At 42.3% G+C, this 129,026-nt stretch overlaps 2 protein-coding genes across 2 annotated transcripts; one reads left to right on the top strand and one right to left on the bottom strand.

Annotated features, from left to right (window-relative positions):
• The first annotated feature begins 55,509 nt into the window (after nt 1-55,509).
• Nucleotides 55,510-81,833, top strand: LOC149449828 (vomeronasal type-2 receptor 26-like). The gene is made up of 8 exons (XM_089692722.1): nt 55,510-55,568; nt 55,653-55,944; nt 59,022-59,324; nt 61,564-61,713; nt 64,609-64,705; nt 69,503-69,744; nt 74,743-74,866; nt 80,929-81,833. Exons 1-8 carry the CDS (start codon nt 55,510-55,512, stop codon nt 81,831-81,833), a joined length of 2,172 nt encoding a protein of 723 aa, XP_089548848.1.
• Nucleotides 81,834-117,549: 35,716 nt separating this feature from the next.
• LOC149449827 (vomeronasal type-2 receptor 26-like) lies at nt 117,550-128,734 on the bottom strand. Its single transcript, XM_089692721.1, has 4 exons — nt 128,705-128,734; nt 127,174-127,404; nt 122,804-122,927; nt 117,550-118,454 (listed from the first exon to the last, which is right to left on the bottom strand). The coding sequence occupies exons 1-4, from the start codon at nt 128,732-128,734 to the stop codon at nt 117,550-117,552; spliced, it is 1,290 nt and encodes a 429-aa protein (XP_089548847.1).
• Between the last annotated feature and the right edge of the window lie 292 nt (nt 128,735-129,026).

Raw genomic sequence — 129,026 nt, 5'->3', positions numbered from 1 at the left:
AAGACTGCTGACGGAATCCGTGAAGAGGAGTAGCAGGAGAAGGAGCATCTGAACGAGCGGAAGATGCCAACGAGCGACAACTCCCCTCAGCAGAGGTGTTGGAGCCTTGACTGGCTGATAGAGGGCGATTGACATCGGGTGACGGAGCAAGTAACGGAGCGGGTGATGGAGCGGGGGCTGGCAGAACCGCCGTATCTTTATCACGGTTTTCCCAGGCCACCAAATGGCGACGCTGCATATGCTGACGCAACGCTGTAGTCCCAACATTGGCCCCCTGGCCACGCTTGACTTTCTGGCCACATAGTCGGCATACGGCTACGTTTACTTCCTCGGGCGGCTTGACGAAAAATTGCCACACCGCCGAGTAGGAAACTTTGCCCCCGCTACTCCTCACTGGCTGACTGCTACTTCCTCCGTGCACACCGGCACCACTACTGGCCGTGGTGGTAGGCTGCAGTGGAGCTGGTGCTCTACTCCGTGGCCGTTTGCCTCCACTGACACTGCTGCGACCCTGCTGCCTCCTGGGCAACCCACCGACTGTTTTGCTCGCTGCCAAGCTGCCACCCTCTTCTCCTGATGATGCGGAAGCAATAGCCTGATGACGACGAGGCTGCCAAGTGCGATCAGCCTCATCATCATCAATTATTGTCTCCGCCTCACTACTAGCCCCCTCGGCTGCGTGTGGGTCAGGAGACAGACCTGTCTCTAGACCGGCTACCGAGCCACTCTCCTCGCCAGTACTTCTTCGCCTGGCTGCTGAAGAGGCGGATGTCTCCCCCCGTTCCTGACCGCCCTCTGTTAGCTCTTCCTCACTGTACAGTGGGGCTGAGCCAACTGCATGCGATACTTCGCTTGGTGAGGGAACAAAAAAGGACAGGGGCAGGTCGAGGACACGTGATTTCAGTGGGCTTGCTCCCGGGCCATGCCAACTAACGGTTGTGTCTGACGTACCCACCGACCGTTGGCTGTAGGTGTCAGAGGTGACCTGGGAAGAGGAAGACGACCGAGTCAACCAATCGATGACGGCAGGGTTGTCGGTGGAGACACGACCGCTGGATGACACCGGGAGCACTGGCCTCTGGCTGCGACTAGTGCTGCCTCGACCCCTTCCTCTGCTGCCACGTCTGCTCGCTCCTGAAACATTGCCTCCTCTGCCACTCCTCTGCGTGTTGTCTGACATACTCTTTAATTCAATAAGCACCCCAAAAATAAAACCGGATTTAACTCTTTGAACGTACAATAGTGGTTGTGAAGCAGAAAGTCAGTTTATTTAGCACAATCGGTCAATTGTAGCTTGCCGTTGGCTGGAAACTGTACGTTTATGTCACTGGAATGCACTAATCACCCAAAAAATATTACCGCCACCCGGCGTGTAAATGGATTTAACTCTTTGAACGTACAATAGTGGTTGTGAAGCAGAAAGTCAGTTTATTTTGCACAATCCGTCAATTGCAGCTTGCCGTTGGCTGGAAACTGTACGTTTATGTCACTGGAATGCACTAATCACCCAAAAAATATTACCGCCACCCGGCGTGTAAATGGATCTAACTCTTTGAACGTACAATAGTGGTTGTGAAGCAGAAAGTCAGTTTATTTAGCACAATCAGTCAATTGCAGCTTGCCGTTGGCTGGAAACTGTACGTTTATGTCACTGGAATGCACTAATCACCCAAAAAAAATTACCGCCACCCGGCGTGTAAATGGATCTAACTCTTTGAACGTACAATAGTGGTTGTGAAGCAGAAAGTCAGTTTATTTAGCACAATCAGTCAATTGCAGCTTGCCGTTGGCTGGAAACTGTACGTTTATGTCACTGGAATGCACTAATCACCCAAAAAATATTACCGCCACCCGGCGTGTATATGGATTTAACTCTTTGAACGTACAATAGTGGTTGTGAAGCAGAAAGTCAGTTTATTTAGCACAATCGGTCAATTGCAGCTTGCCGTTGGCTGGAAACTGTACGTTTCTGTCACTGGAATGCACTAATCACCCAAAAAATATTACCGCCAGCCGGTGTGTAAATGGATTTAACTCTTTGAACGTACAATAGTGGTTGTGAAGCAGAAATTCAGTTTATTGTACACAATCGGTCAATTGCAGCTTGCCGTTGGCTGGAAACTGTACGTTTCTGTCACTGGAATGCACTAATCACCCAAAAAATATTACCGCCAGCCGGCGTGTAAATGGATCTAACTCTTTGAACGTACAATAGTGGTTGTGAAGCAGAAAGTCAGTTTATTTAGCACAATCGGTCAATTGCAGCTTGCCGTTGGCTGGAAACTGTACGTTTATGTCACTGGAATGCACTAATCACCCAAAAAATATTACCGCCACCCGGCGTGTAAATGGATCTAACTCTTTGAACGTACAATAGTGGTTGTGAAGCAGAAAGTCAGTTTATTTAGCACAATCGGTCAATTGCAGCTTGCCGTTGGCTGGAAACTGTACGTTTATGTCACTGGAATGCACTAATCACCCAAAAAATATTACCGCCACCCGGCGTGTAAATGGATCTAACTCTTTGAACGTACAATAGTGGTTGTGAAGCAGAAAGTCAGTTTATTTTGCACAATCGGTCAATTGCAGCTTGCCGTTGGCTGGAAACTGTACGTTTATGTCACTGGAATGCACTAATCACCCAAAAAATATTACCGCCACCCGGCGTATAAATGGATTTAACTCTTTGAACGTACAATAGTGGTTGTGAAGCAGAAAGTCAGTTTATTTTGCACAATCCGTCAATTGCAGCTTGCCGTTGGCTGGAAACTGTACGTTTATGTCACTGGAATGCACTAATCACCCAAAAAATATTACCGCCACCCGGCGTGTATATGGATTTAACTCTTTGAACGTACAATAGTGGTTGTGAAGCAGAAAGTCAGTTTATTTAGCACAATCGGTCAATTGCAGCTTGCCGTTGGCTGGAAACTGTACGTTTATGTCACTGGAATGCACTAATCACCCAAAAAATATTACCCCCACCCGGCGTGTAAATGGATCTAACTCTTTGAACGTACAATAGTGGTTGTGAAGCAGAAAGTCAGTTTATTTAGCACAATCGGTCAATTGCAGCTTGCCGTTGGCTGGAAACTGTACGTTTATGTCACTGGAATGCACTAATCACCCAAAAAATATTACCGCCACCCGGCGTGTAAATGGATCAAACTCTTTGAACGTACAATAGTGGTTGTGAAGCAGAAAGTCAGTTTATTGTACACAATCGGTCAATTGCAGCTTGCCGTTGGCTGGAAACTGTACGTTTCTGTCACTGGAATGCACTAATCACCCAAAAAATATTACCGCCAGCTGGCGTGTAAATGGATTTAACTCTTTGAACGTACAATAGTGGTTGTGAAGCAGAAAGTCAGTTTATTGTACACAATCGGTCAATTGCAGCTTGCCGTTGGCTGGAAACTGTACGTTTCTGTCACTGGAATGCACTAATCACCCAAAAAATATTACCGCCAGCCGGCGTGTAAATGGATCTAACTCTTTGAAAGTACAATAGTGGTTGTGAAGCAGAAAGTCAGTTTATTTAGCACAATCGGTCAATTGCAGCTTGCCGTTGGCTGGAAACTGTACGTTTCTGTCACTGGAATGCACTAATCACCCAAAAAATATTACCGCCAGCCGGCGTGTAAATGGATCTAACTCTTTGAACGTACAATAGTGGTTGTGAAGCAGAAAGTCAGTTTATTTTGCACAATCGGTCAATTGCAGCTTGCCGTTGGCTGGAAACTGTACGTTTATGTCACTGGAATGCACTAATCACCCAAAAAATATTACCGCCACCCGGCGTATAAATGGATTTAACTCTTTGAACGTACAATAGTGGTTGTGAAGCAGAAAGTCAGTTTATTTTGCACAATCCGTCAATTGCAGCTTGACGTTGGCTGGAAACTGTACGTTTATGTCACTGGAATGCACTAATCACCCAAAAAATATTACCGCCACCCGGCGTGTATATGGATTTAACTCTTTGAACGTACAATAGTGGTTGTGAAGCAGAAATTCAGTTTATTGTACACAATCGGTCAATTGCAGCTTGCCGTTGGCTGGAAACTGTACGTTTCTGTCACTGGAATGCACTAATCACCCAAAAAATATTACCGCCAGCTGGCGTGTAAATGGATTTAACTCTTTGAACGTACAATAGTGGTTGTGAAGCAGAAAGTCAGTTTATTGTACACAATCGGTCAATTGCAGCTTGCCGTTGGCTGGAAACTGTACGTTTCTGTCACTGGAATGCACTAATCACCCAAAAAATATTACCGCCAGCCGGCGTGTAAATGGATCTAACTCTTTGAACGTACAATAGTGGTTGTGAAGCAGAAAGTCAGTTTATTTAGCACAATCGGTCAATTGCAGCTTGCCGTTGGCTGGAAACTGTACGTTTCTGTCACTGGAATGCACTAATCACCCAAAAAATATTACCGCCAGCCGGCGTGTAAATGGATCTAACTCTTTGAACGTACAATAGTGGTTGTGAAGCAGAAAGTCAGTTTATTTAGCACAATCGGTCAATTGCAGCTTGCCGTTGGCTGGAAACTGTACGTTTATGTCACTGGAATGCACTAATCACCCAAAAAATATTACCGCCACCCGGCGTGTAAATGGATCTAACTCTTTGAACGTACAATAGTGGTTGTGAAGCAGAAAGTCAGTTTATTTTGCACAATCGGTCAATTGCAGCTTGCCGTTGGCTGGAAACTGTACGTTTATGTCACTGGAATGCACTAATCACCCAAAAAATATTACCGCCACCCGGCGTGTATATGGATTTAACTCTTTGAATGTACAATAGTGGTTGTGAAGCAGAAAGTCAGTTTATTTAGCACAATCGGTCAATTGCAGCTTGCCGTTGGCTGGAAACTGTACGTTTATGTCACTGGAATGCACTAATCACCCAAAAAATATTACCGCCACCCGGCGTGTATATGGATTTAACTCTTTGAACGTACAATAGTGGTTGTGAAGCAGAAAGTCAGTTTATTTAGCACAATCGGTCAATTGCAGCTTGCCGTTGGCTGGAAACTGTACGTTTATGTCACTGGAATGCACTAATCACCCAAAAAATATTACCGCCAGCCGGCGTGTAAATGGATTTAACTCTTTGAACGTACAATAGTGGTTGTGAAGCAGAAAGTCAGTTTATTTAGCACAATCGGTCAATTGCAGCTTGCCGTTGGCTGGAAACTGTACGTTTATGTCACTGGAATGCACTAATCACCCAAAAAATATTACCGCCAGCCGGCGTGTAAATGGATTTAACTCTTTGAACGTACAATAGTGGTTGTGAAGCAGAAAGTCAGTTTATTTAGCACAATCGGTCAATTGCAGCTTGCCGTTGGCTGGAAACTGTACGTTTATGTCACTGGAATGCACTAATCACCCAAAAAATATTACCGCCAGCCGGCGTGTAAATGGATCTAACTCTTTGAACGTACAATAGTGGTTGTGAAGCAGAAAGTCAGTTTATTTAGCACAATCGGTCAATTGCAGCTTGCCGTTGGCTGGAAACTGTACGTTTATGTCACTGGAATGCACTAATCACCCAAAAAATATTACCGCCACCCGGCGTGTAAATGGATCTAACTCTTTGAACGTACAATAGTGGTTGTGAAGCAGAAAGTCAGTTTATTTAGCACAATCGGTTAATTGCAGCTTGCCGTTGGCTGGAAACTGTACGTTTATGTCACTGGAATGCACTAATCACCCAAAAAATATTACCGCCACCCGGCGTGTAAATGGATCTAACTCTTTGAACGTACAATAGTGGTTGTGAAGCAGAAAGTCAGTTTATTTAGCACAATCGGTCAATTGCAGCTTGCCGTTGGCTGGAAACTGTACGTTTATGTCACTGGAATGCACTAATCACCCAAAAAATATTACCGCCACCCGGCGTGTAAATGGATCTAACTCTTTGAACGTACAATAGTGGTTGTGAAGCAGAAAGTCAGTTTATTTTGCACAATCCGTCAATTGCAGCTTGCCGTTGGCTGGAAACTGTACGTTTATGTCACTGGAATGCACTAATCACCTAAAAAATATTACCGCCACCCGGCGTGTAAATGGATCTAACTCTTTGAACGTACAATAGTGGTTGTGAAGCAGAAAGTCAGTTTATTTTGCACAATCGGTCAATTGCAGCTTGCCGTTGGCTGGAAACTGTACGTTTCTGTCACTGGAATGCACTAATCACCCAAAAAATATTACCGCCAGCCGGCGTGTAAATGGATTTAACTCTTTGAACGTACAATAGTGGTTGTGAAGCAGAAAGTCAGTTTATTTTGCACAATCGGCAAACTGCAGCACCAACTGTGCACGACAGCCACCAAAAAAAAAAAGGGTGTATGTCACTTTAAATTTTCGATTCTTTGATAGCTGTGGCCCTAAGTAACGATTCTGTGTCCCTGAGTAACGATTCTGTGTCCCTGAGTAACAATTCTGTGTCCCTGAGTAACGATTCTGTGTCCCTGAGTAACAATTCTGTGTCCCTGAGTAACGATTCTGTGTCCCTGAGTAACGATTCTGTGGCCCTAAAGTCTCTGTGGCCCTAACTCTGTCCCTTCAAACACACAGGTCTGTCTCTCTTGAATGACCGGAGGCTAATGGAGAATTCTAAGATGGCCGCGATTTATAGCTCCACCATTACACAGTGCTGGCTGGCTGGCTGCTGATTGGCTAATGCGATCACATGTCATGAATGAATGCATTATGGGTCAGCGCGCCTTGTCTGCGTGCCTTCCCAGAGATCCCCGCTCCGTCGCCACACATGTCGCCGCCATTTTTGGGAAAATTCGATTCGTGCATCCGAAGTTTGCTAATCTTCGGATTCGTCGCGAATCGAATATTTCCAAATCTTCAAAACGAATTCCACTTCGTCATGTTCGATTCGCTCATCTCTAATTGTATACTTTGAACAAACAGGTACTATTTCTTTTGCCATATAGATATATCATCATACAATGTAGAATGTATCCTGGTTTGTTTTTTTCTGTTTATTTATCATGGTTCTGCTTATGATCCTAGCGATATATACCAGACCTCCCTGAGGAAGCTGTCTATACAACTCAGAATTGTATTTAATCTCTTCATTGGTGTAATATGTAACCATGGATTTATTTACATCAAGCTGAATGTCTCTATTATTACAATATGTAGTGGTATATGTTATAGAGAGCATGTTTATACTTAGGTTTTGTACTACAATTATGCATTTTTAATATTGTATAATAAAGCTAATTTTTACATATTTATGACTGGTATTATTATTACAGGTACTTATAGAGCGCCGTAAATTTATGCAGCGCTTTACATATATATTGTACATTCACATCAGTCCCTAACCCTCAAGGGGCGTACAATCTAAGATCACTAACTAATCATAAACAGAATGTTTATCCGTCGTCCCCAGCAGAGTTCCGATCACCCGAGCCGCCCCCTCGTTCCTCCGCTCGTAGCTCGAGGCCAGGACCACCGGGTGCACCTTCACCACTGGGCTGTTCAGCACCACCGGAGCCCCGGAACACATTCCCGGAGCCGCCATCACCGTCCACCGGAAAGAGAGAGAGCCTATATTATTATTTTTTATGATTATTTATTATATTATAATTTATGATTTTGTGTTTCAAATTTTAACATACCCGGGATGTTTACTAGACTCTTGTTCATACAGATTTCAGTGATTTATTCCTAACAATTACAGGCCTACAATAGAAAATACATATTTCCATGCAAAAAAATGTACTGCTTTGAGCACAGAAATACTGACATAATCAGACCGCTAGGGAGGTTAAGGCAGAAGTCTTATTAAATTCTGATTTACATTGTAGAAGGTTATAAAATAGGGTTATACCACCTGATTTAGGAGTAGCAGAGCTATGGATCTGTAAATATACTTTGGGTATATATATTGTTTTTACTGGATGTTTCAATAGGCAACTACTGATGCGTGTATAGGTTGGTTTTTCTGAAGAGAGGAGGTTAAAATCTTTCATAAGGAATTCAAACTTTTTTATATAGTTTTCAACACAAATATCTTGTATTGTGCGTATGCCATTATGTTTCCGATTTGAGGTATCTATGCTCGGCATTACGACTTCTAAGGCTGTTATAGGTGTAAGAAGAGGACTTATTCAGAGAGGATCTATAGGCATGGAGCTAAGGATTCCCAGGCTTCAATTGAGGCTCGTACAGTTGGTGTTGTTTTATTGTAGAAGTGGAAAACCCAGATACTCCTGTGCTTGGGGATGGACTCAATGTCATTGGGACCACATAACGAAATTCTTGGGATATGCACGCCTTGCTGCCCTCAAAGGACCGGCGAGTCCAAATATACTGAATAGAGAGAAACAAACAGAGGGCGCACCGGCCTAGTGCATTACCATAAAATGTATGTTTATTGAATGTTAAAAAATAAGTATTCTACTCACAATAGTCAATAAATAAAAGGCACATCATGAAGGAACAGCTCTGTCCAATTTGCACTGCGCATCTGTCTTATGATGAGAATTCTGGACATCCAAAAGGCTTATGCGTTTCTAGCCTCTTCCCCAGAGCCCAGGTGTTGTTTGACTAGTTGGAATCCTTTGCCATGAGCTCCCTAGTAGTATGGCACTTACATCGGTAGTAGAGGCTAGAGTTTTTTCAATGTCACCCCATTTTGTATCATCTTCCACTATAAACCAATGTTTGAGTTGGTCTAATAATGATGCTTTGTGATAGTCCCTAATGTCAACCAATCCCATTCCTCCTAATTTTTTGTGTTTGATTAATATATTATGTGAGCATCTATGTCTCATATTTCCCCAGATGTATTTTTTAAGCATAGATTGTAGTTTTGCTAGATATGAAGATTTAATTGGGATTGGAATTGATCTGAATAGATATAAAATCTGTAGCAATATGAACAGTTTAAATGCGGCCAGTCTGCCAGACCAGGATAGTTCATGTTTAGCCATTTGATTAAGGTTGGTTTGCATTTTTGGAATGAATTTTGAATAATTGAGAGTTCCTAGGTCAGAGGTTTTGTTTGTCAACAATATTCCAAGATAAGGAATGGCTTCATTTTCCCAGATGTAGGGAAATTTGTTTTGGAGGTGCATTTTAAAATGTGATCTACACCCAGATTTAGGATATTAGATTTGGATGCATTTATTTTATAATATGAAATATTACTGAATTGTATGCGAGTTTGTTGAATTGCTGCTAAAGAAGTAAAGGGATTAGTTAAAACCACAAAGAGCGTTATTTTGTGGTGTTTTGTTTACCCATATAGAAGCAATGTATATCTGGATCGTTTCTTACAGTTGCATCAAAAGGTTCAATTGATAGGTTAAAAATAAGTGGTGACAATGGGCATCTTTGTCTGGTACCAATCGTAATTAAACCCTTCCAGTCCGGACACTTTCACCCCCTTCCTGTCCAGGCCAATTTTCAGCTTTCAGCGCTATCACACTTCGAATGACAATTACGCGGTCATGCAACACTGTACCCATATGAATTTTTTAGCATTTTTTTGAGACAGATAAAGCTTTATTTTGGTGGTATTTATTCACCACTGAGATTTTTATTCTTTTTGCTATGTAAATTAAAATTCCAAAAAGTTTGAGAAAAGTTTTTTCTTATAAAATTTAGCAAATAAATATTATTTCATCATAAATCTTGGGCAAAATTTATTCTGTTATATTTTTAGTAAAAAAAAAATAACCCAAATTAGTTTTTAACCAAACATTATAATTTTTAAATATTTGTTTTTACATTTTTGTTTAATTTTTTTTTATATTATTATTTATTTATTTATTTATTTATTTATTTTACATACTGTCACCCTAGCAGTAGAGTGCCACCATGGTGACACTGTACTACTTGTGGGGGGTGATGAAGATTTTTTTTTTTTACACTGATTGCTTTTACACCCATAAAGGATGTAAAAGCAATCATTTCTCCTTCTCTCTGGCTGCATTCTTGCAGCCATTGAGAACTACTGTGTGAGCTGTGATTGGTCACAGCTTGTCACATGGTACAAGGCTGTTGTGAATAGCCTTGTACCATGTGACCTCTGTGATCATTCACAGATTTACACGTAGTAAGCAATGATGTCAGAAGTGACATCTTGCTTACTACTCTGCATGTGATCACTGATTGGCTAATCAGTGATCACATGATCAGGACCTTGCACAGAGGTCCCGTCCGATGATCGGTGTTTCACTATGTCCGGAGGACACAGCGGGCACCGGATTGCGGTGCTGCGCGCTCCCAGGGAGTGTGCACAAGCAGGTGGCTGGGAAAGCCGTTTATAAACGGCCACCTGATCCTGCACTGCTACCGTTCGACCGTTTATATACAAGTGGTTAAGAATGGTTTGGATAGCATGTCAGATACATAGACTTGGCCAGAAGGGTTTAGTAAAGTGCTGAAATGGCATTAATAATTGTTCCTGAAAATCCAAATGTATGCAGAACTTGGAACATGTATGTCCAGTGTATCCTATCAAAAGCCTTTTCGGCATCCAGAGCAAGTAATAAGGAGGGAATTTTATGTGAGTCTGCGTAATAAATTGTGTTGATTAGTCTCTGGGTTGCGTCAAATGTTTGTCTACCTTTAGTGATGCCTAACTGATCAGGCTTGATCCAATCTGGGAGTATATTGGCCAGTCTGCACTCTATAATTTTAGCGTAAATTTTAATATCAGTATTTAATAAAGAAAGAGGCCTGAAATGTTGTGGGTTGTCGGGATCTTTACCTGATTTGGGGATTGTTACAATTAATGCTTGTAGCGTTTTGGAAGGTATTGGTTTAGATTGATTTAGCATTTTGGAATAGTTGGTTTAGATGAGGATTTTTTAACATTTTATAGTATTCGCTGGAAAATCCATCTGGTCCCGGACTTTTGCCATTGGGTAGTTTTTCTATTGTTCTGTTTATTTTATTTATTGTGATAGGGGAGTTTAAGATACTTAGTTGTGATTTCGAAAGAGTGGGTAAGCGAATGTGTGATAAAAATGCTTGTATGTTTTCTATAGAAGGTTGGAGAGTGGATTTGTCTTGATTTAGGTTATAAAGTGAATCGTAGTAATTAGCAAATTAATTTTATATATATATATACAGTGACTAAATTGTTAGCACTTCCACCTGGCAGTACTAGGGTCATTCGTTTGAATCCCAACCATGGCACCACCTGCCTGGAGTTTGCATGTTCTCCCTGTGTCTGAGTGGGTTTCCTCCAGATACTCCGGTTTCCTCCCACACTCCAAAGACATGCTGGTAGGTGAATTGGCTCCTGTCTAAATTGGCCCTAATATGTGTATGTATGAATGTAAGTTAGGGACCTTAGATTGTACACCCCTTGAGGGTTAGGGACTGATGTGAATGTACAATATATATGTAAAGCACTGCGTAAAATTGACAACGTTATATCAGTACCTGAAATAAATAAATATATATATATTGAATGTGGCCAAAACTGTAGCATATCAATATATTTGGGAAGAATTATTTTAAAATATATTTCAAATATATTTTTCTTCCATAAGGGCTGAAGCATCTGATCGTTAAAATCCACCAACCCCCCATACAGATTATAATTCAGGCTTTTAGATGAGACCACATCTTCCATAAATTTCCCCTGAAGTGTCATTGTGGATGGTGGACAGGATGTATACATCTCTCTTATTCCTCCATTTCACTGCCAACACTTTGTCATGATTCAAACTTATAAACTGCCCCCTTTGTAGCCTTGCAGTTATCTTTTTTCTTTGGGTGGTACAACAGGCCAAGGTTTTCTGGAGGAACAGGTGGCAGAAAAGGGTCAGACTTGTATAGAAATTATCCAGATAGATGTGACAACTCTTTTTAAATAGTGGAAATGCCAGGTCCCAGACAATTTTTCCACTTTTGACAATGTAGGTTGGGCACTCATTGGGCTAGAGCTGGAGATCATTGCCTTTGTACACATGAAATGCATACAAATACCCCGAGGCTCTTTCACAGAACTTGTAGGACTTTACTCCATACCTGGCCTTTTTACTGGGAATGTCCTGATTGATCCCCAGTTGGCCAGTGAAGTGGACAAGGGACTCATCTACACTGATGTTGTTGTCAAGGACATACAAGTCAGTGAATCTCTGGAGAAAAAAAATAAGTATTGGGCAAATTTTGTAGAGCTTATCATATCCAGGCTGATCTCTGGGGGGACACTGTGTGATATCACTGAAATGAAGGAAGAACGTGATCATTTCATAGCGTGACCTTGACATTACAGTTGAATAAATGGGCATGTGATGAAAGGGGTGGGTATACCAGTAAGCATGTGCTTCATTTTGCAAGCCAAGGTCAAGGTTAATTGTGAGGCCCAAAAATAATTTACACTCTTCCACTGTGAGAAGTTTCCATTCAAACGGATGGGCATAGGATGAATTGTGGTTATTTACAATATATTGTTAGACATAAAGATTGGTCTGGTCCAGAATCAACTGGAATACATTTTCAGAAAAAAACCCTAATTCTTGGTGTCTGATGGGATATCTCTGTACTAGTAACAGGCCTTTCATCTAGGGGTCAAGGGCCAATTCAGCATCGGAGTGTATGTGGCTACTGGTGGTTGCCTGGACTTCAAAGCATCTTATCCTTTTTGGAGGGACTGTTTTTTCCCCCCGATTCGGTCACAGATCCACAACTGTTGATCGGTTCGTACTCAGAATTGGAATTGGACAGTAAGAGCTTCTTGCTGCTCTAATCCGTCATACTGAGGATTTGAAAAGCCTCCTCACTAGTATAACTAGAGAAAGGTATACTGATGATGGTGACTGTGTGACGGGTATACTGATGATGGTGACTGTGTGACGGGTATACTGATGATGATGACTGTGTGACGGGTATACTGATGATGGTGGCTGTGTGACGGGTATACTGATGATGGTGACTGTGTGACGGGTATACTGCTGATGGTGACTGTGTGACGGGTATACTGATGATGGTGACCGTGTGACAGGTATACTGATGATGGTGACTGTGTGACGGGTATACTGATGATGGTGACTGTGTGACAGGTATACTGATGATGGTGACTGTGTGACAGGTACATTGATGATGGTGGCTGAGTGACAGGTATACTGATGATGGTGGCTCTTATCACTCTGTGGGACAGGTACACTTGTTGGGGAACTGAAGGGTCACTGAATTTTTGGGTCCCCCTAAGCTCTGCACGGCCAGGCAACATGCATTTTCCACATGTTCCAGAGTCAGTAAAACAGTCCTTGAGTCCTTGTTTTTGTTGTTTTTATTGAGGGTTAAATACTTGGATGGGGTCTAGGAGTATATGGGATGCCCAAAGGAACTGTAAACCTAAAGTACAATGTCTTTACAAAAAATGTACAAGATGTGGACCAAAATCAGCAACTGTTTGTCAGAAATGGACTCGCCAATGGTGGTGGGACTCACCTGCCTTGTTGGCTGCAGTACCAAGGCTGGCCAGCGGGTGCTCTCAGCAGCCAGAATCTCACTCCTGCAATCAGGCCATCACCTGAGGCTGATTGCAGAAGGTGTATTTAAGCAGGACCAGTCCTGTGATCAGTGCCTTGGTGTATGTTTCCCATGAGCCCCTGTACCTGCATCCTGTCTGCTTCCTGCCTGATCCTGACTCTGCTTTGATCCTGACTCTGAACGAACGCCGCCTGTCCTGACCTCGGCTATTCCTGACCACTCTTCCGCTCGCTCCTGGTACCGTTTGCCCGTTTGCTACCTACCCGGCCTGCCTGACTACGTTTGATTTGTATATATGGTTATCTGTTGGAGGTTGGGTTGTTTGCACTGTGTTATGTTTACCTTGCACTGCGTTTGTGTTGTTTAGTCTTAAATAAATTGTCTTGTTTACTCTATACCTGAAGCCTGCGTTTCCCTGTGTCAGTCCACACACCTCTGGTCATACCCGGAGCCCTGACACTGTCTCTTTAAAGAACACTGAGTCCCCTTTGGTGTACCTCCTCAGACCCTAGTTAAACCTCTCCTCATCCATCTGGCTGTCCTGAGGGTATCCCTGGGCAAGGGAATTCAAGATCTACAGTGGTAACTAGTTGGGTTTTGCATTTGACCGCCATCTCCCTTCTTTGGCCCAGGGGGTGTAGAAGTATTCACACTTTTTTTCTGTAGACTAATGGGTTGCAGATGCTTCCAGGCCTCACACTGAGCTGTCTCCTTCCCTGCTGACAGGCTGTCTTTGCTAGCAGACAGCAGGACAGTGGAGATCCTTCTTTCCTAATTCTGCCTGTAGGTAGACCACTTTCCCAAAGTAGTACAATGTTACTATGAAAAAATTATATTACTTTGGTCATAGTGAAATGCGGAAAAAAAAACTTTTAAAAAAAGAGAAAAATTTAATAAATTTAAAATAATAAAATTAAAAAAATATCTTTTTTTTTCGTATTGTCACCAGTCAGTGTCCCTGATCACCGCCATGCCAGTTATATGATGATGCTGTACTGCACTTGTGATAGTATGTAAAAAAAAATAGAGAAAATAATTTTTTAAATTTCTTTATTTTCTATACAACTTCAAACAACGCGCCATGCCTATTACGAAATACGTCAGACTGTCTACTTTGCAAAATGGGGTCATTTTGGGGATATCTGTACTGTTCTGACATTCTTGGACATCAAGAAATTAGATCGGCCGTCAGTACTTCAGGACTGATCAATTTACAGATATTTCCCATAGTTTGTGAACTCTGTAACTTTCCTACAGACTAAATAATAAATACTGATTTGGGTTATTTTCATCAAAGAAATGTAGCAGAATACATCTTGGCCTAAATTTATGAAGAACAATTATTTATTTGCAAACTTTTATAACAGAAACAAAGAAAAATGTGTTTTTTTTCAAAAATGTTTGTTTTTGTTAATTTAGCAAAAAATAAAAACCCCAGTGGTGATTAAATACCACCAAAAGAAAGCTTTAGTTGTGTGAAGAAAATGATAAAATTTTAGTTTGGTTACAATGTTGCATGACCACGCAGTTGTCATTCAAAGTGTGAGAAGTCTGAAACCTGAAAATTGGCCTGGGCAGGAAGCGGGTGAAAGTGGAAGCGGTTAAAAAAGATGAATTAGAGGATATGTCATCCAGAACGTGGTCTATAGGTATGAGATTAGAGGAGCAATAAAGCACAGTCATTGTACTGCACGGCCAGTAATAATCAGCGTATGAACATTTGGCTGAATATGGCTACCTACTGTAAATGTACATCATTATTAAAACATCAAAATGTTATAACGATCATTTACATTACAATCCCGTCTGTCTGCAGCTGGATGTATGCTTCAGGTACTTTTGTGTCTCTTCCATTACAATTCATAGTTTGTATTTTTCAATGGCTTTACCTTCTCAGTAAGATGGAGTTTCAATTCTTCTCATTGTTTTTTTTGGTTTTCATTCAAAACAACCGAGCCTGCTGCGTCTGCTACTAAATCCATCCCTGTCCAAGGTTCCCTTAGGTAATGTCGGCTCGGCATATAATTATAGAGGGGAGACCGAAGCTTTTCTGTAATAATTAGCAGACTTGTAACATCAATTAATATGTAATATGATCCATGTGATTAGTGATGGAACCGCAATGAAAGAAGTCATTAAATGATCACATTGAAACACATTAATGATAATACAGAGACAGTTGTCAAACATCAAGGCTCATCATACAGATCATATTCCATGTTCCTTATATACCTGAGGAGCAAGAAAAGTACATGATTTACAGCGGAATGTCAGAATAGACCGATACTGGTTTTATGTCAGTAGAAGTATGGAACTAACTGCTATGGATTATGTGTGGGCAATATTATTATTATCAATTATAATAATAGATCCTATAATATTAAAACATTAACATAGCTGTTACATGAGCATTTTTTTAAATGTTAGCAGTATAACTAATACTACTACTAATAATAACAACAGCATCCAACATAACATAGTAAAATTCGTTTTCAGAAATGTATGCACCATGTTTGATAATAATAAAACATTTAACATAGCATAACATTACATGAGCATGTTTTTAAATGTTAGCAGTATTTTAGTATAAATTGAGTAATACTAATATCAATACTAATACTACTAATAATAATAATCACAACAACATCCAACATAACATGGGAAAATTAATTTTCAGAAATGTTTGTACCATGTTTGATCAGCAATTGCTTTGCTTCTTTGCCCAAACATAACCCTTTGCTTGCGCATCCTCATTTCAATTATCAGATTTCAGCTTGTCTCAATCCAACATTTACTATAAGTGCCACCAGACTTAAAGGATAAGTTCACCTTTTGGACAAAAATAATAAATGCACATTTTTTTTCAGGTAAAAAAATGAGCATTTATTATTTTTGTCCAGAGGAGAATATCTGCTTGCCTTATGGGATGTACGGGATGTACGGGATATACAGGATGTATGGGGTGTACGGGATGTACGGGGTGTACGGGGTGTATGGGGTGTACGGGATGTACGAGGTATATGGGGTGTACGGGATGTATGGGGATGTATGGGGTGTATGGGATGTACGGGATGTACGGGATGTACGGGGTGTATGGGGTGTATGGGGTGTACGGGGTGTGCGGGATGTACGGGGATGTACAGGGATGTACAGGGTGTACGGGGTGTACGGGATATACAGGATGTACGGGATGTACAGGATGTATGGGATGTACGGGGTGTATGGGATGTACAGGATGTACAGGATGTACGGGATGTACGGGGTGTACGGGATGTATGGTGTGTACGGGATGTACGGGGTGTATGGGATGTACGGGGTGTATGGGATGTACGGGATGTACGGGGTGTACGGGATGTACGGGGTGTATGGGATATACAGGATGTACGGGATATACGGGGTGTACGGGATGTACAGGATGTATGGGGTGTACGGGATGTATGGGGTGTACGGAATGTATGGGATGTACAGGATGTACGGGGTGTACGGGGTGTATGGGATATACAGGATGTACGGGATGGAGGGGGTTTACAGGATGTACGGCCAAGCAGATATTCTGACAGGAAGCTTCAATGAACTACCATGGTGGTCCACAGCGCCGTGGTAGTTCATTGAAAACTACAAGCCCACAGCCGCTAAGGCTGCCGGGACTTGTAGGCACTCATTCACAGAGTTCTGCCGCGGCCGTTTGGGAGGAGCCCCGCACGGCGACACTGTTTTCAAATCTGACAGATAGTACAGGGAAACTTCTCCCCGTACTATCTGTCAGAGGGAGGGGGGTGGTGGACATGGCTGCGGCTATGGAAACATGTTACATGTTTCACTTTAAAAACATGTAACATGTTTCAAAGGTGATTATGAAATAACCACCTCCAAATATACAATATAATAATTACCCCACAACACAATCAACACCCTCCCCTGAAGGTGTACAAAACCATACAAGTAAAAGTGTTTTTACAAAATCATCCTATAGACTAATAATTGTGCAACATAATCTCTACACCATCCATCTACTATTCATTTTAAACAAAAATAAAATATATTTATAAAGTCCACTACAAAATAAAGTCCACTGAAATTTCTTTACAATCCACCAGAGAAAAATCCAAACAATTCTTCCAACGGTGTCCAAAAAATTATATCCACCTCAAAAAAAGAAAATTCATATAGTGCATTACCTTTTATAAATAAATAAAAATTATTTTAAAAACATCACATAATTAATATAGTGAAAATTCGTGAAAAATGGTGAAAAAACATGAAAAAAACGTGAATCAGTGAAAAATAAGTGTATATCACACTCATCAGTGCCACATCAAAACCAAAGCAAAGATTTAGTGCACACTTCTATTTGTAGTAAGGGTACCCTTACCAACCATCCCAAAAAAGTATGCTTCAAACACTCAAGGAACTCTCATGGGTCTTTCTCAGATCTCTCCTGTTATCACGACACTCCCTTCGAAGGGATAGTGACGTCAAGACGTTTTACCGGAACCGGAAGTTGCCTGGTGGCCATTTTGGAGAAGGGAAAAGATCGTGGAAGCACACCTGGACGTTTCCCTGGATGGCTGTGAGATTTCTTTCATTCCATAACATGCGATTTTAAAAGCTTTATCATGTGAGCAGCTGAAATAAAAGTACACTTTGTTTATCTGTTTGGCGGTATCACACTATGTTTTATATGTTCTCTTGGAGACACTGAATATAGAGTATCTGAGGAGTTCAGAGAGTGTCGTGATAACAGGAGAGATCTGAGAAAGACCCATGAGAGTTCCTTGAGTGTTTGAAGCATACTTTTTTGGGATGGTTGGTAAGGGTATCCTTACTACAAATAGAAGTGTGCACTAAATCTTTGCTTTGGTTTTGATGTGGCACTGATGAGTGTGATATACACTTATTTTTCACTGATTCACGTTTTTTTCATGTTTTTTCACCATTTTTCACGAATATTCACTATATTAATTATGTGATGGTTTTTAAATTTTTTTTATTTATTTATAAAAGGTAATGCACTATATGAATTTTCTTTTTTTGAGGTGGATATAATTTTTTGGACACCGTTGGAAGAATTGTTTGGATTTTTCTCTGGTGGATTGTAAAGAAATTTCAGTGGACTTTATTTTGTAGTGGACTTTATAAATATATTTTATTTTTGTTTAAAGTGAATAGTAGATGGATGGTGTAGAGATTATGTTGCACAATTATTAGTCTATAGGATGATTTTGTAAAAACACTTTCACTTGTATGTTTCAAAGGTGAACTTATCCTTTAACAAATAAAACAAATAAACAAGGAGGGAAAGAAAAAGTAAGGAGGGAAAGAAAGGAGAAAAAGAAAGGAATGAAATAGAAAGAAAGGAGGGAAAGAAAGGAGAAAAAGAAAGAAGGGAAAGAAAGAGAAAGGAGGGAAAGAAAAAGTAAGTAGGAAAAGAAAGGAGAAAAAGAGAGGAGAAAAAGAAAGGCGGGGAATAAAGAGAAAGGAGGAAAAGAAAAATAAAGGAGAAAAAGAAAGGAGGGAAAGAAATGAAAAAAAGAAAGAAGGGAAAGGATTAAAAGAAGAAGGGAAATAAAGGAGAAAGAGAAAGGAGGGAAAGAAAAAAAAAGGAGGGAAATAAAGGAGAGAAAGGAAGGAAAGAAAGAGAAAGGAGGGAATGAAAGGAAAAAAAGAAAGGAGAGAAAGAAAAAGTAAGGAGGGAAAGAAAGGAGAAAAAGAAAGGAGAAAATAAAGGAGGGAAATAAAGAGAAAGGAGGAAAGGAAAACTAAAAGAGAAAATGAAAGGGAGAAAAAGGAGGGAAAGAAGAGAGAGAGAGAGAGAGAGAGAGAGAGAGAGAGAAGTATAAAAGAGTAAGAAGAGAACGGAGACAAAGAAAGAGAAAGGAGGGAAATAAAAAGAAAGTAAGGAAAGAGAAAGAAAGGAGGGAAAGAAAGGATAAAAAAGGCTAAAAAGAAAAGAGGGAAATAAAGAGAAAGGGGGAAAAGAGAGGAGGGAAAGGAAGGAGAAAAATAAAGGAGGAAAAGATAAAGAAAGGAGAAAAAGAAAAAGAAAGGAAAAAAGAAAGGGGGGAAGAAAAAGAAATGAGGGAAAGAAAAAGATAGGAGAGAAAGAAAGGAGGAAAAGAAAAATAAAGGAGGGAAACAAAGGAGAGAAAGAAAGAGAAAAGAGGGAAAGAAAGGATAAAAAGAAAGGAGGGAAAGAAAGGATAAAAAGAAAGGAGGGAAATAAATTAGAAAAAGAAAGGAGAAAAAGATAGCAGGGAAAGAAAAAGGATGGAAAGAAAGGAAAAAAGAAAGGCGGGAAAGAAAACGTAAAGAGGAAAAGAAAGGAGAAAAAGAGAGGAGAAAAGGAAAGGAGGGAAAGAAAGGATAAAAAGAAAAAAAGAGGGAAAGAAAAAGAAAGGAGGGAAATAGAAAGAAAGAAGGAGAGAAAGAAGAGAAATAGAGAAGTATAGAAGAGAAAATAAGAAAGGAGGCAAAGAAAGAGAAAAGTGGGAAAGAAAAAGAAAGTAAGGAAAGAGAAAGAAAGGAGAGAAAGAAAGGAGGGAAAGAAAGGAGGGGAAGAAAGGAGGGAAAGAAAGGAGGGAAAGAAAGGAAGGAATGAAAGGAGTAAAATAAAAGAGAAAAAGAAAGGAGGGAAAGAAAGGAGAAAAAGAAAGGAGATAAAAAAAGAAAGTAGGGAAAGAAAGCAGAAAAAGAAAGGAGGGAAAGTAAAAAAAGGAGAAAAAGAAAGGAGGCAAAGAAAAAGAAAGGAAGGAAAGAAAGAAATAAAAAAAGAAGGGAGAGAAAGAAAGAGAGTAATGAGAGAAACAGGAGACAGAGAGAGAGAAAGAAAGAGGGGGAAAAAGGAAAAAAGAATGTATCTTATCTCTACTCTCAGGCCTCAACCTCTATTAAGGTCAATGAGACCAGATCAGACTTTTTTCCATCTCAAATGTAATGAGGCAGAGGTGCCCTCGCTCCCTACTAATTTTCATGTTAACATTAGAACCTCATCTATGTGCGGTCTGTGTCAATCCTGATATTGCTCCTTGCCCTACACATCCTCTCCATAAGACCCATGGGGGGGGGGGGGGTTTCACCGATATTCATTCCAATCAGAGAAGCCTATCTTATATGTCTGGTTGATTAGCACTGTCATAGCGAGGCCAAGCACTGGGTTGCCATGGAATTTGAAGATTTGCATGCCACCATTCTGAACTGGCCCTAGTTACCTGCCCCATTGCCAAAAGAACTCCGTATGTATCCTACCCTTGAAAGCACCTTAAGGGTCTCCCGGGAAGCGTTTCGTATTATTTCCATCTCCCCTCCCCCATGGTCCCTTTTCTGGGCAATCCCGACTTTACCCCAGAATTTCACATTCAGCACTTCCACCGTTTTTTCTTGTCCATCATTTGCAACTAATAGTATAAAAAGAATGCTGTACATATATAAAAATAAACTCTGTATACAGAAATGTATACCCAAAGTTGATCCAGAGAAAGACAAGAAAACCTTATAACGTATGGTTTCATTTGCTCCAACAGGGGATAATTATTCCTTCCTATTTACCTAAGACTACTGCATAGTCCCGGGATCTACAATCTCAGGTGGTATCACTCATAAATGTCAATATTCAGTTATATTATATATTAGGAATGCATCCAGCTTTCTTTTTAAAAAGTGATGGGCCGAACACCCCCCTGTTCAGTTCGCGGTCGAACACTCGAACCTAACGGAAGCTTGACCGCGAACTTCGAACCCAGGGGACAATTCACTAAGAGGTATCTTACACATCCGTGTATGCGGTAAGACACCACACAGCATTTTTCCGAAATAACGTTGGCATTCACTAAAAAACACTACGAAATATTTTATTTTTTTTGTATTAACAATTTTTATTGATTTTCATGAATATACAAACAGTATGTTTTATAAAAAAAAGGATAAGAAAAGAAAACAAGCAAAACAGAAAGGTACATCGATGGCAAAACTGCGTAAGGACAGGACCAACAAAAACATAAAATAACAGTGTGAAGGTTATCAGGACCTTACATTTTGGGCCGGCATAAAGGAAATGAAGGTATCCCATGGGAGCCAAATCATCTCAAACACAGCAAACGAACAATTATGTAGTGCAGTCAAGTATTCCATCTGTCTAACATCAGCAATTAGTTTGTACAGAATCGACATTGAAGGAGGAGTAGAAGACAACCAACACATAGGAATGCTTCTCCTAGCCGCGGTCAGAACATGTACAGCAAGTTTTCAGGATGGTTTAGGTAGACCCGGAAATGGTAGACCTAGCAAAAATTGTAGTGGATCAAGTGGGAGAGAGGTACGCATTAGTGATTGTAACAGGGAGAGAACATCTTCCCAAAAAGGAGTAATGGAGCTGCATGTCCAAAAGATATGATAGAGAGAACCCTGGTCTCCACCACAGCGCCAGCAGGCAGGAGAAGCATTCGGATTATAAGCATGAAGAACTTCAGGCGTTTTGTACCATAACATCATGAGCTTGTATATATTTTCCTTAAAAACCACACAAACAGAAGATCTAGATCAGGGGTGGGCAAACTTTTTGACTTGAGGGCCACAATGGGTTCATATATTGGACCCGGGGGCCGGACCAAGAGTAGATGAATGATGTGTATGTGTCATCCATAGTAGGTATAGTAATATTCCCCCATAGTAAGCATAGTAATTAATCCCCCATATAGTAATTCATCCCCCATAGTAATTCATCCCCCATATAGTAATTCATCCCCCATAGTAATTCATCCCCCATATAGTAATTCATCCCCCATAGTAATTCATCCCCCATATAGTAATTCATCCCCCATAGTAATTCATCCCCCATATAGTAATTCATCCCCCATAGTAATTCATCCCCCATATAGTAATTCATCCCCCATAGTAATTCATCCCCCATATAGTAATTCATCCCCCCCTATAGTAAGTCCCCCCTGTGTCAATTTACTTACCTTTGCTCTGCGCGTTCCTCTCGCCATGTTCCCACGCCGTTCCGGTCTTCAGGGCGGACTGTGAGAGAAGCCTAGCTCCCCTCACGTTCGTCACGCTACCCCACCTACACACATCCTGACAGCCTCACATCACGCTCCGCGGGCCGGATTAAAAGGTCCGCCGGGCCGTATACGGCCCGCGGGCCGTAGTTTGCCCATTGCTGATCTAGATGCATTTTCCCAAATTTTCTTCCACGTCAATAGGTCAATATCACATTGTACGAATTGAGACCACCTACGCATGTAAAGGTGAGTGTCATTGGATAAGGAGGGGGCATCCAAAAGTAGTTTATAAGTATTAGAAATAATACCCCTTTGGTGGGGACCCTGCATGCATAAACGTTCGAAGGAAGTAGGCTTCCCCAGGGTTAATGAGGGTGATAAGGTGGAAAAGAAGAGGCGTATTTGAAGGTAAATATATATGTGTTGAGAAGGTAGAAGAGCTTTTTTCTGGAGATATGGGAATGAGTGTAACTTACAAGTAACCGGTGTACCAAGTGACGCAATTGAAAAAGGTTAGCTACTCCCCAAAGAAACATCCGGGACATGGCCATATTATCTGGAAGATTAGGGTTATAGAGGATATTTGTCAGTGGGGAGCAATCAGAGGCCAGTGTAAATTTAGCCTTACATTTCTGCCAAACAGTCAGAGAAAAGTGCATGGGACCAAGGAATAGGTGGCGAAAAGAAGAGACATCCACTGCTGAGGTCGACCAAAGGAGGGAGCATGGATGAGCCGGAGACAGTTGTAAAGATTCGATCTCAGCCCATGTGTTGGGAGGATAGTGAGTAGACTATGGCAGCATTCCCAAGGCAGTAGTGACCATCTTTAATGACCTCTTGGGCCACCTGCCAGCAACCCCGATTGACATTGAGCATGTGTATAGGGCGACCCGGCCCAGGGGGGGTGACGCGTACCCACCCAGAGATATTGTCTGCTGCATTGTCAGTTTCCCGCTCAAGGAGGATATCCTCAGATGTGTCAGGGATGGAAGACATCTTACCTATGAAGGGGTGGAAATACAACTATTTCAGGACTTATCCAGTATGACCTTATGCCAAAGGCGAGCTCTGCATCCACTACTAGACACGCTCCACTCCCACAATATTCCCTACAGATGGAGATTTCCTTTTTGCCTTTCAGCACAAGCTGGTGGCCACACCTTTAACCTGCGAATCCCCAAAGATCTGCCATCTTTCTGTTCCTCTTTTAGCATTCCCACTGATAGACCTGCCTGAATGGCATAGGTGCTTGAGATTGCAGCCGGCCCTGGACCCAGGATCTGAAGACGGCACAATGGGATTGGCAAGGCCAATCCCATTGTAGGCGTCAGACAGTCCCATTGACTCCTCCAAGACTCCCCACAGGGGGTGCTACGGCCGTTTCTAGCCCAACGGCCTCTCCTTCACACAGAAAGTCAAGGCACGAGATCTAACTGCACCTAATCCTCATCTACTCCTGCCACTTATGCGCACCCTTTACCAGTTGCCTGCAGTTCGCCTCTATTCTTCACGTTTCACTATTGTTTCGCCCCAAGAGTCCCGGCTGTTCATCTCCCTCCCACTCATTGTTCATTGGACTTCCATTCTTTTCAATACACTATTTGGCTGCATAGAAGGGAGCCAATGCTTCAGGGGTCAGACCCGCAGTCATTGACCGGAAGACATCCGACGGGCCTCTCTCATTCATCTTTGCCCCAATGGCATACAAGCATTGTCCATACTACAGACCGCTCTTCCTCCTTGGCCGAAGACCTGACCCTCAGCTTTCTCGCCATTGTTGATACTCAGCATCCCGGACCCCCCAACAGACCCTGCACCTCCAATTAGCTTATGACCCGTTCTATGAGCTGGACTCCCACACACTCTAATCGAATATCAGCTTTCTGGTCGATTGTCCTCCATTGGCCTTGTCCTCTCTGTACCCCCAGAGCCTCATCCTGCCTCATTGGAAGTCGTCCTGCTACTTCTGAGGAAGCGTCCAGATGAACTCTGCTTTTCCTCTATTCGCTGCGAATCGTTCTGCACAGCCAGTTTCTCCAGAGGAGATCTCAGCGATCTTAGTACAGTATACAATATATTTGGGATTGTGGTAGAGGCCTGGTGCCTCGCTCGGAGGGGGCATTGAGGGGGGGGGATGCTGGGTGTGGGGAGTTAGCTGTGGGGGGATGATGCAGATGTTACTTTATCATGTTTTTGGTCTGGCGAACGAGCATCACCTCTCCCTGCTTCCTACTAGGCTGTCCCGTCTGGACTTGCCTTCTTCTTCCTGGCCTATCCCCGCTTTTTGACTTTGCTGAGAAGGTAAATTTGGGGGTGCTCGCACCACCGATACTTCCACGATGCCCGCCTTCCCCTCACCCCTATGTTCCCCCCGGCCTCACTTGTGCGTGAGAGGTAATGCTCGTCCCTTTTGTTACTATAGGGGCCTTAGATAACTTATTTTTACCTTTACATATAATACTTAGCCTTTTCTATTTTCTGTGATATAATGACTGGCTTTGATCCTATGGAGATCCAACTGTTATTGTATGTTGTTTGGGGCTTAATGTCGTTTTGTCTGGTTTTGCACTGACCTTCACTTGTATTGCCTATGTTGACCTGTTGTTACTCTGCTCCTTGTTAGGGGATGCTTATAATACTCGTCAAGGCCTTCCACAATTCCGCGTATTGCCATTTCCCCCTTAAATGTCCTGTCACCGTCTCAACATAATCTGATTCCTCACACATATTTGTCTCCTGTGCACCCTGATACTCTAGGCACATATTGAGTAGGGGTAGCCCCTGACTGGATTTATACCACTCATATTATACCCCTGTCCCTGCGTACTCATTTGTGTTCCACGCATATTTTACGCCCTGCTACTTCACAGAGAAGATTGGAGACCTATTCTACATATTATGCCCCGAGGATATTCTGCAACATAAGCCACTGTTGAACCCCTCCTCTTCAAATCTTACTTTTCCATTTTTTTACTCATTTTAACGTGGCTACCGGCCGGCGGTGGTTTTATTCTCGGTTCAACGTCTACTTTGTTCCCCACACAGTAAGCTCTGTGAGCTCTTACTGAACATTTTTACGGCTCGTATCACTATCTCGACTTTTTCATTTCTTTTTTTTTACTTTCTTCTTCTTTCTCCTCTTTGCGTTCTTCTTTTCTCTCTCTGATTCTTCCCTTCTTTCCTAGTCTCTTCTCACGTGGAATAGCGGGTCTCTTCTTCAAGCCGTTCTCCCTTAACCTCCCTGGCGGTATGATTATTTCAGATTTTTGGTGCTGAAAGCGGTACCATTTTTTTGCATGGAAATATGTATTTTTTTTTATTGTAGGCTGTAATTTTTAGGAAAAACTCACTGAAATCTGTCCGAACAAGAGTCTAGTAAACATCCCGGGTATGATAAAATTTGAAACACAAAATCATAAATTATAATTTAATAAATAATCATAAAAATAATATAAAAATAATAAAAAATTTAATTCAATAATATAATCAAACCAAAAACACTGAAATGTGAAATATAGCGCCAAGTTCGCACATTGCTGAGCTCAGTCGCAAAATCGTTTTCAGTTTCTGATGACGAATTTCCCCCACGAATCATTATCACTCAATTCTGTAAGTGGTTCTGATTTACTATCGCTGTTCTCTAGCTGATCTAAACCGCTTTTGACCTAAAGGGACACTTTTTGGACGCCATGGACATTTCTCAGTTTCCAGGCAGAAAGAACAGACAAAATGCAGGCAGGGCACAGGACAAAGCACTCGGGACAATATGTATGTGAAATAGGTTGAAACAGCAATGTTTTACTGTGTAAAATGTAAAAAAAAAAAAATGACATTTTTTAAAATTTTTAAATTTCCCGCCGCCGGCGGCGCCCGTACGTCCCGACGTCACAGGGACAGGACACAGAAGCCGGATGCCGGCATCGGCCGGAGGAGATGGCCGGGGACGCTGCAGGGGACACATCGTGGGAGCGCAGGGTAAGGTAAGTGAAGAACACATGCCGGAGCAGTGCCGCATGGTATTCCCGAGTGTAGCTCGGGGTTACCGCTTTTGGTACTGAAATGTTACCCCGAGCTACACTCGGGAATACCGCCAGGGAGGTTAATATCTCTTCCTCTCGTTTTGTTTTTTTTTCTTTTTCTCTTCCTCCTCCCCACTCCCCTCACCTCCAGTGTGCTGTGTCCTCAGATTTCCGCAATACTGACTGGTAATCATGCCGTCCTCCACCTCAGTCTCGGGACCATTGTCCTTGAAAATCCTCTCACTTAATACCAAGGGTCTGAACACACCCGAAAAGCACTCTATGCTGCTCTCTTACCTGCATAAACAAAAAGCGGATGTAGTTTTCCTTCAAGAGACGCACTTTTGCCAGGACTCCATTCCCAAGCTTTTTAATTTCCATTTTTCCACAGTCCTCCATGCCACTAACCCTCTGGCCAAATCGAAGGGGGTAGCTATTTTATTCATTAGCTATCTCCCTTTCACTATTTCTGACTCCCTTGCAGATCCTGAAGGCAGATTCTTGTTTATAAAGGGCTCTTTTGCCAATAGACCCGTCACATTTGCTAATGTTTATGCTCCCAACACCAAACAGATCTCTTTCATGCATTCAATCACTACCGCCCTAGCTGCTTTCCAATCAGGAGTATTGATATTAGTGGCAATTTTAATATCCCACTAAGTCCACTGTTAGACTCCTCCTCAGGAAGCTCCTTTTTACCTTTCAAGGCCCTCAAGCAAATACGCATACAACTACAAAACTTGCAATTGCACGACTCCTGGAGATCCCTCTACCCTACTGTGAAGGATTACACATTTTATTCCGCACCACATAATAAATACTCTAGGATAGATTATTTTTTTCTGTCGCAATCAGATCTCCCACTCCTCCATGCTGCTTCTATAGAACCAATGGTTCTTTCCGATCACCACCCCATCACCATGACTTTACGGTTTCCAGATAAATACACACGCTCAAACTTTTGGCGCTTAGACGCCTCCCTTCTTGCAGCCTCAACATCGACTTTTGGAAGCTCACATAACAGTCATCCCCAAAGGCGATAAAGATAACACGCAGGTTTCTAATTACAGACCCATTTCCCTGCTGAATGTGGACATTAAATTATTTGCAAAGATCCTTGCTAATCAACTCTTCCCCCTGCTTCCCTCCTTGATCAATTTAGATCAAGTTGGATTCATACCGGGCAGGGAAGCAAGGGACAACACCATTAAGGCCCTTTATAATTAAAATAGTGTGGCGCTCTAAATAAATGCACTAAAAATAAATATATAAGTAAATAGATCAATAAATGAAAAAAATAAATATGTGATCAAATAAATAAATATAAATATATATACTTGTGACAAATTCATATAATATAATCCATGAAACAATCCCAAATAAATAGTATGAAATAAATAACAATGTATAATAAGTCCTGTATCAAATAAACCTCAAGTGATCACTTAAATAATTAATCTAGTGTCTAGGATCAATGATCAAAATCATACTTATACATAAAAATAGAGTGACCAAGTAATATTGCACCATATGCAAAGTGAAAAAAGTGCTAAAGTGCCAAAATAAGTGCAAAAAACATATAATCAAACTTATTGAACAATCAATGAAAAAACATAGTCCATCAGGTGAAAAATATAACCATGCGATGTGTAGTGATAAAAAATTTGTGGTTAGTGCCAAACTCTTCTCCTACAGGTGGCCTCACCTCCTCCCGGTGACCCCTAGGGGCCAGCAGTTAATTCTAACCCACATAAGACAGAAGAATATTGATTTGGTAATTACATTTGATGAAAAAGGCATTAGTGGACATTCCAACCATATTTCCTTGTACTACGCCATAAGATCTCTGCATCATTCAAGAAAGTTACCTGAAGAGGGCATTCTCTTTTTTGGCTCACTGGACTGGTGAGCCATTGTTCTTCAGAGACATCTTGGCCGAATTAGTGAAACAGGAGTCTCATAAAGGAATCTAATAAAGGAGAAAAGCTGCTGATCTATTTCAATTTAGGGATCCAGGGTGATCCTGCAAGCCTGCTGGCCCCTAGGGGTCACCGAGAGGAGGTGAGGAGGCAATTTAGCCACCTGTAGGAGAAGAGTTTGGCACTAACTACAAATTTTTTATCACTACACATCGCATGGTTATATTTTTCACCTGATGGACTATGTTTTTTCATTGATTGTTCAATAAGTTTGATTATATGTTTTTTGCACTTATTTTGGCACTTTAGCACTTTTTTCACTTTGCATATGGTGCAATATTACTTGGTCACTTTATTTTTATGTATGATTTTGATCATTGATCCTAGACACTAGATTAATTATTTAAGTGATCACTTGAGGTTTATTTGATACAGGACTTATTATACATTGTTATTTATTTCATACTATTTATTTGGGATTGTTTCATGGATTATATTATATGAATTTGTCACAAGTATATATATTTATATTTATTTATTTGATCACATATTTATTTTTTTCATTTATTGATCTATTTACTTATATATTTATTTTTAGTGCATTTATTTAGAGCGCCACACTATTTTAATTATAGAGTTCACACTGTATTGGGTATCAGCAGGGGAGTGTTGGCAGCTTAAGGTTGGTCCTTTCACCATTTGTAGTGCAGGAGGATTTTTGACTATTTACCATTAAGGCCCTTAACCTCCACCATTGGCTTCATAAATCTAACACTTCCAGTTTCTTCCTTTCCCTGGATGCAGAAAAGGCCTTTGATAGGATTGCATGGGATTATCTGCAGGTGTCTTTGATGGCATTCGGTTTGGGTGAGAAGATGCTCAACTTTATAATGACCCTGTACTCTGGCCCCACCGCTCGAGTCCGGGTCAATGGACATTTGTCAAAATCTTTTCACTTGGGAAATGGAACGAGTCAGGACTGTCCCCTCTCCCCGCTCTTGTTTGTCCTATCCCTTGAGCCCCAACTATGCAAAATTTGCTCAAATTCTGATATCAAAGGCATCAAGGTATCGGACAAAGAATGTAAGCTCGCTGCTTACACGGACGATATCCTCCTCTTCCTTGCTGACCCTCATACCACTTTGCCTAACCTACTAAAAGATTTTGCCTTCTTTCAATTCTTGTTGAATTTCAAAATCGACTTCTCCAAGTCCTTCGCCCTTAACATCACCCTGCCCCAAGAATTAATCTCTTTCTGTGAGTCTCATTTCCCGTTTCAATGGGAAAAGGATTCCCTTTCCTATCTCGGCGTGCAGCTTACCCGCAACCTCGGCGACCTTTATGCAAAAAATTTCCTTCCCGCTCTCGGTTCTCTCCAAGAGGATCTCAATAAATGGCATTGTCCTTGCTTCTCATGGTTTGGAAGGGCAGCAATAATTAAAATGAACATACTCCCAGGCCTCCTCTATCTTTTTCAAACATTGCCCATTCATATACCTCTTGCTTTTTTTACATCTTGAAAAAAACTGTGCTCTCTATCCCTATGGAACCATAAGCATCCGCGCATTGCTTTCTCTCAATTGACTCTTCCTAAACTTAGAGGTGGAACTGGGCTCCCTGACCTTCACCGTTACTATTGGGCATGTCACCTTTCCCGTATAGTGGATTGGCACATCCACACTGCCTCTAAAGACTGGGTCCACCTAGAAAATGCCTTCTCACCCTCACCCCTGGCATCGATTCCATGGCTCCTGCGAAGCATACGCCTCAAGTCCTTCTCACTCACCCTTTGGTTTGGCCCACTTTAAAAATTTTCTGCCTGACTTGTAAATCTGTATCCATTTCCGAGTCACCGAATCTCTTAACCTCCATTTGTCTCAATCCTGACTTCCCCCCCGGCATGCACAAAGACTTCTTATCTGAACATTGGCCACATGACAAGATTTTGGTTAAACACTTTCTCCACGAAGGCAAGGTGAAACCATTCCACGAACTGCTTGAAAGCCTGGGTATCCGTGAATTTCCTTTCTGGGCCTATTTGCAGATAAGGCACTTTCTGCTTTCACACAAACCGTTTCATAATTGGACCCGTCCTCTTACTCCTTTTGAATCTATATACTCTAAAGCTGAACCGCGCATACATCTGATCTCGGAGATTTATCCCCTCCTTGTTGAGAGCAGGGCCTATAACTCTCTACCCTCATGCCGTGCTTGGAACAGAGACTTGGAAGATAGTCTGTTGGATTCCGACTGGGACCTAATATTCATGTATTCCCATAAATGCTCCCTTAATGTCTCGACACAGGAAACTGGCTACAAACTGGCTTCGAGATGGTACCAAACCCCTTCGAGAATCTCTCATTTCAACCCCTCCTTCCCCAACAGCTGTTGGAGATGTGGGACATCAGATGGGTCTTTTCTCCACATTTTGTGGTCCTGTCCGAGCATCTAACCATTCTGGCAAGAGGTCCATAGGCTTGTAGTGTCTGTGACTACCTTGCCCGTAGCTCTGTCTTCAGCTCAGTTTCTTCTCCATCATTCTTCCTTTCCAAAGGGACAATACTTCAAATCTTTAGCCATGCATATGGTCAATGCAGCCAGACTCTGTCTTCCCGTTCTATGGGGCTCCACTCGCTCTCCCTCCATACGTGATTGGCTGACCTGTGTGGGTAAAATGGCGGAAATGGAAGAACTGATTGCGACTGCACTTGACACCCCTACTAAATTCTCCCATATCTCGGCCTGCTGGACTCACTTCATAACTACCCCACAATACCAGTCCCTCATGGACCAATCTGTCTGATTTAATTTAGTCTTCCTGTGGGCGATACTTCATTACACTAGATCCTATGGTAGGCAACTTTCTTCCCTTCAGGGTTTTATCCCCACCTACTTGACCAGGGTGATAGCCTAATGCTTAAACTCATCCACGTATGACCCTTGGTATTGATGGTAACACAAACCCCGCTTGTTTTCTCCCCCTTTTTTACGCCATCCCTTCCCTGTGTTCCCCTCCCCCCCATCCTTCCCCCCCTTTTTTTTTCTTTTTTCTTTTTCTCCCCCTTCCTTTTCTCTTTTTCTCTCTTCTTTCCCTCTTGTCACATGCTCTGATAGATTTTGGATACCTCTCAAGAGAACACTAGGCATGCTAATAACTTACTCTCTCTACTTTCATCAGCAGCCCTCACGAAAATGTAAGTTTGTTTTCAGATACCTTCATTGTCGAAAGATTATGGCTTCATCTTCAGCATTTGTGCCGTATCTATCCTCCCTCCCTTTACAGCTCCGCAGTGAGAATTACACACATAGGAGGTTCGACGCGGCAACATTTCCAATCACATTACAATAACGCCTGAGTATTACAAGCACTGTTTTGTCGTAGACTAGTAAAACAAGTTGCATATATTTTGCATGCGACTTCTTGCTTTTTCATGGTATGCATTGCCAAATGTCTTATCTAAGTATCATTTGCATATCTTTTGTATCATTCTGTACTTCATCAATAAACGTTTTTGGAAAATAATGATCCAAAGTCCACAGAAATGATTCCTCCTTCTTTGGAATCCACCATGTGCTGTTTACTGATAACAAGTGCTTCAAAATATTCCCCACACGGATGTGCACTCACCAAAAGTTGTTGCCTCCCACTTTCATGTTTGGCAAACAGGCTTCAAGGAATAATCCTCCAAAATATAGACGGACTATAACCAATGCTTATATATCATACAAGCATGATATTCCTCTATCTCACGATTATCATGTAAAACAAATAGCAGAGAGGCACTCCAATGGTGTAGTATTAAAACCAAGATCCTTTAATTGTTCAAATGGACATTACTCACAAGCAAACAGATGTAAAAAGCCCGGTATCATATACATGGATAAACCTGAAGTGACAATAGACCGTAGGTGCTCTCACCACCTCTGGATTGTTGTTTTCTGAAACTTCCGGTTCCGGTCAAAGCTATATATGTGTTGTTTTTTCACTCATTTATTACGGTTTAATCAACCGCCTCCCGCCCGCTATATAGTGCAATGCCGGGCACAAGGCGGTTCTCTCGTTCTGGGACGACGTGATATGATGTTGTCCCATTCTAACTGCACATGCACAGCTGCAGGGCAGAGGGACAGAGGAGAGGAGAGTAGGTAATCAGCATCGCTCAGAGGGGACATGTGCACTGATCATCAGGGCACTGATGATCAGTGTGACCTGATGATCTGTGTAGCCCCAGCAGTGCCACCTGTCAGTGTCCATCAGTGCCTTGTGTCAGTGCTCATCCATGCCACCTGCCAGTGCCCATCAGTGCCACATCAGTGCCACATATCAGTGTCTACCAATGCACATCAATGCCATATATCAGTGCCCATCTGAGCTGCCTTTCAGTGTCACCCATCAGTGCCAGTCAGTGCCACCTATCAATTGTCAGTCAGTGCCACATATCAGTGCTGCCAATCAGTGTCACCTATCAGTGCCAGTCAGAGCCGCCTATCAGTGTGCATCAGTGTCACCTATCAGTGCCTGTCAGTGCAGCCTAACAGTGACAGTCAGTGCCACCTAACAGTGACAGTCAGTGCCGCTTATCAGTGCCGCCTATCAGTGCCACCTATCAGTGCCATATATGAGTGCTGCCTTACAGTGCCCATCATTGATGCCTGTCAATGCCCATCAGTGCCACCTACAAGTGCCTCCTCATCAGTGCCCATCAGTGCCACCAATCAGTGTCCATCAGTGTAGCATATCAGTGCCCATCACTGCAGCCTCATTAGCGCACATCAGTGAAGGAGAAAAATCACTTATTTACAAAATTTTATAAAAAAACTAAGAAAAACATTATTTTTCAAAATTTTCAGTGGTTTTTGGTTTGTTTAATAAAAAATAAAAAACCCCAGAGGTGATTAAATACCACCAAAATAAATCTCTATCTGTCACAAAAAAATTGTAAAAATGTCATATGGGTATAGTGTTGCATGACGGCGCAATTGTCATTCAAAGTGTGACAGCGCTGAAAGCTGGAAATTGGCCTGGGCAGGAAGGGGGTAGAAGTGCCCGGTAGGCGAGGGGTTAAAGTGGCCGCTGTTCATTTTTAGAATATATTGGATACACTTAGCGCAATTTAATAGGAGTTGATAAATATCACATATAAGTTTATTTAATACACTCATTTTATGTATATATTAGTCAGAAAGTAAACGCCACGTAAATTCCAGTATATATACCATAGATTGTAGACGCTACAACTTTCACACAGACCAATTAATTTATACGTATTGGGATTTTTTTTTACCAAAGACATGCAGCAGAATACATTTTAGCCTAAATCCTTTTATGACTAACTTTGAGTTTATTGGATATTTTTTATAACCAAAAGTAAAAAATATAGTTTTTTTCCCCAAAAATTTTTAGTCTTTTTTTGTTTATAGCGCAAAAAGTAAAAACTACAGAGGTGATCAAATACCATCAAAAGAAAGCTCAGTTTGTGTGAAAATTAGGACATACATTTTGTTTTTATACAGCATTGCGCAATTACCAGTTGAATTAGGGCAATGCCAAACAGCAATAAATGGCCTGGTCATGAAGGGGGGTAAATCTTCTGGAGGGCAAGAGGTTAATCACAGTAATAATAATAATAATAATAATAATAATATTTTTTTCCAAAAATAATTTTATTGGAGAAGTTAAGGCAGATCAATGTACATACAAATATGGACTACAGTCCAAACATAGACACAATATGCAGCATCCCGTTTTGCAGATGGGCTATGGATTTGAATTGTAGTATAAAATGAGGTAATAATAATAATAATAATAATAATAATAATAATAATATAATTCCAACATTTAAACACCACATTGTTGGAGACTGAAGAACTGAAGTGGTATAATTGTGGCATAAACAATAGAATTGTACATTTTAAAATATGTTTTGGTGCTAATGTTAAAAAAGTAATATATTTGTATCTTTGCTGAGCTTTCTATAAAATGTTTCTTAGTAAAACTTGTTCATTTTTATCAAAGAAAACAACTGAAAGTAGATACAGAAAAAAATAGCATATTCAGAACAATGAGAAATCTATTACACTGAAATGTATAAAAAGAGAGGAGAGAGGAGAGATGATGACATTGTCAGTAACTTACTGAGGGCATGTCACTGATCAATGTTCAGTATCATCTCCACATCCATGATATTGATACCAGAGATCGCTTTATTTTCTATGAAGATCAGAATCTTAGTTTCATGTAATCTCTATAAAGGTCTGCTTTTCTGGATTGTCCTGTGGAGGACATTATTTATCACCAAGATGCACAATTTACCACCATTCTTTAAAGTCCAGTTGGGGTATGAGGAAGATGAGACTGGATATTATCAAGATGGTGACCTTATTATTGGAGGAATATTAACAATATCTACAGAGGTTGCACCAAAGGTGGAAAACAATACCCTAATCCTTTATAATTTTGGGTAAGTAGCAGTTTACAGAATTGTTTTACATTGTTCTTTTTTTTTGTTGAATGCAGTTGATGAAATGTCCAGGAATTGCCATAACCAGTGATACAAATTAAAGGGATTCTGTGAAGATAGAAATATAGGAGTTTCATCTGATGACTTGTTTGAAAACCTGTACTGAAGTGTATGAGACTGTCTGTGGTGACCTTCCTAAACAATATATTTGTTCTTTGGCCAACATGCTGATCCTTCAGGTTCAGTCCTTCCTTGACCACAGACCTGGGACAAAATGAGGCTCCAGAATTCTGACTTTCCTAATCTGAAGGCTTGTTTTTGTCTCAGGATGTATTGGTCCAGAGGAATACAGTTTTCCTTTAGGGCAGAAGTTTTGTCATTGTGATATTGATCCTCTATTCATTGGCTAGATGGTCCCTGTCTTCGAATAATTATGCAGGATGAACATATTAATATTACGCAGCACTTTCTATATCCACTTCAAATTTGGAAGGTTTTACCCCCTTCATGACCAGGCCATTTTTTTTATATTCAGCACTACGCTACTTTTATTGGTAATTGTGCGGTCATGCAACACTACCAGGGGCATATTTACCGCTAAGCAAAAAAAGCATTTGCCCCTTGGAAGACGAGACTAACATTTCAGGTGACAGATGATGGGCGCCGGGTGAGGCACTGCCTGAGCTCCGCCATGGGATCTGAGAGAGGCTGCGGGCTTCTGGAGGGTGTAGGTAAAGGGCGACTTGTTCCTGCTTAAGGGCGACACTGGGGATGGCTGGCTGCTTTCATTCTGGAGAGGTGCAGGTGAGTGCTGGAAGAATGCTTCTCTCTGTCTGTGGCTTTAGGGATGGCTAGCTGCTTTTTCTCTCTCCCCCTTTTTTTTTTATTTGGGGGGGCACCCAATTTTTGTGTTGCCTAGAGCAGCACAATCACAAAATAGACCACTGAACAATGTACCCAAACTAAATGTATATACATTTTTTCACACAAACATAGCTTTCTTTTGGTGGCATTTGAGTAACACTGGGTTTTTATTTTTCATCATGTATTAAAAAAGACAAAAAGTTTAGAAAAAATAATATTTTCTACTTTCTGCTATAAAACATATCCAATAAAAAAAATCTAATTCCTTCATAAATGTAGGCCACAATATATTTGCTGCATGTCTTTGGAAAAAATCCCAATACGTGTATATTGATTGGTTTGCATGAACGCCACAGTGTCTACAAACTATTGTACTACTAATGGATATTTATACTACTAATGGCGGTGATCACGACATTTAGTGGGACTGTGATAGTGCTGCAGGAAATTTGACACTAATGCGGCCGATTTCTGTCCTGTCTACGACTGGCATTTAATTACTTCTGTCCCTGCAGAGAGCTCTGCTATTATATTTGACATAAAAAGTATAGCGGTTGCAACATTGTATCTATTTGTATCCATTTCGGATACAGATGTTTTTATTCGGATACAAATAGATACATTGTTGCAACCGCAATACTTTTTCATGTCAAATATAATAGCAGACTGAAATTCTTATTCTTTTTCTTTCTTTTCTTCTTATTTTTCTTTTTCTTCTTCTTTCTCTTCCTCTTCTTTTTTTCTTCTTCTTTTTCTACTTCTTCTTCTTCTTTTTCTTCTTCTTGCAGGTCACGGCTCATGCGCAGATATTTTATCTGTAAAAAGATTTGCCCATCAGTGCCGTGAAAATCGGCCGATCGGCAAAATTGGCAGATTTTTTTCCAACTTTACCAATAAAAAAAATGTGCCAAAATCCTGAAAAATGGCCGACCAATTAACCCACTAATGGTGCGAAAATGGGACAATTTTCGACCCGTCTATGGCCTGCATAACTGACACTGACATCTCCAGTGACACTAATACAGTGATCATTGATAAAATTATACTATACACTGTCACTGTACTAATGACACCGGCTGGGAAGGGGTTAACATCTTGGATAATCAAGAGGTAAAGTATGTGCCTAATACATGTTAATTTGTCTAATGTGTTCTGATTTTTACTAAAAATCTCTTTGATTCTTCTCTCTGCTTTGTAGGGAGTAGAAGTATAGAGATCGTTCCCTCTGTACAGAGCCCTGTGTGATTGTCAAGCAGGTCCCACCCATGAATCATTGGCTGGGACCTGCTGACAAACTTCCACTGTGTACAATAGGTGGGCGGGGGTGCGCACATTCACCTTGTAGGTGGAAGAGTCCAGCGGTGTACAGGCACATTGCTCTGCCTGTATGGGTCGCCCATCCACAGTACATTGCTGGTGGTCCGCAAGTGGACATAAATATAATTAGTACCACCACCCAGTTTTAAACAATAAAATCAATCACTTATAAAATGAATTATAAAGTAAAGAATCATTAATGACAAAACAAGCCTGTATCCTAATCCTTCACATACATAATCTGGGAAATAAAGGAATAAAAGTCCTTCTTTCAAGTGTTTTTTCAGGGGCCTGAGATATAATATTATTATTATTATTATTATTATTATTATTATACAGTATTTATATAGCGCCAACGGTTTGGTTTGCTCAGCGCTGTACATTATAATGGGAGACAGTACACGAGACAGTACAGTAACAATACAATACACAAGGGGTTCGAGGGCCCTGCTCTTTGGAGCTTACAATCTAGGAGGGAGAGGGAGAGTGGTAAAGGAGGAAATAGCTGTGGAGGATGGAGTGGTGGGAAGAGCTGAGGAGATCAGCAATTAGGTGAGGGCGGGGTAGTCTTCTCTGAAGAGATGGGTTTTCAGGGTGCGCCTGAAGGTGAGGAGGGAAGGTGACAGTCTGATGGATTGTGGTAATGAGTTCCAGAAGATAGGGGAAGCCCTGGAGAAGTCCTGGAGATAGGCATGGGAGGAGGAGACCAGGGAACTGGAGAGTAGGAGGTCTTGTGAGGAGCGGAGAGTGTGTTTTGGGTGGTAGATGGATATCAGTTCGGTGATCTAGTATGAGGCAGTGTTATGAACAGCTTTGTACGTCAATTTTAATATTTTGAATTTTATCCGTTAGGCAATCGGAAGCCAGTGGAAGGATTGGCAGAGGGGTGTGGTGGATACGGAGCGGTTGGTAAGGTGGATGAGTCTGGCTGCAGAATTCAGGATAGACTGAAGCAGGGATAGCCTGTGTTGGGGTAGGCCGGCGAGGAGGGAGTTATAATAGTCAAGTCGGGAGATGATAAGGGAGTGAATAAATTGCTTTGCAGTTTCTGGAGTTTGGAACGTGCATATTTTGGAGATGTTGCGGAGGTGAAATCTGCATGAATTTGTCAGCGATTGGATCTGGGGCTGGAAAGACAGATTGGAGTCTAGAATGACACCTAGTACTCTGGCTTGTGGGGTGGGGCTGATGGTGGCATTGTTGGTCATGATGGAGAGGTCAGGGGGGGGTGCATGGGCTGGTTGGAAAACTAGGAGCTCGGTTTTGGCAAGGTTTAATTTGAGGAAGTGGAGTGACATGATATCCAGTCTGATATGTCCTTCAGAATGCTAGTAATTCGGATGGAAACTGAAGGAGTGAGGCGAGAGGTAGAGAGATAGATCTGAGTGTCATCGGCATAGAGATGGTAGTTGAAGCCATGAGAGTGTATCAGTTGGCCAAGGGAGGAGGTGTAGATGGAGAAGAGAAGGGGCCCAAGGACAGAGCCTTGGGGAACCCCAACAGAGAGAGGGAGTGAGGGGGAGGTGGTCGCGTTATAGGTAACAGTGAAGGAGCATTGAGATAGATAGGAAGAGAGCCAGGAGAGAGCGAAGTCTCTGAGGCCAAGGGAGTATAGTTTTTTTAGGAGGAGGGGGTGGTCGACCACGTCGAAAGCTGCGGAGAGATCGAGTAGTAGCACTGAGTAGTGGCCATTGGCTTTGGCGGTTAGCAGGTCGTTGGTGAGTTTCAGTAGGGTGGTTTTGGTGGAGTGAAGGGGGCGGAAGCCAGATTGTAGTAGATCAAGGAGGTTTTTGTTGGTGAGGTGGGAGCTTAGGCGATTATAGGCTACGTGCTAAAGGAGTTTGGATGAAAATGACAGCAGGGAGATGGGTCTAAGGTTGTTTAGGTCGGTGGGGTCCAGGGAGAGTTTTTTAAGTATGGGAGTGATGTGCGCGTGCTTCAGGGGGGAGGGGAATGTGCCAGTAGAGAGGGAAAGATTAAAGATGTGAGTGAGGGGGCGTAGGATGGAGGAGGAGGGTGATCGTAGGAGTTGTGTGGGGACAGGGTCAAGGGGGCAGGTGGTAAGGCGAGCTTCAGAGAAGACCTTAGTGACCTCTTCGGTGATAACGGGGTCAAAGGAGTGGAGTGTTGAGGGGGTTTTAGTGTGAGGAATGTTGGGCAGGGTGGAGGTTTGGACAGTGACGAGGTCGAAGGAGAGAAGTGTTGAGGGGGTTTTCATGTGAGGGATGCTAGGTGGGGCGGAAGTCTGAGCAGTGGTGATGTCCCTGCAAATTGCATCGATCTTGCTTTGGAAGTGGTCAACAATCCCGTGGGCGGTGAGTGAGGTACTGGGTGGAGGTGGGGGCGGAGAGAACAGGGAATTGAAGGTGGAGAAGAGGCAGTGAGGGCTGAAGGAGAGGGTATTGATGAGGGTTACAAAGTAGGCTTGCTTGGCAGCATGGAAGGAGGAAGTGTAGGTGAGGAAGGCAGATTTGTATCTGGTGAATGCTTGCTGGGATCTAGATTTGTGCCACAGTCGCTCTAGCGTGTGACTGCATTGCTTGAGGTTTTTGGTGTGGTCATTCTGCCAGGGTTGAAGCTGTCGGGGTCTAATGTTTTGTTTGGTTAGGGGTGCTAAGGAGTCAAGAGCGGCTGACAGCGAGTTGTTATAGGCAGTAGTGGCCAGGAGAGGGGAAGGATACTGTCGTAAAGTTGGGCAGCTGCAGAGTGGAAGGGGGCAGGGTCCAGGTTGTGGAGGTTTCGGCTGGTGATGGTTTGACGTTTGGAGGGGTAGGTGTAAGAGGACGAGGAGATGGAGAAGGTGATGAGGTTGTGGTCAGAGAGGGAAAAATGGGTGTTTGTGAGGTTGTGGGGGGTGCAGAGATGAGAGAACACAAGGTCCAGGGTGTTCCCGTCGGAGTGGGTGGAGGACTGTATGCACTGTGCGAGTGCAAAAGAAGAGGTTAGGTGGAGGAGTTGGGATGTTGCTGGGCTATTGCTGTTGGTAGGGATGTTGAAGTCTCCAAGGATGATGGTGGGCAGCTCGGAGGAGAGAAAGAAGGGTACCCAGGTGGAGAAGTCATCGAGGAAGCGGGATACGGGTCCAGGGGGCCGATAGATTACTGTGATCATCAGGGGGATTGGAGAGAACAGTCGGATGCAGTGGGCCTTAAAGGAGGAGAAGGATAGAGAGGGAGGGTTTGGGAGGACTTGGAAGGTGCTCTGCGGTGACAGGAGCATACCAACCCCACCACCTCTTCGACCGCTGGGTCTGGGTGAGTGGGTCCAGGTGAGACCTCCATAGGAGAGTGCTGCAGGGGAGGTAGAGTCGGTGGTTTGGATCCAGGTTTTGGTGATCGCCAGGAGGTTGAGGAGACAAAGAGGTCGAGGATGGTGGTAAATTTGTTGCAAACCGAACGGGCGTTCAGGAGTGCACATGAAAACGGAGGGGTGGTTTTGGGGAGCGGTTTTGGGGAGCAGGGGGACCGGTATTAGGTTGAGGGGGTTGCGGCAGTTCATGGAAGTAGGTAGGTGCCTTGTGGATGAGTGAGGTGGAGGAGGACCAGGGTTTGGGGAGATGTCCCCCGCGGTTAGGAGGAGAAGAAGGGTAAGAAATGTGGCCTGGGAGCAGGATATACAAGAGCGTGTGATTCTACCATTGGTGGCGGTCAGGGCAATGGGAGAGTGGAGCAGCAGGAGGAGGTGGTGAGAGCCGTATAGGGGAGAAGGAAGCAGTGAGGGCGCGATGTATATTTGTTTGGGAGGAGCGGGGGGATAGAGAGAAGAGATTGTAAGGGACCGCCCGGCGGTACTACTAGCACTCCACTGAATAGGCGTCCCCAGCGCACGGAGTCTAAGTCCCAGGGTGCTTGTTCACCAGGGCCCCTGATGGTGGGGATGGACTTGGAGCTCCCTGAGACCAGGTCGTGACTACCGGGTGCGTCCGTCAGTGGTAGTAGTATGCGCAAGGGGCTCCCACGGGGAAGAGTCTGATGTGAGGAGGTCAGAAGACCCCACTGCACGGGATGGATGGATGGATGAGCAGGGTCAGACGGGCCGGGTTGGTAACAGAGAGGGCGGCAAGGTACAAGGCAGCGGGCATAGAATGGTCGGGTCACACGCCAGGTCAGCAACAGCAGGTCAAATCCAATAGGGGGCATTCAGGAGAGAGGTCAGGCAAAGCAAGGGTCAGAACAGGAGAAAACAGCAAGGTCAGGTACAATCCGGGTCAATAACTTACAGGGTACAGGTTCACAGGATTCAGAATGCAGGAAAGACCAGAAGGCACTGAATGACAGCTCAGGGTCGTTTAAATATCCCGCCCTGCGCTGCCATTGGTGCCCAGCGGGCGGCCGCGGCTTCTACTGCGCATGCGCGAACTCGAACGCCGCGGCCGGCCCGGAATCAGTGCTCGAGTCCCTGCGCCGGGCGGCATACTGCGCCTGCGCCGGGACCAACGCGGCGGGGATCGAGGGGATCCCTGACAGAGATTTTGGGGACGGAGGAGAAGAGTATGAGGAGGAGGAATACAGGTGGCATTTTAGGGAGGTAGACGAAGTGGCGGACAAGTGAGGTGGAAAGTCTCTCCGGGCGTTTGGTTGTGGATAGTCGGCGTGTAGTGGCGTATCTTGTAGCTGTACCTTTCCATGACAAGAGTTCATGTGCTTAGGATCGGGATGGGTAGAGTTCTGTTCGGCCAGTTGTTGTCAAGGGTAGTCAAGTGTCAGATGGGTTGTGGGTCAGGCCAGGGTTGTGCCGGGGTAGGCGATGGTAGGCCTCACCAGGTCGAGATCATCCATTGGGCTCGGCAGGTCCGGGCAGGGTTGCGACGTGGAGGGCGGTGGTAGGCCTCACCAGGCTGGGGTCGTCTGCTGGGTTCGGTGGCGTGGAAGTAGGGTTGTGACATGGAGGGCGATGGTAGGCCTCACCAGGTCGAGATCGTCTGTTGGGCTCGGCAGGTCCGGGCAGGGTTGCGACATGGAGGGCGATGGTAGGCCTTACCAGGCTGGGGTCGTCTGCTGGGTTTGGCGGCTTGGAAGTAGGGTTGCGATGTGGAGGGTGATGGTAGACCTCACCAGGCTGGGGTCATTTGCTGGGTTCGGTGGCGTGGAAGTAGACTCACTTCTGGTCCCTCTGTCGATTGGGGCAGCAGGAGACCGGTGGGCGCCCGGATTGTGCGCTGTAGGCAGACACATCAGGTCGAGATCATCCGTTGAGGAGATGCGGGGTGGACGTCCGCAGTGGAGGTGTTTCCGGGGGTCATCGGATGGGCTTCGGGTCAGGACAGGGTTGTGCCGGGGTAGGCAATGGTAGGCCTCACCAGGTCGAGATCGTCCGTTGGGCTCAGCAGGTCCAGGCAGGGTTGCGTCGTGGAGGGCGATGGTAGGCCTCACCAGGCTGAGGTCATCTGCTGGGTTAGGTGGCATGGAAGTAGGCTCGCTTCTGGTCCTTTAAGGTGATGAAGTCCAAGGCAGAGCGGGCCTAGGCCCCTGGATCTCAGCAACAGGTGGGGCATTTGGGTCCACAACGGATTAAAAGGTCCGCCGGGCCGTATGCGGCCCGCGGGCCGTAGTTTGCCCATTGCTGTCCTAGAGGCTTGTGGGCCCCTAGGGGTCGCTGAAAGGAGGTGAGGAGGCATTGCAGTCAAAGTGGAAGAGTGTGTTTTCACGAGTGGCACTATGATAACACACTGCATGTGCATTTAAGCATCACTTGGATTACATTGTTTTATATTGTTTTTTGGACATTGGACGATATATTAATTTATAGTGATTTGGCACGATCACACGTTATATGTTTATTTGAAGTGGCACTAACACAAATTATGTTTAATGATTTTAACATAGCACCATTATGATATATGTTGTTTAATATTATTTATGAGATAAGTGACACGCGTGATGAGCACTTAGAGTATTATAGGCACTGTGAGATTTCTCACAAGGCCAATACATTTAATTTATCACTTTCATACAGATTGTTTTGGTACCCAGTGATTGCCGAGCATCTCCAGCGGGGGGGGGGGGGGGGGAGAACTGTTTGCAAGCACAGCAGTGTGCTTACAGTGAAGCGCTAACACACAGCCCCACAGTAGAACAGCACACAGTTAACCCTTTGATCACCCCACATGTTAACCCCTTCCTGCCCAATGCCATTAGTACAGTGTCAGTGCTTTTTATTAGCACTGATCACTGTATTGGTGTCACTGGGGATGTCAGTGACACCAAGTCAGTTCCCCCCAGTGTTAGAATGGCCGCTGTAGTCCCACTATAAGTCTCTGATCGCTGCCATTACTAGTAAAATTAAAAAAAAAATCCTGTATCTATACCGCTATTTGTAAATGCTATAACTTTCACATAAACCAATTAATTTACACACATTGGGATCTTTGTTTAGCAAAGACATGGAGCATAATACATTTTGCATATACAAGAGGGGGTGCAGCGCTAAAAAAATATATATCCACAGTATTATTAAAAGTCAAAATTAAAAGCAAATACAGTGACCATGTGCTTGTAATAAGGCCACTTAATAGTGGCTGTAAAGTGAGGGAAGTAACGATTTATTCAGTATTCAGGCACAAGATAGCAGAAGAGGTACCAACAGATCAAAAAATAGTGACCAAGTACATATGCAAGATGGCCGCTGGGGCCCCTCGTGGCGCGAGTGGCGTAGCATCCCACCTGCTGTAGCTCAGTCTCCCTGCTAACGCAGCGCCATATCTAAAAAAATGGCCTGGTCAGGAAGGGGGGTAAATCCACTGGAGGGCAAGGGGTTAATAAGCACTGTTTTTATATACCGTATTTTACACTCCATAAGACGCACGTTTTTCCCCCCAAAAAGGGGGGGAAATGTCAGTGTGTCTTATGGAGCGAATATGGAGCAGCTGGTCTGGTATTTCCGCAGCCGCCACCGTGTCAGAATACCGGGCCGGCCGCTCAGCTCTTCTCTACAGCAGAACCTTACCTGTTCCTCGGTCCAGCGTTGCGCAGTCTTCCCGCACCAGAATTTTTAGTGTGGGCTCTCAGCTGTGACAGTTGGGTGCCCACTGCGCATGCATGAGAAGCGCTGCACTTTGTGAATGGCCCGGCGTCTTCTGGGACACATGACAGGTCCCAGAAGACACCGGGCCATTCACAAAGCGCAGCGCCTCTCATGCATGCGCAGTGGGCACGCGGCTGTCAGCCGCATGGCCACACTAAAGGGAGGACAACTCCACGGAAGTGGGAGCGAGTATCTGTCAAATTCAGGTACCCGATCCCCATCCCTTCCCAAAGTTCCGCAGTCTCTTGGTCATCTCCTGTACTGCCAACAGTCTCTGGTATGCTCCTGTACTGTCAGCAGTCTCTGGTCTTCTCCTGTACTGTCAGCAGTCTCTGGTCTTCTCCTGTACTGTCTGCAGTCTCTGGTCATCTCCTGTACTGTCTGCAGTCTCTGGTCTTCTCCTGTACTATGTCCGCAGTCTCTGGTCATCTCCTGTACTATGTCCGCAGTCTCTGGTCATCTCCTGTACTATGTCCGCAGTCTCTGGTCATCTCCTGTACTATGTCCGCAGTCTCTGGTCATCTCCTGTACTGTGTCTGCAGTCACAACAATAAAGCAAAAACAGGCCACCAAAAATGACACGAATTACTGGTGTCATTAGCATATCTCCGACTCACTTGTATAAGTGTGGATACATAAACCCAAAAACAGCATACTAAACAATATGGTAGTGTGACAAGAACACCCCTACCTGAAAAAGAAGGTTACTAGATGATCCACGCGGAGTAATATGAATTCAAAAGAATTTTTAACAATACTTTATTTGATCACATAGATCATAGGGAGGTTAAACATGAGCACGGTGTACATGTGAAAAAAATAAAATCATGTTAAAAAACACTTAGCGTCTTCAATTTAGGGTCATCTTAGCAAATAGAGCACCATATAAGGCAGAGTTGTGTAATGATGAGATAGTTATCCTGGGTTTCAGGTTTCCCGCTTATATTTGAGTAAACCATGTATTCAGCAGATGTGTTCCCAATATATGTCAGGGACCTCCTGGAATGTAAAAGCTGGAACACAAAAATACATAGTATATGTATAGAAATATGAAAACCAAATCACATCCAAAATTCACCAGGCCTCCCTCCACAGTAGTCAATGGATACTACTATTACCTTCTCAATAGTGAGACTATCATACCCGCTTCTCAAGTGTAGGGACTTCCTGGATAGCCACCCCAAGTGAAACAAGGTCCACAGTACCAAATGATTCTGAGGATATATATAGAAAAAATAATAAATATATAGATCATGGGCATCAAGTGACCCCGAAAACAAAACACACACAAAATGTGGATATATTACCATCAATAAAGATCAAGAAGACTCCTGTCAACTTGAAATAGGATCAGGTCCTTGATGCTTTTTCAAAGATGCATATGGGGGTGAGGAGCCAGGTAGACACAATGCGTGGATTTCAAACACATATAATGTGTATGTAGCATATAGCAGGCCGTAGATACCTGAGTTTAATATACCCAATAAAGGGTTTCCAAAAATTGCTCAATTAGAGAAGGTTATTGCGGTTTTATAAGGATGTGGCTATGTCACAGCAAAAGATACCTGAATAGGATAGCGTATATATATATATATATGTAGATTATCCTCCAAAGAGGATTTCCAAAAAATTCCCCGAGTATACAGTATACTGTCCGCAGTCTCTGGTCATCTCCTGTACTGTCTGCAGTCTCTGGTCATCTCCTGTACTGTCTGCAGTCTCTGGTCATCTCCTGTACTGTCTGCAGTCTCTGGTCATCTCCTGTACTGTCTGCAGTCTCTAGTCATCCCCTGTACTGTCTGCAGTTTCTGGTCATCTCCTTTACTATGTCCGCATTCTCTGGTCATCTCCTGTACTGTCTGCAGTCTCTGGTCATTGACTGTACTGTCTGCAGTCTCTGGTCATCTTCTGTACTGTCTGCAGTCTCTGGTCATCCCCTGTACTGCCTGCAGTCTCTGGTCATCTCCTTTACAGTGTCCGCAGTCTCTGGTCATCTCCTCTACTATGTCCGCTGTCTTTGGTCATCTCCTGTATTATGTCTGCAGTCTCTGGTCATCTCCTGTACTATGTCTGAAGTCTCTGTTCATCACCTGTACTGTGTCCGCAGTCTCTGGTCATCTCCTGTACTGTGTCCGCAGTCTCTGCTCATCTCCTGTACTGTGTCCGCAGTCTCTGGTCATCTCCTGTAGTATGTCCGCAGTCTCTGCTCATCTCCTGTACTATATCCGCAGTCTCTGGTCATCTCCTGTACTGTGTCCGCAGTCTCTGCTCATCTCCTGTACTATGTCCGCAGTCTCTGCTCATCTCCTGTACTATGTCTGCAGTCTCAGGTCATCTCCTGTACTATGTCTGCAGTCTCAGGTCATCTTCTGTACTATCTCCGTCGTCTCTGGTCATCTCCTGTACTGTGTCTGCAGTCTCTGGTCATCTCCTGTGCTATGTCTGCAGTCTCTGGTCATCTCCTGTACTGTATCTGCTGTCTCTGGTCATCTTCTGTACTATGTCTACAGTCTCTGGTCATCTCCTGTACTATGTCCGCAGTCTCAGGTCATCTCCTGTACTGTGCCTGCAGTCTCTGGTCATTTTCTGTACTATGTCTGCAGTCCATTGGTTCAGAATATTTTTTTTCTGCTTTTTCTCCTCTAAAACCTAGGCACGTCTCATGGTCAGGTGCGTCTTATTGAGCGAAAAATACAGTATATTGTATATTGATTTATGATAATTTTACATATGTATTTATTTGGGTAGTCATATATATATAGCACTGCACCATCTTGATTTATTTGTTCTCTGGGTATTGTCACTTACCTTTGTTACAAGCAGCTCCAAGACTCTAGCGCTCGCCATTTTTATTTGATTGCTATCAATGACCACTGATTGATCAGATCTCTGTCTTTAGTGAGCACACAGTAGGTGACTGTCAGTCACTGGCTCCCTGCTCTTCCCGTCCAGCGCTCACGGGAATGCCAGGCCATGCAGGGGGCTGGAGTAGTTGGCTCAGGATATCAGCAGCATGCTGAGAATCTGAACCAGCTGTCAATCCAGGCATCTGGGTGGATCCCAACACAAAGTGGGGATCTCTCCAGAGTCTGGATCAGCTGAATGATGTCAGCAGATAGCAGACTTTAGCCCTGGGCACAACAAAGTGAACTCCTGTGATCTGTAGGGAAAGAAAGGCCAAAAGAGCTTTGGCTTTACTTCTCCTTTAAAGCAGAACTTGTAAAAAACTCTGTGCATTTTTGCTGTTTACTTTTTCTGTGGATAAAGTACTATATTCCCAATACTCATTTACATTGGAGGCGGTATATGAGACAACCTTATTGCTGAATTAATTTCCAAATTTCAATAACACCCCTGCCTGCAGACCTCAAAAACCACTGGGCCATGGTTGTGGAAACAAGGTCCTTGTCCTCATCAATACGGGACAAGGTGCTCCCTCCTTTATGTTAAGGGCATGTGGCCTGATATGGTTCAGTATCAGGAGGGGGGTACGCATTTCCCCTATTCCTGACCAACATTTATATCAGGCACTTAAGATGCGGGTCTGGTATAGGTGAATGGAATGTTTGGCTGTTTGTTTACAGACAGACAAAGAAGCTGAGAGCTACCATTTTCTTGCCAGTTGACAGCCATCAGCAACGATATGCCATTTCACAGGCAGGGTCAGGATATCTCCAAGGCATGGTATTTAATAGAATTTTGCATTTTTAATGTTTCACTTTAAGCACTGCTAAAATTGATGCTCTCTGCTAAATGGAATTTAATTTTTTTAAATACCCTCAAGGGCAGTGTCCAGCCCCCTATGCCATTTGTTTGATAATTTATTGTCTATTAGTCTAGTCTGTTTTTAACATTCAGCACATATTGACTTCAATGGGGTTTCAGATTTAGCACACAAACGTTATTCATGTTTATTAAACCCAGATGTGTTCTGCACATTACAATAAAGAACTCAACTGTTTCCCAGCCCTGTAGGCCATTGTATCAGGAGTACTGGGACAGACACTAAGAGGCTGGGTGTCCTTTCCTCTCAAAGGTTTGTGAGAGCTCAGATTCCCATACTTCTACGGAAGATGGCTTAATTGAGAAGAGATTGTTGCTGATTAAAAAAGAAAAGAAAAAGGATGCCTTTGCTTTTGTGAGATGCGTTGTCATAAAAGGATACAAAAACATTGGGAATATGAGACTCTCCATGTACAAGATTCGCTAGGATGGACCGGAGGTGTTAATATTTGTAGAAGGTGGTCATTGTTGCCCTTATGGTGAAATAACAAAAATCGAGGAGATCATAGGCCTAGTAATATAGCACCCAATGTGCCCTGCGAGGATGATCCCAATAATGAACGTTCAATGAACGTGCAAATATGGTCTGCAGTCGGTGACCACCAATATTTGAGTTGATCTAGTATCTCTGCTTAGTGATAAGCCTTGAGATTCAGGACTCCCATATCAGCAGCTATTTTAGATCTGTATAGAATCAAGGATTTAAATCTGGATTTTTTACCATTGCTGCTTTGCAAAAAAAGACAATGAAAGAGGAATCAGAACAGTTCTGAATATATATAATATGGTAGGTAGAAGATGGCAGCTCTGCAGCTGTAGACCCTCATCTAAAGATGAAACAACCACTACAGAGCCATTATTAAAAATAATGAGCTTTGTCTGGTTACCTCACCGATAAATGATTTTATGGCTTCTTAAAGTTTTAGGTACTGGCAGCAGATTATTCTTTTGCTGGAGAGCATGCTGGGACAATTCTGGTAACCCACGTAGCATGGAATATTTTTCCAGGATGACTACTGGTATGCAAAAGGAATCCACAATTTTCTGTTTCATGTGGAAAAAGCGGACCCTCAATATCACATCTCTATTGACCTTGATGGATAAATGTGAAAACTTAAGAATTCAGAGAGGAGAGAGTGGAAAAGGTCATGGACATAGGCAGATAGTTTGTCCCATTGAGTTGTTTCAGGAATGCCTCTTATTTAAAAATGATTGTGGCAGGTTCATTCCTCCAGATCCATTATTTTAGATCGTAACCAGGACAATATGTCAGTGTGTTCAGTATGGGAGTCTAGGAGATTGATGAAGGATGAAGCAAACTCCCTCACAAGGCATTCAATCTGACCTATTCTCTCTCCTGATGTCCTCCTTAAATCATTGCATACATGTCACAATGTCTGTCTGTAGAAAGGATCTAATGGATAAGAATGTATCCTTCAATGTGGTGTCCAGAATGGGTTGAGTGGACAAAGGGAACTCAGATATAGGATCTGAAAGAGGAGTAACACTGCCCTTATGTTCTTGTCTGTCATTCAACTCCATAGATGCAGAGTTGCAGGAAGCACTTAATCCCTGTGACAACTGAGCCTTGGATTTCACTGGGCTCTGGATTGAAGGAGTGGAGGAACCGGAAGATGATAGAACTGGAGGGGGCTGAGGGTTCTTAGCACTGCCTGGGAAGTGTCCAGGAGAAGCTGAAGCCACAGCATGTGTGCCCTGTGTGCGGCCGCCTATACCATTTTGTTGTGGGAAGAAAGTGGACAGTTTCTGAGGCTGAGGACACTCTTTTTGCTGAGAAGACATCCTGGAGTGTGTCGGGGATGTACAACTGTCAGTGGCTGTGTGAGCGGTGGAGAGGGAGCCCTTCCTTCTGTGAGGGGAGATCTTATAGTGTGCAGCCATGAGCTAGAGCCGTCACCACTCCCCTCAAAGCATCTCCATGTTAATGTGTTGAATAACAATAACAAAATGTTGCATTTTTGAGAGAGAGCTTTCCTCCACACCATGGATCACTTATATGGCCTATTAAGGCCTTTTTTATGTTAAGGGATGTAATTTTAAAGCACATATTGAAATGACATTAGAAGCTTGGAACAACTCAAAAGGGGAGATAGCAATCAACCAGTCATATAGATGTACAGTATAGTCAGCTGTATGGCATCAGAGATAGTAATAACCATAGAGGTAGAACACCAGTAAATAACAGATCTAATGTACTCTGTCTTCATAAAAGAAACATAAAAGTAGATAAACAAAAGAAAAATAATCAGCAGGAAATATCCACTAATAAGAACTTTAAATGGTATCTTAGGTTGCAGAGTACAAGAATAATGTGAACTATGCAACTCATGCAGGTGGGGGATACGGAATTCAGTAGAGCTCAGCTTATTGGGATCATGGTTATAAGTAAGATGAGCCATAAGAAACTTAAGATGACTTTATAATGGTTAATGAAAAGCTGATGGCTATACTGTTAGACACCCATACAAAGTTCCTGCAGACCTGGCGTCCGTGGCTTGATATAGCCCAACCGTTGAGATTTGACCAGTCCCTCTTGTCGATATAAGATTTACATACTATATTTTTTTTTCTCTTTTTCCGTTGCGGTCCCCCTGGAGTCCTTTCCTTTTCTTAGTTTTTTTTTTTTTTTGTCTCCTTTCTCTTTGTTCCTCTCTTTCCTTCTGTTTAGACAAATAAATACATAACCTCCTCCACTACAAACCCCTCAAAAAGTCATACTTTCTTCCTAGATTTCTTCCTATAATATAACCTTTTTGTGACATATTAAAATAAAATTAAACCATAAAGTGTCCAATAAAAATCTCAGAAATCCCAAAAGTGTTCAAAAAGTCCAGTGTCCAAAAAGTCCCAAATTTCCAAACTTTTTCATCCAATAAGAAAGATTGACTCCTATTTCATCCAGTAAGAACCTCAAAATAAAGAAATAAACACTCTAGTGCATTACCTTTATACAAAGGAATAATCACTCAGTGCAAATCTCAAACCACTTCAAAAATGTGCCAAAAAAAAAAAAAAATGTCTTTATAATAAAATAAAATAATTTCTTATAGTGCACATATGTAACACAAATTAAACTGTGAACACTCTGTGATCACTGCAACACTGTGCATACACCATAAACCAGCACCAGTAGTACTAAATACTATTACCCTGTGTGTGTATTAATCAGCTTATCAATATTATGGATCAGAAATCCTCCATTCTCTCTTCAAAGATATTTTTCCAAGGTCCTCAGAAAGACAAGAAGGGTCTCAAGACTCATATTTAAAGCATAGGGAAAAATGTAATAACCACTTACATTTAAAACATAGAGATTCCAGCTCCAAACATGGCTCCTATACAAGTTCCAACAAACAGTGCAGAAAACCATGTGTGGATAACCAACAAAATGGCGACACTTCCGGTTTGCATACGTGCGTCTTGACGTCACTCCTCTAACGCGTTTCGTCACTTCCGGACTTCGTCTGAACTGTTCACAGTTTAATTTGTGTTACATATGTGCACTATAAGAAATTATTTTATTTTATTATAAAGAATTTTTTTTTTTTTTGGCACATTTTTGAAGTGGTTTGAGATTTGCACTGAGTGATTATTCCTTTGTATAAAGGTAATGCACTAGAGTATTTATTTCTTTATTTTGAGGTTCTTACTGGATGAAATAGGAGTCAATCCTTCTTATTGGATGAAATAGTTTGGAAATTTGGGACTTTTTGGACACTGTTTGGACTTTTTGGACACTTTGGGGATTTCTGAGATTTTTATTGGACACATTATGGTTTCATTTTTTTTTATATATCACAAAAAGGTTATATTATATTATATGATTATTTCCTTCTGTTTAGTCTGTTCTTATGATATTTGTGCTGATTGTGATTTCTGCCTTGAGTACCAGCAATATTATATCCACATGCCGGACTCCATCAGGAGCCCTGAATATAGAGTACCAATATGCATTCAGCGGGGCTCCATATTCCATCTCCCCCGCCTTCTGTATGCAGATATAGTGACAACTTTATCTTTTAGTTTATTATGTCATTGGTCGCTAAATATCTACCATTTTTGCAATTTATTGTTTTGTTTTCCTTTTTATATATGGAACTTGTGTACAAAGTTTATTTTCTTGTCTTTCCATCAGTACATACTTTGTATTATTCATCAGAAAAAAATGTTTTATTCCTGTCGGTCAGTGCATCTGTTTTTGACTGATTCTCTGATGTTATCTATTCTGCAATAAAATTCTTTGTAAAAGAAACTTAAGAAGCCATGAATGGTATTAGGATTATGTAGTGCAGGAAACACATCACATGGATCCAACAGGGGACCAATCTCTTGAGAATCATTTAGGAGGTATAGAGTGACTGGGTTTACATATGTTATTGATGATAAGACCCCATTGAGACAGTCATTTTCCTTCATCTTCTGGAGAATGCAGGACGCATGTTTGGCCCTGGTGTGTAATGGTTATTTTGGTAGGAAATCCCCACTGATAGGAGATGTTGCGTTCCTGCAGGTGACCAGTTAAGGAAGTGAATTTTTTACGTTGCTGCATAGTTGTGGCAGACAGGTCAGCAAAGACTTGAAATTTCAAAAAGGAGTCTGGGAGTTTCCCATTTCCTGGCAGCTATAAAGGCCCTTTCTTTAGTATGGAAGAAATGAATTCTGGGAATTACGTCTCTAGGAATCAAGTCAGGTAACACAGCAGGTTTAGTCAATCTATGGTCTCTGTCAATAACAAAATCTTTAGGATTTTCACAGCAAAGGCTTTTAGCAGCTGCTGTAGATATGGAATCAATTCTGAAGATGTGACAGATTCCGGGTTTCCTCAGAATTTCCAATTATTTTGGTTTTTAGCCACTTGATATCCATGTTGTAATCATGAAAGTCATCTACTAAGCTATTGTGTGTATCTGCAAATCCCCCTAATTTTCTTTCAACAATATCAACTCTTTCCTCCACTTGATCAGTTTGTGAATTTGTGGAGATCCGCCTGGGGGTTACTTTTTAAGGAGGGCAGCATTTCTTTAATTGTGGATTCTGAAGCGGTTTGGTCTGTGGCAGGAAACTCTGCCAAAGGTTGTTGTGCTGTGTGATGTGTGTCTGTAATTGTGTCATCAGCTGAGGTCATCTGTTCTTTACTCACTGGCCCTCTGGATTCGGGAGAAGCAGCAAGAGAGACAGCAGGTGATTTTGTCTTCTCTCTACAGAATTTGCAGAGGTATCTGTGCTCTGGGTGCTAGGAGTGCACCATGTCAACCTCCTCTCCTCCATCTTGAGCCGCCATCATGTCTGTCCCCTGAAAGAAGTCAGGGAGCCTCTTCAGGTGTTCTGGTCCCTCTGGCTGGTGGGTCAATGTGCCTGTAGACATCCTGCTGCTCGGGAGTGATGTGTGGGCTGAATCTGGAGCTATTAGCAGTGTTGCAGATCCCCACTGAAGCTCTAGATCATGCAACCATGAAGTCCCATGGTCATGCTCCACCCCCCTCCTCCTACCATCTTGACAGGAAATACTGTAAATTAGAAAATACCAAACATGCCTGAAATTATTTTCCTCAAAGTATATACAGTATAATACAATACTTATAGTACAATATTTATATATATATATAGTGTGTGTGTACACAGTAGTGTATATATATGATCTGTGGTCTAGGGGGCTTAGCTGCATCAAACCCATCTTGTCAGGGAAATCATTAAAGGTCATTGCAGGGATACACTCATCTCTGTCACCATTATTGTTTGCCATATATGTGATCTCAATGGGAAATACCATTCAATACCATAGTCTTAGCTACCATTGCTTAATATATGGCACACAAATAAAACTAGACAGGGGGGACCCTGTGATCATGTCATCGTAGAGGTCAGGCCCATGATCAGGTGAAATAGATTAGTGGGGTGTGGCTTGGGAGGAGGCAAAACTGAAGGCTAGTTGGTATACTTGGAACCAGGGGCGGACTGACAACTCATGAGGCCCCCGGGCAATAGGGGATCTTGGGGCCCCTGTGTCCTTGCCCAAAGTCAAAAAAGCCTATGAAAAAGGTACCAGGGGCATCCCATGGGGCCCCCTACTAACCTCGGGCCCTCGGGCAGTGCCCGAGTTTCCAAATGCTCAGCCCACCCCTGCTTGGAACCAGGAGGCTTTCTGGTGAGTGCTTCTATTTCATTTATAGATAGTAAGACTGCTAAGCCACCAACCCCATCATTGCCACATCACTTCACTTTTTCACTCTCTAAATCTTGTAAGTCAAAATCTATTTTGAAGTGGTTATTCATTCCTTACTGAACATAAAAAATGATCTGAATTTAAATCCAGTTATACTTAAAAGTGTTAGACAACATTTAGTGAACATGTGTGTAGTGGCCTACAATTTCTCCTCCCCACCAGCACCTTTGACAAGCCAGACACTTAAGCTGGGTATACACAAGTAGAATTTAGTTTGAAAAATTAAATTTTAAGAAAATGTTTTTATTTTCTAATCATTAGTGGGGTGTTAATGTTTTTAACCACAATGATGACTATGTGGATTTTGTTTGGTAAAGTCTATTTGTTACAAAATATAATGCTAAAAGCAAAGGAAATTTTAACTACTTTCAAACAACATTCACCAAGTCAATGGATGTATTGAGAACTATTTAACACATTTTTGTTTTCAAACATTGCTTTAAAATCTACTAGCCTATAGCTTAACCCCTTCCAGTTCGGACACTTTTACCCCCTTCCTGTCCAGGCCAATTTTCAGCTTTCAGCGCTATCACAGTTTGAATGACTATTGCTCGGTCATGCAACATTGTACCCATATGAATTTTTTAGCATTTTTTTGAGACAGATAAAGCTTTATTTTGGTGGTATGTATTCACCACTGGGATTTTTATTTTTTTTGCTATGTAAATTAAAATGTCCAAAAATTTGAAAAAAATAGTTTTTCTTATAAAATTTTGCAAATAAATAGTATTTCATCATAAATCTTGACCAAAATTTATTCCATTATATTTTTAGTAAAAAAAAAAACCCAAATTAGTTTTTAATCAAAAATTATAATTTTTAAACATTTTGTTTTTATTTTTTTAGATTATTATTTATGTTTTGTTTATTTTTTTTTTACATACTGTCACCCTAGCAGTACAGTGTCACCATAGTGACACTGTACTACTTGTGGGGGGTGATGAAGATTTTTATTTTTTTTTTACACTGATGGCTTTTACACCCATAAAGGATGTAAAAGCAAATCATTTCTCCTTCTCTCTGGCTCCATTCTTGCAGCCATTGAGAACTACTGAGTGAGCTGTGATTGGTCACAGCTTGTCACATCGTACAAAAATGTTGTGAATAGCCGTGTACCATGTGACCTCTGTGATCATTCACAGATTTCACATGTAGTAAGCAATGATGTCACAAGTGACATCTTGCTTAATACTTTGCATGTGATCACTGATTGGCCAATCAGTGATCACATGATCGGGACCTCGCACAGAGGTCCCGTCCGACGATCGGTGTTCCACTGTGTCCAGGGTGCTCGCACAAGCAGGGGGCGGGGAGGCTGTTTATAAATGGCCACCCGCCCCTGCACTGCCACCGTCTGGCCGTTTATATACAATGTTTATATACAATGGCCGGATGGGAAGTGGTTACTGTGTCTCTGTGCCACCAAGACGAGTGTTTGTTTTGTCAGAGATGTAGGAGAGGCCATCAGAGGCCAGTTGGTGTAAGTCCATTGTAAAATGTATGCTTATTCAATACAAATATGTTTTTCTTTACAGATTTGAATCTGCTGCAATTATAAATGTTCTTGCTTTTCTTTCTGCTATACGTGATGTCAATGAGGATCCAACAATTTTGCCCAATATTACACTTGGATTTCGTGTGCTAGATTCATATTTGCATCCTAGTTTTGCTGTAAGGAATGTTCTAAGGATTTTATCTGGACCACGGAAGACGGTCCCTAATTATTCATGTTCTAAAAAAGCTGAACTGGCGGGTTTCATTGGAGATCTTTGTTCAGTGACAACAATTCCAATGGCAGAGATACTGGGAATCTATGGATATACACAGGTAGATGCTGAGCCTTTTATCTTTCCGTCATGTGCAAAATTCTAATCAAATAAAGCCAATGAGAAAATGCATTTCATTCAACTGAAATGATTGTGAAAATAACTGCTTTGTGCACGGAACGCCTCCTGATATTAAGTTTTAAAGAACAATTATATTTAGTATGTCGTCTTTAACTAGTTGCCAACTGCAGATAGCCGAATGAAGGCTACACTGCGGCCAGCCAGTTCTGGGAGGGCGTCATATGACATCCTCCCAGAACGCGCTCTCCTGCACGCCCCCAGCGATCTCCATGATCGCTGTGTCCTACGGACACAGTTCATCACGTGATGTGGTAAAAGGCCAATCACAGTGGCTTTTTACCACGTGATCAGCCGTGTACAATGACACGCTGATCACAGGGAAATGCAATTGCCGGTTCTCGGCTGCACTTTCCTCACGCTGTCAGAATGTGGGGAATGTACTGCCAAGAACCAGCAGTTGTCAGAGCGGGGATCGGCACCGATCATCAGAGTATTGATGATCAGTGTCCTGGTGATCGGTGCCCAGCAGTGCAACCCACCAGTTCCGCCCACCCGTGCCCAGCAGTGCCACCCACCAGTGCTCAGCAGTGCCACCCACCAGTGTCCAGCAGTGCCACCCACATGTGCCACCCACCAGTGCCCAGAAGTGCCACCCACCTGTGCCCATCAGTGCCACCAACCTGTGCCCAGCAGTGCCACCGACCTGTCACCCACCTGTGCCCATCAGTGCCCCCCACCTGTGTAACCCAGCTGTGCCCATCAGTGCCACCCACCTGTGCCCATCAGTGCTACCCACCAGTGCCCATCAGTGCTACCCACCAGTGCCCATCAGTGCAGCCCAGCAGTGCTGCCAGTCACTGCCCAGTAGTTGTGCCAGTCAGTGCCCAGCATTTGCACCAGTTAATGCCCAGCAGTGCAGCCAGTCAGTACCCAACAGTGCCGCCAGTCAGTGCCGCCTATCAGTGCTGACTATCAGTACCCATCATCAGTGACGCCTATCAGTTCCACCTATCATTATTCTGGCTTGCTCAGTGTTTCACAAGCTGCTGCTATGATTGCTTTCCTCTGTATTCTAGAGGATTCTCTAATTATAGTGGGTGGAAGGATAGGAGAGCAGTCTGAATATTTATGGTGCAGAATTTTAAGAGAATCCACATTCTTTCTGGCAAGTCCCCCTAAAAATGTTGGTGGTGTCTCTCCTATGAATTTTGGGGGTCACCCCGTGCTGTTTACTATCCCCACCCCTTTGTTCACATTCACCTTTTAGCTGGGAATTTCCAACAAAATGGGTTAGGTGGGGATGATTCACAGTTAGCAATACTGGTGCATTTCCCACTCCAGCAGGAGGTTTGACTCATTCGCTGATCCTCCAAACAAGCAAAACTCAGTCAGAGCATGGGTTGACGCTGAACTAGAAGCTCATCTGTACTGATAGCTACTGGACCAGGCTTGTTATAGCTTGAGTTCACACAGGATTGGTGTGGAAAACCTCCCTGCACTCATCCCATGCTGAGCGGAGAGTGGGAGATTGGGGATGTATACTATGGAAGCAGATGCTCCATATTCTCAGTGGTAGGAGAGGAGAGAAAGTGGTGAGGATTTCAGATCCCCACTTTTCTCTCCTCTCCTTGCAGGGATGACAGTTTGGGCTAGAGGGCTTTTGATTGATCAGCACCCTCACATGGACGGTGTTGACCAATCAGATGCAATCTAGCCCCTACTGTCATCCCTGCAAGGAGAGGAGAGAAAACCACTTCACAGGTCTAGGGATTTTAAATCTACACCGCTTTCTCTCCTCTCCTTGCAGCGAAGAAGTTGATTGGCTACCATGCACAGCTCTACCAGATTCTGAGTGAACCAGCTTTAGTATATAAACCCCTATATGTCTAGACCAGGGGTAGGCAACCTTAATCGTTTCCTGACCACCCTATAGCTGATCTACCACTACAGGGTGGCAGGGCTGTGCAAATTCACATATAAAATGTGATTTTTCATTACCTGGTAGGGGGCGTACACATGTCGCCCTACATGTGCTGCCATTGGTGGCTACAGCTGTCGATCACCGGGTCCCGGCCGAAGATTGCCCACCGACAGCTGGCAATCGCCAAGAAACACTGACAGGGGAGAGGTCTGTATGTAAACAACAGCATGCTGCTTGCATAGTAAAACACCTTCCTAACCCCTTCCTACCCAGGGCAATTAGTACAGTGTCAGTGGATTTTATTAGCACTGATCACTGTATTAGTGTCACTGGGGATGTCAGTGGCAGTTAGTTCTCTCCAGTGTCAGAATGCCCGCCGTAGTCCCGCTATAAGTCGCTGATCACCACCATTACTAGTATATATTTAAAAAAATCCCAGTATCTATACCACCATTTGTAAATGCTATAATTTTCACGTAAACCAATTAATTTACACGTATTGGGATTTTTTTTTTGTTTTAGTAAAGACATGTAGCAGAATCCATTTTAGCCTAAATTTATGATGGAAATAGATTTTAAAAAATTTTTTCACCGGATATGTTTTATAGCAAAAAGTCAAAAATATTGTTTTTTTTCAAAATTGTCATTTTTTATTTTGTTTATAGTGCAAAAAATAAATAAACGCCGAGGCCATCAAATACCACCAACATAATGCTCTATTTGTGGGGAAAAAAGTACATACATTTAATTTGGGTGCAGCGTTGCATGACTACGCAATTGCCAGTTAAAGTAACGCTGCGCCGTATCACAAAAAATGGCCTGGTCAGGAAAGGGGGGGGGGGTGAACCCTCTGGAGGGCAAGTGGTTAAAGAGGTGGAGATCTACCTGAACAACATGGGAGAAGTCAAAGATCACATAGCATTGCACTCTGTTTGATGCTCAGGGATGGGGGGTCCGCAAGCCCAGACCACCATCTACCAGTCACCTAGCCGCGATCAACTGATAGAAAGCAATCTATAGGTTGCTGACCCCCGGTCTAGACTATAGAAGACTATTTCAATTCCTTTTATCTTGTGGATATATTTCATAAAATTGACAGCAGCACTGAAAATAATGGCTCTTTTTCTGTTCTATAGATCAGTTATGGAGCTACGGACTATTCTCTAACCAACAGGCTTCTCTATCCTCATGTATTCCGGACAGTTCAGAATGACCACGTTCACTATATGGCTGTTATTAAGTTGCTGAAACATTTTAGCTGGACGTGGGTTGGAATAATTGCATCACAAGATGATGCCGGAGAAAAAGATAAAGAGATATTAATAAAGTACATGAAAAGTAACAGTATTTGTGTGGAATATATAATATCAATCGGGCCTTATATGTTTACTGATGACACTGATATAGAGCGTGCTTTTATTAAAGACTCTAAAGCTAAAGTAATTGTAATATGTGGATCATTTATCAGTCAGAGTATATTGTATATGTATTTATATGAAGAAAGTACTAGCTCTGATAAAACATTTATCTTTCCTCCTCTGAGGTATTTGAGCTTTTCTGGATATAATCCAAAGTCTATCTTTAATGGTAGCTTGGCTGTGGATTTATACCCTTTATTCATCCCAAATAAAGAACATTTTTTTGATGGAATCGACAAGACTTTTAGCTTAACTAATTCATTTAGAGACATCTATATTTTATCAATTGCAAAGTGTATGTCTGCAAACAAAGAAAATGAAAATAGCACCATTTCATGTCTACTTAACAATAATAGTTCTATGGGAGAAATGGTTCCAAATTTATTTCCTTTTGTGCATCAAGGACTCTCTCCACGAATTTATTATGCAGTGAAAGCTATGGCTGAAGTACTGCATTATATGAACCTGATCTATAAAGGAACATTGAATACAAAACAACCTTACAGGCACAAGGTAGAGTACTCTCCAGGGGCGGACTGACCATTTGGAAACTCAGGCACTGCCCGAGAGCCCGGGGTCAGTAGGGGGCCCCATGAGATGCCCCTGGTACCTTTTTCATAGGCATTTTTGAGTTTGGTCAAGGACACAGGGGCCCCATGATCCCCTATTGAGGGCCCAGGGTCAGTAGGGGGCCCCATGAGATGCCCCTGGTATCTTTTTCATAAGCTTTTTTGAGTTTGGGCAAGGACGCAGGGGCCCCATGATCCCCTATTGCCCGGGGGCCCCATGAGTTGTCAGTCCGCCCCTGGTACTCTCTTTTTTTGGAAAATATAAAATAAAAAAGCGATATGGTCAATTTTCAAATATTCAATCCCTCTACCAAATCTACTAATTGGCCCATTCATGGTAGAGACACTTTCAGGGACAAATCACGCTGCAATATGAACGGGGTGAATAAATGTTTTTTACACTAATGTTCCCTTGCTCTGTCAGGCTTCCCTCTACTAAGTCACCGGTCACACCGCTGCGATTTAAAATTGTGAGATTTGTGTGCAATTTCAGGTGCAATTTCTGAAGACTTTATGGCTACTTGTGAAGATTTTCAATGATTTCTTGCAATTTGCAGTGCAATTTCCATTATATTCTATGTATGTGAAATCGCATCAAAACTGCAGAAAAAGTAGTGCAAGAACTATAGAAATTGCCTTGCCACAAATCACACATGTTAAGACACTGACATTCACATTCATTAGATGAAATTTCAGGTGTGATTTCAATTTGCATTAGGTGTAATTAAAACCGTACCGGTATGATTGGGCACTAAAATGTTTTTTCAGCTACACCCTATACATATACACTACAGTATATTGCCAAAATATTGGGACACCCCTCCAAATCATTGGATTCAGGTGTTCCAATCACCTCCATGGACACAGGTGTATAAAATCAAGCCCCCAGGAATGCAGAGTGCTTCTACAAACATTTGTGAAAGAATGGGTCACTCTCAGGAGCTCAGTGACTCCAAGCGTGGTCCCGTGATAGCTTGCCCCCTGTACAATAAGTCCATCCGTGAATTTGCCTTGCTAAAGTGGAAGCAACTGGGAACAACAGCAACTCTCATGTAAAATGAGGGAGCGGGGGGGGCGTGACTTGGGGCGCATGGAGCTGTAGGACGTGTCCTCAGGCAGGTCCCAGTCCACACTTCTCCCACAGGGATATTTACCTTCTCCTCTGCTCCTGTCACTTGCTCCATGGGCAGGAACCAGCACTGGAACCCCAGGAGGTCAGGTGGGGGCCGATCCAGCTGTGATTTATGCTTCAAGAGGTCTACGGCCGCGGCCTTGCATATTCCAGCAGACAAGATGGCGTCGACCTTCTTCTGCTCCTCGGGACACAGAGCCGCAAGCAGACATGCAGGTTAGCTCCCAGGGCCACCTCTCCTCTCCTGGGAACTCTGACAGGCTCTTTCAGCGGTCCCGTAGCCCTTCTCAGATGTCTCTTTGCTCCGGGAATGGCTGGGGCATGCAGTCTCATATCAGGTCCTTTCATGAATATATTAGATCCCTACCTACTAAGGTAGACTTTGAACATTGTGTGAAGCGCATAGAGAACACATACAAACAAGAGATCTCTGATCTTAAGAAGGATCTTTGTCTACGTATGGAAGACATTGAAAATACCTCTGACGGCCATTGTAACGCATTACAGTCCCATGATGAGGCCCTCAACTCTCATTCTACAACAACTCATGTACCAACAGGATGATATAGAGAACAGGAACAGCAGCAACAATATACGGATCAGGGGTGTTCCAGAGTCCATAGAATCTAAGGACTTCCTTGCAGCGATTACTGCCATCTTCAACCAGTTACTGCAACAGCCTAAAGATGCATATATTGAGCTGGACCGCGTACACCATACTCTGGGCCAAGGAATCCTGACCCCTCTTTTGTTTGTGATATTCTATGCAGGGTTCACTATTTCAAGGTCAAGGATGCCATTATGTGTGCAGCCAGCACACAAGATACCATCTTGTTTAACGAGATACCAGTGATGTTCCTCCCTGACCTTTCCCGCTAGACACTGAACATGCGCCAAGCCCTGCGCCCACTCATTCAGCTGTTACAGGATTGACACATTAGATACCAATGGAGGCTCCCCTTTCAACTCAGTGCCTCCCAGAATAGTAAATCTGGGCAGTTCCGCACTCTCGGGGACTTGCTCACCTTCCTCTGCACTTTTGAACTGTCTCAAGTGGCTCTTCTGGACTGGCCCTTTCAACCGCCAACTCCAGGTCTTCCTTTTGCCCCACAATGGCAGTGGTCTGGCAGTAAGAAGCGCTCCAGGTCCTCTTCTCAGAAGATTCCAGATGGTTGACTTCCCAGCTGCTACGCATTGGGAGGTTTTCCTTTTTCTATTTGTGTTTGCATTTGACTGCATGGCCTCCACCCCTACTAGGTGTTTTCCGGGGTTCTGTTGGTTCCATCACTACATTAACGTTATTTTTCTTGAATTGTAATTGTTACATGTTGTTTTTTTTTGTTAGCCATACATTGTGTGTTTTGGTTTGGGGTTAGCTCCTGAGTACTACTGCCTGTGTTTTTGGGGGGAATGGTAGGGGGCTCCTTTAATCCTTCCTGTGAGGGTTTTGCGCCCCGCCTTTCATTTTGTGGGGGAAGCTCTCCCACTGCTCGTGGGCTCATGCTTCTCTGGAGAGAAGGATGGCTTGTTTTCCTCCATTTACCTCCTGAGGGTATGTTATACACATTTTTCATGAGGGGGTTGCTTTTTAACTTGAGTAGCTTCCCTCTTGGTATCTGTTTCCCTGCGGGAGGCCTGGACCAGGACCTGCTCAATGTGCCTTTGAAGTTCCCCACCTAGGCCTCTCAGTGTGTTTTTTTTTACGCACTGTATTGTATTTAGACGGTTCTTTGTCTACTAGTTTTTCCTGTCTGGTTTTCTTCTTTTACTGGTTCTTCCTTTTCTTTTCTATGCCTTCTGTTCTTTTGTATTTTCCTTTCTCTTTTCCTTCCCCCATACCCTTTCCTTCTTACTTCTGTGAGATGGGGAAACAGCTCTCATTGTTTGAATACTGCTTGTGTGGAATAAATTAAATGTTTTGACTGACATTCTTCAGTTTAGCCACAAGATGTCACTGTTTTTCTAACACAGCCTCAGACTGCATAGATATTTCTATATTCATGAAGAGGAGGAGTTTTCACACAGAGTTGAGGGAACAAGAAGAAGAGAGAGAGCAGCCATGTTTAGAGGATGGTGAATGCAGGGGCCGTGTGGGCTGAAAATCTGATGAGATCCAGGTGTGGCAAAAGCTGGTGTTGAGGTTGCTTTCCTCGTTCGTGACTTTACTGTATCCTGGGGAGCCAACCCCGGTACACGGCTTACACTTCTCCCATGAGAATCGTGAGTGACACGGGGGGCCGCCATCGGTGGCATTTGTTTCCCTCGCCCTTTATTCCCTATGGTGGGTAGGACCCCAATTAGTTTCTCCTCTGTCAACTGCAGAAGATTCAATACCCCAGAGAAGCAGAGCCAAATGCTCTATCACTTTCATAAGACTGAATCCCAAATTTTGCTCCTTCAGGAGACCCATTTCCATACGGACAGTATTCCGGTTCTCCAGAGTTGCTGCTACACCCAATGGTACCACAGTACTAATACACAAGCCAGGTCTAAGGGGGTGTTGGTGGCCTTCCATAGTACCTTTAGTCCTGAGGTCTTGGACTCCCTCATAGATCCTACCGGTCAATATATTGTTCTTAAATTGAAACATCAGGATTTAGTCTTTATGGTGGCAAATATTTATAGTCCCAATCAAGACCAAGGTCCCTTTCTCTCTGCGGTTCTGACCAAATTGTCCTCTTTTGGTGGTCCCTGTTTCATCGTGGGAGGTGACTTTCATATAGCTCTTTCACCTGTCTTGGATACTTCCTCAGGTAAATCGTATCTTTCCTTCTGAGTGTTAACTCAAATTAAATCCCATCTACATGACTTGCATTCAGTGGACATCTGGCGAGTTCTGCACCCTTTGGAGCGGGGCTATAGTTATTTCTCGGCGGCTCACGCGTCTTACAGCCGCATTGATTACTTTTTAGTTTCGCAGTCCTTACTTGATTCCCCTATTTCAGCCTCACTTGGTCACTTCTTATGGTCGGACCACTCTCCCATTCATCTCATTGTACACAACCTCTCTATGTCTTCTCATTGTTTTTCCTAGCGTTTAAATGATACTTTGCTTAAAGACTCCCTATGTGGCGTGGAGGTTACGAAAGCTATCCAAAATTTTCTTCTTGACCTTGCTTCAGATACTATGGGTCCCCTTACCCACTGGGAGGCCCTCAAATGTGTTCTCCAGGGGGGTTTTGTTCAGCACTGCTCCAGCTTAAAGAAGGCCCGGGCTTCGGACATTCGCCGGTTGTTTTCGGTTGTCGCGGCCTTAGAGTCCACTCATAAGCGCATGTTGGATCCTTTGCTCTCGGTTGAGCTGTCTAATGCCAACCAGGATCTACTTCAATTGCTGGACTCCTCCTCCCTCATTGCATGTGATACAGCGCATAATACTCATTATTCTTTAGCCAATAAATGTGGCCAACGCTTGGCGTGGGTACTCCACTCTTGCCCGTCCTGTCACCCGATCCAATGTGTTCAGGCACCCAATAATACCAAAACTTATAATAATAAGGGAATCTCCTTGGTGTTTGAATTTTTCTATTCTGAACTCTAAAATGTATCTCCTTTGACACCTGATGCTCCTGTTGGCCCTTGCCCCTTTCAATACATCCCCTAGATGGCTTCGCTGGTTCTTGATGTACAGAACTTCTTTGATCTTGAGAAGCCTTTTCCTGTTCCAAAAGTCCTCGGGGCAATTAAAGATCTCAAATCCGGTAAGTGCATGGGTCTCGATGGGTTTTCTCCACGATTCTTTAAAATTTTGCTGGCCCCGCTTTTAGCCCAAGCTTTTAATGTCATTGACGACTCTCACCTGTCTTATCCAGCCTTTCTTTCAGACAATATTTCAGTTATTCCTAAACTGGATAAGGATTCATCCCTCTACAGTAGTTATCGCCAATTTCCCTGATTAACCTAGATGTCAAGTTATTTGTGAAACTTTTTGGGATCAAAGTATACTGCCAGGATTATGTCCCTTTAGTCTTATCCCATGGCGTTGGTTCTTGTGAATGACACATCGTCTTCGTCCTTCTCTATCTTGAACGGCACTAGGAAGGGATGCCCTCTTTCTTCTCTACTTTTTTTTTGGTTATGGAACACCTGGCGTGGGCTATACGGGCTAACAATTCTGTTGTGGGTATCTGTACCCCTTCCTCTCATCACAAACTTTCTCTTTATGCAGATGACCTTCTGGTTCACATGCAACAGCCACTCATCTCACTCCCTAGTCTACTTCATGAGTTTCATAGGCTTGGTTCGTACAGTAACTTTAAACTGAATATCTCAAAAACGGAGGCGCTGAATATTACTCTGCCCAACAATATGTTGTCGCATCCTCACTCCAATTTTTTTTTTCATTGGTGTCTGAAGGCTATTTCCTACCTCCGAGTACTGATACCTTCCAGTCTTGCTGAACTGTACTCCCTTAATTGTCTGCCCCTGCTTTCTTGTCTGCGTAAAGACTTGGCCTCATGAGGAGCTTCCTCTTTGCCCTGGTTTGGACGCAATAACACCCTTAAGATGGACACTGTACCTAAATTGCTCTATGTTTTCCAGACTATACCGGTTTTGGTGCCCAGGAGTTTCTTCCTCTCCTAGCATTCTATATCGATCAGGTTCATTTGGCATCGTGGTTTTTCGAGACTGTAGTACAAGTTGCTTACTTATCCGAAGCTCTTGGGTGGAGTAGGTTTGCCTGATTTTGAGCTGTATTACAGAGCCGCCTTGCTGGCACATATGCTTGATTGGTTCCCCAGACCCTTATGTACGGTTTCTTCCATGGTGGAACAAGACCTATTGCCGATCGATTTACAAACTTTCCCCTGGGGTTACGGCCATGACTTACAGCGCTTCCCCGGCTTGTCGCCCTTAACTGTGGAGGACATGCATGTATGGCATAGATGTGGCCTTAATACCCTACTGTCTTCCGATATTTCCCCTCTGTCATCTCTATTTGACAATCCTTTCTTTCCACAAGGGATGGGTTCTTCTGTTCTTGGTCCCTTCTCCCATGCCTCCTGACTGGTAGCTCATGGCTTTATTCATCCTCAGATGGGCCTCCCTCTCCTCCTGGGTTGTCCCAGGGATTGGCTGACTGCTTTGCACTTATCTTCATTTTGTAAACACTTGCACTCCTCCTCTCATATCCATCGCCCACTCTCTGAGTTTGAGCAGTTATGTTCCCTTTCTGAACCTACCAGACATCTTTTAGCTTCCCTCTACAGATTATTACATTCCGCGATTCACTCTGAACTTCCATCCTATACCAGGGCGTGGTCCCAGTATCTGGGTAGGGACATATCTGATGGGGAATGGCTTACGTCATTCCATTTTACCCATAAATCTTCTATATCCTGCTACTCACAGAAATACAATTTTAAGCTCCTCTCATGATGATACGGTATAGGGATCCCTTGTCCATGCATAGGGTATTTCTTCTACATCCGACCTTTGTTGGCATTGTAGTGAGGCTGTGGGCACTCATTTCCCCATTTGGTGGGATTGCAACAGAATTCAACCATTTTGGTACCAAGCCTTTGATGTTTATAATAAAATCTATGGCGAGTCCTTGACCTCTTCCCCGGAGATGGCTCTTCTTTGTATATTACTGGGTTCCTTGGCGGCACAAAAGAGATGCCTACTGTGTTTCTTCTTATCTGCGGCTCACCAACTGATACCCCTTTTTTGGAAAACAGCCACCCCTCCTCCCCTTTCTTTGTGGGTCTCTACAATTAAGGATATTTTGTGCATGGAAGAAATGTTGGCGTTTGCCAATGACACTTATGACAAACATAAGTTATTGTGGTGGGTTTGGCTCCATTTCTCCTCCACGAGCCTTCGGGAATTGTGTGTTCCTGCTGTGCCTCCCCAAACCTCGTTCATTTGGACTAGTGGACTCACTGTCATCTGTCTAGGTACTGGTTTCCTTGCTTCAGATATTACTTGTCATGTTCCCCCTCTGGCATTTGTCCAGGTGACCACCGGTGTGGCCCTGCCCCCTGTCCTTTCTCGGTTCCTGACTCCCCCTCTGCCTTTTCTCACTTCCTGTGCTTGTTTCTTTTCTTTCCCTTTGTTTTTCCTTCTTGCTACATTTTTTGCTACAGTGAGCTATCCAGTGACAGATATTAATGTTCCTTGTGCCTTACCTTAGGGTGCGCACCTGGGTCATATGTCATTGTAATGCTTATGTTGTTTACTAATTCTATCGTTGTGGTGTTCAGATTGTTTTTCTTTTTGAATTGTCTTCATGCTTAGACCAGTGCTCTGGTCCCATATGCCTGTACTCACTGTTTTCCCTTTTCTTTATATATATATGTCTTCTTATAAAAAGTAATAAAGACAAATTTGCCTTTAAAATGAGAGAGTGGGGTCAGCACACGCTGAAGAGAACAGTGCGCAGAAGTCACCAAATGTCTAAAGTGTCAATAGCTAAAGACCTCCAAACCTTGTGTGGCCTTCAGATTAGCACAACAGTGTATAGAGAGCTTCGTGGAATGGGTTTCCATGGCGGAGCAGCTGCAACCAAGCTTTACATCACCAAGTGCAATTCAAAGCGTTGGATGCCGTGGTGTAAAGCACGCCGCCAATGGATTCTAGAGCAGTGGAGTAATGAATCACGCTTTTCTATCTGGCAATCTGATGGACATGTCTGGGTTTGGCGGTTGCCAGAAGAATGGTACTTACCTGACAGCATTGTGCCAAGTGTAAAGTCTGGTGGTGAGGGGATTATGGGGTGGGGTTGTTTTTCAGGGGTTTGGCTTGGCCCCTTAGTTCCATTGAAGGAAACTCTTAAGGCGTCAGCATAGCAAGACATTTTGGACAATTGCATGCTCCCATCTTTGTGGAAACAGTTTGGGGATGGCCCCTTCATGTTCTATCATGACTGCTCACCAGTGCACAAAGCAAGGTCCATAAACACATGGATGAGTGAATTTGGGGTGGAGGAACTTGACTGGCCTGCTCAGAGTTCTGACCTCAACCCCATAGAACACCTTTGGGATGAATTAGAGCAGAGACTGTAGGCCAGGCCTCCTCCCCCGACATCAGTGCCTGACCTGACAATGTGCTTCTGGAAGAATGGTCCAACCTTCCCATAGACACCCTCCTAAACCTTGTGGACGGCCTTCCCAGAAGAGTTGAAGCTGTTATAGGTGCAAAGGGCGGGACCAACTCAATATTGAACCCTACGGACTAAGACTGGGATGCCATCAAAGGTCATGTGCGTGTAAAGGCCGGCCGACCAATACTTTTGGCAATATAGTATAGAATATATGTAAAGTGTTGAGAGCGTGTCTTTCGGTTTAAGTGTTGTTCGGAGAGCTTTAAAGAAGCTCAGATGGTCAAACCCAAATCTGACAAATTAAAAATTCTCATTTTCATGGGCTTATACTGTAGGAAAGGGGTGTATACAAAATAGCATGGGAGGTGGGCACTGCACTGGGGAACATGTACCAAGACAAAAAAAATCTTTAAAATTCCATTCAGCCAGAAGCTGTAATTTATTTAAATGCTTAAAGTGAAACATTAAAAAAATGTCCATTTCCTTTAAATAACATGCCGGGGGGTGCCCTAATCCTGCCTGTTAAGGGGCGCATCTCTGTGATGTACAGAATGAGCTGCATCACTGACATTTACAAAAGTATTTTAAATTACACTTCAGTACCAGCTTTTCTTTTTAAACAGCTCACAGACCCCTCTTAGGATCTGCTATGTATTTTGACGGACCTTTGGATGGGTGTTGTTTCTGTTGTTGTTTGGTGTGTGCTTTTTATTTATTTTTTTAACCACCTCCTATCCGGCCGTTGTATATAAATGGCCGGACGGTGGCAGTGCAGTGTTTATAAATGGCCTCCCCACCCCCTGCTTGTGCTCACTCCCTGGGAGCATGCAGCACCGCAATCCGGTGCACGCTGTGTCCTCTGGACACAGTGGAACACCGATCGTCGTACGGGACCTCTGTGCGAGGTCCTGATCATGTGATCACTGATTGGCCAATCAGTGATCACATGAAGAGTAGTAAGCAAGATGTCACTTCTGACATCATTGCTTAGTACGTGTGAAATCTGTGAATGATCACTGAGGTCACATGGTACAAGGCTATTCACAACAGCCTTGTACCATGTGATAAGTTGTGACTAATCACAGCTCACACAGTAGTTCTCAATGGCTGAAAGAATGCAGCCAGAGAGAAGGAAAAAGTATTGCTTTTACAGCCTTTATGGGTGTAAAAGCAATCAGTGTAAAAAAAAAAAAATCACCCCCCACAAGTAGTACAGTGTCACCATGGTGACACTGTACTGCTAGGGTGACAGTATGTAAAACTCCTCAGGGAACCCAGACATAGTCAGAGTAGGGTCCAGGTCACTCCACCATGCTCAGTTTGTGACAACTAAGTATATTGATTATTTTCTACAAGATCTAGAAATAATCTGATGGACACTGGGGGCTGGATATAAATATTGATTTTCCTTTGTCTGGTTGCTTTTCTTTACTTAACACGTTTTATCTTTCTATATTCGAATTGAAGTTGTATCATCTTTTAAAAGAAATTAAATATGAATTTGGATTACTCGAGCCAAGATCATTTTTTAATGAATACGGAGAATTTGTTTATCATTACAAAATTACAAATTGGGTATTTAAGGATAATGACACTATGATTTATAATGATGTGGGAAATTTTACATCCTGGGCACCAGAAGATCAGCAATTACAAATGAATACTAAAGCCATAACATGGAAGCTTGGCAATGAGGTAAGTCCATGATATACACTCACCAACCACTTTATTAGGTCCACCTTGCTAGTACCGGGTTGGACCCCCTTTTGCCTTCAGAACTGCCCATTCTTCATGGCATAGGTTCAGCAAGGTGTTGGAAACATTCCTCAGAGATTTTGCTCCATATTGACATGATAGCATCACACAGTTGCTGCAGATTTGTCGGCTGCACATCAATGATGCAAATCTCCCGTTCCACCACATCCCAAAGGTCCTCTATTGGATTGAGGTCTGGTGACAGTGGAGGCCATTGGAGTACAGGGAACTCATTGTCATGTTCTAGAAACCAGTATGAGATGATTTGAGTTGTGTGACATTATCCTGCTGGAAGTAGCCATCAGAAGATGAGGACACTGTAATCAGAAAGGGATTGACACGGTCACCAAAAATAATCAGGGAGGCCATGGCATTTAAACAATGCTCAGTTAGGACTAGGGGGTTCATAGTGTGCCAAGAAAATACCACCATTACCAGCCTGAACCATTGATACAAGGCAGGATGGATCCATGATTTCATGTTATTTACACCAAATTCTGACCCTACCATCTGAATGTTGCAGCGTAAATCGAGGCTCATCAGACCAGACAATGTTTTTCCAATCTCCTATTTTCCCATTTTGGTGAGCCTGTGTGAATTGTAGCCTCCGTTTCCTGTTCTTAGCTGACAGGAGTGGCACCTGGTGTGGTCTTCTGCTGCTGTAGCCCATCTGCTTCAAGGTTTGATGTGTTGTGCATTCAGAGATGGTATTCTGCATACCTTGGTTGTAATAAGTGGTTGTTTGAGTTACTGTTGCCTTTCTATCATCTCGAACCAGTCTGCCCATTCTCCTCTGACCACTGACATCAGCAAAGCATTTTTGTCCAAACAACTGAGTCTCACTGGATATTTTCTCTTTTTCGGACCATTCTCTGTAAACACTAGAGATGGTTGTGTGGGAAAATCCCAGTAGATCAGTAGTTTTTGAAGTACTCAGACCAGCCCGTTTGGCACCAACAACCATGTCACATTCAAAGTCATTTAAATTCCCTTTCTTCCCCATTCTGATGCTCGGAACTTCACCAAGTCATCTTCATTATGTCTAGATGCTTAAATGCAATGAGTTTCTGTCATGTGATTGGCTAATTAGCAATTTGTGTTACTGAGCAATTGAACAGATGTACCTAATAAAGAGGACGGTGAGTGTAAACTTGGAATAACAATAAAGATGAAGAATTTGGGATTCATTAGAAAAATAGGAACTGTGTAGAGATACATTGCTATTACAGTCTTGGATTACAATATTATATGTGCTGAGATTGTATGTACAAATATTATACAGCATCCATTATCATAGCAAATTGTACACTGATGTTTATTGATGTCTCAAGCCTACACTTAGGAAGCAGAGTCATTGTTACATCATTGCTATGGGCCTGTTTATTTGTTAAGTCATTACTTGAAGCAGAGTTCCAATGAAACTAACTCACCTGTCCCTCGATCCCTCGGTGTCCTCCATGCAACCGGTTTCACTGTCCACCCTGTGTTCCTGGCACCGGCATCTTCAGTGTGGGCATCCGGCTGTGACAGCTTGTGGCTTTACAGCCGGGTGCCCACTGCGCATGCGCAACACCTGTCACATGTCACAGGAGACTACAGGGGGACAGTCTGGGTGACTGCAGTGGAAGTGGGAATGGGTAGCTGTCAATTTCGGGTACCTCGCCCCACAAAGGTGCCAATCCTTAACAGGTAGCAGGGGACCAGTCCTTAAAGCAGAACTTCCACTTGTGGGTGGAGCTCCGCTTCTAGAAAACAAAGTAACAAAGTAATATGTACAGTACATTGGTTTTTAGGGACAGATATGACTTTTTATCATTTGATATTGTCTTAAAAAAATATTTTTTTATACAATCTACTTAGTGCTTAAAAATAGTGTTACTGTAGATAAAAAGTATACATTTCATTTTATAATCTTCCCCAATATAATGACACTAAAATTACAGTTTTGGTCCAAGTGTCCCAAAGCTATTTACAAAGTGAATAACATCTTTTGTTTACATGTTGCACAGTTTAATGCAGCACTAAAAACACTTGAACAAAGCAAATAAAAAAATTGAAATATTATTTGTTTAAAAAAAGATAAATAACTAAATAAATCATTAGAAAAATAATATCTAAGGAGATAAGGGGGTGGAGTTAATTAGGGCTGGTAATAGTTAACTAGGGCTCTGTAAGGGTCTAAATAGCAACACATTCAGTTCATCTTCACAGAAAAAAATAATAAATGGACATATTTTCCAGACTTGTCCTCCAGCTGCAGCCCATACCTCTGTACTGACTTTCTGTCTGAAAGTGGGAGGACATGTCAGGGAGTGTGAGAGCGCTCATCTGCACCCCCATAGCCCATGAAACTACAAGTCCGACTGCCACCAAAGATGGTATTTGTAGTTTATCCATTCACAGGAATTTGTGAATGAATGACATGGCTGTGTAGGCAGAGCCCTGCACAGCCACAATCGTTTTTGAAAAGTCACAATGGGTGCAAGAATGGGGGGAGAAGAACCCCCACCTGCCATCACAGGGAGGAGGGGACCATGGGGAGAAGAAATAGAAGCTAGAACGTGTTACAAGGTCCACCCAAATCCAGCCACTTCAATAACCAGGTACTCTCACCTCCTTCCTGCCCAGGCAAAGTTTCAGCTTTCAGCACCGTCGCACTTTGAATGGCAATTGCACAGTCATGCAACACTGTAACCAAATTAAATTGTTATCTTTTTTTTAAAACCACTTTCTTTTGGTGGTATTTAATCACCATTCATGCTCCCAACATTGTGGGAGAAGTTAGGGGATGGCCTCTTTCTGTTCCAACATGACTGCACACCAGTGTACAAGGCAAGGTCCATAAAGACATGGATGAGCGAGTCTGGGGTGGAGGAACTTGACTGGCCTGCACAGAGTCCTGACCTCAACCACAACACCTTTGGGATGAATTAGAGTGGAGACTGTGAGCCAGGCCTCCTCCCCCGACATCAGTGCCTGACCTCACAAATACACTTTTAGAAGAATGGTCCAACCTTCCCATAGACACCCTCCTAAACCTTGTGGACGGCCTTCCCAGAAGAGTTAAAGGTGTTATAGCTGCAAAGGGTGGGGCCAACTCAATATTGAACCCTATGGACTAAGATTGGGATGCCATTAAAGTTCATGTGTGTGTAAAGGCCGGCCAACCAATACTTTTGGCAATATAGTGTATGTCTGAGTTCAGATCTTAATGACTTACAAATATACAACATATGAGATTGTAAAGGAAGGAAATCTCAAGAATTAAAATTCTTAGTGATAGGAATCACTTTGATGCAGTTGGCTAACTTGAACATATATTGCAATGTACATGAACCAAGAATTCCTGTTTTTTATGCAAACGTTTGCTAGGAATAAATAAGAGTGTATGGTAATTGTGGAGAGTTCATTTTAAATGTTAGCGTGAGTGTGTGTACTTGTCAAGCAGGGCCTGATCTAGGCTGTCTGATGTGGGGGTGCAGTAAAAAATGTCAGGGGGGCAGAGGATGTGAGGTCAGTAGGGTAGTATACAGGGGGTCAGCAGGGCAGAGGATAGGATCAGCAGTTTATAGGGCAGTCTATAGAAGCCATTAGTTTGTAGGACAGTGTACATGGAGTTATCAGAGAAGAGGACAGTGTGCAGCTGGACAATGTACAAGAGTCAGTATGGTAGTGTACAGGGGGGTCAGCAGACGATAAGGGGCAACAGAGCATATGACAAGGATCAGCAGGGTGGAGAAAAGGGGTTATCAGGTCACCAGGATGGAGGATAGGGGTCATCAGTGCAGAGGGCAGGGGTCAGCAGGACAGAGGACAGGGGTCAGCAGGGCAGAAGACAATGGTCAACAGAGAAGAGCCTCATAGCTCCTCCACACCACAGCACATAGCTAAGATTGGATTCCCTTACAGACACAGCATCCATCTGCACAGTGTGTGGCTGGCTACAGATTGAGGCTGCGTCTGTAAGGAAATTCAAGCAAATATCAGCTATGTGCTATGAGGATCTGTTAAGTGCCTTCATATCATGTCTCACTCCCCAAAGAAATCATCCCTCCTAGAGCACGTCATATTATCCTCAAATTTCCCATCTTAGCAGAAATCCTTCCTGCCAAACCCCCCTCCCAGCACAAATCCTATCCCCCAAATCCCCCCTCCTAGCATAATCCCCTCTCATTCCCCCTCCTAGCACAAACCCCTCCAAATTACTCTTCCCAGCACAAATCCTCTCCAGCCCTATCCTCTTAACCCAAAATCCCCCACCCCCTCCTAGCACAAACCCCCACCCCCTGCATGAAAAAATCCCCCTCTTAGCCCAAATCCCTCCACTCCCAATCCCCCCTCCCAGCACATATCCAACCAAACTCCTTCCTTGCACATATTCCTTCTTAATCCTCCCACCTAGCACATATCTCCCCCAATCCCCCCTCCTAGTCCTAGCATATTCCCAATCCTCCCAATGCCCCCTACAAACACATATTCCCCCAATCCCCCTACAAACACATATCTCCCCCAATCCCCCTCCTAGTCCTAGCATATGCCCCCATCCCCCCCTCCTAGCACATAACCCCCTCATTCCTCCTAATAGCACATATCCTTCCACCCCAATCACCCCTTTTAGCAAATATCCCCCCCCCAATCACCCTCCCCAGAACAAATATTCACCAATCCCTCTACCTTTTTATTCCAAGCACAAATTACGAGCACAAGTTAACCCTCCAACCCCTCACATTATGTTCCCCACCTGTATGTCCCCCCCCACCCCCACAGGAGACAGGAGAGAGGCTGTGCTGTGTTCTCCTGTCAGTGCAGCGCTCCTCCACACACAGGATCGTTTGTTCGGGCTGCACACAGTGTAATTACCATGGGATAATAGTCTCATGGGATGTGATAGACCTATACAAAATACTAATAATAATAATAATAATATCTGAATTTCAGGTCCCAGTATCTCGATGCTCAGAGCCCTGCTTACCTGGCTGCAGAAAAAAGGTTGGATCTTCTGTTCTCAAATGCTGCTATGAGTGTGTCCCATGTCCAGAAGAAGAGATATCCAACATTTCCGGTAGAGTTTGTGATTTGTTTTGGTCTGGATAGAGATTACCACTATTGCCCTCCAGAGGATTCCCCCCCCCCCCCCTTCCTGACTAGGCCATTTTTTGCGCTACGGCGCTGTGTTACTTTCCCTGACAATTGTGCGGTCATGCAACGCTGTACATAAATAACATTTATGTCATTTTTTACCACAAATAGAGCTTTCTTTCTGAGGTATTTAATCACCTGTGTGTTTTTTATTTTTTGCGCTGCAAACAAAAAAAGACTGACAACTCTGAAAAAATATATATATTTTTGACTTTTTGCTATAAAACATATCCAGTAAACAAATTTAAAGTAAAATTTCTTCCTAAATTTAGCCCAAAATGTATTCTGCTACAAGTCTTAGCTAAAAAAAAAAAAAATCTCAATGTGTGTAAATTATTTGGTTTACGTGAAAGTTATAGCGTCTACAAATGGCGGTATATATACTGAGATTTTTAGTTTGTTTATACTAGTAAGAGCGGCGATCAGTGACTTATAGCGTGACTGCGGCGGGCATTCTGACACTGAGGGGGAACTGACTAACTGCTACTGACATCCCAATGATACTAATAAAGTGATCAGTGCTAATAAAAAGCACTAACACTGTACTAATGACACTGGGCAGGAAGGGGTGGGGTGATCAAAATTAACAGTGTGCTGTGTGCTGTTTTACGTGATGTGCAATGTGTGTTTTACTAGGAAGACATGCTGCTGTGTATTTCTCTGATGTGCAGAGTAATACACAGCAGCATGTCCTTGCTGACAGGAGAGAGATCTGTGTTTCTTACACACAGGTCTCTCCCCTGTCAGTGATACTTTGCAATCGCCAGGTGCCAGCGGAAATCCGGTGATTGACATCCCTAGCCGCCAATGGTGGCGCGGTAGGCTGCACGAGTGTGTCCTCTGCCCGGGAATGCAAATCACGTATAATACCTGATTTTGCGCAGCCCTACCACCTTGTAGCAGTAGTTCTACTATAGGGTGGTGGGAAAGCAATTAAAGTACATCAAGGTAAAAAAAAATACTCAGTACATTACTACAAGGTAAGCTCATTTTCACAGGAGTTTGTACACCGCAATAAAAATAAATGGTGTCAGCTCTGCCCAATCATCTTTTGCTACTTTACTGAACAACCAAATCCCTCCCCATCTTTTAAATATAGAGAGCAATTGTTCTGTAATCTTAGTCAAGAACTGGGAGGGTTGAGATAACACTGGGATAGGACAGCTCTTTATTTCCTGCGGAATCAAAAGGTATTTTTTGCACTTTTCAAAAACATAATTCTTGGCGAGAAGTCATTGGGAATGGATCATGTTGGTGGACTGTGTGCATTGGATGATGTGATTGGCGATGGAGTTATAGGGATGAACGTACCTAGGTTCAGTCTGAAGCAGGATCTAGGAACTTAGCTAAAGTTCTGGTGCCGAATCTGAAATTCTTTCACAAATTCTATTAAAATTCTCAAGTAATGATGAGCCATACCCACTTGAGTTCGGTCCATTGTGCACTCTGCAAACTTTACCTAAGTTTGGATGCCAACATGTAATCCTATTGAAATCAATGGGAGCCAAAAATTAGAAGTCAGTCATGGCCATTTTCTAGGCTAATTGACAAGGGATTGTCAAGTAAGTGGCATGAGGGGGTGCTGCAGGGTACTGCCCCGAGAAATTTACCTAAGCAAAAAAAAAAAAAGGTGAAAAATGTCTGTTTGGCAGGCATGACGTGCTTTAAGAACAATATTAAATAATGCAACATTTTCTTAAATACCAAGCCTGGGGTACCCTAAACTGCCTGTGAAGCAATGCCCCTGTACTATGTATGCAAGCTACTGCAACCGGCCTGGCATTTACAAAGAAAAATGTAGCACTGCCTACCTAGGAGCTGCTGAAGTTTTTGAGTCCCCCTATAGTCCTGCACAACCAGGCAACACACATTTCCTCAGTCAGACTTTTCATCCAGGAGACATTAACCAGTCCCTGAGCTTTGTTTTGTAGTTTTATTAGGAGATTTTAACTGGGATAGGGATAGGGATGTATGGGATGCCCAATGGAAGTCAGCTTCCTGGAACTAAATACAAGACTTTCCAGCAAAAAAAATCCTCTCTTGGAGAGCTAACCAGCATACCACCCCAGACCCTAGATACTCCTTATCCAGCTGTTCTGGGGGAGTCCCTGAGCAGGGGATCCAGTGCCTGTCACTTTAAAGTAAGACAATCCTGGGTAGTTTCCCACCAGAGTGCTCCTTCCCTATCTGGCCCAGAGGGTGAAGGTCTACTCACTCAGCCCTTCTCCTGTGTTGACGATGGTTTGGTGGCTGCTACCTGGCCTCCTAGCTGTGCTGCTCCTTCCCTGCCTAACAAGTGGTCCTCTCTAAGGGGGCCGGTGAAGTCCCAAGCTTTCCTCCTTCCAAGCTTCCTGCGTGGAGTAGAGACCCAGAAATGTAACTCCACATCAATCCATATAGCTAACATGATATCATAAAATATCCCGCACTGCCTATGTAAGCCAACAAAACAACTCACATAAAAACACAGATGATAAAGGAAGCTGCTGTTATAAAGTGTTACAACACCTCAATGCATTCAGTGTAAACCCCCTCCCTCCCCCCGCTATGGGTAACAGTGCTACCTTACCCTCTATTTAGATGGAAAAAAATACTGAAATTAATCAAAATCATATCCATAGAATAGTCCACAATAAAAGATTCCACCACAAATGTGTCAGTGCTCCAACGTGTACCTTATTAGGTACACTTTGCTAGAGCAAAGAAAATATCCTCAACATCCATTATATCACCACCACCAGCAGCCTGATACAAGGCAGGATGGATCCATGCTTTCATGATGTTTACGCCAAATTCTGACCCTACCATCTGAATGTTGCTGCAACCAGTCTGCCCATTCTCCACTGGCCTCTGACATCAACAAGGCATTTATGTCCACACAACTGCCACTCACTGGATATTTTTTACTTTTTCAGACCATTCTCTGTAAACCTTATAGATGGTTGTGTGTAAAAATCCCAGTAGATCAGCCAGTTTTGAAATACTCAGACCAGCCCATCTGGCACCAACAACCATGCCACATGCAAAGCCACTTAAATCCCCTTTCTTCCCCATTCTGATGCTAAATTTAAACTTCAGCAAATTGTCTTCACCACATCTAGATGCCTAAATGCATTGAGTTGCTGCCATGTGATTGGCTGATTACCAGTTTGTGTTACCAAGCAATTGAACAGGTGTACCTAATAAAGAGGCCGGTGAGTGTAGAGTGCTCCAAGGATGTGTTTTCAGGTTGGGGTTCATCCAGTGAGGGACCACAGGGATTTCACACCACATTCATCAGACAACTCTGACCCCTTGCATTAACAAGTGAGTCAATAAGGTACAGTTTCCCATGGATCCCGTATCATGAGGCTCAGCTCCCCCAATGGTCTTCATCCAGCTCCCCAGTGAACATGTGTCACAGTCTCTTATGGTAGCTTTAGACTTTTCCTTGGCATCTCTCCTCCATTCCAAAGTGCTGCTCAGATTTCATCCTGCAACAGAATCGGGCTGATTATGGATTTTGTTGCAAGCTGAAGTCTAAGTAGTACTTTCAGTATCCGAAAAGTTTACAGAGTGTACAACGAATCGAAATCAGGTACATTCAGCTCATCATTACTTGAGAAATCTATAACTTTAATAATAAAATGATATGACATTTCACACTTGTATAGTGAGGATAGAAATATGGAAGCAGCCCTTACTGACTTAATTTTTAAACATTCCAGATGCAGAGTTTTTAATTCATTTCTGGTTTCACTTATTTGTAAGTCGTTGACCTGGAAAAGAATCCAACCAATGAAGATTAAAATGTTATAAAGTGGACCATGTATTAGATATTTTATTTCATGTTATGTGCATGGTTGCTGGTAACGTGTAAAGGGTAACATCTATAGATATTTAACATCTCACTGAGATCATAGCACTCCCTTTGTCAACATCTTAATTGGGGATGAGCCGAATGTACCGGGGTTCGGTTTGAGAAATGTATAGCAAAAAAATATTGAAATTCAGATTTGGAATCTGAACCCAATTGAAATTGTTTGGAGCCAAACCGTCATCTTCAATATTGGCCACTTTCTAAGCTAGAAGTCAAGAGATTGCCAAAAAAGGGCATAGTGGCTGGGCACTGACCGGAGGAACATGTATCAAAGGAGAAATAATTAAAAGTTGTCATTCAACAGAACAATGGCACTTTGGAGCATCCCATAGGGCAACATAAACATAAAGCTTATACACTATATTGCCAAAAGTATTGGAACACCTGCTTTTCCATCACATGAACTTTAATGGCATCCCCCATTAGTCTGTAGGGTTCAATATTGAGTTGGCCCCACAATTTACAGCCATAACAGCTTCAACTCTTCTGGGAAGTCCATCCACAAGGTTTAGGAGGGTGTCTATGGGAAGGTTTGACCATTCTTTCAGAAGCACATTTGTAAGGTCAGACACTGATGTCAGATGAGAAGGCCTGGCTCACAGTCTCTGCTCTAATTCATCCCAAAGGTGTTCTGTCAGGTTGAGGTCAGGACTCTGCGCAGGACAGTCAAGTTCCTCCACCCCAAACTCGCTCATCCATGTCTTTATGAACCTTTTTTGTGCACTGGTGGGGCTACCCACAAACTGTTACCACAAAGTTGGGAGCATGAAATTTTCCAAAATGTCTTGGTATGTTGATGCCTTAAGAGTTCCCTTCACATGAACTAGGGGGCCAAGCCCAACCGCTGAAAGATAACCCCACATCATAATCCCCCCTCCACCAAATGTTATACTTGGCACAATGTAGTCAGGCAATTACCATTCTCCTGGCAACCAAACCAAACCAAACACGTCCATTGGATTGCCAGACTGAGAAGCATGATATGTCACTCCAGAGAACACGTGTTCACTGCTCTAGAGTGCAGTGGTGGCATGCTTTACACTACTGCATGCGCCGCTTTGCATTGCATTTGGTGTTGTAAGGCTTGGATGCAACTGCTCAGCCATGAAACCCCATTCCATGAAGCTCTCTACACACTGTCGTTGTGCTAATCTGAAGCCACAAGAAGTTTGGAGGTCTTTAGCTATTGACTCTGCAGATAGTTGGCAACTGTGTGTTCCAGTCTGCGCTGGCCCCACTCTGTCATTTTACGTGGCCTACCACTTCTTGGCTGAGTTGCTGTTGTTCCCAGTTGCTTCCACTTTGTTATAATACCACTAACAGTTGACCGTGGAATATTTAGTAGCAAGGAGATTTCATGGATGGACTTATTGCACAGGTGGCAACCTATCACAGTACCACGCTTGAATTCACTGAGCTCCTGAGAGCGACCCATTGTTTCACAAATGTTTTTAGAAGAAGTCTGAATTCCTAGGTACTTGATTTTATTTACCTGTGGCCATGGAGGTGATTGGAACACCTGAATTCAATGATTTGCAGGGGTGCCCCAATTCTTATGGCAATATATTGTATGTCTTTGTTGTTTAAATGAAATAAAAATTATCCACAAAAAAAAGCCCAAGGTCAAAGTAGGTGCCATCACACATCACAGACAGTGCAGTAGTACCCATGTCTACAACAATGAAGTCATACCATACTTATCAGAAATTGAATATTGCAGAACTCCATGGTGGGTCCAGTTGGGGGGTGGAGTAGCAGGTGTAGGAGAAAGAGACCAATGTGCCAACATTTCCTCTACATTCTTCTTTTTTCTTTTTTTACAAACTTTGCAATTTCTTAAAAGCATCAATCATGTTTTCATATTTAATACTGGCCATAGCCAGTCTCTACATAAAAGGAAGTCCGGCAACCCTATTTTTATGTTACATGATAGCTATAGAACCAGAGAAAAAATAAAACAAAAGATCAATCTATAATACAACTTACACTGACATTTAAATACTATTCACTCTCCCACAATGAACTGGAAATCAAATTGCTAGCTGTGAGGCAAACAGTACATATGTTTTTTTTTCTTAGAAACTTTGACACAGATGCTCATTGTATTTGTATTGATCTTCCTGCAGACAGTGAAAACTGCATGAAATGTCCTGATGATGAATGGCCAAATGAGAAGAAGGATCGGTGTGTTCCAAAATCGGTGGAATTTCTCTCCTACACTGAGGATACAATTGTTGCAGTATTTTCATCTGTCTCCATCCTCTGTTGTCTTCTGACTGGTATAATATTGGGGATATTTGTACATTACCAGGACACCCCCATTGTTAAAGCGAATAACCAGAACCTGAGCTATCTCCTCCTGGTCTCCATCATGCTGAGCTTCCTCTGTGTCTTCTTGTTCCTCGGACGTCCAGTAGATATAACCTGCATGCTGCGTGTCACCTCTTTTGGAGTCATCTTCTCAGTTGCCGTCTCTTCTCTACTTGCCAAAAGTATGATGGTGTGTATTGCTTTTAAAGCCACCAAACCTGGAAGTCCCTGGAGGAAATGGATGGGAGCCAATCTGCCCAATCTTATAATCTGTGTGTTCTCACTTGTTCAAGTCCTAATCTGTGTCACTTGGTTGTCTATTTCTCCTCCCTTCCAGGATCAGGACACTCACTCTTATCAGGGAAAGATCATCATTCAGTGTAATGAGGGTTCAGTTATCGGCTTCTACTCTGTCCTGGGATATATGGGGCTTCTGGCAGCTGTGAGCTTCATTATAGCTTTTTTAGCCAGGACATTACCGGACAGTTTTAATGAGGCCAAGTACATCACCTTCAGCATGCTGGTGTTCTGCAGTGTCTGGATTGCCATGATCCCGGCCTATCTGAGCACTAAAGGGAAAGACATGGTGGCTGTGGAGATTTTTGCTATAATGGCATCAAGTATTGGACTTCTTGGTTGTATATTTTTCCAAAAATGTTACATAATTCTGTTCAGACCTGACCTGAATACAAAAACAGGTTTGCTTGAAAACAGAGGATAACATATATTTTTAGTGTTATATATATATGATTACTTTGCTAATGTTGCAATTTCATCTATAACAATACAAATGTTATTTTCTCAGTATATTGAGAATGACCACTGTTAAATTTTCATATTTCAAGCTTTTCCAAAGGTCCATGCATTTATTTATTGCTCTCTTGAAAAGCTATGGACATCTCTGATATCTGACACTTTGAATTTGTTCAAAACTTTGTTCCCTGTTGGGTTTAGAGGTTCCTCTTACTGGCAGCCACATCACTACAGAACGGCCTTTTTCATCCAGGGTGCCCAACTTTCTAGCCACCGACAAAATAAACAACCAATGATGTCATCAGTTGATAAGAAGGACATGGGGCCCCTGCACAGCATCCTTGCTTGTCCCTCTCCTTCCCCTCTCTGTCAGCTCTGGGGACATTAGCTGAGTGAGAAAGAGAAACTGAGGGAGAAGAGAAACAATGGAATACTGGCCAGTACCAGTGTGCAAAGGTGTATTTGCCTGAAAGAATAAATCATCTTTGACGTTGAGTGCCCCACATGTGCTGATGTTGCTGTGTTCTCTGAAATTGTTAGTTTAGTTTTTACATTTTGCAATTTGTGCCTCAAGATTGTGCAAAATTTTAAAGGGTGCCTTGACTAGAAAAGGTTGAAAAACACCACTACAGAGCACAATAGTTACTTATTGAGAAGGAGCCACATTGACCAGATGGGGGGGGGGGGGGGGCAAAGTATCCAAAGCATCCTCAAGTATTAGATACCAGTCCCACCCGTCAAAAGAGGGATTTCACTTATGACTTTCCACACAAGCAAATATTAAACATGTTCTTTTATAATCTGTTTGTAATATATATTTTAGTGACAGTTGTTTTAAATACACTGCTCAAAAAAATTATAGGAACACTTTTTAATCAGAGTATAGCCTCAAGTCAATGAAATTCTTGGTATATTGATCTGGTCAGTAGTTATGTAGCAGAGGCGGTTGGCAATCAGTTTCAGCTGCTTTGGTGTTAATGAAATGAACAACAGGTGCACTAGATGGGCACCAATGAGATGACCCCCAAAACAGGAATGGTTTTTACAGGTGGAGGCCACTGACATTTTTTCCCTACTCATCTTTTCTGTCTGTTTTTCACTAGTTTTGCATTTGGCTAGGGTCGGTGTCACTACTGGTAGCATGAGGCCATACCTGGACCCTACAGAGGTCGCACAGGCAGTCCAACTCCTCCATGATGGAACATCAATACGTGCCATTGCCAGAAGGTTTGCTGTGTCTCCCAGCACAGTCTCAAGAGCATGGAGGAGATTCCAGGAGACAGGCAGTTACTCTAGGAGAGCTGGACAGGGCTGCAGAAGGTCCTTAACCCATCAGCAGGACTGGTATCTACTCCTTTGTGCAAGGAGGAACAGGATGAGCACTGCCAGAGCCCTACAAAATACTTCCTTAAACATTACAGTTTTGGTGGTGGGTCAGTGATGGTCTGGGGAGGCATATCCATGGAGGGATGCACAGACCTCTACAGGCTAGACCAGTGGTGGGCAACCTTTTTTTTCAACTGAGCCAAATCTCGCCAAAACCATGATTGAAATTTATTTTGAGAGCCACATTTTTAAAACTGAAAATACATCTCCCATATAGTAATTCATCCCCCATAGTAATTCATCCCCCATATAGTAATTCATCCCCCATAGTGTAATTCATCCCCCATAGTAATTCATCCCCCATAGTAATTCATCCCCCATATAGTAATTCATCCCCCATATAGTAATTCATCCCCCATAGTAATTCATCCCCCATATAGTAATTCATCCCCCATAGCAATTCATCCCCCGTATAGTATTTCATCCCTCGTATAGTATTTCATCCCCCGTATAGTATTTCATCCCCCATATAGTATTTCATCCCCCATATAGTATTTCATCCCTCATATAGTATTTCATCCCTCATATAGTATTTCATCCCCCATATAGTAATTCATCCCTCATATAGTATTTCATCCCTCATATAGTATTTCATCCCTCATATAGTATTTCATCCCCCCATATAGTATTTCATCCCTCATATAGTATTTCATCCCCCCATATAGTATTTCATCCCTCATATAGTATTTCATCCCCCCATATAGTATTTCATCCCTCATATAGTAATTCATCCCTCATATAGTATTTCATCCCCCCATATAGTATTTCATCCCTCATATAGTAATTCATCCCTCATATAGTATTTCATCCCCCCATATAGTATTTCATCCCCCCATATAGTATTTCATCCCTCATATAGTAATTCATCCCTCATATAGTATTTCATCCCCCCATATAGTATTTCATCCCCCCATATAGTATTTCATCCCCCCATATAGTATTTCATCCCTCATATAGTATTTCATCCCTCATATAGTAATTCATCCCTCATATAGTATTTCATCCCTCATATAGTATTTCATCCCTCATATAGTATTTCATCCCCCATATAGTATTTCATCCCCCCATATAGTATTTCATCCCCTCATATAGTATTTCATCCCTCATATAGTAATTCATCCCTCATATAGTATTTCATCCCTCATATAGTATTTCATCCCCCCATATAGTATTTCATCCCTCATAAAGTAATTCATCCCTCATATAGTAATTCATCCCCCATATAGTATTTCATCCCTCATATAGTATTTCATCCCCCCATATAGTATTTCATCCCTCATATAGTAATTCATCCCCCCATATAGTATTTCATCCCCCCATATAGTATTTCATCCCTCATATAGTAATTCATCCCTCATATAGTAATTCATCCCTCATATAGTATTTCATCCCTCATATAGTATTTCATCCCCCCATATAGTATTTCATCCCCCCATATAGTATTTCATCCCTCATAAAGTAATTCATCCCTCATATAGTATTTCATCCCCCACAGTACTATTCCCCCCCCCCTTCTAGTAAGCCAAGTCCCCCGTGTCAATTCACTTACCTTTTGCGTTCCTCTCGCTGTCTTCCCGCGCCGTTCGGGTCTTCAGGGCGGACTGTGAGAGGAGCCTAGCTCCCCTCCCCTCACGTTCGGCACGCTGCCCCGCCTACACACATCCTGACAGCCACATCCGCAGGCTGGATTAAAAGGTCCGCGCGGACTTTTGGGGCTGCCAACCGAGAGGAGGCAGGGGAGCGGCCGACCGAGAGGAGGGAGGGGAGCAGGCGCCCGGCACACAGAAGAGCCGCATTAGACTGGGTAAAGAGCCGCATGTGGCTCGCGAGCCGCGGCTTGCCGACCACTGGGCTAGACAATGGCACCCTGACTGCCATTAGGTATTCAGTCCTCAGTAGGTTGATAATTTTCATTTCCAGCAAACGATGGGGCATCCTTACATTCCCAACACTTTACCCAGTCCATATCAGTATAGATACATAGCAGGAGACTTTTCCCCATTGAGATCTGATGTGTTGTCAAAGTGTTCCTTTACTTTTTTTGAGCCGTGTATATTGTATGTAGATGTATCTGGCTATATTAACAAATGCATTTTGCTATTGTGTATTCTAAAATAATTTTTAATATTAGTTCAAGTTGATGCAATCATACTCATAATAAGTTCACACTTTCAGAGATTTATCACTTCATTTTAACCCTTTTGCTACCACATGGCATACGTCAGCAGCAGTGGTGGGATTTACACTCATTCCTGACTGACAAGATAATTGTTGGCTCTCAGGTGGAAGTGATCAGGAAGCTGTGCAACTGTTAAATCTCTTCCATGGGCCTCCAGTAGTGTTGTTTCCCCCGCTATGTTTCCTGGGCTCTGCTGTCCCACCTGAAAAAAAAAAAAAGTAAAAAACAACAACAACAAAAAAAGACTTTGCTTAGAACAGGGTTTCTCAGCTAGGGTTCCTCCAGAAGTTGCTAGGGGTTCATTGAGCAATGAGAAATTTCTTCCTTTCAGATAAAGTCCCGCTGACACCATTGATATTTTTAGCTTTTTGTAAGAGGTACAATGACCCAATGACCACAAGTGAAAGGAGCATTCTTCCCACTGAATATAATTCTAATGTATCATGAGTTGTAGATATAGTGATTTTTAGTAGGGGTTCCCTGAGCCTGGAAAGTTGTTTCAAAGCTTCCTCTGTGTTGAAAAGGTTGAGAAGGGCTGGGCTAGAAGCTTAGAACAATACAGTACTGCACAAGAAGACACTGAAAGAAGAAAAACCCTAACCAAAAAGAAAGATATTGGGAATTTTAAGGTATCATACCAATAACAATCATGAATATTATGTAAAAATGAGCTTTTTTTTATACAAAATACAAGACATGATTATAGTACAAAAGCTAAGCATAAACATATTCTCTGAAAAAAAATACAACTACGTCTTGTAACAATAGAGACATTAAGCTGGATGTAAATAACTCCACGGTTGTATATTAAGCCAGTGAAGAGATTACATTTTGATGTATAGAACACTGACACGTTTCACTGGGCAAAGTCAGCTTCCTCAGGGAGGTCTAGTATTAATCTCTAGGATCATAAGCAGAACCATAGTAAAGAAACAGAAAAAAAAACAGAAAATATAAAACAGGATACATTGTACATTTTACTAAAGTATATCTATATATTCAAAGACGTAGTACCTATTTGTTCAAAGTTCACAATGCAAAGAAACTCACAGTGATCAAGAACCGCAATCATCCATTTTAAAGAAGGACCAATTCATTAAATAAATGTAAACATATATAGCATAGAGATGAAGCAAATATACAATAGGTCCTATAGAAAAATACATTGAAATGGTCAAAATAAGCAAAGAACAAAGGAAGTAACTTTCTAAACTGAGCTACTTATATACAGTAAATGTAATAAATACTCCATCAATAGTGTCTTAAAGGGCCAAAAAGTTTCAAACTACACCCCTACTCCCAATACTGATATCAAACAATTCACATGAGGACCCACAACTCACTTCTATCTTAAGTACTTTTTTTTTCTTTGCTTATTTTGATCTTTTCAATTTATGTTTTCTATAGAACCTATATTTGCTTCCTCTATATGCTATATATTTACATATATTTAATGAATTGGTCCTCCTTCAAAATGGTTGATTGCATTTTTCCATCACTGTGAGTTTCTTTGAATTGTATTCTTTGAACAAACAGGTACTATTTCTTTTGCCATATAGATATATCATCATACAATGTAGAATATATCCTGTTTTGTCCTTTCTGTTTATTTATCATGGTTCTGCTTATGATCCTAGCAATATATAGCAGACCTCCCTGAGGAAGCTGGCTATACAACTCAGAATTGTATTTACTCTCTTCATTGGTGTAATATGTAACAATGGATTTATTTACATCAAGCTGAATGTCTCTATTATTACAATATGTAGTGGTATATGTTTTAGAGAGCATGTTTATACTTAGGTTTTGTACTACAATTATGCATTTTAATATTGTATAATAAAGATAATTTTTACATAATATTTATGATTGTTATTATTATTACAGGTACTTATATAGCATCATAAATTTACGCAGTGCTTTACATATATATTGTGCATTCACATCAGTCCCTAACCCTCAAGGTGCGTACAATCTAAGGTCCCTAACTCACATTCATACATACACATACTAGGGACAGGATCCAATTAACTTACCAGCTTCACAGTGTCTTTGGAGTGTAGGAGGAAACCGGAGTATCCGGAGAAAACTCAAACAGTCACAGTGAGAACATGCAAACTCCAGGCAGGTGGTGCCGTGGTTGGGATTTGAATTGAAGACCCTAGTACCAGCCAGGCAGAACTGCTAATCATTTGGCCACTGTGATGCCCAGTATGGTACCTTAACCTCCCTAGCGGTATGATTATTTCAGATTTTTGGTGCTGAAAGCGGTACCATTTTTTTTGCATGGAAATATGTATTTTTTTTAATTGTAGGCCTATAATTTAGGAATAACTCACTGAAATCTGTCCGAACAAGAGTCTAGTAAACATTCCGGATATGATAAAACTTGAAACGCAAAATCTTAAATTATAATTTAATAATCATAAAAAATAATAATAAATTTAATTCAATAATATAATCAAACCAAAAACACTGAAATTTGAAATATAGCGCCAAGTTCGCACATCGCTGAGCAAAGTCGCAGAATCGTTTTCAGTGTCTGATGACGAATTTCCCCCACGAATCATTATCACTCAATTCTGCAAGTGGTTCTGATTTACTATCGCTGTTCTCTAGCCGATCTAAAACCGATTTTGACCTAAAGGGACGCTTTTTGGACGCCATGGACTTTTCTAAGTTTCCAGGCAGAAAGAACAGTAAAAATGCAGGCAGGGGACAGGACAAAGCAGTAGGGACAAAATGTATGTGAAATGGTTTGAAACAACAATGTTTTACTATGTAATAATCATTTAAAAAAAAAAGACATTTTTTTTTTAAATTTCAAATTTGCCGCCGGTTCCGTTGCCCGTACGTCCCGACGTCACAGGGACCGGAACACGGAAGCCGGATGCCGGCATCGGCCGGAGGAGATGGCCGGGGACACTGCAGGGGACACATCGCGGGAGCGAAGGACAAGGTAAGCGCTGCAGGGACTCCCTATGCAACGCCGCATGGTAAGCCCGAGTGTAGCTCGGGGGGGTTACCGCTTTTGGTAATGAAACTTTACCCCGAGCTACACTAGGGAATACCGCCAGGGAGGTTAAAAGTCCCGTTAGTTTTCTTGGTTAGAGTTTTGTCTTCTTTTAGTGTCTCTGTAATAAAGGATGCGGTACCAGTACAACCTATTGACAAGGTAGAGACCGTTGTTTATACGGGTCTCCTTCCCCTTCTTTTCATACCGTACTGTACAATAAGGCCATATTAACCACTTGCTGACCGCAGATAGCCGAATGACAGCTACACTGTAGCCGGCCAGTTCTGCAGCATGTCTTTGGAGTGTGGGAAGAAACTAGAGTACCCGAAGGAAACTCACGCAGGCACAGTGAGAACATGCAAACTCCAGGCAGGTGGTGCTGTGGTTGGGATTTGAATTGAAGACCCTAGTACTGCCAGGCAGAAGTGCTAACCATTTAGCCACTGTGCTGCCCAGTATGGTACCTTAAAAGTCCCATTAGTTTTCTTAGTTTGAGTTTTGTCTTCTTTTAGTGTCTCTATAATAAAGGATGCGGTACCAGTAAAACCTATTGACAAGGTAGAGACTGGGTATTACGTGTCTCCTTCCCCTTTTTTCATATCGTACTGTACAATCCGGCCATATTAATATAACTGGCAGAGGGCACCTCATCAATGTTGTTGTTATTATTATTAAAATTGACTTTATTGTAAAACTGCTCAGATTATAAACATATAATAATAATAATAATAATAATAATAATAATAATAATAATAATAGGCCTATTTAGGAAGCCCAATCACAAGGTGTAACACATATAGGTGGGAGGAGCCAAGCCAGCCATCCAGCAGACTGGGGTGGTATACACTATATTGCCAAGTATTGGGCCAGCCCTCCAAATCATTGGATTCAGGTATTCCAATCCCCTCCATGGCCACAGGTGTATAACATCAAGCCCCCAGGCATGCAGACTGCTTCTACAAACATTTGTGAAACAATGGGTCACTCTCAGGAGCTCAGTGAAATGAAGTGTGGTCCTGTGATAGGTTGCAGCCTGTGTAATAAGTCCAGATCCCAGATGGATGGATGGTACATGGAGTGTTTTTCCTTTTTTCCAGCAGGGTCTCACAGTTATCAAGAGATCCTTTTCCTCAGTATGGATGGATGGATGGAGTTATCCCTCTTCCCACTAGGCTCCTTTCAAACTTTTTCCTCCATATGTGTGTATTCCATGTAATTGGAAGAAAATATATAGTGCCTTATCCTCTTTTTTAAAAGATTTATTAAATATATATAATGAACTCACATGTGAAACAATAAAAAAACGCCTTTGATACAATTTTGCTTTGTTTAGTAAATTTTTCTCACTCCCATCTACTTGCTGTGTGTTATGCCTTTAAGAATTTTCCCTGATGAAGCCATGTGACCTCGTGGCGTAACGTGTAGGGGAGGGGCTCTGACGTCACAACGCTTAAAGGCTTAACACACAGCAAGTAGATGGGAGTGAGAAAAACTTACTAAACAAAGCAATATTGTATCAAAGGCTTTTTTTTATTGTTTCCCATGTGAGTGCATTATATATATTTAATAAATCTTTTAAAAAAGAGGCTCGTACAGTTGGTGTTGTTTTACTGTAGAAGTGGAAAACCCAGATACTGCTGCGCTTGGGGATGGACTCAATGTCATTGGGACCACATAACGAAATTCTTGGGATATGCACGCCTTGCTGCCCTCAAAGGACCAAAGAGTCCAAATATACTGAACAGAGAAAAACAAACAGAGGGCGCACCGGCCTAGTGCATTACCTTAAAATGTATGTTTATTGAATGTTGAAAAATAAGTATTCTACTCACAATAGTCAATAAATAAAAGGCACATCATGAAGGAACAGCTCTGTCCAATTCGCACTTCGTATCTGTCTTATGATGAGAATTCTGGACATCCAAAAGGCTTATGCGTTTCTATCCTCTTCCCCAGAGCCCAGGTGTTGTTTGACTAGTTGGAATCCTTTGCCATGAGCTCCCTAGTAGTATGGCACTTACATCGGTAGTAGAGGCTAGAGTTTTTTCAATGTCACCCCATTTTGTATCATCTTCCACTATAAACCAATGTTTGAGTTGGTCTAATAATGATGCTTTGTGATAGTCCCTAATGTCAACCAATCCCATTCCTCCTAATTTTTTGTGTTTGATTAATATATTATGTTAGCATCTATGTCTCATATTTCCCCAGACATATTTTTTAAGCCTAGATTGTAGTTTTGCTAGATATGAAGATTTAATTGGGATTGTAATTGATCTGAATAGATATACAATCTGTGGCAATATGAACAGTTTAAATGCAGCCAGTCTGCCAGACCAGGATAGTTCATGTTTAGCCATTTGATTGAGGCGGGTTTGAATTTTTGGAATGAATTTAGAATAATTGAGAGTTCCTAGGTCAGAGGTTTTGTTTGTCAACAATATTCCAAGATAAGGAATGGCTTTATTTTCCCAGATGTAGGGAAATTTGTTTTGGAGGTGTATTTTTAGAATGTGCTCTACACCCAGATTTAGAATGTTAGATTTGGATGCATTTATTTTATAATATGAAATATTACTGAATTGTATGAGAGTTTGCTGAATTGCTGCTAAAGAAGTAAAGGGATTAGTTAGCATTAAAATGATGTCATCCGCAAAGAGCGTTATTTTGTGGTGGTTTTTACCCATATAGAAGCCATGTATATCTGGATTGTTCCTTATAGTTGCATCAAAAGGTTCAATTGATAGGTTAAAAATGAGTGGCAACAATATACATCCTTGTCTGGTACCATTTATAATTAGGAATGGTTTGGATAGCATGTCAGATACATAGACTTGGCCAGAAGGGTTTAGTAAAGTGCTGAAATAGCATTAATAATTGTTCCTGAAAATCCAAATGTATGCAGAACTTGGAACATGTATGTCCAGTGTATCCTATCAAAAGCCTTTTCGGCCTCCAGAGCAAGTAATAAGGAGGGAATTTTATGTGAGTCTGCGTAATGAATTATGTTGATTAGTCTCCGGGTTGCATCAAATGTTTGTCTACCTTTAGTAAAGCCTAACTGATCAGGCTTGATCAAATCTGGGAGTATATTGGCCAGTCTGCACTCTATAATTTTAGCGTAAATCTTAACCACCTCCCATCCGGCCGTTGTATATAAACGGTCGGACGGTGGCACTGCAGGGTCGGGTGGCCGTCTATAAACGGCCTCCCCGCACCCTGCTTGTGCGCGCTCCCTGGGAGCGCGCAGCACCGCGACCCGGTGCCCGCTGTGTCCTCCGGACACAGTGAAACACCGATCGTCAGACGGGACCTCTGTACGAGGTCCCGATCATGTGATCACTGATTGGCCAATCAGTGATCACATGCAAAGTAGTAAGCAAGATGTCACTTCTGATATCATTGCTTACTACGTGTGAAATCTGTGAATGATCACAGAGGTCACATGGTACAAGGCTATTCACAAAAGCCTTGTACCATGTGACAAGCTGTGACCAATCACAGCTCACTCAGTACTTCTCAATGAGTGCAAGAATGCACACAGAGAGAAAGAGAAATGATTGCTTTTACATCCTATATGGGTGTAAAAGCAATCAGTGTAAAAAAAAAAAAAAAAATCTTCATCACCCCCCACAAGTAGTACAGTACCATGGTGACACTGTACTGCTAGGGTGACAGTATGTAAAAAAATAAAAATAAATAATAAATAATAATATAAAGAAATAAAATAAAAATGTAAACAAAAATGTTTTTTTTTACTAAAAAGATAACGGAATAAATTTTGGCTAAGATTTATGATGAAATATTATTTATTTGCAAAATTTTATAAAAAAAACACTTTTTTTCAAAATTTTTGGACATTTCATTTACATAGCAAAAGAAAAAAAAATTCCCAGTGGTGAATAAATACCACCAAAATAAAGCTTTATCTGTCTCAAAAAAATGGTAAAAAATTCATTTGGGTACAGTGTTGCATGACCGCGCAATTGTCATTCAAAGTGTGATAGCGCTAAAAGCTGAAAATTGCCCTGGTCAGGAAGGGGGTAAAAGTGTCCGGACTGGAAGTGGTTAATATCAGTATTTAACCTCTTCCATACCGGGCACTTTTACCCCCTTCCTGCCCAGACCATTTTTCAGGTTTCAGCGCTCTCACACTTTGAATGACAATTGCGCGGTCAGATAACATTATATCCAAACTAAAATTTTATCATTTTCTTCACACAACTAGAACTTTCTTTTGGTGGTATTTAATCACCTCTGGGGTTTTTATTTTTTGCTAAATTAACAAAAAAAGACCGAAAATATTGGAAAAAAAACGTTTTTCTTTGTTTCTGTTATAAAAGTTTGCAAATAAATAATTGTTCTTCATAAATTTAGGCCAAGATGTATTCTGCTACATGTCTTTGGTGAAAATAACCCAAATTAGGATGTATTATTTAGTTTGTAGGAAAGGTATAGAGTTCACAAACTATGGTATAGATCTGAATATTGATCAATCCTGAAGTACTGACAGCCAATCTAATTTCTTGAGGTCCAAGAATGTCAGGACAGTACAGATATCCCCCAAATGTCAGAACAGTACAGATATCCCCCAAATGTCAGAACAGTACAGATACCCCCCCAAATGTCAGGACAGTACAGATATCCCCCAAATGTCAGAACAGTACAGATATCCCCCAAATGTCAGAACAGTACAGATACCCCCCCAAATGTCAGGACAGTACACATATCCCCCAAATGTCAGAACAGTACAGATATCCCCCAAATGTCAGAACAGTACAGATATCCCCCAAATGTCAGGACAGGACAGATATCCCCCAAATGTCAGAACAGTACAGATATCCCCCAAATGTCAGGACAGGACAGATATCCCCCAAATGTCAGGATGGTACAGATATCCCCCAAATGTCAGGACGGTACAGATATCCCCCAAATGTCAGGACAGTACAGATATCCCCCTAATGTCAGGATGGTACAGATATCCCCCAAATGTCAGAACAGTACAGATATCCCCCAAATGTCAGGACAGGACAGATATCCCCCAAATGTCAGAACAGTACAGATATCCCCAAATGACCCCTTTTTGCAAAGTAGACAGTCCGACGTACTTCATAAGAGGCATGGCGAGTTTTTTGAAATTGTAATTTTTTTGTCATAATTTTTTGGAAAATGAAAACAATTATTTTCACTATTTTTTTTACATACTGTCACCAGTGCAGTACAGCGTCATCATATAACTGGCATGGCGATGATCAGGGGCACTGACTGGTGACAGTATGAAAAAAAATTATAATTTTTAATTTTTTTTTAATTTTTTTATTATTATTAATTTTTTATTACATTTTTTTCTTTTTTTTAAGATTTCTTTTTCATATTTAACTATTACCAAAGTAGTACAATGTTACCATAGTAACATTGCACTACTTTAGGGAAGTGATCAGTATTTTTGTTTTACACAATTTGCTTATAGCAAAGAAATACTTTGCTATAAGCAAGCATTTACCTGAATGACATCGATTCATTCAGGGTTTTTTTTTTTGCGGAGCTGTGATTTGGCTAATCACATGACACAGCTGGGCTGTGATTGGCCCAGCTTGTGCATGTGATCGCTGTGACCATTCACAGCTAGACACACTAGTATACAATGGATGGCATGAAAGGAAGCCATCCATGGTATACAACTGTCATGTGACCTGCTGTGATTGGTCACAGCAGGTCACATGGTACTGGCAACGGGGCCAGTACTCAGATCTGTCATCGGCCGTGTCATCTGTCCGGTGACAGATCGCGCCGCTGCGTCCACCTGGAGGGACGAGGGGTTTTGCAGGCCGCCATCTGACTATAGACTGGACGGGAACCTGTTAATAAAGAAAGAGGCCTGGAATTTTGTGGGTTGTCTGGATCTTTACCTGATTTGGGGATTGTTACAACTAATGCTTGTAGCATTTAGGAAGGTAATGAGGCGGAAGAAAACACGTCAGTGTATAGTTGGTTTAGATGAGGATTTTTTAACATTTTATAGTATTCGCTGGAAAATCCATCTGGTCCCAGACTTTTGCCATTGGGTAGCTTTTCTATTGTTCTGTTTATTTCATTTATTGAGATAGGGGAGTTTAAGATACTTAGTTGTGATTTCGAAAGAGTGGGTAAGCGAATGTGTGATAAAAATGCTTGTATGTCTCCTATAGAAGGTTGGAGAGTGGATTTGTCTTGATTTAGGTTATAAAGTGAATTGTAGTAACTAGCAAATGAATTTGCTATTTCTTGAGGATTAGTGATTTTAGTTTTATCTCTTGGGTTGATAAGGTACGGTATGCAGGGATTTCATTTTATTCGCTAGGTATTTCCCTGCTTTGTTTCCATTAGAGTAGTAGCTGAGTTTTAATCTTTGCGTACTTCTATCAAATTGGTACATTAGTAAGGAGCGTAATTCGTTCCGTAGTCTGGAGATTGTATTCGAGGTGGTTTGATCGATTTGAGCTTTATTTTGCATTTCTAGTTTGCGAATATCCTGTAGTAAGTCATAAAGCTGTTTATTTCTTTGCTTTTTAGCTTTAGCGCACATTTGTAAAATGACATACATTTTCAGAAAAAAAAACCCTAATTCTTGGTGTCTGATGGGATATCTCTGTACTAGTACCAGGCCTTTCATCTAGGGGTCAAGGGCCAATTCACCATTGGAGTGTATGTGGCTACTGGTGGTTGCCTGAACTTCAAAGCATCTTATCCTTTTTGAAGGAACTGTTTCTTCCTCCGATTCGGTCACAGATCGATAACTTTTGATTGGTTCGTACTCAGAATTGGAATTGGACAATGAGAGCTTCTCGCTGCTCTAATCCTTCATACTGAGGATTTGAAAAGCCTCCTCACTAGTATAACTAGGGAAAGGTATACTGATGATGGTGACTGTGTGACGGGTATACTGATGATGGTGACCGTGTGACGGGTATACTGATGATGGTGACTGTGTGACGGGTATACTGATGATGGCGACTGTGTGACAGGTATACTGATGATGGCGACTGTGTGACGGGTATACTGATGATGGCGACTGTGTGACGGGTATACTGATGATGGCGACTGTGTGACGGGTATACTGATGATGGCGACTGTGTGACGGGTATACTGATGATGGTGACTGTGTGACGGGTATACTGATGATGGTGACTGTGTGACGGGTATACTGATGATGGTGACTGTGTGACGGGTACACTGATGATGGTGACTGTGTGACGGGTATACTGATGATGGCGACTGTGTGACGGGTATACTGATGATGGTGACTGTGTGACGGGTATACTGCTGATGGCGGCTGTGTGACGGGTATACTGATGATGGTGACTGTGTGACGGGTATACTGATGATGGTGGCTGTGTGACGGGTATACTGATGATGGGGACCGTGTGACGGGTATACTGATGATGGTGACTGTGTGACGGGTATACTGATGATGGTGGCTGTGTGACGGGTATACTGATGATGGTGACAGTGTGACGGGTATACTGATGATGGCGACTGTGTGACGGGTATACTGATGATGGTGACTGTGTGACGGGTATACTGATGATGGTGACTGTGTGACGGGTATACTGATGATGGTGACCGTGTGACGGGTATACTGATGATGGTGACCGTGTGACGGGTATACTGATGATGCTGACTGTGTGACGGGTATACTGATGATGGTGACTGTGTGACGGGTATACTGATGATGGCGACTGTGTGACGGGTATACTGATGATGGCGACTGTGTGACGGGTATACTGATGATGGCGACTGTGTGACGGGTATACTGATGATGGTGACTGTGTGACGGGTATACTGATGATGGCGACTGTGTGACGGGTATACTGATGATGGCGACCGTGTGACGGGTATACTGATGATGGCGACTGTGTGACGGGTATACTGATGATGGCGACCGTGTGACGGGTATACTGATGATGGCGACTGTGTGACGGGTATACTGATGATGGCGACTGTGTGACGGGTATACTGATGATGGCGACTGTGTGACGGGTATACTGATGATGGTGACTGTGTGACGGGTATACTGATGATGGTGACTGTGTGACGGGTATACTGATGATGGCGACTGTGTGACGGGTATACTGATGATGGCGACCGTGTGACGGGTATACTGATGATGGCGACTGTGTGACGGGTATACTGATGATGGCGACTGTGTGACGGGTATACTGATGATGGCGACTGTGTGACGGGTATACTGATGATGGCGACCGTGTGACGGGTATACTGATGATGGCGACTGTGTGACGGGTATACTGATGATGGTGACTGTGTGACGGGTATACTGATGATGGCGACCGTGTGACGGGTATACTGCTGATGGCGGCTGTGTGACGGGTATACTGATGATGGCGACTGTGTGACGGGTATACTGATGATGGTGACTGTGTGACGGGTATACTGATGATGGCGACCGTGTGACGGGTATACTGCTGATGGTGACTGTGTGATGGGTATACTGATGATGGTGACTGTGTGACGGGTATACTGCTGATGGCGGCTGTGTGACAGGTATACTGATGATGGTGACTGTGTGACGGGTATACTGATGATGGTGACCGTGTGACGGGTATACTGATGATGGTGACCGTGTGACGGGTATACTGATGATGGCGACCGTGTGACGGGTATACTGATGATGGTGACTGTGTGACGGGTATACTGATGATGGCGACCGTGTGACGGGTATACTGATGATGGTGACTGTGTGACGGGTATACTGATGATGGTGACTGTGTGACGGGTATACTGATGATGGTGACTGTGTGACGGGTATACTGCTGATGGTGACTGTGTGACGGGTATACTGATGATGGCGACTGTGTGACGGGTACACTGATGATGGTGACTGTGTGACGGGTATACTGCTGATGGCGACTGTGTGACAGGTACACTGATGATGGTGACTGTGTGACGGGTACACTGATGATGGTGGCTCTGATCACTCTGTGTGACAGGTACACTTGATGGGTCACTGAAGGGTCGCTGAATTTTTGGGTCCCCCTAAGCTCTGCACGTCCAGGCAACATGCATTTTCCACATGTTCCAGAGTCAGTAAAACAGTCCTTGAGTCTTTGTTTTTGATGTTTTTATTGAGGGTAACAACTTGGATGGGGTCTAGGGGTATATGAGATGCCCAAAGGAACTGTAAACGTAAAGGACAACTTATTTACAAAAATGTACAAGATGTGGACCAAAATCAGCAACTGTCTCTTTAAAGAACACTGAGTCCCCTTTGGTGTAGCTCCTCAGACCCTAGTTAAACCTCTCCTCATCCATCCGGCTGTCCTGAGGGTATCCCTGGGCAAGGGATTCCAAGATCTACAGTGCGAACTAGTTGGGTATTGCACTTGACCGCCCTCTCCCTGCTTTGGCCCAGGGGGTGTAGAAGTATTCACACTTTTTTTCTGTACCTTAATGGGTTGAAGATGCTTCCAGGCCTCACACTGGGCTGTGTCCTTCCCTGCTGACAGGCTGTCTTTTCTAGCAGACAGCAGGATAGTGGAGATTCTTATTTCCAGATTCAGCCTGTAGGTAGGTCCCCTGATACTGGGTCCCCCTCCCAGGCTACAAACACCATCACCTTAATTCACTCTTTGTTCCACTCAGCTCCCCTTCTGATCAGGCTCGCCCATATTTAAGGGGATTGGTCAGACTCCCTTTAATATGAAAATCTAGGCCTCCTCCCCTCCTCTGCCCCTCTTCTAGAAAGTGCCAGAAGTTTCTAGAAGGGTGAGAAGGCTCCAGAAGCCCTAACATGTAGAGCCTCCCAGCCTCACCTGAAGTACCCTTGCTGACTCACTCCCAGGCTGACTTATCCCAGGCTTCTAACAAGGCTGTAACTCAGAAACAGAAAATCATCTACCTGGAGGGCGCTACACCAGTTATCCATGAGGTTTACACAACACCTCACACAATATGTTATAAAAATGAGGAGGGGATGTTTTTTGTAGTTCTAAATCTTTTCTGACAGTGCTGCTCCCTCACAGATACAGTAATTATGTTATTTGCAGTATTACTTGCTGGATTCTCAAGTGAAAATAAAAGGGAAAAAGCATAAAAAAAACAAACAAATGCAGCCATTACATCAGTAAGCTGTAATATATTGCATTGTTGCTTTATCTTTAATTTAATTAATTAGTAATTTTCTGCATGACAGTAAAAAATTTTTTCTGAGCAATTGCTTAAAAAAGATGAATTAGAGGATATGTCATCCAGAACGTGGTCTATAGGTATGAGATTAGAGGAGCAATAAAGCACAGTCATTGTACTGCACGGCCAGTAATAATCAGCGTATGAACATTTGGCTGAATATGGCTACCTACTGTAAATGTACATCATTATTAAAACATCAAAATGTTATAACGATCATTTACATTACAATCCCGTCTGTCTGCAGCTGGATGTACGCTTCAGGTACTTTTGTGTCTCTTCCATTACAATTCATAGTTTGTATATTTCAATGGCTTTACCTTCTCAGTAAGATGGAGTTTCAATTCTTCTCATTGTTTTTTTTTTGGCTTCCATTGAAAACAACCGAGCCTGCTGCGTCTACTACTAAATCCATCCCTGTCCAAGGTTCCCTTAGGTAATGTCGGCTCGGCATATAATTACAGAGGGGAGACCGAAGCTTTTCTGTGATAATTAGCAGACTTGTAATATCAATTAATATGTAATATGATCCATGTGATTAGTGATGGAACCGCAATGAAAGAAGTCATTAAATGATCTCATTGAAACACATTAGTGATAATACAGAGACAGTTGTCAAACATCAAAGCTCATCATACAGATCATATTCCATGTTCCTTATATACCTGAGGAGCAAGAAAAGTACATGATTTACAGCGGAATGTCAGAATAGACCGATACTGGTTTTATGTCAGTAGAAGTATGGAACTAACTGCTATGGATTATGTGTGGGCAATATTATTATTAGCAATTATAATAATAGATCCTATATGAGATCACATAAGCATTTTTATACATTCCACAGTATTTCACAAAGTCAGTATTATTATTAGAATTATTATTAGTAATAATAATACTAATAATAACACTACTACTAATAATAATACTACTACTAATAATAATGATAATAATAATAATAATATTAATAATAAAACATTTCACATAGCTGTTACATGAGCATTTTTTTTTTAAATGTTAACAGTATTTTACAATACATTAGTAATACTAATATCAATACTAATACTACTACTAATAATAATCACAACAACATCCAACATAACATAGGAAAATTCATTTTCAGAAATGTTTGTACCATGTTTGATCAGCAATTCCTTTGCTTCTTTGCCCAAACACAACCCTTTGCTTGCGCGTCCTCATTTCCGTTATTGGGTTTCAGCTTGTCTCAATCCACCATTTACTATAAGTGCCACCAGACTTAAAGGATACGTTCACCTTTTGGACAAAAATAATAAATGCACATTTTTTTGAAGGTAAAAATATGTGCATTTATTATTTTTGTCCAAGGGAGCCTGGCAAGCATTGCACCAGTGATCAGTAGATTGCTGATGCCATGAAGGTCTCCTGAAGACCTGTCAGAATATCTGCTTGCCTTATGGGATGTACGGGGTGTACAAGGATGTACGGGACGTACGGGGTGTACAGGGATGGTCGGAACGTACGGAATGTATGGGGTTTACAGGGATGTACGGGATGTACGGGGTGTACGAGATGTACGGGATGTACGGGGTGTATGGGGTGTACGGGATGTACGGGGTGTACGGGATGTACGGGGTGTACTGGATGTACGGGATGTACGGGCTGAACGGGATGTACGGGATGTACAGGGATGTATGGGGTGTACAGGGATGTACGGGATGTACGGGATGTACGGGGTGTATGGGATGTATGGGATGTATGGGATGTACGGGGTGTACGTGATGTAAGGGGTGTATGGGGTGTATGGGACGTACGGGATGTACGGGATGTACGGGATGTATGGGGTGTACTGGATGTACAGGGATGTACGTGGTGTACGGGATGTATGGGGTGTACGAGATGTACGGGATGTACGGGGTGTACTGGATGTACGGGATGTATGGGCTGTACGGGATGTAAGGGATGTAAAGGGATGTACGGGGTGTACGGGATGTACGGGATGTACGGGGTGTATGGGATGTATGGCATGTACCGGATGTACCGGTTGTACGGGATGTATGGGATGTACGGGGTGTACGGGATGTACAGGGATGTACGGGGTGTACAGGGATGTACAGGGATGTACGGGGTGTACAGGGATGTATGGGATTTACGGGGTGTATGGGATGTACGGGGTGTACGGGATGTACAGGGATGTACGGGGTGTACAGGGATGTATGGGATTTACGGGGTGTATGGGATGTACGGGATGTACGGGATGTACGGGGTGTATGGGATGTACGGGATGTACAGGGTGTACGGAATGTACGGGATGTACGGGGTGTACGGGATGTACAGGGATGTACGGGGTGTACAGGGATGTACAGGATGTACGGGGTGTATGGGATGTACGGGATGTACGGGGTGTATGGGATGTACGGGATGTACAGGGATGTATGGGATGTATGGGATGTACGGGGTGTACGGGATGTACAGGGATGTACGGGGTGTACAGGGATGTACGGGATGTACGGGATGTATGGGATGTATATGTACACATAATTTGCAAATAAATTCTTTCCAAATCAGCCAATGTGATTGTCTGGATTGTTTTTCTCATTTTGTCTCTCATAGTTGAGGTCTACCTATGACGCCAATGACAGGCCTCTCTCATCTTTTTAAGTGGGAGAACTTGCACAATTGGTGGCTGACTAAATACTTTTTTGCCCCACTGTACTTTCAAGCATCACTGAGGAACTGCAATTTGCGATGGGAGTTGCAGCAGGAATAGATTGGTGGGTTGGCATGTTGTCAACACACTGAACAATGTGATTGTCATTGGATTTAAATCATATGACATTGGCTGACAGCACTGACATACAGTGATATCAGAGCCTTCTTTTTCGTTTTACATACTGTCACCAGAACAGTTCAGTGTCACTGTGGTGACATTGTACTGATGTAGCTATTGATCAGAAACATTGTCTGCTGAACTGGCATGCAGTGTCTTCAGTGCACCAGTCAGTGTCTCTGACCACCATACAGCAGAGCAGAATAATTTCACCGCAGTGACAACCTACCGCTCACTACATTCACTACAGTAAGCAATCGGTTTTCTTTCACAGCCATCAGCTGTGAAACTCTTCGAAAGGCTGCAGGCATGCAGCCTTTACTTACAACTGTGATTGGTCAAAGAGATCACATGGTACAGGGCCAATGAAATTGTCCCTGTACCCGCTCTGTGATTCACAGCCATGACAGAGCACACTCTAGGAGCCAAGCACAGGAGGTTGATTCAGAACCAGTAACATACCAGTACACCCTGCATCAATGCTGCTCCTGTCCGGCCATTTATCTACATGGGCTGGACGGGAAGCCATCAATGGAATAAAGCGTTTCCACTTTCAAAACTTAATTTTCTTTTATCTTACTGAATAGTGAAATATTGCTGTTCATAGAATATCCAATCGTGTGAAATGCAAGTTTAAAAATACATTAATTTTATTTGTCCTTGATTGGATGGTTGAAGTCACCACGACTTCACCTCATTCACTAAGCGAAATTAACAACCAATATCTGTCTGCAACAACTAAGTGATAGCTAGCGCTCCATTATCAACACGATAAAGTGCAATAATAGTGTGCATCTAAGCCACCTCATGTTCCATCACTCACCTTCACTGCACCTCATACCCGCCCTTGGGAAAATAAGTTAGGCATACACCAGTTAGGTTTATATTTCATGATTAAAATTGTTAAACTGCTGGACAATTTAAAACTGCTCTAGTCTCTATAGTAACTATTTACTAAAAGGAAAAAGAAAATACAGAAAACTATACAACTATATATAAACTGTTCGCCAAACAGCAAGTTATTCAGCAGTTGCCTACATACACCTAGGTCCTACACAGTGGGGGTTATTTTATAAAACTCAAGAGTGCAAAATCTGGTCCAATTCTGCATAGAAAATAATCAGCTTTCAGGTTTTAATGCCAAAGTTTAAATAAACAAGCTGACGTTAGAAATTGATTGGCTACCATGCACAGCTGCGCCAGATTCTGAGCTCCCCGGTTTTAGTAAATCTCCCCCAGAATATTTGTTCTGTCCTTTTCCACTACAAAATGGGGATTCTGAAAATCATTGAATTATTTAAACAAAGTCAACTGTTGCAATCTCATTGAACTTTTCATCTTTTTCTGGAGAGGGAGTAATGTTTGCGTTAGTGAGGGAGTGGGACCAAAACGGGGGTATACGGGGTGGAATCTGGAAAGCGTCAAAGCAGTTGGAGCCAACGGACTTGAAGGATTCTTCCCACCCTCCTGCCCTGCATTGGATCTGTTTTACTGCTGATCATAGGATCTTTGCAGATTGGGGTCTTCGGAGGGGTTAAAACTTTTGGTTACAGCTCATAGATGATACCCATCTAAAGTATGGTGTCCTCTGTTGGATCTCAGTTAATGGTGTGTAATCTGAGAGCTGGTAGCAAGGACCTATCTGTGTTGTGGTGGGTTTGACCCCAAGCTGCTGTAGCAGGGCTAGGGATAGTTAAGTAGCAACACAGACACAAACCTAATGTTGGTCATTTGGTGCCTCCTAAGATCGGTAACCTTTATGTTATGGTTAGTTGATTATCCACTTGCCTTCCAGAGGATTTACCCCCCTTCCTGATTAGGCCATTTTTTGCGACACGGTACTGCGTTATTTTAACTGACGACAATTGCGCGGTCATACAACGCTGCACCCAAATTAATTTATGTTCTTTTTTCCCCACAAATAGAGCTTTCTTTTGGTGGTATTTGATGGCCTCTGTGTTTTTTATGTTTTGCGCTATAAGAAAAAAAAGACCGACAATTTTGAGTAAAAAAAATATTTTTTAAATTTTGCTATTAACCACTTCCCGTCTGGCCCATGTATATAAACGGCTGGATGGTGGCAGTGCAGGGGCGGGTTGCCGTTCATAAATGGCGCCCGCCATTTTGGACTGTGCTTGCTCCCTGGGAGCACTCGGCATCGCGATCCGGTGGGAACACCAATTGCTGTACGGGACCTCTGTGTGAGGTCCCGATCATGTGATCACTGATTGGCCAATCAGTGATCACATGAATAGGAGTAAGATGTCACTTCTGACATAATTGCTTACTATGCTTGAAAAGTGTGAATAATCACAGAGATCACATGATACAAGGCTATTCACAACAGCTTTGTACCATGTGACAAGCTGTGACCAACCACAGCTCTCACAGTATTTCTCAACGGCTGCAAGAATGCAGCCAGAGAGACGGAGAAATTATTGCTTTTACATCCTTTATGGGTGTAAAATCAATCAGTGTATAAAAAAAAAATCTTAATCACCCCCACAAGTAGTACAGTGTCACTTCTGTGACATTGTACTGCTAGAGTGACAGTATGTTAAAAAAAAGCAAAATATAAATAATAATATAAAAATAAAATGTAAATTTTTTTTTTAAATTATAATTTTTGGTTATAAACTAATTTAGGTTATTTTTTTTTTTACTAAAAAGATAACTGAATACATTTTGGCCAAGATTTATGAAGAAAGATTATTTATTTGCAAAATTTTATAAGAAAAACACTTTTTTAAAATTTTTGGACTTTTTCATTTATATAGCAAAAAAAAAAAAAAAAATCCCAGTGGTGAATAAATACCACCAAAATAAAAATTTATCTATCTCCAAAAAATGCTATAAAGTTAATATGGGTACAGTGTTGTCCGCGCAATTGTCATTCAAAATGTGACAGCGCTGAAAGCTGAAAATTGGCCTGGACAGGAAGGGGGTGAAAGTGTCCGGACTGGAAGTGGTTAAACATGTTCAGTAAAAAAATGTAAAAAATCTAATTTCGTCATACATTTGGGCCAAAATGTATTCTGCCGCATGTCTTTGCTAAAAAAAAAAATCCCAATACTTGTAAATTCATTGGTTTATGTGAACGTTATAGCAGTGACAAATGAAGATATATATACTGGAATTTTTTTTTATACTAGCAATGGCGGAGATCAGCGACTTATAGCAGGACTGCGGGACTGCAGAGGGCATTCTGACCAGTGACACCAATACAGTGATCAGTGCTAATAAAAGGCACTGACACTGTACTAATGACAGCGGGGGCTTACATGTCAATAAAAAGCCAGTTCTCTGTAGAACTTCCCCAGTGGCATTGGAACATAAGGGACACCGTAGTGATCCCCTTGGCAGGTGGAGAATTTTCTAAAAGACAACGCAAAATGGATTGCAATTTTTTCAGGTCATAAGAGTAAAAAATAACTTGATGAAGACGAACCGTTCAATCACTGGGATTGCAACAAGTCCACATGAGGTGTGCCCACAGAGATAAGAGAGTCTCCAAAATCACTGGACCTCCACACAATATCAAAAATGCCACCAACTGTCCAGAAATCTCCACAGTCTAGGCATGAAGAAACTGCAACCTTTGAGTATAGTGTCACACTAATGCAGGAGTCCACTATCACCAGGGAGTCCAAGGATGCTTTATCAGCATACAGTCCTGCTACCAGGAGAGTCCTGATAGTCCTAAATATCAAAAATGTGCTGCGCTTCACTCAAAATTTCTAAATTCAAATAATAAATGCATCCAAGTGCTTCTATTGATAATAAGTGCCAAAATAGTATATTATATAAATAAATCAACCAATATCAGTAACCAAAAGCAATGTCCATATACTGTACATTTCAAAAAAGTCGAAAACACAAGTTGTCCTCCCCGCCTCCCTCCCCATAGTCTTCTGGGACACGTGACAGGACCCCGAAGACTACGGGACCATTCACAAAGTGCAGCTCTACATGTGCATGTGCAGTGGGCACCCGGATGTGAAGCCGCAAGCTGTCACAGCCGGGTGCCCACACTGAAGATTCCGGCCCCGGGGAGAGAAGATGGCCGATAAAACCAGGTGTGGTGAGGACACCGCTGGATCGTGGGACAGATAAGTGTTGGTATTTTAAAAGTCAGCAGGTACAGTTTTATTTTTATTTTTTTTAAATCAACTGGAACTCCACTTCAAGGACATGCCGGCCCGGCTCCATAACCACTATGGCTCTCACACCTGTTCACTCCTTATGGACCAGAGCAATTTTTACATTTCTGCTATGGACCAGTTTATTCAGCGATAACTGTCATTATTTAACCATTTGCGCTCCAGAGGACTTACATTCCTTCCTACAGTGATCAGTGAGTTTTTGTAATCAGCTGAAAGAACCGAACCTGAAGGTATTTGTTTCAGGTCTCAGCATTTGCACGAGTACTGATACCCCTGCAAATGCTTAGTATGGATACCGGTATCGGTGCAACCCTAAAACAATCCCATGGTTTATTACTTTCTGGAGTTCTGAGCTGCATTGGCCAAACATTCAATGAGTTTGGACATGTTTCTTCTGCTGCTTGTTCTCTCTTGTGTCCAACATTCATGACTGTGTGTCAATATGCAATACAATATGGACAACCAACATTTGGCATGGCAAGAGGTAACGATGAATCAGATATCTACCCTCTTCCTTGGATGACTTGATTTCTTTCACCATCCAGATCAATATTTGTTTCCATGAAAGCTCTCAGGAAGGTAACCGCCTGTGATGCGTATAACCTGTTCCTTGACTATCCTCATCTAAAGAGTCAGATGTTCCATATTCTGAAGCTTCATCCTTTGAGTCTATGCAAATAGACTGAGCATGTTTTTCTCTGAAGGACAGAAGTCACGTTGGACTCAGGGCCTCTGCACGTGTTGTGAAGAGAAGGGATATTTTCCCAGTTATAGTATGCCTGTGGGGGAGCTACTGAACCATTCATCTTCTCCCTCTGTAAACACTCCCACTCTCGTCATCCATCTTCATGTCAGAGATCCGTCAATTCTTCTTCCAGCTTTTGATTCAACTACTAGCCTTAGAGTTGGAACCCATTTCTCACGTCTTTCCATTTTGGCCATTGATGATTCTCCCTGGTACTACAGCTTCTATAAATGAAACCTGATGTATGAACAAAAGGTCGGCCCATCCATTCATAGATCACATTTCATTCATAGAAGCTGTAATACAAGCTTTTATGAATGAAGGAGCTGGGTGTGAAGCTCAGGAATAGATTTTCAAAACGTGTTGGATTTCCTTAACTGAACAACGCAACAATCAAGAGAGTATAAAAATTTCATACAAAAAAATAAAAAAATAAAAAATGTAATTAAATACCCACACCTATACTACTCTTATGTGAACGGCAGCCACCTTAAATCATAAATGAATACACATAAAAAACAATAATTGTGCTAAAATACTCTCTAATAGTGCAACTCAAATACTGTACATATATCAAACATTACAAAATTGTGCAAACTAAGGTGAAGTCCACGTGCAATTAAAATAAAGTTCATAAGTGCACACACATATAAATGTGTGATATCTTCATAATATTTCATAAATCCTGTGCATTCATTCAATCCACCACCTCAGTGCTCTTGGTGCAAACCGATCCCAATGGTCACCACACTTACCAAAGGAATGTGCCTCTCATTTTATTGATTGGCAATAAGGCATCGCATAAATCTCCCTCAAAATGCTGAAAATGATACTCTTCCACAATTTCCATTATTCACTTATCCTTCCAGATGGTGCAGCCCGGGAGCCGGCCTCTGATTGGATGAGCCGTCCCGGCTTGGTGAGAAGTCTCCAGTAGTTGTAAGGGGTGGAAGGGAATAGAATCATGACTACCTATATGTACTGTATATATTTATTAAATCATCCATAAATTATTAAATCTATAAATGAATACATTTACATTATAATTCTGCCTGTCTACAGCTGTATATATGATTCAGGAACATTTATGTCACTTACATTACAATTCATAGTTTGTACTTTGTATATTTTTCAATTCTTGGTGTTGCAAATCTTCTAATTCTTTTGTTTTTTTTTGGCTTGCTTTCAAAACACAGACTTCTTCTATATTGTACTACTAAATCTCTGCCTATCCAAGACTCCCTTAGGTAATATCAGCTTGACATATAATTAGAGAGGAGAGACCGAACCTTTTCTGTGTGGAAATAGTAACTAATATGTAATATGATCCATGTAATGAGTGTTGGGACTTCAATGGAATAATTAAATGATCATTTTTCAACATATTAGTGATAATACGGAGACAGTTGCCAAACATCCAGGCCCATAATACATATTATAATACATTTTCCTTCTATACCTGAGGAACAAGAAAAGTACATGATTTACAGCCGTAAGATTAGTTTAATGTTATTTTTTGTCAGTATACATGTGAAGCTAACTGATGGTAAATTATTATAAAAATAATTATTATTAATATTAATAATACCAATATTAATGATGATAATAATAATAGAACCCATTTGAGATGGCTGATGCATAAGCATTTTTTAGCAGTATTTTACAATAAATAACAGATAAATAGAGTGTAGTGCAAGAATTCTGCAATATTAACATAAGAAAAAACAGTCCCAATAAAGTCTCTTATAGTTATGTTATGGAACACCATTGTGCAATATGTGACATATACTGTATATATAGTCCTGTAGGTATAGTCTTCAATATTCATCTTGTGCCAAACGTGCCTCAATCAACCAGGTGAAAAACCTGCTCACTCCACTCTTAGACCTCATGAACGGTCAAGATACACTCATCACATCATAATGTATACACCTGTGTACACCCGGTATAATTTTCATCCAATTTTCCCCTTGACAATGCTAGGCAAATCACATCCTCCCACTGACGTTCTAACACATCATACATTGTGGATACCCAAATGAAAAAGCAGAACCAAATTGCTCTCTCTTTCTAAAACGACTGCAACTTCTGCACACTGTGTGCTTCAACATGCGCTGACCTACCACATGGCCTACCACTTGGTGGCTGAGTTGATGTTGTTCCCAGCTGCTTCCACTTTGTTATAATCCCACTAACAGTTGAACGTGGAATATTTAGTAGCCAGGAAATGTCATGGATGGACTTATTGCACAGGTGGCCACCTATCATGGGACCACGCTTGGAGTCACTGAGCTCCTGAGAGCGACCCTTTCTTTCACAAATGTTTGTAGAAGCAGTCTGCATACCTATGTGCTTGATTTTATACACCTGTAGCCATGGAGGCAATTGGAATACCTCAATCCAATGATTTGGAGTGCTGATCCGATACTTTCGGCAATATAGGGTGATACCACCTCGGTCTGCTGGATGGCTGTTTGCTCCTCCAGCCTCTATGTGTTACACCTTGTGATTGGGCTTCCTCAGTAGGCCTATTATTATTATATTTTTATAATCTCAGCAGTTTTACAATAACGTGAATTTTATTATTATTATTATTAATAATACGAAGAGGAAGAACATTGATGAGGTGCTCTCTGACAGTTATTAATATGGCCTTCTTGTGCAGTACGGTATGAAAAAGAGGGGAAGGAGACCCGTATAAACAACGGTCTCTACTTTGTCAATAGGTTTTACTGGTACTGCATCCTTTATTATAGAGACATTAAAATAAGGTACCATACTGGGGCAGCACAGTGGCTAAATGGTTAGCACTTCCACTTGGCAGTACTAGGGTCGTTAGTTCAAATCCCATCCACGGCACCACCTCCCTGCAATTTGCATGTTCACCCTGTAGCTGCGTGGGTTTCATCTGGGGACTCAGGTTTCCGCTCACACTCCAAAGACATGCTGGTAGGTTAATTGGATCCTGTCTAAATTGTCCCTAGTATGTGTATGTATGAATGTGAGTTAGGGGTCTTAGATTGTATGCCCCTTGAGGGTTAGGGACTGATGTGAATGTACAATATATATGTAAATCTGCATAAATTTATGACGCTATATAATTACCTGTAATAACAATCATAAATCTTATGTAAAATTAGCTTTATTATACAATATTAAAAGACATGATTGTAGCACAAAATCTAAGTATAAAAATACTCTCTAAAAACATATAGCACTACATATTGTAATAACAGAGACATTCAGCTTGATGTAAATAAATCCATGGTTACATATTACACCAATGAAGAGAGTAAATACAATTCTGAGTTGTATAGACAGCTTCCTCAGGGAGGTCTGGTATATATCGCTAGGACCATAAGCAGAACCATGATAAATAAACAGAAAGGACAAAACAGGATACATTCTACATTGTATGATGATATATCTATATGTCAAAAGAAATAGTACCTGTTTGTTCAAAGTATACAATGCAAAGAAAATCACAGCGATGGGAAAACGTAATCAACTGTTTTGAAGGAGGACCAATTCATTAAATATATGTAAATATATAGCATATAGAGGAAGCAAATATAGGTTAAAATTAGCAAAGAAAAAAGAGTACTTAAGATAGAAGTAACTTGTGGGTCCTCGTTTGAATTGTTTGATATCAATATTGTGGCGTAAAACCAAATCCCAGCAAGCATTCACCCGATATAAATCTGCTTTCCTAACATACAATACCTCCCTCCATGCTGCCAAACAAGCCTACTTTGTCACTCTTATTAATACCTTGTCATCCAGTCCTCGTCGTCTCTTCTCTACTTTTAACTCTCTACTTTCTCCACCTCCACCCAGCACCTCACTCACTGCTCACGAGATTGCAAATAATTTCAAAAACAAGATTGATGCAATTTGTAGGGGCATCGCCACTGCACAGACATCCATCCCACCTAGCATACCTTATACTAAACCTCCCTCAACACTTTCCTCTTTTGACCTCGCTACTACCGAAGAGTTCACTAAGGTTTTCTCAGAATCCCGTCTCACTACCTGCCCCTGGATCCTGTCCCCTCAAAACTACTGCGGTCACCCTCTTCTTCCCTCCTATGCTCCTTCACTCACATCTTCAATCTTTCCCTCTCTACAGGTGCCTTCCCCTCCCCTCTAAAGCATGCACATATCACTCCCATACTTAAAAAGCCCTCCCTGGACCCCACCAACCTGAATAACTTAAGACCCATCTCCCTGCTGCCATTTACCTCTAAACTCCTAGAACGCTTAGTCTACAATCGCCTGAGCTCCCACCTCACCGACAACAACCTTCTTGACCCTTTACAGTCTGTCTTTTGCTCTCTACACTCAACTGAAACTGCCCTACTAAAACTCACTAATGATCTACTAACTGCCTAAACCAATGGCCACTACGCCGTACTCTTACTACTTGACCTCTCTGCGGCTTTTGATACTGTTGACCATCCCCTCATCCTCCAAACTCCACTCTCTTGGCCTCTGAGACTCTGCTCTCTCCTGGTTCTCCTCCAACCTAATGCGGCACTCCTTCAGCGTTACCTATAACTCTGCCTCCTCCTCTTCACTCCCTCTTTCTGTAGGGGTCCCTCAAAGTTCTGTCCTTGGACCCCTTCTCTTCTCCATCTACACCTGCTCCCTTGGTCACTTGATAAACTCCTACGGCTTTAAGTACCATCTCTATGCTGATTACACACAAATTTATCTTTCTACTCCTCACGACACCCCTTCAGTCTCCACTTGCATTACTAACCTACTAAGTGACATATCGGCATGGATGTCCCTCCACTTCCTCAAACTCAATCTTTCCAAAACTGAGCTCCTAGTATTCCCCCCTGCCCGTGCTCCCTCTCCTGATTCTCCATGAAGATCAATAACATAATCATCAGTCCCTCCCCTCATGCCAGGGTACTAGGTGTAATCCTAGACTCCCATCTGTCCTTTCAGCCCCAAATCCAATCACTGTCCAAATCTTGTAGACGTCACCTCCGCAACATCTCCAAGATACGTCCGTTCCTAACCCCGGAAACCACTAAGCAACTTATCCACTCCCTTGTTATATCTCGCCTTGACTATTGTAACTTCCTCCTCATTGGCCTACCTCATCGCAGCTATCCCCTCTTTAATCTATCATGAATGCTGCTGACAGACTCATCCACCTTACTAACCGTTCTGTATCTGCCTCCCCTCTCTGCCAATCCCTCCACTGGCTTCCCATTGCCCAACGGATAAAATTCAAAACATTAACAATAACGTATAAAGCCATTTATAACTCCCCCCCAAATTACTTCAATGATCTTGTCTCTAAATATCACCCAAACCGTAGTCTCCGCTCCTCGCAAGACCTCCTCCTCTCTAGCTCCCTTGTCTCCTCCTCCTATGCTCATCTCCAGGACTTCTCCAGAGCTTCCCCCATCCTCTGGAACTCTCTACCCCAATTTATCAGACTATCGCCTACTCTGCTCACTTTTAGGCGATCTCTGAAAACCTATCTCTTAAGGGAAGCCTATCCTGTCCTCAGCAAATACTGGAATCTTCTACTCTTCCAACCAGTCCATCTCCCACAGTTACTATATTTTGTACCACTAGCCTCTCCCTCCTATATTGTAAGCTCCAAGGATCAGGCCCTCAAATCCCTCTTGTATTGAACTGTATTGTTACTGTATTGTCTCTCGTTATATTGTAAAGCGCTGAGCAAACTGTTGGCGCTATATAAATCCTGTATAATAATAATATAATATTGGCAGTAGGGATGTAGTTTAGAACTGTTTGGGCCTTTAAGACACTATTGATGGAGTATGTATTACATTTATTTAAGTAGCTCAGTTTAGAAAGTTACTTTCTTTGTTTCTCCTTTTTAAGTACTTCTTTTTTTTTTCTTTGCTTATTTTGACCATTTTAATTTATTTTTCTATAGGACCTATTGTATATTTACTTTATCTCTATGCTATATATTTTTAAATCTATTTAATGAACTGGTCCTCCTTCAAAATGTTTGATTGCGGTTTTCCATCACAGTGAGTTTCTTTGCATTGTGAACTTTGAACAAATAGTTACTTCTTTGGATATATAGATATACTTTAATAAAATGTACAATGTATCCTGTTTTATCTTTTCTGTTTTTTTTCTGTTTGTTTACTATGGTTCTGCTTATGATCCTAGAGATTAATACTAGACCTTCCTGAGGAAGCTGGCTTTTCCCAGCGAAGTGCCTCGGAATTTTATACATCAAAATGTAATCTCTTCACTGGCTTAATATTAAATCGTGGAGTTATTTACATCCAGCTTAATGTCGCTATTGTTACAATACGTAGTTGTATATGTTTTCAGAAAGCATGTTTATGCTTAGATTTTGTACTACAATAATCTCTTTTAATTTTGTATAATAAAGCTCATTTTTTTATAATATTCATGATTGTTATTGGTGTGGTACCTTAAAATTCCCAGTATTTTTCTTTTTGATTAGGGCTTTGTCTTCTTTCAGTGTCTTCTTGTGCTGTACTGTATTGTTCTAAGCTTCTAACCCAGCCCTTCTCAACCTTTTCAACACAGAGGAAGCTTTGAAACAACTTTCCAGGCTCAGGGAACCCCTACTATAAATCACTATATCTACAACTCATGATACATTAGAATTATATTCAGTGGGAAGAATGCTCGTTCCACTTGTGGTCATTGGGTCATTGTACCTCTTACAAAAAACTACAAAGATCAATGGTGTCAGTGGGACTTTATCTGAATATCAGAAATTCTTCATTGCTCAACGAACCCCTAGCAACTTCTGGAGGAACCCTAGTTGAGAAACCCTGTTCTAAGCAAAGTATTTTTTTTTTTCAGGTGGGACAGCAGAGCCCAGGAAACATGGCGGGGGAAACCACACTACTGGAGGTCCATGGAAGAGATTTAACAGTTGTACAGCTTCCTGATCACTTCCACCTGACAGCCAACAATTGTCTTGTCAGTCAGGAATGAGTGTAAATCCCACCACTGCTGCTGACGTATGCCATGTGGTAGCAAAAGGGTTAAAATAAAGTTATATATCTCTTAAAGTGTGAACTTATTATGAGCATGATTGCATCAACTATAACTAATATTAAACATTATTTTATTATTACACAATACTGCACAATAGCAAAATGCATTTGTTAATATAGGCAGATACATCTACATACAATATACACGACTCAATAAAATTAAAGGAACACTTTGAAAACACATCGGATCTCAATGGGGAAAAATATCGTGCTGGATATCTGTACTGATATGGACTGGGTAATGTGATGGGAACGCAAAGATGCCCCATCGCTTGATGGAAATAAAAATGATCAACCTACCTAGGACTGAATTAAAAGACACCCCGAAAATCAGTGAATAAATGATGCAGCAGGCTAGTCCATTTTGATGACATTTCATTGCAGCAACTCAGAATGGTCCTCAGTAGTTTGTATGGCTCCCACATGCTTGTATGCATGCCTGACAAGTCAGGGCATGTGTGAGATGGGGAAACAGCTCTCATTGTTTGAACTGACATTGGGGGATTTTGACTGACATTCTGTGGTTTAGCCACAATATGTCACTGTTTTTCTAACACAGCCTCAGACTGCATAGATATTTGTATATTCATGAAGAGGTGGGGTTTTGCACACAGAGTTGGAGAAAACAGGTAGGAGAGAGAGAAGCCATGTTTTGGAGCATGGTGAATAAGAGCTGTGTGAGCTGAGAATCTGATAACATCCAGGTGTGAAAGCATCCCTCAGTAACTAGAGCTGCAGCTAAGTGAAGCTGATTGTGTCCAAGACCCTGATCCTGTTCAGAGAAAGGAAGATTGCTGCCAGGAATGCTGATGAGAGCAGAGGAACTAAGCAGCATATACTGCGATACTGCATGCTTGTTGGAGAGACATTTGTTCTGTTCAGAGTCACCAGCGGATGCAAAGCAGACATGGGTCGGTAAGATCGTGCACGCACCTCATTTCAGTGTTGGCGCCTAGAGACTGAGGCCAGGCCTATAGTTAGTTAGTTAGGGTCTCTGTTTGCGTCAGGCCACAAGTGCTATTACTGATCATTGGAAGGACTCCACAACTTAAAGTGACATTTCACATTGGAGAGCTAATAAAATCCCACAAACTCAAGCCAGACTGGCATTTTGCTCAGAAGGAATACTCAGGCACGTGCTACAGGACCAGTTATGGGAGGGGGAATACTGTATATTTGTGTAAGATTGTAAGCGCTTGTGCTGCACCGCAGGCTAGCCAATACCATACACCCATACACTGATTCCTGCTCTTTTAGGGTAATAATAGGTAAGGTGTGGCAGCTTAGTTGTGCCCGCCAGTAGGTAAATTACTTCACTTTCTACCTTCATCCATCAGAAGGCGCCGTGCTGTGCAGCACAAGGGTCTCAGCCTTTGGGCTGGGTGTATGTAAATTTATTGTATGTTTCCAGCATTTGTGGTTGTGTTTATTTGCCACATCTAAGTAAAATTCTGTTGTTGCAAAAGCTGGTGTTGGGGTTGCTTTCCACGTTCGTGACTTCACTGTATCCTGGGGAGCCCACCCTGGTACACGGCTTACACATGCTCCTAATGAGACTATGGATGGTGTCCTGGGGGATTTCCTCCCAGATCTGGACCAGGGCATCACTGAGCTCCTGGACAGTCTGAGGTGCAACTTGGACCAAAACATGATATCTCAGAGGTGTTCTATTGTATTTAGTTCAGGCGAGCATGGGGGGGCCATTCAATTGTATCAATTTTTTCATCCTCCAGGAGCTGCCTGCATACTCTTGTTACAAGAGGATGGGCATTGTCGTGCACCAGAAGGAACCAAGATCCCACTGTACCAGCACAGGGTCTGACAATGGGTCCAAGGAATTCATCCCAATACTTAATGGCAGTCAGTGTGCCATTTTTTAGCCGGTAAAGGTTTGTGTGTCCCTCCATGGATATTCCTCCCCAGGCCATCACTGACCCACCACCAAAACGGTCATGCTGAACGATGTTACAGGCAGCATAACATTCTCCACGGCTTCTCCAGACCCTTTCACGTCTGTCACATGTGCTCAAGGTGAACCTGCTCTCATCTGTGAAAAGCACAGGGTGCCAGTGGTGGACCTGCCAATTCTGGTGTTCAATGCCAAATGCCAATTGAACATCAGAATTGAGCTCTATGGTGCCTGGCAGAGAGCACAAGGCCAACTAGAGGACGTTGGGCTCTCAGGCTACCCTCATGAAGTCTGTTTCTGATTGTTTGGTCAGAGACATTCATACCAGTGGCCTGCTGGAGGAGATTCCAGGAGACAGGCAACTACTCTAGCAGATCTGGACAAGGTCTTAGAAGATCCTTAACTCATCAACAGGACCGGTATCTGCTCCTTTGGGCAAGGAGGAACAGGATGAGCACTACCAGAGCCCTGCAAAATGACCTCCAGCAGGCCACTGGTGTGAATGTCTCTGACCAAACAATCAGAAACAGACTTTATGAGGGTGGCCTGAGGACCCGACTTCCTCTAGTGGGCCCTGTGCTCACTGCCTGGCACCGTAGAGCTTGATTGACATTTGCCAATGAACGCCAGAATTGCCAGGACCACCACTGGTGCCCTGTGCTTTTCATAGATGAGAGCAGGTTCACCTTGAGCACATGTGACAGATGTGAAAGGGTCTAGAGAAGCCGTGGAGAATGTTATGCTGCCTGTAACATCGTTCAGCATAACCGTTTTGGTGGTGGGTCAGTGATGGTCTGGGGAGGCATATCCATGGAGGGACGCACAGACCTCTACCGGCTAGAAAATGGCACACTGACTGCCATTAAGTATTGGGATGAATTCCTTTACTTCTTTTCTGTTTGAAGATTTTGCTTTCCTTTGAATCACTGAATAAATATTTGGTTGTAGTCGCACTGTTTCTGAGAACTGCTGTACATCTGTGTTGCATGGAGTCACCCAACTTCTGGCCCCTGTGATCAGGTATTCCAGCCCAGGATGATTGGACTACATTCCACAGTTCTTCTCTATTTCTTGGTTTTGTCTCAGAAACTGCATTTTGGATGTCACCCCACAAGTTTTCTATTGGATTAAGATCCGGGGATTGGGCTGGCCACTCCATAACGTCCATCTAGTTGGTCTGGAACCAAGATGTTGCACGTTTACTGGTGTGTTTGGGGTCGTTGTCTTGTTGGAACCCCCATTTCAAGGGCATTTCCTCTTCAGCATAAGGCAGCATGACCTCTTCAAGTATTCTGATGTATTCAAACTGATCCATGATCCCTGGTATGCGATAAATAGGCCCAACACCGTAGTATGAGAAACATCCCCATATCATGATGCTTGCACCACCATGCTTCACGGTCTTCACACCGTACTGTGGCTTGAATTCAGTGTTTGGGGGTCGTCTGACAAACTGTCTCTTTAGGCCAGTCAATGTGCTCTTTGGCAAATTGTAACCTCTTCAGCACACGTCTTTTTTACAACAGTGGGACTTTGCGGGGACTTCTTGCAGATAGCTTGGCTTCACATAGGCGTCTTCTAATTGTAACAGTCCTCACAGGTAACTTTAGACCTTCTTTCATCTTCCTGGAGCTGATTGTTGGCGGAGTCTGCGCCATTTTGGCTATTCTTCTATCCATTTGAATGGTAGTTTTTCGCTTTCTTCCACGTCTTTCAGGTTTTGGTTGCCATTTTAAAGCATTTGCAATCATTTTAGCTGAGCAGCCGATCATTTTCTGCACTTCTTTATATGTTTTCCCCTCTCCAATCAACTTTTTAATCAAGGTACGCTGTTCTTCTGAACAATGTCTGGAACTACCTATTTTGCTCAGAATTTCAGAGAGAAATGCACTGTAACCAGCATGTACATTTGCTGCCTTCCTTCCTTAAATAAGGGCAATAATCGCCACCTGTTTTTCAAAGAATGAATGACGTCACTAATAGAACTCCACACTGCTATTATTTTGAACATGCCCCTTTCAATTAGTGATTCAATTACACAGAATCAGCAGCATGCATGTCATGACTGTTGGGTCTGTTGGATTTCTATTACTCTACTACATCTGCTAGTAAATTATTTGCCATGTAGAAATATCATTTCTACCAAAAACAGTGATTGATCCGGTTATTGATGTCTGACTGCTATTATTTTGAACACAACTGTATATACACACACACACACACAGAATATACTGTATAGAAAACACTAAAAACATATGTTATCCTCTGTTTTCAAACAAACCTATTTTTGTATTCAGGTCAGGTCTGAACAGAATTATGTAACATTTTCGGAAAAATATACAACCAAGAAGTCCAATACTTGATGCCATTATAGCAAAAATCTCCACAGCCACCATGTTTTTCCCTTTAGTGCTCAGATAGGCCGGGATCATGGCAATCCAGACACTGCAGAACACCAGCATGCTGAAGGTGATGTACTTGGCCTCATTAAAACTGTCCGGTAATGTCCTGGCTAAAAAAGCTATAATGAAGCTCACAGCTGCCAGAAGCCCCATATATCCCAGGACAGAGTAGAAGCCGATAACTGAACCCTCATTACACTGAATGATGATCTTTCCATGATAAGAGTGAGTGTCCTGATCCTGGAAGGGAGGAGAAATAGACAACCAAGTGACGCAGATTATGACTTGAACAAGTGAGAACACACAGATTATAAGATTGGGCAGTTTGGCTCCCATCCATTTCCTCCAGGGACTTCCAGGTTTGGTGGCTTTAAAAGCAATACACACCATGATACTTTTGGCAAGTAGAGTAGAGATGGCAACTGAGAAGATGACACCAAAAGAGGTTACACGCAGCATGCAGGTTACATCTACTGGACGTCCGAGGAACAAGAAGACACAGAGGAAGCTCAGCATGATGGAAACCAGGAGGAGATAGCTCAGGTTTTGGTTATTAGCTTTAACAATGGGGGTGTCCTGGTAATGTACAAATATCCCCAATATTATACCAGTCAGAAGACAGCAGAAGATGGAGACAGCTGAGAATACTGCAACAATTGTATCCTCAGTGTAGGAGAGAAATTCCACGAATTTTGGAACACACCGATCCTTCTTCTCATTTGGCCATTCATCATCAGGACATTTCATGCAATTTTCACTGTCTGCAGGAAGATCAATACAAACACAATTAACATCTGTGTCAAAGTTTCTAAGAAAATAAACACATATACTATTTTAGCTCACAGCTAGCAATTTGATTTCCATCAGTTAATTGTGGGAGAGTAAATAGTATTTATATATTAGAGTTACGTTGTATTATAAATTAAGATATAGATCTTTAGCTTTATTTTTTCTCTGGTTCTATAGCTATCATGTAACATAAAAATAGGGTTGCTGGACTTCCTTGTATGTAGAGACTGGCTATGGCCAGTAGGAAAATATGAAAACATGATTGATGCTTTTAAGGTATTGCAAAGTATGTAAAAAAACAAAGAAGAATGTAGAGGAAATTTGTTATAAGCAGAAAAAGTAATAAAGGTGGAGTTTTAATTTAAAGTGTATGTAAACCTGACAATGAAATTCCCTTATCTGCTACCTTTTGGTCTCCTCAAAATATCATTAAAAGAGAAATGTGGGCTTGCTTTTTTTTTAAAATCATACTTACCTAGCATCAGTCCAAAGCTACATCTGTCCCCCGCCTTCTCCAAGTGTGAGAACTCAGCGACTACATGCTTGCCGATCGCAGAGTTCTCACAGCTGCTCTGAGCATTGTCAGTCACCGCTGTTTGCTTGGTCCCCCCCACAATCACTGGAGCGCTGGGCTATGGAGGGGTGGGAGTGGCTGGTTAAGACTCTCAGTGCATTGCTGAGAGGCTGAGCCAGGTATGCTCCAGACTCTGGGGTGGATCCCGATTTTAAAGTTGGGATCTTTCCCCAGTCTGGACTGGCTGAGTGACTTCAGCTGACAGTGGACTTCTGCCTGCTTTCAGCTGAAAACTGGTCAAAGGAGTGCAGAATGAACTGCACCCCATGATCCACAGGAGAAGTACAGCCAAAAGAGCTTTGGCTGTACTTCTCTTCTCTTCTAAAGAGCATCTTGGAATACTACCTGATCAATAAGTGCAAACAATACCCATCAATCATGTCAGACATATAGATGTGTCCTGCGTACACTTCCTGTGTTATCTTAAAAAGTCTAATTAGCCCTCCTAGTTTTTATCATAAGACTGTAGAATGCTTGGTTTCTGTTGTGAAGAAGTCCACAAAAATGCTCTGTGTTGTCAGCTCATGACAGGACTTAGAACCTGAGGGCATTTCTGTCAGATCAACAGGAACTTTGAACTGAGGGCTTTTCTGTCAGATCAACAGGTCTTGGCCCGGTATGGGATAATGAAGCAAAGCATACAGAGCATCCTGGTGAATGGAGAGATGGAACAAGGTGAAAAGGAGGCCAAATCCAAGAGAGCAAAAATGAATCCGTTTCGGACATGACCATCATATATGCAATACATCTCCACGATGGCCACAACTCTGAATGCATCGATCATTGCAGGCAGGGTTCGCCTGGGCCAAAGAAACCGGAACCGAATACCAATTAAATAAAACTTTGTATGCTGCCTCCAGCATGGTTGTATTAAATGAATATATGAGAGAGAAGTATGCAACGAACATTTGTTCAAAGCTGCATAAAGAAGGGAAATAAGGCCTGGGGAACCCAGACGCTGTTGGCAAAGCTCTTCAAAGGCAGATTTCTGGTACAGGAAAGCAGAAGTGCTCTGCAGTGAGGTAAGCCAGTGCAGCAATTGAAGGCAACAAAAAAATTCTGCCGGAAGGACAGAGTAGGACACAGAGAGGAACGTAGGAGGAAGTGTGCAACATAGACAGTGGGGCAATCTGGCTCGCCTGATTATACTTAGTTACATTAGGCACCCCAAGACCACCCTGGAGTCTATGGACAAAAAGCGTATTTCTGCAGACTCTGGGGTGCCTACAGGCCCAGATAAAGTGCATAATCCTTGCCTGAATAAACTGAAGGAAATGAGGAGGAACCTGCGCTGGAAGGGTGCGAAAATAGTACAACAATTGCGGCAGGATGGTCATTTTCACTGAATTAACCCATCCTATCCAAGACAGGGTGTGAAAATTGCCAGGAGTGCATAGGAGACGATACAGAGCCGAAGCAATGCATAATAATTCACAGCAAACAACGAGACATAGGTGGGGGTCAAGCGAATGCCTAGGTAAGGGAAGTGGGATTGTAGGCGCAAAACCAAATCTGAGGTCAAAGTAATATTGAGTGCGACAGTCTTATCCAAATTAATTCGGAGACCCGAAATCAAGGAGAAGCGCATAAGAACCTGTTGCAAATTTGGAAGCTTCGTCAGGGGATTAGTGAGAGTCAAGAAGGCATCGTCCACAAAAAGGTTCAACTTAAATTCCTGTCCCGCATGTGGAACACCCGATATATTACAATCAGCCCAAAGTGCTCAAGCCAGTGGCTCAAGCACCAGGAAAAGAGCACCGAGGACAGGGGCAGCCCTGTCTCATCCCTCTCCAAATAGGAAAGTAATCTGAGAAACACCCAGAATATTTAACCAAAGCTGAAGGGGAAAAATCCAAGGCTTGAATCCAAGAGGGAATAGAGTCCCCAAAACTCCAACGAGACAGCACAAACCGCAGATATTGCCAGGATAGAGAATTAAAGGCTTTATATATGTCTAAGGACAGTAAGAATCCCAGGATTTTTTGCTGTTGTAGAAGGTGTATAAGGTGGACCACTTTACGAACGTTATCACCTGCCTGCCTCCCAGGGACGAAACCTACTTGGTCCCTGTGGACCAGACTACGCAAATATTTATTGGTATGAAGACTAAGGATCTTGCCCAATATCTTCAGATCTTCATTAAGAAGAGAAATGGGCCAAAAGGCTCACGGTTCCTGCACACAATCTGTCGTTTTAGGAAATATGAGCCCTGAGCGCGTCCAGAGAGGGAGTAACTCATTGAAATAATCAGCAAAGAAAAGTGCTTAAAATTTATTATAATAGAGACTGGAAAAGCCTTTGGGACTGTAGAGATTTGATAGCTTGAAGCACTTTCTATATGGTTACACCGGCGTTGAGGGCCATCTGCACCGCCTCGGATAATCAACAAGCATCCGCAGAGGCCAGTAGAGAATAAAGATCCAAAAGATGGCGTTCCCACTTCCGTGCCACCGCCAGCTGTAATATGTGACCCATCACCCTGGCTTTATGCGCCTCCCACAGAGGCACTGTCGAAGAGACAGATCCCGAGATTTCCGCAAAGTATGTACAGTGAAGGAAATAAGTATTTGATCCCCTGCTGATTCTGAATGTTTGTCCACTCACAAAGAAATGATCAGTCTAAAAATCGAATGATAGTTGCATTTTAATAACAGAATTTCAGATTCGGCATCAGAACTTTAACTATGTTCTTAGATCCTGCCCCAAACTGAATCTAGGTACGTTCATCCCTACCCACATAAATCCATCACCAATCACATCATCCAATGCACGCAGTCCACCGACATGATCCATTCCCAATGACTGCTCGCCAAGAATGATGTGTTTGAACAGTGCAAAAAATACCTTTTGATTCCGCAGGAAATAAGGAGCTGTCCTATCCCAGTGTCATCTCAAACCCTCCCAGTTTTACAGAACAATTGCTCTCTATATTTAAAAGATGGGGAGGGATTTGGTTGTTTAGTAACGTAGCAGTAGCAAAAGATGATTGGGCAAAGCTGACACCATTTATTTTTATTTCGGTTTACAAACTCCTCAGAAAATGAGCATACTGTACATGGTAGTAATGTACTGCGTATTTTCCAGCTTTCCCCGCACCCTATAGTAGAACTGCTGTTACAGGGCGGTAGGGCTGCGCAAAATCGCGTATATATATGTGATTTGCATTTCTGGGTAGGGGGCGTGCATGCGCCACCCTACCTGCGCCACCATTGGCGGCTAAGGATGTTAATCACCGGGTCCCAGCCAGAGATCCCCCGCCGGCACTTAGCAATCGCCAAGTAAAACTGACAGGGTAGAGACCTGTGTTGTTTACATAGGTCTCTCTCCTGCCAGCAAGGACATGCTGCTGTGTATAATTTACACGTATTGGGATTTTTTTTAGCAAAGAGATAAAGCAGAATATATTTTGGCCTAAATTTACGAAGAAATTTGATTCTTTACATTTTTTACTGGAAATATTTAAAATCAAAAAGTAAAAAATATTATTCTTTGTCAAAATTGTCAGTCTTTTTCTATTTATAGCACAAAAATAAAAAACACACAGGTGATAAAATACCACCGAAAAAAACTATTTGTGGGAAAAAGACATAAATGTAATTTATGTACAGTGTTGCATGACTGCGCAATTGTCAGTTAAAATAACACAGAGCCGTATCGCAAAAAATGGCCTTATCAGGAAGGGGGGTAAATCCTCTGGAGGGCAATAGTGGTAATCTCTATCCAGACAAAAAAACCCACAAACTCTACCAGAAATGTTGGATATCTCTTCTTCTGGACATGGGACACACTCATAGCAGCATTTGTGAACAGAAGATCCAAACTTTTTTCTGCTGCCAGGTAAGCAGGGTTCTGAGCATCGAGATACTGGGACCTGAAATTCAGATATTAATATTATTATTTTGTATAGGTCTATCATATCCCATGAGACTGTGCAAACTAAAAGGTGCATTTATAAAAAATGCAGAGCTCATAATTCTATTAAACTGCATCTACATTTGTTCTGTGTTGGAGCAGAAAAGCTTGTAATATGCCATATGTGGCTCTTTGTGTACCATTATCTGGCCCTTGGGGTACTATTCCACCAGCTGACACCATTGATGGATCACCATCCCCCCTACTGACACCATCAGTGGGGCACTATTCTTCTCACTGATATATGGAGGCACTGAAGCACTGATGTCGGGGTATTTACCAGTCCCACTGGATACAGTCCAGCCCCCCTAAAATCTGAAGGGCAGTAAACTGGCCCTTTCTCCACTCTACTTCTTCCCAAAGGTGTTTTGTTTGAGGTCAGTCAAGTTAAGTTCCTCCACCCCAAAATTGCTCCTCCATGTCTATATAGACCTTACTTTGGGCACTGGTGCACAGTCATGTTGGAACAGAAAGAGGCCATCCCAAAACTTTTCCCACAAAGCTGAGGGTATGAAATTGTCCAAAATGTCCTGGTAAGCTAATGCCTTAAGAGTGCCCTTCACTGGTCCTAATGGGCCAAGACCAACACCTGAAAAACAACCCTACATCATAATCCCCCCTCCACCAAACTTTGCATTTGGCACAATGCAGTCAGGCAAGTACCGTTCTCCTGGCAACCACCAAATGCAAACACATGCATTGGATTGCCAATCAGAGAAATATGATTCATCATTCCAGAGAACAGGTATCTACTGCTCTAGAGTCCAGTGGTGGCGTGCTTCACTCCACTGCATCCGTCTCTTTGCATTGCACTTGGTGATGTAAGGCTTGGATGCAGCTACTCAGCCATGGAAAGCCATTTCGTGAAGCTCTCTACACACTTTTGTTGTGCTTATCTGAAGGCCACATGAAGTTTGGAGGTCTTTAGCTATTGACTCTGCAGACAGTTGGCAATTTCTGCGCACTGTGTGCTTCAGCATGCGCTGACCCTGATCTATCATTTTACATTGCCTACCACTTGGTGGCCGAGTTGCTGTTGTTCCCAGTTGCTTCCACTTTATTATAATCCCACTAACAGTTGACCGTGGAATATTTAGTAGCCAGGAAATGTCATGGATGGACTTATTGAACAGGTGACAACCTATCACGGGACCACGCTTGGAGTCACTGAGCTCCTGAGAGCGACCCATTCTTTCACAAATGTTTGTAGAAGCAGTCTGCATGCCTAGGGGCTTGATTGTATACACCTGTGTCCATGGAGGGGATTGGAAAACCTGGATCCGGTGATTTGGAGGGCTGGCCAAATATGTTTGGCAATATAGTGTATCTCTATTTCTACTGCATTGTGCAGGTCAGTGATTATAAGGGCAGGGATGCCTCAAGTGACTGGACTATTTTTTAACTAATAGGAGCAATACATTAAGCGCTCTGTGCTGTAATCTCCTTGTATTCTGTTTGTTTTGGAGGGTTTTTGGGGCATACCTGGTTCCAAGCTAAGATTCCTGCTGGTGCTTTCCACCCTATATATACAATATATATATTTATATTATAAAGTGCTGCATAAACTGTTGGCACTATATAAACTCTCTCCCGGTCTTTAGCAATATGACAGCTGAGCGGGAGCACTTCTATTCTGGGTGGACGTCATATGACATCCTCTCAGGATTGCGCCTCGTGCACCCCACGGGCCACTCTTCAGCACATGCTTTTTTCATTTTGATCATTTTAGCCAATCAGATGACAGCAACTGCATTTAGGCATCTAGACATGATGAAAACGACTTGCTGAAGTTCTGAGCATCAGAATGGGGAATACAGGGAATTTAAGTGACTTTGAACATGGAATGGTTGTTGGTGCCAGCTGGGCTGGTCTGAGTATTTAAAAAATTGCTAATCTACTGGCATTTTGACGCACAACCATCTCTAGGGCTCACAGAGAATGGTCCGCAAAAGAGAAAATATCCAGTGAGTGGCAGTTGTGTGGACAAAAATGCCTTGTTGATGTCAGAGGTCAGTGGAAAATGGACAGACTGGTTCAAGATGATAAAAAGGCAACAATAACTCAAATAACCACTCATTACAACCAAGGTATGCAAAATACCATCTCTTAATGCACAACACATCCAACCTTGAAGCAGATGGGCTACAGCAGCAGAAGACCACACTCCTGTCAGCTAAGAACAGGAAATAGAGGCTACAATTCACATAGGCTCACCAAAATGGGACAATAGAAGATTGGAATAACGTTGCCTGGTCTGATGAGCCTCGATTTAAACTGTGACATTCAGATGGTAGGGTCAGAATTTGGTGTAAACAACATGAAATCCTGGATCCATCCTGCCTTGTATCAATGGTTCAAGCTGGTGGTGGTGTAATGGTGTGGAGGTATTTTCTTGGCACACTTTGGGCCCCTGAGTCCTAATTGAGCGTGGTTTAAATGCCACAGCCTCCCTGATTATTTTTGGTGACCGTGTCAATCCCTTTCTGATTACAGTGTCCTCATCTTCTGATGGCTACTTCCAGCAGGATAATGTCACAAAGCTCAAATCATCTCAAACCAGTTTCTAGAACATGACAATGAGTTCCCTGCACTCCAATGGCCTCCATAGTCACCAGATGTCAATTCAATAGAGGACTTTGGGATGTGGTGGAACGGCACATTGGCATAATGGATGTGCAGCCAACAAATCTGCAGCAACTGCTATAATGTTAACCATTAGCCACACGGCCAATGGCCATTTGGCGGCTTCAAATGTGCCTCTGCACTCCGGGTGCACGCCATTTGGCGTGCTCCCGCACATGCGCAGTTTGCGCTAATGCAGAGTGGCGCAGCAGTGCGATCTGTCACCGGCCATGCACCTTGGACACGGCCGATGACAGATCCGAGTACCGGCTCCCGTTGCTGGTACCATGTGACCTGCTGTGACCAATCACAGCAGGTCACATGACAGTTGTATACAATGGATGGCTTCATTCATGATGCCATCCATTGTATACTAGTGCCTAGCTGTGAATGGTCACAGCTAATCACATGCACATGTCATGTGATTAGCTGTGACCAAATCACAGCTAAGCACAAAAAAAAAAAAAAGCTGAATGAATCAATTTCATTCAGGTAAATGCTTGCTTATAGCAAAGTAATTCTTTGCTATAAGCAAATTGTGTAAAAAAAAAGAAAAATACTGATCACTTCCCCAAAGTAGTACAATGTTACTATGGTAACATTGTACTACTTTGGTCATAGTAAAATATGAAAAACAAATCTTTAAAAAAATAAAAAAAAATGTAATAAAAAATTAAATATAATAATAAAATTAAAAAAAATTAAAAAAAAAATATTTTTTTTTTATTCATACTGTCACCAGTCAGTGTCCCTGATCACCGCCATGCCAGTTATATGATGACGCTGTACTGCACTGGTGACAGTATGTAAAAAAAAAAATAGTGAAAATAATTTTTTAATTTTTTCATTTTCCGAAAAATTATGACAAAAAAATACAACTTAAAAAAACTCGCCATTCCTCTTATGAAGTATGTCGGACTGTCTACTCTGCAAAAAGGGGTCATTTGGGGGATATCTGTACTGTCCTGACATTCTTGGACCTCAAGAAATTAGATTGGCTGTCAGTATTTCAGGATTAATCAATATTCAGATCTATACCATAGTTTGTGAACTCTATAACTTTCCTACAAACAAAAAAATACATCCTAATTTGGGTTATTTTCACCAAAGACATGTAGCAGAATACATCTCGGCCTAAATTTATGAAGAACAATTATTTATTTGTAAACTTTTATAACAGAAACAAAGAAAAATGTGTTTTTTTTTTCAAAATTTTTGGTCTTTTTTTGTTAATTTAGCAAAAAATAAAAACCCCAGCGGTGATTAAATACCACCAAAAGAAAGCTCTAGTTGTGTGAAGAAAATGATAAAATTTTAGTTTGGGTACAATGTTGTATGACCGCGCAATTGTCATTCAAAGTGTGAGAGCGCTGAAACCTGAAAAATGGCCTGGACAGGAAGGGGTAAAATTGCCCGGTATTGAAACAGTTAATATGGAGCAAAATCTCTGAGAAATGTTTTCAACACCTCTTTGAATCTATGCCATGAAGAATGAAGGCAGTTCTGAAGGCAAAAGGGGGTCCAACAGGTACTAGCAAGGTGGACCTAATAAAGTGGTCGGTGAGTGTATATCATGGACTTACCTCATTGCCAAGCTTCCATGTTATGGCTTTAGTATTCATTTGTAATTGCTGATCTTCTGGTGCCCAGGATGTAAAATTTCCCACATCATTATAAATCATAGTGTCATTATCCTTAAATACCCAATTTAGTATTTTGTAATGATAAACAAATTCTCCGTATTCATTAAAAAATGATCTTGGCTCGAGTAATCCAAATTCATATTTAATTTCTTTTAAAAGATGATACAAATTCTATTTGAATATAGAAAGATAAAACGTGTTAAGTAAAGAAAAGCAACCGGGCAAAGGGAAATCAATATTTATATCCAGCCCTCAGTGTCCATCAGATTATTTCCTGATCTTGTAGAAAATAATCAATATACTTAGTTGTCACAAACTGAGCATAGTGGAGTGACCTGGACCCTACTCTGACTATGTCTGGGTTCCCTGAGGAGTGGAGTCTGAAGAACGGGCAATATTCACTAGGGACCCCTCACAGAGGTTTGGACTATTTCCTAAGGTTGCTTCCCCAGATACTAGCAGACTGAGGAGGAAGAAGCCATAGGACCACTAGCAGGGACCACTAGCAGAGACGATCAGAACACTAGAGAGAAAACTGAGATACTGGTGGACAGTCATATATCATATTAGGGACAGATCAAGCAGTGTTTGCAGGGAGAGCTAGTTGCTGCTGTTGATTGTGTAATAATGTGGTGCTGCGCTAATAAATGCACTGTGTAATAATGTGAATCATGAACAATACACCCCCCTATACAAAACAATACCTGAGTATCTATGTGACTAAATAAACAGCATATATGAAATAAATACCCCAAAAATAACAAAAGAAAAAACAACAGCAACACCTCCCCTTATTGGGCAAAAATGAGCCACACAGAGAAAATCTAAACATGTATATATACACATACACACAATGCCTGCCGTGATAATGAATATAGAACCCTAAAAACAACAACAGTAAATAGATGCAATAGAGTGACACAAACGCATGTATAACCTGCAGGTCCAAGGCCAACTAGTGAATAAAGAAAATAACATTGATCCCAATGGGGGATATACGCAAAGTGAATCCGTGAAACCACAAATTGTGTAAACGTGAAAAAAGAAGAGGAATCAGGCTAAACGCCTGTGAACAACTAACAATCGCTGAATAAACAAATGTGTGATCCCCTTTATCGGGGATAAGTGATCAGAAAAAATAGACTGGATTGCCTATAAATATTGAAGTAATACGCGACCCCAAATGGGGGTTCTAAATAAACATGAAAATATGTGACACCAACGCCTCACTTTATCCATGAACTTCATTCATAAATCAGTGGATAAACCACAAACCAATATGAACGTAAAAGTCCAGACCTAAGAAATGATTACGTGTTCTAAATAATAATAGCAAACGTGGAATAAATGTCCAATTAATTGCAAAAGGTCTAGAACAGTCCAAATGATGGAGGTGCTCTGTAGTCCTGTAATTAACATGAATATGAAACAGGATACTGTGAATCCAACACTAGGTGCAATGGCTCCTCACCTCCATGCGGTGATCCTGCAGGGTCAACATGCCTTTCGGTAACAAACACCACCGGTCTGGAACCTGGACCCTCTCCAACGGATGTACGGTCCACCGCTATGTCAGTTTCCCTCATTGGTGGGCAAGGTCCTACGCGCAGCCTCCTCAAAGTGGTCCTAGAAGTAATAGCTCCTCATATGGCCAAAGAGAGAATAAAAGATGCTCCCATAGTGCTCCCTTCATCAGGTTCCTGATGAAGTCACATGGCATTGTGGCGTAATGCGTGGGCACGTGGTGACGCAACTTTCGGGCATGTTGACGCAACTTCCGGCGTGGACGCCAA

The sequence above is a fragment of the Staurois parvus genome, unplaced genomic scaffold, assembly GCF_062004578.1.
Source record: "Staurois parvus isolate SC_StPar_1 unplaced genomic scaffold, SC_StPar_1.0 ptg000602l, whole genome shotgun sequence".
NCBI lineage: Eukaryota > Metazoa > Chordata > Amphibia > Anura > Ranidae > Staurois > Staurois parvus.
This window is presented reverse-complemented; position numbering and strand designations above follow the sequence as displayed.

What these genes read in the sequence shown, in the direction of transcription:
- LOC149449827 (XM_089692721.1), bottom strand. Translation starts at nt 128,734, where the DNA reads ATGTTGACCCTGCAGGATCACCGCATGGAG. An exon ending in TGCAGGATCACCGCATGGAG is followed by an intron (nt 127,405 to 128,704) that starts GTGAGGAGCCAT and finishes ATATTCAAATAG; the next exon opens with AATTTGTATCATCTTTTAAA. An exon ending in CATGGAAGCTTGGCAATGAG is followed by an intron (nt 122,928 to 127,173) that starts GTAAGTCCATGA and finishes TCTGAATTTCAG; the next exon opens with GTCCCAGTATCTCGATGCTC.
- LOC149449828 (XM_089692722.1), top strand. Translation starts at nt 55,510, where the DNA reads ATGGGAAGTGGTTACTGTGTCTCTGTGCCACCAAGACGAGTGTTTGTT. An exon ending in CATATATTGAGCTGGACCGC is followed by an intron (nt 61,714 to 64,608) that starts GTACACCATACT and finishes TACATCCCCTAG; the next exon opens with ATGGCTTCGCTGGTTCTTGA. An exon ending in CATGGAAGCTTGGCAATGAG is followed by an intron (nt 69,745 to 74,742) that starts GTAAGTCCATGA and finishes TCTGAATTTCAG; the next exon opens with GTCCCAGTATCTCGATGCTC.